At 41.6% G+C, this 129,957-nt stretch overlaps 3 protein-coding genes, 1 long non-coding RNA gene and 1 pseudogene across 8 annotated transcripts; 1 reads left to right on the top strand and 4 right to left on the bottom strand.

Moving 5' to 3' along the window:
- Positions 1–6,097: 6,097 nt before the first annotated feature.
- Positions 6,098–107,457, bottom strand: LOC117462531 (zinc finger protein ZFP2-like). Of its 5 annotated transcripts, XM_071206437.1 has the most exons (4): positions 31,223–31,311; positions 30,809–31,137; positions 29,079–30,553; positions 28,003–28,748 (listed from the first exon to the last, which is right to left on the bottom strand). In XM_071206437.1, the coding sequence occupies exons 3-4, from the start codon at positions 30,140–30,142 to the stop codon at positions 28,340–28,342; spliced, it is 1,473 nt and encodes a 490-aa protein (XP_071062538.1). In that variant the 5' UTR covers positions 30,143–30,553; positions 30,809–31,137; positions 31,223–31,311; the 3' UTR covers positions 28,003–28,339. The 5 variants fall into 5 exon arrangements, with proteins under 5 accessions (XP_071062540.1, XP_071062538.1, XP_071062539.1 ...); XM_071206438.1 differs by lacking the exons at positions 30,809–31,137; positions 31,223–31,311 and adding an exon at positions 106,928–107,457 and having other exon boundaries at positions 29,079–30,209; XM_034104799.2 differs by having other exon boundaries at positions 29,079–30,209; positions 30,809–31,303.
- Positions 23,525–24,264, bottom strand: LOC139435598 (uncharacterized; annotated as a pseudogene).
- LOC117462900 (E3 SUMO-protein ligase ZBED1-like) lies at positions 76,595–77,924 on the bottom strand. Its single transcript, XM_034105268.1, has 2 exons — positions 77,520–77,924; positions 76,595–77,352 (listed from the first exon to the last, which is right to left on the bottom strand). Exons 1-2 carry the CDS (start codon positions 77,861–77,863, stop codon positions 76,674–76,676), a joined length of 1,023 nt encoding a protein of 340 aa, XP_033961159.1. The 5' UTR covers positions 77,864–77,924; the 3' UTR covers positions 76,595–76,673.
- A 1,061-nt stretch (positions 107,458–108,518) lies between the features above and the next one.
- On the bottom strand, positions 108,519–109,433 carry LOC139435682 (uncharacterized). The gene is made up of 3 exons (XR_011644889.1): positions 109,195–109,433; positions 108,763–108,823; positions 108,519–108,650 (listed from the first exon to the last, which is right to left on the bottom strand). It is a non-coding gene; the product is annotated as an uncharacterized lncRNA (long non-coding RNA).
- Positions 109,434–111,963: 2,530 nt separating this feature from the next.
- LOC139435603 (THAP domain-containing protein 5-like) lies at positions 111,964–113,634 on the top strand. Its single transcript, XM_071206341.1, has 4 exons — positions 111,964–112,010; positions 112,365–112,456; positions 112,838–113,024; positions 113,193–113,634. The coding sequence occupies exons 2-4, from the start codon at positions 112,377–112,379 to the stop codon at positions 113,448–113,450; spliced, it is 525 nt and encodes a 174-aa protein (XP_071062442.1). The 5' UTR covers positions 111,964–112,010; positions 112,365–112,376; the 3' UTR covers positions 113,451–113,634.
- Positions 113,635–129,957: the final 16,323 nt, after the last annotated feature.

Consider the following 129,957-nt stretch of genomic DNA (forward strand, 5'->3'; position numbering starts at 1 on the left):
TCTTTTCAGCACTGTAGCCAGGCTGACAGAGAGCCACAGCTCCATTGAGCCTTCTATTCCCATAGCACTCAGTAGTAATGATTTTATGTGCTTTTTTAACGATAACATTGTTACTCTTAGAAACAAAATTAATGACCTCTTGCCTTTGACCAGTATAGTGTTATCAACAGCTCCCGGAAACGTAAGTTCTAATATTACACTAGATAGTAAACTAGAATGCTTTTCAGCCATAAACCTTGAACAATTCAATTAAATGATTCTCTCTTCTAAACCATCAACGTGTATCTTAGACCCAATTCCAATTAAGCTGTTGAAGGAAGTTTTTCCATTAATTAGCAATTCTTTATTAAACATCATGAATATGTCTTTATTATCAGGCTATGTTCCACAATCATTCAAAGTAGCAGTGATCATCAAACCGCTTCTTAAAAAGCACAATCTCGATCCAGAGGTTTTAGCCAACTATAGACCTATTTCTAATCTTCCGTTCCTCTCAAAGATTCTTGAGAAAGCGGTCGCAAAACAGTTGTGTGATTACTTAAAAAAGAATGATTTGTTTGAAGATTTTCAGTCTGGCTTTAGAACACATCATAGCACAGAGACAGCTCTAGTTAAATTCACAAATGATATTCTAATAGCCTCAGACAAGGGACTTGTCTCTATTCTTGTTTTGCTCGATCTCAGTGCTGCATTTGATACTATTGACCATGATATCTTATTGCAAAGACTAGAGCACTTAGTTGGCATACAAGGCAAGGCAAGGCAAGTTTATTTATATAGCACTTTTCAACACAAGGCAATTCAAAGTGCATGGCATTTAAAATCAGTCATTAAAAAGAAAAGCTAATAAAGTAAACATACATGGATAAAAGTCACAGTGCAGTCTAAGATATGAATAGTTCAATTAAACATTAAAAGAAAAAGTACATGGATAAAAGTTACAGTGCAGTCTAAGATATGAATAGTGGTCAGAGTTGCAGTGGACCTGCAGGTTTCTGGGAGTTTGTTCCAGATGTTTGGAGCATAATAACTGAACGCTGCTTCTCCGTGTTTAGTTCTGACTCTGGGGACAGAAAGCTGACCAGTCCCTGAAGACCTGAGAGATCTGGATGGTTCATAATTTAGCAGGAGGTCAGAAATGTATTTTGGGCCTAAACCATTCAGTGCTTTATAAACCAGCAGCAGTATTTTTGAAATCTATTCTTTGACACACAGGAAGCCAGTGTAAAGACTTCAGAACAAGAGTGATGTGATCCACTTTCTTAGTGTTAGTGAGGACTCGAGCAGCGGCGTTCTGAATCAGCTGCAGCTTCCTAATAGATTTTTTAGTGAGACCTGTGAAGACACCATTGCAGTAGTCGAGTCTACTGAAGATAAAAGCATGGACAAGTTTTTCCAAATCCTGATGTGACATTAGTCTTTTAATCCTAGAGATATTCTTTAGGTGATAGTAGGCTGATTTAGTAACTGTTTTAATGTGACTGTTGAAACTCAGGTCAGAGTCCATGACTACACTTAGATTTGTGGCTTTATCTGTTGTTTTGAACATTGCAGACTGAAGCTCAGCGCTAACTTTTATACGTTCTGACTTGGCTCCAAAAACCATTACCTCAGTTTTATCTTTGTTTAATTGGAGAAAGTTCTGACACATCCAGTTATTGATTTGTTCAATGCACTTATTCAGTGTTTGAATTGGAGCATAGTCTCCTGGTGAAATTGTTACGTAAATGTGTGTGTCATCCGCATAGCTTTGGTAACTTATTTTGTTGTTCTTCATTATCTGAGCCAGTGGTAGCATGTAGATGTTAAAGAGAAGAGGCCCCAAGATGGAGCCTTGAGGAACCCCACATGTCATATTTGTCAACTCAGATGTGTATTTACCTATAGAAACAAAGTTGTTTATGTCCTTTAGGTAGGATTCAAACCAATTTAGAACTGTTTCCGAAAGTCCCACCCAGTTTTCCAGTCGGTCTAGTAATATGCTGTGGTCAACAGTGTCAAACGCAGCACTGAGATCTAATAATACTAACACTGAAGTTCTGCCACTGTCTGTGTTTAAGTGGATGTCATTAAAGACCTTTACAAGAGCAGTCTCAGTGCTGTGGTTTGGACGAAAGCTGTTGGAATAATATCAAGGCAGCAGGAGGAGGATTTCAGAAGTTGTATATAATTGTCGTGCGTTTTTCAATTCCAAATTATAAAGGCCAAGTCTCTCTTTATAGATTTCAAAGTGAACCTGAAGATTTGTTTTTAGCTGTTAAAAGCTGAACGCCACCTGCGTTCAGCTTTTCGACATTCTCTTTTTTCTGTTTTCATGGTCATGGCCTTTCTCCATGGAGATATTTTCTTGCCAGACACTTCCTTTACCTTAGTTGGAGCAATGGCATCTATAACATTTTGAATTTTTGGATTAAAATGATCTACTAGCTCATTTACTGAGATGCAGGGAACTGCTTTAGGCTCCTAGGTCCTATCTATCTGAACTCTCACAGTTTGTATGTGTCAACGATGAATCTTCCACGCAAATCAAAGTTAGCCATGGAGTGCCATAAGGCTCAGTGCTCGGACCTATTTTGTTCTGTTAGGCAATATGTGACCCGCTATATCAAAATCAGTCGGAAGTCGCAACGGCTCATTTCAAAATAAACGTGGATTTACGTAAAAAACTATTTTTTCTGGGTTCGGGTGTTTTGTTTGATTTTAAACAAACAAAGTCTTGGCTTTCAGAATATGAAACTTTTATTTCCAAAATCACACGATAAATACATTTTTGAAGCTTCTAAAGGGACGAAGACAGGCACCTCTCACTCGCAATCTGCTCTTCCGCAGCGCCGCCCCCCCTCCTTCCGGCTGAAATTATTAATGTAAGAGTATAGTAGTCATAGATTACACCGTTACAGTTTGTTTTCATCTGATATCAAATAAACAAAGTCTTGGCTTTCGGAATATTAAACTTGTTTCGGCAAATTCAGATGATAAATACTACTTTGAAGATTGTAACGGCATAATTACAAGCGGAGAACGGAGTAACTTAACGTCACAGCAGGCATAACAACAGCTGGTGTTTCTCGTGAGTGTTTTCCCCGGGAAACAAACACAATACACACAAACGCAAAATTACACAAACACACACACACACACACACACACACACACACACACACACACACACACACACACACGTATACACACACATACACACACACTAGTATTTTGATCATTTGCTCCACTAATAATCAATCAGATCGATGGATTCCAGAGAAGAGGAAACTTTGAAGGCCTTTTTCTCAAAATGATGACTCGGTGACAGTCATTATATAATGTGACATATTTCGCTTAATATTTGGAGTACAACAACAATCCAGATATCATTAGAAAGCTAGGAATCTCCTCTTTCAAGCAGTGTATACAACTCAAAATGTGTCTTTGGGTCAATTCGACTGATTTCGATAGAGCAGGTCACATATTATAAAGAATCATTCTGTACATTTTCATTGTTATGCGGATGATACTCAACTATATTTATCAATCAAGCCTGATGAAATTAATCATCTAAATAAAATTCAAGACTGCCTCAAGGACTTAAAAATGTGGATGACCTTAAACTTTTTGATGTTAAACACGACCAACACTGAAGTTATTGTGCTTGGCCCGAAGAATCTACGAAACAAATTATCTAAAGATATACTAACTATGGATGGCATTAATTTGGCCTCCAGTGAGACTGTAAGGAATCTTGGTGTTATATCTGATCAGGATTTATCCTTTAACGCCCACATAAAATCAATTTCAAGGACTGCCTACTTCCATCTACGTAACATTGCAAAAATCAGGCATATCTTGCCTCAAAACGATGCAGAGAAACTAGTCCATGCATTTGTTACTTCAAGGCTGGATTATTGTAACTCCTTATTATCAGGGTGTACCAAGAAGTCAGTCAAGTTGCTTCAGCTGATTCAAAATGCTGCAGCTCGTGTACTAACCAGAGTTAGGAAAAGGGACCACATTACTCCTGTTCTGGCTGCCTTACACTGGCTCCCTATAGAACACAGGATAGAATTTAAAATTCTTCTTCTCGCCTACAAAGCCCTTAATAGGCAGGCGTCATCTTACCTTAAATAACTCATTATACCCTACTGTCCTACTAGGGCATTGTGTTCCAATAATGCAGGGTTGTTGGTTGTTCCTAGAGTCTCTAAAAGTACAATGGGAGCCAGAGCCTTTTCTTATCAAGCTCCACATTTGTGGAATCAGCTTCCAGTTTGTGTTCGGGCGGCAGACACCCTATCCGTTTTTAAGAGTGCGCTTAAGACCTTCCTTTTTGATAAAACTTATAGTTAGGGCTGATTAGATTCAGCCCCTAGTTTTACTGATATAGGCTTAGTTTGTTGGGGGACATCTTAATTCTTCCTTCTCTCTGTCTACCTGTGTACTCTCATGTTCCGATTAACCCAGCTTCCCCAAAAAATTTTCTTATTGGTGTCTATATACGCCGGGATCCGGAGTCATGGATGATCGTGTTGCTGCGGTCCTGTCTCCTGGATCGCGAGCGCTGGATCTTGAGTCGTGGCTGTGGTCCTGGATCATCGGTCCTGGATGGATATCCTCGTGGATTCATCTTCCTATTATACACACATGCATTTCCAAACATTTGGACTACCTATGTTGCAAATGTATTATCTTTTCAATTTACACACGGCATCTATTGCACGTCTGTCCATCCTGGGAGAGGGATCCCTCCTCTGTTGCTCTCCCTGAGGTTTCTCCCATTTCTCCCTTTAAACTGTGGGTTTTTTCAGGAAGTTTTTCCTTGTACGATGTGAGGGTCTAAGGACAGAGGATGTCGTATTGTCATACTGATATTCTGTACAAACTGTGAAGTCCACTGAGACAAATGTAACATTTGTGATATTGGGATATATAAATAAACATTGATTGATTGATTGATTGATTGATTGATTGATTGATTATGTCTTAGATGATTGCTTTCCCTTTGATTTAACAGGCACTGCTTTTTCTGCTTGAATATTTCCAGCTTTGAAAGACTTGAGCTGTGTTTAAATCTGCAGTGTAACTTCCAGTCGTCTCATTAATAAATGTCAGACTTGCAGTGTGGTATAAAAGGCAAAATTAATCAATAAAATGCAAAGCGTAAAATGTGTGCAGAGGACACCATCTGGTCACAACTTTAAATATTTGACCATGTTTATGTGCAAATGAAGATCTCTCACTGGTTCAGAACCTTTTTCCTTAAGTGAGTCCCTTTTCTTTTCTGACATTTTTTTATGGGTATTTCACTATATATTAAAATACATAACAATAAGAGTGCAGAACATCTAATACACTTCACTATGAATCTAGAACAATACAACTGCAGCAGTATGGACAAAGCAAGATGTTTGCATGCATTTTGAGCCGATTTGGGCAGAATCCAGCAGAGTGGATCGTGCTGTTCATCCTATGTAATCTATATGTAAAGAAAAAAAGTCTAAATATTTAAAATAAAGCTGTGAAACAATCTCAATAATTGGCAGCAAAAATGTAAGTCTTTTTTAAATTGGAATAAAAGGATACATGTTGAGATAGGAAGTTCTAATATCTTAAGAGAAGAGCTTGAATATTATATATTAAAAAATACAAACTCTTTTGGCTCCTTCCTGTCTTTCTACTGGGTCTTTCTTGGCTTTGTACTGGCTATCTTCTAGCTCTATTCAGGTTTTTGGAGTTTTTTTCTAGCTCTATCCCTGATCATTTTCGGAACCTAAAGGCTCTATACGGACTATCTTCTGGTTCTCCTCTGGATCCATCCACTATCTCTTGTCCCTGTCCAGTAAATTACACTTTTGTTTCTGGAGCAGGTAAAGCATACGACAGATACTTTCAGCATTATCGGAGCACGAAGTGGAAGCTTGGATGAAACACAGCGGACTTCTAAACAATGAACACCCGCAACTTGGAAGAAATAAAGTTGGGTTTTATGCGGTCTAATATTGCAATACAAACCCATGATGTAATGACAGTATTTAAGAATAATTTAGTCATTGAATGCTCATTTCAGTAGATTTAATCAAACAAAACATAAACATATTGGACATGGCCTCAAGACTGTAACCTCTAAATAGTCAATTACTAGCCATATCTTAAACATTGCTGTTTTTAATCATTAATACATGATGAAAGTTGAACTGGATGATATAACATGTATGCCATCTGCTGGAAAGCAGTGATACAAACACAGGTATGGTGAAAAAAGAGAGAACTATTCGAAACAGATAAAAAACAGCGTAATATACCATCTGAAAAAGGCCTGTGCTAATGCTTCAATTAACTGGCTATTCTTTATAATATACTCAGATCAATAGGAGACAGAGATGTTAAGTTATAAATCAAGGGTTTTTATTATTATTTACATTAGGGGTGGGGAACCTTTTTCCTTTACATTTTTACAACATCCTCCGAGGGCCGTACGAATGATTGAACTCAACCTCTGCTTAAAAAAACTAAAATCACAGCCCATTCATTTGGCCTTTCTTTCATGTTGAAGAAAAGCTATTTAAATTCGTTAGCATAGCTAGCTAACCAGATGCTAATAACAAGAGATCGCCACTGTGCTTACAACTAAAGACACAGCCACGCAAACGCTGCGGCATTTGTACGGCTCCTTATGGGTACTGCAATATTTGAAGAGCTGGAGCGGCGTTCCGGTCCTCTCTGTCAGCACTCCTTTCAGACGAGACATATACCACGGGATGACACGTTACGCTCGTGTTGTGTTCAAGGAACCTGTCCTTGGCCAGGAAAAACAGGCACTCGCTTGTTTACTTATTTTGCGATCTAGATTTCTTCTTTTTTGAAGTGAGAAGTTGTCCGTCAGTCGGAAGGACAGACGGACGGACTCCCCCCCCAAAACGAAAACTCTTCGGTTCTCCACGAATTACACAAGTCACCCAAATCAGCGTTAAAAAGCGGGAGTGGCCGAAAAGGGACTAATTTGCATCACTGGGAAAGAAGACATATCGCTCTGTTGGAGTGAAGCTCTGATTTCATAAACAATCTTTGAGTACAGACACCATCCTGCAGAGAGCACACAACCCAACAGCACGTTTTTGGTCTAGCATCACTTTACAAAACATTTGCATTAAGACGCTACTTGCAAGTGGGTGAAATCAGGCTTAGGGAGTAACGTATTACATGTAACGGCATTAGGTCATCAGGATGCAAAATAGACAAATGTATTCCCTTAAGGTTATAGAAGCAGCTGACGACCAACACACTTGTGTCTTTTGAAACGATTATGCCATTCAAATCTTTTGTCACAAACATTGAAGCTCTATTTTTCCTTTCCTGTGTGGACTCTCATGTGTGCCTTTAAATTATCACTCCGTGAAAATGTTTTTTTACAGACTGAGCAGCTGTGTGGTTTTTCTACTGTGTGGACGCTCATGTGTCGTTTTACATCTCTTTTCATTGCAAAATATTTCTTACAGACTGAGCAGCTGAATGGTTTCTCTCCTGTGTGGACCCTCATGTGTGTCTTTAAACGATCACTCCGTGAAAACGTTTTTGTACAGACTGCGCAGATGTGTGGTGTCTCTCCCGTGTGGACTCTCATGTGTTCTTTTAAACTTCTACTCTGTGAAAAAGCTTTCTTACAGACTGTACAGGTGAATGGTTTCTCTCCTGTGTGGACTCTCATGTGTGCCTTTACACTTCCACTCTGTGTAAAAGCTTTCTTACAGACTGAGCAGGTGAATGGTTTCTCTCCTGTGTGCACTCTCATGTGTTTTTTTAAATTTCCACTCTGTGCAAAATATTTGGTACAAACTGAGCAGCTGAATAGTTTATTTTCAGCACTACGTCGTAGATCACTGACAGATTCATGTCTATTTTTTAGTGAGTTTGAGGCTGAGGCAGGTTCTCTGGTCTCTTTACAATCAGCACTGTCTTCAGTGTCAGGTTCAGAAGAGTCTCCAGTGTCAGGTTCAGAAGACTCTTCAGTGTCATCCTCAGTCTTTGTTTGTAAACTGCTCTCTGGATCTGAGTTCCTGGCTAGTTCTGGTCCTCGACAGTCATCTCCATCAGCTTCTGTTTCCATGTGTTCAGTTTGTCTTTGATGAGGCTGTGAGGACTGAGGTTTCTCTTTATCATCTTCACTCTTCACAGGGTCAGGAGTGAAAGTGGACTTGGTGATATCAGCCTCCTCCAGCTCCTGAAGCTGCTCTCCCTCCTGACTGATCCTGAGTTCCTCCTGTTCCTGCTTAATGTGTGGGGGGGGCTCTGGGTCCTCCTGGTCCAGACTGGTGCTCCACTCCTGCTGGTCAGGGAGAAGCTCTTCTTTAACCACCACCAGCAGCTGGACATCTGCAGGAAACAGGAATCACGGTCAGAACAAACTGTTAAGTGTTAGCATTTAAAAATCTAATCACCATTCAAATGGGAGACATTTTGCAGCCCTAATTAATGCCTTTGTTTTTATATTTTCACATTATCTTTCTTAGTCCTGCCTATTGTGTATTTGTGTTGTCTCAATTCACCTTATGTAGCCCAGCCCCTTTCCACTTCCAGCCGCATTTTAAGTTTATTTTGTTTTTGATTTATTTGGAACCTTTATTAATGCATTTTTCTGTTTCAGTGAGAGGTGTGCTTTGCTCAGGTGAAGGGGGCGGGGCTAAGGCTTTAAGTTGGAGGTGCGGCGTGTGACGGGAGAGCAGCAGGCAGCAGCAATACCGTCATTGACACGCAGACACAACCTTATACTTAGTCAAATACAGATTATTAGGATCTGCTGTTTAAGTTTATGTTAAATATTGTTTTCGTATTTTGTTTTGCTGGAAATAAACATTGAAAAGCAACCGAAACATCCAGTGGATTGTGTACTGCGAATCTGACACTGCTTCCGAGGCCCAAGCTCTACATGTGGCCAAGAACAATAACTTTTGAGGTGAAGGTTACAAGACAAACTTGTTGGGATTTTGGCCACTACAATACTGAAGACATCAAAACTATGAAGGAACACATATGGAATTATCTAGTTAACAAAAAAGTGTTAAAAAAAAAAATCAAGAATACGGTTTTTATTTTAGATTCTTCAAAGTAGCCCCCTTTTGCCTTGATGACAGCTTTGCAAACTCTTGGCTTCTCTCAGTCAGCTTCATGAGGTAGACACCTGGAATGGTTTTCAATTAACACCTGAGCCTTGTCAAGAGTCAATGTGTGGAATTACTTGCCTTCTTAATGTGTTTGAGACCATCAGTTATGTTGTGCAGAGGTAGAGTTAGTGCACAGTGGAAAGCCCTATTTGACTGCTGTTGTAATCCATATTATAGCAAGAACGACTCAACCCAGTAAAGAGAAACGACCGACCATCATCACTTTAAGAAATGAAGGACAGTCGATCTGGAAAATGTCAAGAACTTTGAATGTATCCTCAAGTGCAGTCGCAAAAACCATTGAATGCTATGATGTATAGTATGTGTATTCACTCTCTGTCCTACACGCCTTGTTGGAGCTCCTGCTCCCCCCCTCCCCTCCCTATGAGCCCACTGTGCTCTGATTGGTTAGCTCGCCCACTCTGTTTTGATGAGTCCACTACCGTTACAGCAGAACATCAGTGTTTATGTTTTACAATGGCGTTTGTTAGCAACCAGAAAATGACACCAGTAATGACAAACAGATGATAATGCTGCGTTGGGTCAGGGTGCCGTGTTGGCGGGATGTTGCGGGGCTCGCTGCTTCGCCCTTTGAGGCTCGAGGAGCAGACAGTGTGAGCTGGATTACTGGTGTCGTTTCCTGGTTGCTTCGTGGGGTCTGCGAGAAAGACAGCGTGGAGCTCAGCCTGAGTACACACACTCACAGCCTGGGTTTGAGTGTGTTTGTGTAAGGAGCTCCGCGCAGCACCGCGGCTGAGAAAAGATAAGGTTGAGTGAGTGAGTGAGTGTGTGTGTGAGGAGCTCCGCGGATTGGTCCATTTGGACTTCGTTACGACAGTATGCCCCGGAAGGAAAAAATGGAAAAAGAAAAATCTCCAACGAGGCTTTCTGGGGCAGCATAGATGTTACGTGGTCCCCTCCTTGTTGTCTTTTCTGTCTCCCTGCTGCACGCTTTATTTTGTTTCCCATAGGGTATTTATTTGATTTCTGGTTAGGGGAGGGAAACTCTGGGTCCTACGGCCCGTGGTGTAGCTGGCTCGGGTTCCCTGCTTCTGTTTGTTTCTTTTGGCCAGTCCTCCAGACCTCTTTTCGTTTGCCAGATTGCTTGTGTGAGTAAACGGCTGTACTTCAATAAATAATCGTTATCAAGTACTGGTTTTTGCATGCATTATTTTATGTTGCGGGTCCCCACGAGCCACTACCACGGAGTAGAGGGCGGGTCGTAACAATAGAAACGTCTTTTCTGTGTTTGAGTTTTACTCGCTACAGGGTGTACTTTGAGGGTTTGTGACTCTGCAGACCGTTTGCAGAAAAAGCTACATAACACACAATAAATCAATCAATCAATCAATGTTTATTTATACAGCCCAATATCACAAATGTTATATTTGTGTCAGTAGACTTCACAGTTTGTACAGAATATCAGTATGACAATACGACACCCTCTGTCCTTAGACCCTCACATCATACAAGGAAAAACTTCTGGAGAAAACCCACAGTTTAAAGGGGAAAATGGGAGAAACCTCGGGGAGAGCAACAGAGGAGGGATCCCTCTCCCAGGACAGACAGACGTGCAATAGATGCCGTGTGTAAATTGAAAAGATAATGCATTTACAACATAGGTAGTCCAAATGTTTGGAAATACATGTGTCTATAATAAGAAGATGAATCCATGAGGCTATCAGCTGATATTTAAATGCATTTATCTTAACTATCCCCCTTAATTAAAGCAGTATTTTGTACCCTACTCACCAAATCATCAAGTTAGACATTCTGTTCAGATTTATTTCTCTGTCCACTCTGCAAAAAAAATTATTGGCAGAAGAGCGTTCATTTTCAAAGCCCCAACAGACTGGAATACTTTAACTAACTACTACTGCTATTAGATCTCTTGCATCATTGGATATATTTAAACATGCATTGTTATCTCACTTTCAACTGGTCTGTACTTGTTATTAACTGATATTGATGAAACTGATTTGCTCGACTGTCTCAAATTGTAATGATTGTGTGCATTGCTTGAATTTTACTTAACAGACTGTATGTGGTTTGTCTTGTGTGTCATGTTTTGCATTTTGTCTTTTTGTTTATGTATGTCTGTAAATTGTTGCTATTGTCGGGACCCCCTTGAAAACGAGATGGTGCATCTCAAGGGGTTTATCCCAATTAATACACATTTCTATATATCCACCCAGGACTTATGATCCAGGACCACAGCAACAGGCACAGCCACGACTCAAGATCCAGGGCTTGCGATCCAGGACTCAGGACCACAGAAACAGGATCAGCCACGACTCAGGATCCCGCTGTAGATAGACACCAAAAAGAAAATTTGGGGAAGCTGGGTTATTCGGAACATGAGAGTACACAGGTATCTGTACCTGTGTACTCTCATGTTCCGAATAATAGAGAGAAGGAAGAAGTAAGGTGTCCCTCGACAAACTAAGCCTATAGCAGCAAAACTAGGGGCTGAATCTAATCAGCCCTAACTATAAGCTTTATCAAAAAGGAAGGTCTTAAGCGCACTCTTAAAAACGGATAGGGTGTCTGCCGCCCGAACACAAACTGGAAGCTGATTCCACAAATGTGGAGCTTGATAAGAAAAGGCTCTGGCTCCCATTGTACTTTTAGAGACTCTAGGAACAACCAACCACCCTGCATTCTTGGAACGCAATGCCCTAGTTGGACAGTAGGGTATAATGAGTTCTTTAAGGTAAGATGGCGCCTGCCCATTAAGGGCTTTGTAGGCGACAAGAAGAATTTAAAATTCTATCCTATGTTCTATAGGGAGCCAGTGTAAGGCAGCCAGAACAGCAGTAATGTGGTCACGACACTGTGTCTCAGGCAGAGGTCGCGTTAACCGAATATTTTCCGTCAATGACGCATCTGAAAGCAGTCCGTTATTTTGACAGATTAGAACACAACTCGGAACAGCGCCAAAATGTCCACCAGCGGCCCACATTATATTACATCCTTAGTGGCCAGGTAGACTGAGGGCGATCTACTGTACTCTACTGTAGTCTGTAACTATTATCACACCCCTGTAACTATGTCATTCACACCCCTGTCCAGTTGGTGGCGAGTGTGTGCATATTAAGTAGCTATTGTCTAGTCTTGTTTTTGATCTCGTTGATTACCTCGTTGGTTAACCGGCTTTAGCAATCGCAAAATGTCACAGCAGCTGATCGTCCGAAGCTTTTTTAATAAGCCGAGTAATTGTGATGGTGTGGATAAACGAGGTGAAAAAAGAGGGATTGATGCGGTGGACGATGAAAGACAAGCCAGTAAGACTAAAACTGACAACGTTCAGCCAGCGGCAGAGGGGCAAGCAAGTGGCAAGGAGTTCAAGCGAGAGTACCGGGTTCAGTGGGAGCAAGAGTTTAAGTGGCGGAGGAGGGAAGATGGCAAAAATGTTCTGCGACACCTGTAGAAAAGCTAAGATGAGTAACGGATTTGTCCGAGGGTGCAAGACGATGCAGAAATCAGCGTTCAGGCTAGGCTACAGCAGATCAATTGAGTTGTTCTTGTAAATGTTTTGTTTATATTTTGATTGTAATTGTCTCATTTAAAACGATGGCATTGTTCATATTTGCCTGTTTAGGCACAATGGTCGCGGTGTTTTTAGCGGCCTCAGCCCCCCTCTGCTGTGCTGTCTGTCAGTGCAGGAAAAAATAAATCATTCATGTTCGTGTTGACATGAAAAGTGACCACACGGTCGGTGTCTCTGTTCATCTTTTTTTTTCTCCATGCCCTTAAAAGCTCTGCATGAATCATTAAAAAAAAAGAATGAATGAGCATTTGCTGCTCAGTATCCAAACATAAATATGAAATATGTCTCATCTCATTATTAAAACATGACAAATAAAATGACGGGTAATAATGGATTATGACGGATATGTTACGATCCTGTCCGTCAAAATGACGGACAACGAAAAAGTCTAACGCAACCACTGGTCTCAGGAGATCTTAATATTTAAGAACCTATTCATGTGTTATACCAGATTAACGGGAATAATCTCAGCTAACTGACGATACAAACCATTTTTACCAAAACAAAACACAAGTCTCATAAGAAGCATCTAAATGCTAACCTATTACTGCACCGATAATCACTCCTAGCTCCCTTATTACTTATCCTAGGTGCACATCCAACACATCGTTTATGATCATAAGGAGACACAGAATCTAACGGTGCCAACCTGAACACTGAAAGATACAAACTCGCGACGTTATCAACAAAAACCTACATCAAAACAAGTGGCGCTAGGTAGCCCACGGCGCTAACATGGCTTACCTTCGTCTTTGTCTGGTCTAAACTGGTCTTCAATGGCACGATGAAAAAAACGTTAAAAACGATGGTGTAGTTAATCCATAGGTTAATCCAATGTGACTGCGTCCCCTTTGAAATGTTCTGATAATCCATAAGCAATATAACAGCTTTTCCGTAGCTTGATATCAGAGCAGCGATATTTCTCCCCTCTGCTGCAAGCTAGCATGCACAGAGACGCAACCTTTTTTTTAACATGAGTGTGTAGATGAGTGATTTCCCTTGTATTCTATTGGCTTTAACGGTCAAAAAGAGATGTCACATGTCAACATCGAACAAGGGGTGCCAGAGATATGGAAAATCCACCTAAATGGCCACAGAAGAGGGTTTTTTTGCTAAATCTGTCTAAAAAGGTCAAATATCCCTTGTTTTGCATCAATCTTGATACAGGGTACTTATTATATGTTGTACTTTAATAATAATAATTCCTTGCATTTATTATAGCGCTTTTTCCAGTGCTCAAAGCGCTTTACAGATACACATTACACACATGTTTTATACATGCAATGGTCACTGTGGACAATACCCACAGGAGCAAGTTCAGGTGAAGTGTCGCAGCAGACGCAGACGCAGCAGCGGCGGGTTTCACCCCTTGATCTGATGATCATTGCACAGCGCACTGCGTCACACCGTCCATCTTCACGCCTCGAGGTCATCGAGGCGCTTTCACAAGTACACATTAGTATTATAAATGTACTGTGGACAATACCCACAGGAGCAAATCCGGGTGAAGTGTCTTGCCCAAGGACACAACGGCCTGACGCAGTGACGGCGGGAGCGGGTCGGGAACTGGAGTTCCCCAGCACTCCCCCTTGATCTGATGATCGGATGCACAGACCACTGCGCCACCCGTACCCGTACTTTGGATTCATAAAGCTTTTAGTCTACTAAACCATCATCCAAGGTTAGTTTTCACTACAAGTACAAAATATTTTTTGGACTGACACTATAATTTACAGTTTTTTACCATGTTCAATCTGAATTTTCTTTAAAATAAAAAACATCTATATTGATTCTGACTTTTCTACATCCAACTCACAGGTTTATCATTACTTTGAGAAAAAAGATTATTAATTTAACCCTTTTAGAAGGGAAGATATGGTCATTTGTTCTGGGAATGTAATTATTTTTGAGTGTTGCACGGTGTACCGATACTTGAAAGGTACCGCGATACCCTGCCGTTAAAAACGTTACGATTCCTCCGTTTCATTAGTATCAGTACTTTAAGAATGATGGGGAAAAGTAGTCCGGTGAGAAAGCGCCGTTACGTGTGTGTGTGTTCAGCGCTCTGCTTCCACTCCCTGCACTGCAGCCGTGCCTGCAGTCCATCCCCTCTCAAGCACGCTCTAAGTACCTCCTCTCTCTCGTGCACGCGCTAGCTGCCAGAGCATGTGAGAAAACGAGAAGCATGGCTGGAGGTGGGAGTGCAATTGCCGCTGCGCCTCAGCTTGTTGACAAAAAAGATGCTAGAAGCGACATTTTGAAGTATTTTAGCTATATCTCTGACAGTGAGGTTATGTTCTATTTTTTGTCGGAGACCTCATTGTGTTGAATGTCATTTCTGTTGTTTAATATACAAATCTATTTTGACAAAAAAGTAGTTTGAGATGATGCTTATTTTTTATTTAATACGAATTAGTCATTTATTTTATTTATTGTTCTCATTGTTTAAACCTTTGTGTTATGGTTATGGTTCTGGTGTGAAATAAAACACAATAATTACATTTAAGACTGTTTCCCTTTTTTTAAGAAAAGTATCGAAAAAGAATCGGAATCGCAATTTTTGACTTGGTATCGGTATCGAAACCAAAATATTGGTATCGAGACAACAATACCTTGAGGCAGTCTTGAATTGTATTTAGATGATTCATTTCATCAGGCTTGATTGATAAATATAGTTGACTATCATCCGCATAACAATGAACATTTACAGAATGATTCCTTATAATATTGCGTAAGGGAAGCATATATAATGTGAACAAAATAGGTCCAAGCACTGAGCCCTGTGGCACTGGCTAACTTTGGTTTGCATGGAAGATTAATCGTTGACACATACAAACTGTGAGAGTTCAGATAGATAGGACCTAAACCAGCCTAAAGCAGTTCCCTGTATGCCAACTAAGTGCTCTAGTCTTTGCAATAGGATATCATGGTCGATAGTATCAAATGCAGCAATGAGATCGAGCAAGACAAGAATAGAGACAAGTCCTTTGTCAGAGGCTATTAGAAGGTCATTTGTGGCTTTAACCAGAGCTGTCTCTGTGCTATGATGTGTTCTAAAGCCAGACTGAACATCTTCAAATAAATCATTGTTTTTTAAGTAATCACACAACTGTTTTGCGACCGCTTTCTTGAGAATCTTTGAGAGGAACGAAAGATTAGAAATAGGACTATAGTTGGCTAGAACCTCTGGATCGAGGTTGTGCTTTTTAAGAAGAGGTTTTATCACTGCTACTTTGAATGATCGTGGAAAATAGCCTGATAATAAAGACATATTCATAATATTTAATAAAGAAGTGCTAATTAATGGAAAAACTTCCTTTAACAGCTGTTACCACGTTGATGGTTTAGAAGAGAGAATCATTGAATTTAATTGTTCAAGGTTTATGGCTGAAAAGCATTCTAATTTACTATCTAGTGTAATATTAGAACTTACGTTTCCGGGAGCTGTTGATAACACTATACTGGTCTAAGGCAAGAGGTCATTAATTTTGTTTCTAAAAGTAACAATTTTATCGTTAAAAAAGCACATAAAATCATTACTACTGAGTGCTATGGGAATAGAAGGCTCAATCGAGCTGTGGCTCTCTGCCAGCCTGGCTGCAGTGCTGTAAAGAAATATTGCATTATTCTTATTCTCATCTATTAACCTGTTTAGCCCTGAGCCTGTTTTTCAGGTCTCAGGCGCGAAAATGACATTCCCAGAACAAATGACCATATCTTCCCTTCTAAAAAGGGTTAAATTAATAATCTTTTTTCTCAAAGTAATGATAAACCTGTGAGTTGGATGTAGAAAAGTCAGAATCAATATAGATGTTTTTATTTTAAAGAAAATTCAGATTGAACATAGTAAAAAAACTGTAAATTATAGTGTCCGTACAAAAATTATTTTTTACTTATAGTGAAAACTACCCTTGGATGATGGTAAGGTAGACTAAAAGTTTTAGGAATCCAAAGTACAACACACAATAAGCACCCTGTATCAAGATTGATGCAAAACAAGTGACATTTGACCTTTTTAGAGAGGTTTAGCAAAAAATACTCCACCTCTGAGGTGATTTATGTGGAAATGGGGGTCTCTTTCTCTCTCTCTCTGATAGGCCAACATCCCCCACTTTCATCACTTACAGCAAAAATCGGCCCTGCCAGTACTATAAAATACACCTTTATTGAACATACAGTAACACAAATCCACATAACAAACAATCAAAAACGAAAAAGGGTCGCCACTTATTATTATTTGTAAAAAAATGAAAAATATTTGGGTACCTGGCTGGCAGCAGCGCGTATATTTCAGCAGCGGCGCTGCCCCGCCGCTATTTGTATATAGGGGAAACACTGGAATTTCGGTGCAGTCATCTGTTAGCATTTTTTCGCTCGTTGCTAATTCAGAGGCTCAGCGTTACCATTGTGTTTTTTTTTTTTTAAATGTAAATGATCAGTTAGATGAGTTTCTTCCCGTTACATGGATATAAAACATTCATAGTTTATTAAATGAACATGCCCTCAGACACTGTTTCCTGCAAGAAGTTGTGGGACGGCCCCGGTACCGGGGTCTGTCGGGCTTAACAGGTTAATGAAGTGAAGGAGGTTTTGCTTTACGCAGTGCTTTCTTATATTCATTGAGAGTAATATGCCAAATTAAATGAGATTCTTCAAGTTTGGTGGAACGCCATATCCTTTCAAGTTGTCTCGACTTTTGCTTTATTTTGCGGGTTTCGGCATTTTGCCATGGAGCTAATCTATGTTGTTTTATTTTCTTCTTTTTCAAAAGGAGCAACAGAGTCTAATTTTATTCGCAGTGCATCTGTAGCACTATCAACAACATTATCCATTTGGGGTGGTGTACATTTTGTATACGTTTCCTCCCCTACATGCAGACATGCTATCGAGTTAAGTATTGGTGGAATCTCTTCCTTACATTTGGCTATAGCACTGACAGATAGGTTTCTGCTGCAGGAACTTTTGACTAATGCTTTGTAGTCTAGTAACAGTACTTCAAAAGTTACTAAGAAATGGTCGGATAAAGCAGGATTATGCGGTTCGACTAAAAGTTGCTCAATTTCTTTTTTTTTTTTATTCTTTATTTATTTGGGGTCGCATTATAGTACAAGCACAGTTTTTTAAATCATATATTTTTAGAGACCCGAAAGTGACAAATGAAATAGCAAACAAATGTAGTCAAAGTAAAATAAAATAAAAATAAAAAAGTACACATGGGTTGTTTGAAATAGCAAATGTCTACACATGTACATATGCATACATATCAACATACAGTGGGGCAAAAAAGTATTTAGTCAGCCACCAATTGTGCAAGTTCTCCCACTTAAAAAGATGAGAGGCCTGTAATTGTCATCATAGGTACACTTCAACTATGAGAGACAGAATGGGGGGAAATAATCCAGGAAATCACGTTGTAGGATTTTTAATGAATTAATTGGTCAATTCCTCGGTAAAATAAGTATTTGGTCACCTACAAACAAACAAGATTTCTGGCTCTCACAGACCTGTAACTTCTTCTTTAAGAGCCTCCTCTGTCCTCCACTTGTTAACTGTATTAATGGCACGTGTTTGAACTCGTTATCAGTATAAAAGACAACTAGTGTCCACAACCTCAAACAGTCACACTCCAAACTCCACTATGGCCAAGACCAAAGAGCTGTCAAAAGACACCAGAAACAAAATTGTAGACCTGCACCAGGCTGGGAAGACTGAATCTGCATTAGGTAAGCAGCTTGGTGTGAAGAAATCAACTGTGGGAGCAATTATTAGAAAATGGAAGACATACAAGACCACTGATAATCTCCCTCGATCTGGGGCTCCACGCAAGATCTCACCCCGTGGGGTCAAAATGATCACAAGAACCGTGAGCAAACATCTCAGAACCACACGGGGGGACCGAGTCAATGACCTGCAGAGAGCTGGGACCAAAGTAACAAAGGCTACCATCAGTAACACACTACGCCACCAGGGACTCAAATCCTGCAGTGCCAGACGTGTCCCCCTACTTAAGCCAGTACATGTCCAGGCCCGTCTGAAGTTTGCTAGAGAGCATTTAGATCACATGTGTCAAACTCAAGGCCCGGGGGCCAAATCAGGCCCTTGGTGGATTTAATTTCGGCCCGCAGAATAATTTCTAATTACTATTAGATCTGGCCCACCGGTAGGGGTGGGCGATATTGAAAAATATGTTATCATGATATTTTCAGGCAGTATCACGATAGACGATATATATCACGATATTTTTTCATGTCGGTTATTATGGTTATTTTTCAAGTTACTTAACAGTACAAGCACCTACAAGGTAACAGAAACTAAAACAAAAAGGAGTAACAGACCAAAATAGCATTTCAATGATGTTCACTGCTCACTTGTTCATTCAGGGTTTCATTTCTGAAATAAAACCCTGAATAAACAAGTGAGCAGTGAACATCAATAAACATGAAAAGGAGGGTAAAACATAACTAAGTAAAACATAAAACATCAATGAGGAAAAGTCAGTGCCAAACAATTAAAATGTAAACTTTAGAGTAGACTTGAAGTGTAATAAAAGACTTTAGCATAACTGAAGGGAAAAACATAAAACGCCACAGCCAGTTATGTCTTTCCACCGTTTGCTAGTCTTTTCATAAGGAGCCCCATTATGAAATGCCTGCCCTATGGTTGCTCGCTGCAAAGAAAGGGGGCGGGGACTTTGGGAGCGTGTCAAACAACTCTGACTGAACGAAAGCAGAGGTGCGCTGACATTGTGAAATCGATCGGGCTTGATATATGGTGAAATTAAAATCAGTAGGTGAGGCTGGGGGAGCGGGAGGGCAAGAGGCTCTCCGTCCGCTGTCATAGCACCCTGCGCCACGCACGGAGAGCCTCTTCCCCTCCCGCTATTTTTTTTTTATTTTATTTTTTTTCAATTTTTCTTTTTTTTATCACGATAGGACGATATCTCTGAAAAAGCATATCGTGGAGACCTAATATCGTCACGACGATATATATCGTCATATCGCCCACCCCTACCCACCGGTATATTGCACGCACACCTTCACTCCATCCTGAGGGTCTCCTCAGCTCAGAGCCTGAGCCCAAACATTGATGAACCTGCACCCAAGATGAGATGCCAAGTATTTGGCTTGAACTAGCGTCACAGAGCAGCACACAGAGTTTAAATGGATGTTTCCTTCTGGACTTTTTCTCTCACGACAACAGGGCACGTTTGGTTTTTTTAAGCTGTTGTTGGCCTGTGGGAAAATGTAAATGACTCTGGAAAAGCTGCAGATAGAGCCAAATTAATGCAACTGATTATTTAATGTTTAATGTTGTTTTTATAGGCAATCATTTAAGCTTTGTTAATTCCAAGTTTAATATGTGCAATAAGTTAATTTCAATACGTTTTGCAATAAACATTGAACCAGTTTGACTAGTACCGATTTTTTTATTTTGGCCCACTGTGTATTTGAGTTTGACACCCTGATTTAGATGATCCAGAAGAGGATTGGGAAAATGTCATATGGTCAGATGAAACCAAAATAGAACCTTTTGGTAAAAACTCAACTAGACGTGTTTGGAGGAGAAAGAATGCTGAGTTGCATCCAAAGAGCACCATACCTACTGTGAAACATGGGGGTGGAAACATCATGCTTTGGGGCTGTTTTTCTGCAAAGGTACCAGGACGACTGATCCGTGTAAAGGAAAGAATGAATGGGGCCATGTATCGTGAGATTTGGAGTGACAACCTCCTTCCATCAGCAAGGGCATTGAAGATGAAACGTGGCTGGGTCTTTCAGCATGACAATGATCCCAAAAACACCGCCCGGGCAACGAAGGAGTGGCTTCGTAAGAAGCATTTTAAGGTCCTGGAGTGGCCTAGCCAGTCTCCAGATCTCAACCCCATAGAAAATCTTTGGAGGGAGTTGAAAGTCTGTGTTGCCCAGCGACAGCCCCAAAACATCACTGCTCTAGAGGAGATCTGCATGGAGGAATGGGCCAAACTACCAGCAACAGTGTGTGAAAACCTTGTGAAGACTTACAGAAAACGTTTGACCTCTGTCATTGCCAACAAAGGGTATATAACAAAGTATTGAGATGAACTTTTGTTATTGACCAAATATTTCTTTTCCACCATAATTTGCAAATAAATTCTTTAAAAATCAGACAATGTGATTTTCTGGATTTTTTCTTCTCATTTTGTCTCTCATAGTTGAGGTATACCTAGGATGATAATTACAGGCCTCTCATCTTTTTAAGTGGGAGAACTTGCACAATTGGTGGCTGACTAAATACTTTTTTGCCCCACTATACATATATACATTCAATACACATACACACATACATGTGACCATACATACACATCTATACATATACATTCAATCGGTGTATAGAAACAGTCAAACAAGGGATGGTCGTCTTTGGGATATGTACATTCTCCACTTTTTCCATATTTCTTCAAATGTGTTTTCCTGAAGCCTCATTGAGAAGGTGATTCTTTCCATAACATAGATTTCATGGATTTTGTCATACCAGTTGTCAAGAGAAGGGATATCCGCTTTCAGCCATTTTCAAGTTATTGCTTTTTTTGCTGCAACAGTAAGAATTCCAAATAATTGTTTTGTTTTGGAGTTTGTGGGGATTGAATGTACGAGCCCAAATAGAAATTTGTTCCAGTTTAAAAGGGATGTTTTCCTGTAGTACTATTTCAATTTGAATATGGATCTTTTGCCAAAAAGTTACAATTAAAGGGCAAGCCCAAAACAAATGGTAGTGATGTGCTAACTGAGAACCACATTTCCTCCAGCAGCTGGGGGGCCCTAGATGATGTGATGACTGAGCAGGGCTGAAAAAATACCTGCTCAGCATCTTCCAACTAAACATTCTGTAGGTTCCTGAGCTCGAGATCTTCCATTGAAAAGTACAATAATTTGTCCAGACTTCGTCAGGGATGTTTTTTTTGGTTTCGTTTATCCATTTGTGTTTTATATAGAAAGTATTTTCCATTTTAATATCTTGGTTGCTCAATTTCAATACCACAAGTCAGAACAAGGTCGAGAGTGTGATTATAGCAGTGGGTTGGTTTATTTACACTCTGACAGAAACCAACAGAATCTAATACAGAGTTAAATGCAACAGTAAAGATATTTTTATCATCGTCAACATGAATATTAAAGTCACCTACGATAATTACTTTATCTGTTTTAAGAACCAAAGTTGATAAAAACTCAGAGAATTCTGATAAGAATTCTGAATAAGGACCTGGTGCATTGTACACTGTAACAAATAAGATTGGCTGCAAAGTTTTCCAGGTCGGATGCGTAAGACTAAAAACAAGACTTTCAAAAGGAGGTATAATTTCATTTTGGTTTAGTATTGATAAGTAAACTTGAGTCAAAGATTGCTGCAACTCCACCTCCTCGGCCTCAAGGAATATGAGTATTGATATGGCTGGGTGGAGTGGCCTCATTTATGCTGACATATTCTTCATGTCTCAACCAAGTTTCAGTGAGACAGCAATATTATAATCTGATATTAAATCATTTACCAATATTCCTTAAGATGCTAGAGATCTTATGTTTAAGAGACCACATTTAATCTTCCTGTTTTGTTGCACTGTAGTAGTTGTTACATTTACTTGCATTAGGTTATTATTAGGGCTATCAAACGATTACAATTTTTAATCAGATTAATCACAACTTAAAAATTAATTAATCATGATTAATCACCATTCGAACTATGTCCAAAATATGCCATTTCTTTATGTATATTGTTGTGGGAATGGAAAGATAAATGAAAGAAGGCGGATATATCCATTTAACATACAGTATGTATGTTTATTATAACATTTTTCTGCATGTCAAAATGAAAGACAACCCACACACCTATCAATCATCAAACCGTGGGGTCTTAATTCATTACGTGTTGATTTCTATCAACGGGGGAGTACTTCAGGAAAGTCGACAGAGGGGGGGGGGGGCTAGTGGAGTACTTCGTGACCACAGAGTGTGAACGTTGTGATCAGCTGTTTTAGCGCAGTTGTCCAGTGAAGGGGGGAGTCTCCCTCCTCAACCGGTTGGCGTAGTTTTGGCACAAGTCCGTTGTACAGACCGACGTTAACAGCAGCCCTGTCTGTGCACACGGAGACCGACTCTGTCGTCCGGTGATCTAACCGCCTTCTGGAAAAGCTTCACAAGTACGTCGGTACGCAAATGCGCTTTGTGACACAAGTGACGGTACGCATTTCAGAGTACATAACCTGCGTACCAGTTATGTGCACCCCTGTGCTGTACTACAGCACAAGTATTCTTCGTCGGGACTTCCTGCAACAACACCACGCCGTTATCAAAGATGTTCTATTGAGAAGACGATCACTACGTGACAAAAGTTTTCAAAACCGTGGCTGCAATCAATCTTACTAACTGCTGTCTGTGCAATTTACTCCGCGAGTTGGCAGACTTTATTTTGCTTACTTTAACATCATTGTTCATGGTGGGGCTAAGCCATTTCTTGGTATGGCTGTAGCCTACCCCAGCCATACCCTGGCGCTGCCACTGGTGGCACGTATGGGGCGGGCCATTCTGCACATGCGTTAAATGCGTTAAATATTTTAACGCAATTAATTCATAAAATTAATTACCGCCGTTAACGCGATAATTTTGACAGCACTAGTTATTATGTATGACACCTCCATTAGGTTTTACCTTAAATTGTCCTTGGGCAGACACACACACCGTTAATATTGGGTATTTTATTGGGTTCGGGATTCCTATGGATGACTGCCCAGGAGAGAGCGCAGAGAAGCGTGTAAGTCTGCGACTCTGCCTCCTGGTCTCAACTCCAGTTTGTCATGGATTAAGTCCACAAAGCCCTGAAATGTTTGCCAAAATGAGATTTGCACCTTCCAAAGTAGGATGAACGCCGTCTCTCTTAATCAGATCAGGTTTTCCCCAGAAGGCTTTCCAATTATTTACGAAGCCCACATCGTTTGCTGGGCACCACCAAGACAACCAGCGCTGAAATGATGACATGTCATTGATCAGATTGGGGAGGGGACCAGAGAAAATTACGGTGTCCGACATTGCTTTAGCATATCTACACACCGACGCCACATTAACTTTGGTTTATTCTGATTGGCGTAAACGAACATCATTACCACCGACGTGAATAACAATCCTACTGTATTTACGTTTATTTTTAGCCAGCAGTTTAAGATGCGCCTCAACGTCGCCCGCTCTGGCCCCCGGAATACATGTGACTGTGGAGGCTTCGGTCTCTAAATTCACGTATCTCATAATAGAGCTACCAATAACCAGAGTTGACTTCTCGGCGGGTGTCTCGCTGAGTGGAGAATATCTGTTAGATATGTGAACAGGTTGGTGGGGACCTGCGGGTTTCGCGTTATGCCCCTTCTGAACAGTCACCCAGTCTCCCTGCTGCTCGGGAGTTGTCGGCTAATAGGAGCTACCTTTTGCCGGTCCGCACCGACTAAGATGGGCTTTACTGTAGCTTAGTTACTTTCTAAAATGCGGAGCCAGGCTTCTATGGCTATGATTCCCGCCTCCAACCTAACAACTATACTACATTTAACACATTATCGGTTAGGGATGAGAACGATTAATCGAATATTCAAAATTATTCAGGCATTCGAATAATTATTCTGGTATTCGAATATGAGTTATTAATTTTTTTATTAATTAATTTTTTTGGGAGGAATGCCTAAGTTGATTACATATTATCAAATTGAATAATTCAATGTATACGACAGTGCCATAGCTAAATGTGTTAGGTGACGTCTAAAGGTGTGTTTTACCCGCTCACCGGTCCCTCACAGCGGGCAGAGCTGCAGGTGCTGATCTCTCTCTCTCTCGCGTCTGGTTATACGTCACTCGCGTTTATGTCCAAATCCATCAGATCTAGCTAGTTCTAGCTAATGATATGGCTGCTGCCCCTCCCTACACGTGATCACACAGATTCAAACCTCATCTTATGCCCAAATGCGGCGCAAATGCGCTCTGCAGCCGTTGCGAGGTTCCGGCGCTAACAGTTCATGAGCGTTCTCCCCCACCCCCTGTCAACACTCGCGACACATGAGTGGCCAGCCTAAACAACAATAAGCGCTGCTTGGCAACCGTGTGTGGCGGCAAAGTACATAGACATTTTGACAGGAGAGACAACAGACGGCGTCAAAAAGGAGTAATGTGTGGATATATTTCCACCAGGTTAGTGAGTGCGGTGTAGAATGCAAACTATGCCAAATTAAACTTATATACATACTATACCCGCAACCTCCGTTCCAGCTGAGAGGGTCTTCTCTACAGCTGGCCTGATTGTGAATCGCCTCAGCACATGAAATCTGTAGGCCTATAGCTGTCAAACTGTGATCACCAGTTCAATACATTTGACAAATTCGACTTGCTTTCTATACTTATTTGAACATGTATTTATTTATTTCCAAAAGTTATTGAAAAAAATGTTTTGGAAAAAGGAATAAAAAAGATATAAATTGTATAGGATATTGTGGTGAAACCATGTGGGACCATAATTCACCTTGCTTATTGTGTTGCCACACGGACCCTTTAGTGGGTAACACCTGTAGCTTTAGCTGCCGTTCCTGCTAGCTCATCAGGCAGAGCAGTGCATGTGTTAACCTCTCTGATATTAATGGATAATAAAGATTGGAACTCCATTCTTAATACACCGCCTCCGACTCTCTTTTCACGGCACTACACTGGTGACCCTGACGTTTCCGAGAAAGTTTCCGGAAAATTAACCAACATGGCTGAGCGCGATGTTTTCATAAAGCTGCCGGAATTCTGGGAGCACGCCGCGGAGGCATGGTTCGCACACGTGGAGGCACATTTCGTCTGCCGACAGGTCCGTGACGGGGACCTGAAATACTACCATGTGGTAGCAGCGCTGGGGAGCTCCACGTCGTCCAGGTTGGTGGGATTTATCGTGGACCCCCCGCACCATGGCAAATATGAGGCGATTAAGGCCCTTCTCCTTAAGACATTTAGCTTATCTGCTAAGGAGAGGGCCCGCCAGTTACTTGACATTCAACGCCTAGGAGACAGCAAGCCTTCCCAGCTGCTGGGGGGGGGGAAGATCCCCGGATTTTATTCACGGAGATTTTCCTGCGTCACTTGCCGCCCCGGGTCCAGACGGCGCTGGCCAACACGCCTGTCACGGAGCCCCGTGCCTTGGCTGAGGAAGCGGATTGTTTTTTCCTGGCTACACAACAGCCCGGTGCAGAGACGTTAGCCGCGACGCGCAGCGGCCCATCTGCAGTCAAGAAAGCGTGGCGGAGGCAAGACAAGGCTGTATCGAGCCGGCGTGGAGACCCCGGAGAGTGCTTTTACCACGCACGTTTCGGGACTATGGCAAAGAAATGCATCGCCCCGTGCAGCTACAAACCCCTGGGAAACGGAGGGGCCGGCACTCAGTAGTGGCCCCGAGCGTCGGCGGCACGTGCAGGCTCCTCTTCGTCAGCGACAGCGTTTCGGGGAGCCTGTTTCTGTGTGACACGTTCGCTCAACGGAGCGTAGTTCCAGCGTCGAGTGAAGACGTCACCCGGGGTGGGCACGGACCGCGATTGACGACGGCTAACGGCGGTCCCATTCGCACGTACGGCGTGAGGCCTATGTGTTTGTGCATCGGAGGACAGCGTTTCAGCTGGGATTTTGTGACAGCGGACATTTCTTTTCCCCTCCTCGGACCGGATTTGTTTGTGTGCTCATGGACTCTTAGTGGACGTTAAGAATAGGCGTTTGGTTGATGCCTTAACGTTTTGTTCCCTCGTGTGCACACTTGGCAGCGCAGCATATGACGGGGCTGTTGGGCTCGCTGTCGGGGGCAGATACGTTTCTCAGACTGTTGGCCGAGTTCTCAGACCTGTCGCAGCCCACCTTCTCTGTGCTTACCACTAAGCATGGCGTGGAGCACCACGTCACTACGGAGGGGCCTCCTGTCTACGCCAGGGCCTGGCGGTTGAACCCTTCTAAGCTGGCTGTAGCAAGGGCGGAGTTCGCAACCATGGAGCGCCTGGGCATTCTCCGCCGCTCCGACAGTCCTTGGGCTTCGCCCCTGCACGTCGCCCCCAAACCGAACGGCGGGTTCCGCCCGTGCTGGGATTACCGCCGACTCAACGACGCCACTACGCCTGACCGCTATCCGGTGCCGCACATTCAGGACTTTTCGGCACATCTGGCCGGTACAGGGGTGTTTTCCAAGATGGACCTGGTGCGTGGATACCACCAGGTGCCCATGCACCCTCTGGACATTCCCAAGACAGCAGTGATAATAGGCGGTAATGTGTTGTGTTGTGTAAGGTGTTGTGAGGAAATCTTTCCACCAATAATTCCAATAAGTAATCCAAAATGTATTGACTTCAGGTTTACGAAAGTAACTGTAATCAGATTACGCGAGCTGAATACAGTTACTTGATTTTTGTATTCTGATTACGTAATGCTGTTACATGTATTCCGTTACAACCCAGCCCTGGGGACAGGTAATAACAGGAAAAGCATGACATGGGACCTTTAACATGCACTGTTAGAGGACAAAGTGTGAATTAGGCCTTCATGGTCCAATTGCTGCAAAGATCCACTACTGAGGATGAACATCAAGAAGAAGAGAATTGTTTGGGCCAAGAAACACAAGGATTGGACAATAGACCAGTGAAATCTGTACTTTGGTCTGATCGGTCCAAATTAGAGATTTTTTTTTTAATTACTTAACGACCTTTGTACTAGTTCCCCTATTCTTTATCAAGTAACATTTTAGATGTGTTTAATTTATTATTGAACATATTTATTCATTGATTTCTTTATGAATTATTCTCCCGCAATTTGAATTAATCCAAAGTGTTTGTTTTTCTTTTCTTTTACACATTTAAAAATAAAAGGTGAATAAAGAAGCACATTAAAACTAAAGTATCAAGTATGTCACATTTAACCAACTAGTGCCTACATGCATGGGTAATATTTAAATCAGTAAATTAAATGGCATATTATTCAATGTATGTATTTTTATAAATATATTTATTTCGGTACGTTTTCTCTACCGTAATACATTTGAATTATTATAATAAAGTACATGTATCTAATAAATAGGGCTGTCAATAGATTAAAAAAAATTAACTAATTAATCGCACACATTTCTGAAATTAATCGCGATTAATCTATCAATAAATTAATTGCATTTTTCTACTTAAGACTGAAGCTTATAATGAATATTTAGTTATGTAAAATCATCAAATTAATGTAGAATAAACACAGAGAAAGTATATTTAAATTCAAAGACCATTTTAATGGCTTAAGGTGCACATATGCTCAGTGCAAATACAAAAAGTAATTCAGAACATTGAACATTTTTCACTCCATAGACATAATTTACTTAGTCCTTCTTTACATTCAGCCAGTTACTGAGGCATACCAGTTTGTTTACGTTATGAGGGGACACAGAAGCTTGCTTCTTTTGTACGATGTGGCCTGAGAGTGAGAACAACCTCTCACAAGGCACTGTGGTTGCAGGGGTTGACAGGTACTTGCGTGCAATGGGTGCCAGCCTGGCATGTGCTCCCTCTCTCTTTGACCACCATTGTGGTGGACACCCCTCTATGTCCATTTTTGGCTCTGCTTTGTAGCGATCCAGACAATGCTCTATGGACTCCTCCTCGTCATCTGTATCTGAAGAAGAACACAGCAAGATGGACATCCTCCTCCTCTTCTTTGGCGACGGCTCCTCTGTTGTCTCAGCAGGTGGTTGTAGTGCACGTGTCTCTCTCTCATCATCAGGTCGCGTACTGAAGCCCACACCTCACTCCGTTCATCTTTTGTAAGGCACTTAAGGTCTTCAAACCTAGGGTCAAGGGCAGTAGTGATCTTCAGCCATTTGAGGTTGGTGCTATCCTTCCGTTGAGCTAGGTCTGTGGTAAAGGCCTTCTTGAACCTCAGAACATAAACTGGATCATCATCTGAGGGCTCCATAACTCTGAACAAGTGGCGTAAGGCTGGCAAGACCACTGAACAGGAGACATACTGCTCTCCCCCCGGCAGTTCAGTCACATATCTGCAATGGAAAGCACAAGGTGTTAAACATTTCAGTAAATCTTTATTAACAACACAGAGAACCAGTGCACGCACAGGTGTGTGTGAGTGAGTGAGTGAGTGAGTGAGTGAGTGAGTGAGTGAGTGAGTGAGTGAGTGAGTGAGTGAGTGAGTGAGTGAGTGAGTGAGTGAGAGAGAAGCATACACACAGGTGAAAGAGAGAGGGAGAGAGAGAAAACACCATACACACACGAGATGGAGAGAGAGGGAGGGAGAGAAAACGGTACACATATACTGTACACAGGAGATAGGGAGAAAGAGAGGGAGGAGAAACAAGAAATAAATAACTTACCTGCAAGGTTCAAGTAGTTCCTGCAGCTTTTGCAGTTTGGCAAGCTCCGGGTCAGTCACCATGGCAACCTTGCTCTTTTGCTGCGCCAGGGTAGTGGTCAGTGGAGATTTGTTTCTCTGCATCCTCTTTACCATCTCCAGCGTAGAATTCCATCTTGTTGCAACGTTCTGAGCAAGTGATTCTTGCTTAAGTCCGTGTGCAACTTGCTCTTCGTTTAATTCCTGAGCGTTAGATGGACTATGTTTAAAGTGCCCGACAATCTTGCGACATTTGGCCAGAACACTTTCAAATCCACTGTCTTTAAGTGAGACTGTGACCGTTCTTTGCAGACTGAGGGCCATGCAAGGCAGGTGTTCAAATGGAAGTAGCCTCGCCGCAGCTACCATGTTACGAGCGCCGTCAGTGCCGAGTGTGGTCAACTTTTCCTTGATTTCCCATTCATTTGCAACATCCAGAAAATGGTTAGCACATGCCTCGGCATAATGTCGCTCCTCGGTTTTACTCACAGTAAGTGCAAACGACTGCAGAGTCCAGTCTTGATCAATGAAATGCGCTGTGACGCCCAAATAATTATCATTGTTGACAGACGTCCAGTGGTCACCTGTGACAGCGATGTGCTTTGCTTGCTCAAGCATGTTCGTCCGCTGTGCCCTCTCATCCTCATACAACTTGTGTATTCTTGACATAATGGTTCCTCTCGAGGGTAAATTATAAGAGGTATCTCCCGATGCAACACAAATTACTTCTCTCAGTCCATCATCCTCTACTGTGCTAACTGGGCGGCAGTTTTTAACTATCCAAGTAACCAAGGAATTGGTTAACTTTTCACTTACAGGTTTCGTTATTCGCCCACGAGTGCCACACTCCTGTAGTGTAGACTGGCGAGGTCCTGTGGAGGTAATTTCAGCAGGGTGTTTTGCTAAAGACGTGCTACTTCTGTGGTAATTAAATTCGGCTTTGCAAACTGTGCAAATTGCCTTGGTTTTGTCCAACGAGCCGTCGGGCAGCTTTTTAAAATTAAACTTTCGCCCTAAAAGTCCGTCCCTTATCCATCTTTCCGCCATAGACTCTCCTTTAGTTAGGATAGATGTTTGCCCGGTTTGCCCTCGCAAGTCACCAAAGGTTATGGTACTGCAGCCACCAGAAGTAAACAAAACCACGTTAATTGCGTAAAAAATGTTTAATGCATTAAATGTTTAAAATTAAATCACCAAAATTAACGCGTTAACTTTGACAGCACTACTAATAATACTTACATAATTTTACTTAAATAAGATATGAATGCATGCAGTACTTTAACTTGTAATGGAGTATTTTGCAAATGTATTATCTTTTCAATTTACACTCGGCAGCTATTGCACGTCTGTCCGTCCTGGGAGAGGGATCCCTCCTCTGTTGCTCTCCCTGAGGTTTCTCCCATTTCCCTTTAAACTGTGGGTTTTCTCTGGAAGTGTTTCCTTGTATGATGTGAGGGTCTAAGGACAGAGGGTGTCGTATTGTCATACTGATATTCTATACACACTGTGAAGACCACTGAGACAAATGTAACATTTGTGATATTGGGCTATATAAATAAACATTGATTAATTTTCACAGTGTGTTGTTTGTACTTTTACTTCAGGATCTACTACCTGCAGCAAGTGCTGATAAAGGGTCTAAAGTGTAATTAATGTGATAATAAAGTGCTACTGGAGAGTGTAAAGTGTTAATTAAGGGTAAAGGGAACAGACCTGATCTGTGTATCCGAAGCTGAGGCTGTAAAACAGCGTCCAGTAGTTTCTGGAGTCTCTTGATCTCCTCTTTGGAAAGAGACCGCTCCTCCTCGTACTCTGCTATCGTTTTTTCAAACAGAGCAAATATATCTTCGGCAGCAGCAGTGAGTCGCTGCTTCTTCAACGACAGCAGCATTTGGACTTTACTCATGTTTACTAGATCACCTTTTCCTGCGAACTCCGTTAAACACACCGTTTCTCTCTCCATCAAACTCTCAATCTGACTAGTGTTGATAACGTGTTTCCAGCTAGCATGCTAAGCTAGCTCCTGTAGTCCGAGGTAAACGCTGCAGAAAAAAGAGCACACAGTCCATTCAGAGGTTTGTCCAAACACACATATGATGGATCAGTAGTGCTGGAGCTCACACACACTTTCTCAGGAACACATAGAGAGGGAACCGTAGCAACGAGATGCCACCTCGATTCGGTTAGTGCTAGATCGTTTACCTCCTGGCTTTTAGGCGGAAGTGACGTAATCTGCCACCGACAAGAGACGACGCCCTTTACTTACTGGCTGCTGCCGTCTTCACACAAATAAACCCCTTAAAACCTGTATGATTTAGTTTTCACATGTTCATTGAAATTAATTCGTCCATCTCTTTATATTATAATATTACATGTATTATTTTTCGGTTGTGTATTTGTGTTTTGAACTTTTCTATTGGATGTTGCGATTTAATTTCTCCAAGAGAGACAACAATTACTAAAATATCTGGTGTATATCTGACCAGTATTTCATCATGGAAGTTAAATCAGAATCATTTCATTATCCTGTGGAGGAAATGTTGTTTTGTGACAGTTGCTCAATTTTAGAACAAACAAAATAACATACTTAATACATAGCTAAATGTATTATATACACAAGAAGTAAAAGTGTGAATTTCAAGATAATAAAAATATAATAAAAAGATGAATGTAACTATAGGAAGTAAAATCAAAAATTGGCAATGCAAAATAAAATAACCATATGTATATAAAACAAACAAGAAATGAAAGCAGAAATGTTCAGTATGATTTTAAATAACAATATTTATGTTGAAATAAGAAGTGAAAGTAAAAGAGGGCAATACAACAAAGATATAATAAAATACAATTAAAAGATATACATTAACATAGGAAGTAAGAATAACAATGTGCAATACAAGATAAATAAAAAGACTAAAAGGATAATGTAACCTTACAGAGTTAAAGTAAAAATGTTGCAATACAAGTTGCAATTAAATAGAATACAAATATGTATGGATAAATAAGAAGTTAAAGTTAAAATGTGCAATAAAATAACAATATTTACATACAAATTCAAATTGCACATTGTACAATATATAACAACAATATGTGATTTAATAATAATAAAGATATGAATGCCGAACTGTACAGTTAAATATTTTACAAAGTTCATTTCAAATTCATGCTGACCCGGAAGTTCAACCTCATAGCTTCTGCAAAGCAGCCTACCCTTTTTGTGAATGGGTGCTTTTGTGGCATGGTTTTCACAGGTAGGTTGGTCATCTCCTTCTTCCTTTTCTTAGGTGTGAACGTCAGAGGAAGGCTCTGATCATGTGGAGTGTGTGGCTTCACATCTTCCAAGATCTCGGTCAGTTGGTCAGTTAACGTTTTAAGGTAATCTTCATCTTGCAGATGGTATGTTAAGTCAGTAATCTCACACAAGAGACTGGCACATTCCCTTCTTTTTTTAACCTTTCTTGGTCTTTTCCTTTCGGGCAAAGCGTTACATGGTGACTGCATTTCCACTGATACCGGTGTATATGTATGATCTGTGATGTCTGATCTGCCGCTGCCATCCCTCTCACAGGAAGTCTGTCCCAGAGATGCATTATCCAGGGAGAAGAGGGGGTTATCCCCGTAATTAGATGCCAGTTTCTCCCAACCCCATTCATGCACATGATTAAAAACAGCACAGAAGTGCTTGCAGGGCAACTTGTGCTTTGCCCAGTCTTTGCAGGTGCATGATGGCATGATGATACTTTCACCAAAGTTGATGTTGTGCTGTGTGCAAGGATGACTTTGGCTTTTGACATGGAACATGCCATTGCCCTTTGCAACAACGTCATTCGCCTCATAAAACTGGGCTTCTGTAAGCCTTGACATCACATGGTCTGCTACACTTCTTGGTCTGTCTTTTAAGAACTTTGGCATGTTCTCATTGTACCTTCTGTAGACTGAGGAGTACTTGACCTTCAGTTCAATGTACCTTCAATAAGAGAAGAGAACAATGTCTTAGAAGTCTCTCTGTGACAGTTTGCTTTCTCTGACATATAGATATGGTTTTTGATAATACAATTGTCTCAGAAACATATGCAACAATGAACAACATCAAACAAATATGTTGGAAACAAAGCTATCGAACATTACATTTATATATATATATATATATATATATAAAAATGTGTGTGTGTGTTGGTGTGTGTATGTATGTATGTATGTATATATAAATACATATATACGTATAATCATAGTAATAATTGTTTAGCTCACTTCAGATATGTCCTTGGTAGGAAGTCAGTTACCAACACCGTGAGCATTTCACTGAGGCTGCAGTTCTTATAACCTTCAAGATGAGAATACTTTAGGGTTTCATTTTGTCTTTCCACCCCATTGTTGGTGTAGATGGCCACCTTGAGATCTTCACCCCGAAACACGTGCACCCATCTCTACACAAGACAAAAAAAGACAAAAAAATTTAAAAGGAAGACTCTTCAAATTCAACAAATTATATAATAAATATAATATAAAAGTAAATATAATATTTCAATTTGATACACACCTTAGCCTCTGGGAGCCACTTATTTGAAAACCACGCCCTCACTTTGTCATTGTCTTTCCAGACTTTGGCCTCCTGCAGGTTGCAAAGGCGTGTGCCGAACTCCTCTGGAGTTGAAGCCGCTGCAATGCTTCTCAGAAGCGGTAGGAGACTGTCTTGTGCGTTGCTCACTCCATGATCTTTCTTCCTGCACCATTCAACCCAAGCTTTCTCCCTATGGAAGTCGCAGAGAAGCACCTTCGAATCTGGATCAAATATAAGAGATATATTACCTGCACCATGTTGTCATTTTATTTTGTCGCGTTGCTATTACATAGTATACGCGACAAAATATACATCTCTGTCAGTGGAGGTGATGACTTCATTATATTTTGAAGTAGATTGTTGCATACATTTGCATGTAAATGATTATATTTTTGAAGTTGGTGGAATACTATGTAAAATGTATCCTTTTTTTTAATTATCGTTTCATATTCTGTGAATTAACAGATTTCTACGGTTACTGCAATTTCACCTTGAAACTCTTCCTCCAGGGCACCGATCCCTACCTCTGAGAAATCAACCATGAAGTGGCTAGGGCTCCAGTCAGGGTTCCACTCCTTAAACACCTGGAGGGCTTCTTTGACATCTGCTGTTGTCTCACTCTGGGTCACAAAGAGGCCAACCACTGCATAGCACACATTTGTACGTACACAATACATAGGAAGAAGAGGAGAACAGAGTAACGACACGTCCGGTAAGTATTATCAAGCAGGCACATCTGTTGTCCATACAGGTGGAGAAGCCTTCGCTGCCAGGCTGTCTGGTAACAAAACAGCAGCTTTGTGACAGTTCCGTCCTCCTGTAGCTGGCTTGGCATGTACTTGATTTTGCAGTCATCAACTAACCATCTGGGGGTCAGAAGCTGTGAATGGAGGGTGACGGGTGGCGCAGTGGTCTGTGCATCCGATCATCAAGGGGGAGTGCTGGGGAACTCCAGTTCGAAACCCGCTCCTGCCGCCACTGCGTCAGACCGTTGTGTCCTTGGGCAAGACACTTCACCCGGATTTGCTCCTGTGGGTATTGTCCACAGTACATGTATAATACTAATGTATACTTGTAACGCGCCTCGATGACCTCGAGGCGTGAAGATGGACGGTGTGGCGCAGTGCGCTGTGCAATGATCATCAGATCAAGGGGTGAAACCCGCCGCTGCTGCGTCTGTGAAGCCGGTGGGTCCTTGGGCAAGACCCTTCACCTGAACTTGCTCCTGTGGGTATTGTCCACAGTTTCTGACCATTGCATGTATGATGTGCAATGTGTGTATATGTAAAGCGCTTTGAGTCATTGATAATGCGCTATAAAAGTAAGGAATTATTATTAATGAAAGTGTAACTGGACATTATCATCATGTAGCCTCATAACCCAAACATTAGGAACATTTGTTTTCATATCAGGGCAAAAACAGTTTTGAAGTTTTAGTTGCATTTTGAAAAATGGTCATACCCTGCATATGAACCAAATACTGCTACTTTGCTTTGCTTACTTACACCTGCAATCAGAGGACAATGTATCATGTAAAAAACTGACCATGCTTGGTGAAGTCACAAACTCTGTAAGTTGTGCATTAACCACCCACAAAGATGTGCATGGCTAGAATAATATTAATACTATTCTACTCTCAGTGTATTACCTGCAGATTGACCTGGTCATTTTTGGATTCACGTATTCCCTCCTTCGTTCTTGATAAGATATTCTTGATATCCTTGTATGTGGGGTAAAACCGTCGACGTGTTCGTGGAGGTGGCTGCTCCCCCCGGAACAGCTCGTCATTTACAAAATTGAACAGGTGACGTCTAATCTCACTGAGCTTTCTGGCACCAGCCAAGGTGAGCTTCACTATTTGTTGTTCAACTCTGGAATCCATCAGTTCACGCAGTTCAGCTACCTGTACATGATGTTGAACAGGGTAATTATAGATGTTTAAAGCTGTCTAAAAAAAGTCCTCTTTGTACAGCACAAATTGTACCTTGCATCTTGTTTCTTACAGCAGCTAAAGGAATAGATGTTGCATGGTTACCTCTCCAACAGTTGGATGGTTTTGATGGTCACTTTCTGGGGTCAAGCATGTGTGGTATTCCATGACTACTTCAACTGTTGAAGGATCAGCTGCAACTACAGCCTTTAGTGCTGCGGAGAGCTCCCTCCTCTTTGCTTTACTGTTCTCTGCAATTTGGGGAACATAAAAATGACATGGCAATTGGGATCATGACACGAGAGCAATTATAGCATTGAACGCACTTGTGCTGTGCTTGTGCTGTACCTTGAAACCAGGACATTTCATGACCTGACTGACAGTTATCTGGGCAGGGCAATCCATCTTCTTCGTATTTTGTACAAGATGGCGTCTTGCATTGAAGACATGGGCTGCAGTCGAATAGTCCAAAGATCAGCTCCTAAATTCTAACCCTATCGTCTATTCCTTGACCTCTGAGTGAAACGTCACGGGGTTAAGGGATAGTGGATAGGAGAATTCAAAAGGACTTAGGAGAAGAGACTGCGGTACTTTAGAGAATCCGAATGCACTTTCACTATCCGACGTGTTTATGAAGCGCCAGCGGACGTCATTGTGTGCGTCTGCTGCTGTGGGGGAACTATGGAAACTACAGTTTTCTATACAGCGGACTACAACATGGATGTTCAATAAGAACGAGGGACTGCTGTGAACTCATCTAGAGACTCTGCTCCGTGCTCTGATGCTGCTGCTTTGCTTTATGAACGTGGACAACAGAGAAACATATTCTTCATGACCAAAGTTGGAATTGAAATAAAAAAGGAAAGTGAAACTTATGCTCACCACCCTCTCCCTCCAGTCCACATTAATACCAATGATCCCTATACGTATGATTGTATGAACTAAAGATCTAAAAATCAATACAAATGTATTTATTATAAACGTTAGTCCTTAACATCTATCACTGTGTATATCACCATTCAAACATCTTTTAAAAGTTGAACAAACTCCACACAGCTCAGTGAAGACTGAAATGTTGACTTTATTTGATAATTTCAGTAAAAACTAACATTCATATTTCTCTTTTTGATTATAATACTGATGAACGTTCAAAACAAAGCACTTTGGCAACTTACCACCTATGTTTTAAAAAGCTTAATAAGCACCGTAACTTTCATGATATCATTTCTCGGTCATAATCGGTTGTTTCCGTGAACGGCCGACTGTTGAGTGACGGCAAATGCTGCAACTGCAAGGCATCGCTTCTCCTGTCGGTTAGGGAGGTCCAGTGATTCCTAAGCTAAAGGAGGTTATAAAGGAAGTTTGAAACCTCCTTTCCTATCATTCTCATCATTCTAGAGAATTCGAACGGCACTTATCATGGCTGCCACTGAGGGACTTCCGGGTCATTTCACTCCTTTAGGAAGGTTCCTAAGCTAAATGGACTATTCGACTTCAGCCCCGGTCTTCAAGCTAAGAGAAAAAAGGTGTAAATAAATACAATATTAATTCATGGTCTCCTCTCCATAACGTGGAGAACATCATTTTTTCTATGGTTCTTTCTTTTGTCTTCTTTAAAATATGTGTAGGTCCTGCTCATATAACTGTAGTATAGTGGGACATTATGTCATTACCCCTGCATCTAAACTGTTTGTGTCTATTTATTTTTGCAGATATATCATCCCCTGTTAAAATAAGTAAACAGGAAGAATTTGGTGCCAGGTCATGACCGTGGGCTGGTTGGGTTCTGTAGGTGAACAAAGGAAGGATATCCCCCTTTATTTTGTCTCAGAAGAGGCCATTGAATTTTGTTTCCTATTTCTCTAAAGTTTAAACGACTTATGTATTTACATAATGCTGATTCCTATGTTGTTATGTGTCACAGTGTTATGTGTCATAGAATGCCATAATGCATGTCATATTACGAATAGTTGTTTAATTTTCCTTTACCAATTATTTAAAGTTGTTAATGCATGTCAATTCATAAATATACCGCTTGTTTCTCTTTTTGTGCATGGTACTTCTCCTTTTGCCGAGTACACCTATCCTTTCCCTGGTGGCATCCATATATCTTGGTGCCCACAAGTTGGAATGGCACCCCACCATATGGTACACATTTCAACTGCCTGTATATCTTTTTCTCTGGTGAAGGTTGCAGGTCTGTATTGAAACATTTGTGACAAAAATACATATTTTATCCATAAAATATACATTAACACTGGTCAGTTTAGATTTGGAAAGACACTCGGAATTTGAAATGTCTTAAGTAACTTTACACCTGATAATTCAACCTGTTGCTGAATGTACAGTAAAGTTTCACGTATTTTTCGCTTTTATCAATCTATGGGTTATGTAGAAAGCTGAAACTACCAACCTATAATTCAGTTGTTGTAGGCATTAAAACACAGAACACAAAAATAAACATTGTATTAGTGTGAACGCTCGTGAACTGTCAACAGGAGGGCGGGGGAGCCTCGCTGCGGGGATACTATGGTCGTCAGCCGTTTACTGCGGTCAAGCCAGCCTCCACTTGGGAAAACACAGTCAAGCCAGCCCGCACGTGATATTGGGGTGCGCGAATATTAGAAGCATTACGGTAAAATCCCAGCGCTTACTCGGTCAATAACAAAAGCACCTATAAAAACAAACCAAACATATTAAATTAAGAAATATGTACTATATAATGTGATCAATAATTATTTAAAACAAACTACGTATAACTACCACGAGTAAATGTAAAATGTAAGGAGTTTCAAAATAAAAGTCCTTTGAAATCTCATATTGAAATCTCATATATGAGCTATCAGCCCTGTGTTTAGATAAGAATAAAACGAAATCTCTCCCTGATGCAAGACTCATCTCACTGCAGGGTGATAGAAGGACACCCCATCTACTCACCCAGAAAAAATCAGGACATTCTGATGTGGAGTTTCAAAATAAAAGACCTTTGAAATCCCATATATGAGCTATCAGCCCTGTGTTTAGATAAGAATAAAACGAAATCTCTCCCTGATGCAAGACTCATCTCACTGCAGGGTGATAGAAGGACAGCCCATCTACTCTCCCAGAAAAAATCAGGACATTCTGATGTGGAGTTTCAAAATAAAAGACCTTTGAAATCCCATATATGAGCTATCAGCCCTGTGTTTAGATAAGAATAAAACAAAATCTCTCCCTGATGCAAGACTCATCTCACTGCAGGGTGATAGAAGGACACCCCATCTACTCACCCAGAAAAAATCAGGACATTCTGATGTGGAGTTTCAAAATAAAATACCTTTGAAATCCCATATATGAGCTATCAGCCCTGTGTTTAGATAAGAATAAAACGAAATCTCTCCCTGATGCAAGACTCATCTCACTGCAGGGTGATAGAAGGACAGCCCATCTACTCACCCAGAAAAAATCAGGACATTCTGATGTGGAGTTTCAAAATAAAAGACCTTTGAAATCCCATATATGAGCTATCAGCCCTGTGTTTAGATAAGAATAAAACGAAATCTCTCCCTGATCCAAGACTCATCTCACTGCAGGGTGATAGAAGGACACCACATCTACTCACCCAGAAAAAATCAGGACATTCTGATATATAGTTTCAAAATAAAATGGTAAGGTAGGACCCAAACACAGTGTTAAAACAAGGGAGGCAGATATTGAGGACAAAAAAACAAAAAACAAAAAGGAGCAGGCGAGGTAAAAGTGAAATCAAATTTTAGACAGAAATGCACTATTATAGTCCTTATAGTTTACTTGTGGTATTTGCTAAAGTGTATATTCTGATTTATTAGTTTTGAATATTATTATTTTGTAATGGATGGTTTTCAAGGTGTACAATTTATGTTACATTTTTCTCGATTGCTAACACACATCTTTTTTTAAATTGCTCACTTTCTCAGAACACTAAACACAATTCACAAAACCACACACCTAAAGTGCAAAACACCTAATTTCTCCTGTGAAGAACTGCACTCAAAACTACTTAAACACTTACCAAATGCAAACTTTAGCACCACATATTCATTCACACTTCATTCACACTTCATTCATAATACTAGATTGTTTGACCACATATTTTATGGGCTATGCTCTGTACATAGAGGAATGTCCTGATTTTTTCTGGGTGAGTAGTGTAGTGGACATTTTTATTATTATCATCCTTATTATTATCCTAATTATGTCTTTCAAATGTTTAAACCAAATGCTTCTTATTTCCTGATATATTCTTACCATTATTATATATCTCTTCTTCCTCTCCTTCAAGGCCAAAGAGATGCTTTGGCTACTAAGAGACTCACACAGACACATCACGAACTTCCCTGCTCTGAGAACCGTTATGCTATCTACTCAAGGCCACTGGGTGTCTCATCAACAATCTGACTGTGTGAACTCAGATTGTTCTCTTTCCCACTCCTTTTCTTATATAACCTCTGTTTATTCATTGTTCTGCGCACTCTCGGGCAGACTTTCCATACTCTGTCCGACCGGTGACAATATATTATTATGTCGTGTATTTGAAGCTTCAAATAAATAACCAAAAGACAGCTTTGCTTGATTCACCATTTATTTGTTTTGATCATTTGACTTGTACTCTCCAGCTGTGTTTGGGCCCTAGATTTCCATAACAAATGGCGTTGTCGGCAGGATCTCTGTATGTTTGATCGGGGAAACCTCTGGACGCTGGTGGCTGCTAGCTCCGGGATCTTGGATCCTCCTCTACCCCGACATAAAACGTACGGGACGAGGGGACCAGCGTGAGGGGTGGAACCGATTGACTTCACGAGATCCAACGAACTCAAAGGGCTTTCAATACTCGGTGAGATGTGCAAAGTCTAAATTGTTTAAAGTTAAACGTAATTAAAACTCCATGACATCAGGAGAGGGACTGCTCGAAAACAGAGATATTTGGCATATCTAGCATCGACGGATGAAAAATAGTGTTTTGGTGACACAGAGTGTTTTGGTGACACTTTAAGGAGTGTTTTGGTGACACGGAGTGTTTTGGTGACACTTTAAAAGACTTTGCTATGGGGGCAAAGCAGGCGAGGGGGTGTGTACAGCCTCCTGAGGGTCCGACTGTAGATGTCATGCGAGCAAAATATGGTGAAGAAAGTCTGTCTAAATTAAATATATGGACGGAAATGTTCGGATTTCCTAAGGGAGGTTCTTTGAGTAAATTAAAAATCAAAAACCTAAGGGATAAATTACAAGAGTGTGAAGATGGAATTAAAAAGGGGAGTAAAAAAAGGCAGTTGGCCTTGGGGATTAAATAAAATATTAAGGTTGAAAATGAATGTGAAGAAAAGAAATACATTATTTCCAAAAGACATGTAAACCCCAGACATCTCTGTGTCCTTCCATTGCAGGCCTGAATGACCTCTCCTCGACTGGGTATCCCTTCCCTCCTCCGGCGTACAACCCTGGCAATCTGGTTGGAACACCTCAACCACCTCCACTACAAGCCCCAGCCATGCAGTCAGCGTCAACTCCAAGCTCGACAACAGCGGGATAAACAAACCCGATGCCCTAGGAGACCAAGCAGGTGTTTGGGAAACAAACCTCAGTAATGCCTTTCTCAACGGACTCACAGACACAGCGCAAGCTAAACAAAATGCTGGCCGCTCACAATACCGAGGGAGAGGCAGAGGAGGTTTTCAGAGGCAGAGGACAAGAAGCAAGACGTTCATTTGAAGAAAGATGTTTCCAAGTGTGGTAGTGTTGAACATTGGATTATGGGACTGCTCACAGAACACTGGAGTGGAGGCAGAGGGGGACAGCAAGGAAGGGGCCCAATCGAGCGAGATGGAAATTCAGCCAGCAGCATCAAACCAGGGAAGTGACACACACACACACACACACACACACACACACACACACACACACACACACACACACACACACACACACACACACACACACACACACACACACACACACACACACACACACACACACACGCATCATACATGCTATTGAGAAATTAGAAGAATTAGAGGACATGTCTGTGATTAAAAAGGGTACATATTTGAAATATGACAGTGAATGTTTGCATTAAGAAATGTCCCACACATTTTTGGTTGATTCTGGGGCTACACATTCTGTGGTAAAATAAAAAAGGGCAGATTTGCCTGAATGCAAATTTAGTGATAGATTTATTCATGTGCTGGGTTTATGAAAAGGAGAAGTTTCTGTACCACTTCAGAGTGGAGATAACGGTGTTGACAGTAATCCATTTCCCACATCAGTAAAAAACAGTTATTTTATCATCTGTCTGCCCAATACATTTACTGGGCAGAGATCTGGTTCTCTGGTTCGGCTTGGACCTCATTTTTCCACAAATGAGGGTCTTAAAGTCCGACAGCCATCTCCTACGATGGTTCAAAAAAGTGTCATTTGATGATAAAGAACTGGTGAATGTGTATCAATGGGCTGCTGACATATCCTGATTCTCAGGAGTTGTTGCGTTTGACTGATCAACGTGGTTTTCCACCTGCTGTGCGGAGGCTTCTCATTTTGCATTGTACTGCTAACGTGGTTGAAAGATCCGTGTAAATGCTATGATGAGAGTTTTACTGTTAGAATGTGTGAATGATGAGCTCATGTTTAAAAATGTATTGGAATTCGCTGGGTAGCACTATCTCTGTTAAGACTCACACACACAAGACACAACCAGCTGTGTCAAATCCCAGGGGCGGTCCACACATTTCACTAGCCAGGGGGCCCCACTGATAGATGGAGGGATTTGGGTCCAATCGTTAAAGATTGGGAGTCAGTCACTGATTAGGCACCTACACACACAGAATATGTCATGTACTCTATGTCACGTGACGTGTATCAAAGGAAAATGTGCACGAACGTAGCCGTTCTGTGCACATTGCTGTTGGTTGAGGATAAGGTAATTCTCATATCTCTGAGCTTCCTGCCGCGCTTTCAGATGTGCCATACTCACTCTGGGCAGCTCACAGATATGACGTAGGGTTAATGTCCACGTTCACGTACCGTACCCATTGAAACGTGAAGCTGTTGATGGCCAGTGTTTACCTCTCTGCTTAAACAAGGGGTCATTATTCCGTGTAACGATTCCAGTGTTTCCTGTCAAAAAGATCAGAGACAAACCTCCTGACGAGTGGAGATTTGTCCAGGATTTACGATGTAAATGCAGCTGTGCATGCACGCTCGTCCGGAATTCTTATCTGATTATTTCAAAAGTTCCAGCCTCTGCAACATATTTACTGCCATAGATGTCTCAAATGTTTTTTTTTCAGTGTTCCGGTACACAAAGACAGTCCATTTTTGTTCACATTTGAATATAATGGTAAACCTTACACATTCACACGTTTGTGTTAAGACTAAATGTTAAAAAAGTCACTAAGCGACAGATGATGTCATTCTTGCGTATGTGTTCATAACACACGGCTGTTGTTATGCTTGCTGTGACGTTACATTAGTCCGTTCTCTGCTTGTAATTATGCCGTTACAAGCTTCAAAGTTGTATTTATCATCTGAATTTGCCGAAACAAGTTTAATATTCTGAAAGCCAATACTTTGAAGATGTATAAGTGAGGTGTCTTGAGTAGTCAAAATTACCTACAAATCATTGTACACACGTGTACATATTATTCTATTTTTATGCAGCTCTGTGTGATTTTGTAGCTACAATTCAGACTAATATACTACCAGAAGTGGAATAAGTACTCAGATATTGTAGTGAAATTAGAAGTACTCAGATATTGTACTTGAGTAAAGGAATAAGTACTCAGATATTGTACTTGAGTAAAAGTAGAAATACCAGAGTGTTACAGTAACAGTCCTGCATTCAAAATGTTCCTCAAGTAAAAGTAGAAAAGTATTATAAAAATATAGTGAAAGTAAAGACAGTAAAAGTAGTCGTTGTGCAGATTGGTCCATTTCAGAATAATATATATGATACGTTTTATAATGATTGATCATGAAAGTGTTCTCAAGGCTGGTGAAGGTGCAGCTAGTTTGAATGGCTTTGTATTCTGCAGGGTAGCTGGTGGATTCACTCCAGGTGGAACTAAAGTCTGATTTAACACTTGATTATATTTCACATCATTCATCCACATCTGTGAAGTAACTAAAGGTATTACATACATGTAGTGAAGGAAAAGTACACCATGTACCTATGACTTATGTTCACTTCCAACCTAAAAGTACCTCAAAAATAGTAATCAATAATGTATTGAAAAGTTATTTGCTGATTGGTTCTTATATCGGCTCAGACAGGTTATATGGGAGGCCCAGTCTACGTACACTCTAACAACAAATGCCTTGGCTTAACAAAGAAAATCAAGGCAATAGGTTGCATCGATGGTTATTGAGTTAAGACAACTTCTATTGAAATGTTGTTAAAGCAACAAAGTTATTTGGGTTAGGGGAGAAGGCTTTTCCTCTGCAATCAGAGGTGTTTTCAATTACCACTCACTTAATAATTGGTAGCATAAACACAAGTTTAAGTTGATTACTCCAAAAGTTCCAACTTGTTTTACCGTATTATTTAAATATAATCTTAAATTGTATGTACTTAATTACCACATGTTGAACATGAACACATGTTTTTAAGTTGACAACTATTTATAAATTAAGTTGCTCCAAATAATATTGTATTCAATAGGGTTTTTCTCTTAGCTTTTTCATGTTTTTGCCTTTAAAGAAAGAAATTAATTGATTCCACAACAAAAATATTAGGCAATTCATATTTTATTTTTGAACTGCAGGTGTTTATTTCAACACATGATGTTTCAAAAGGAGAGACTTCATTTAGTTTGAATATTGCCTGAAGACGGTTGACGTACTTTCCATGGTGTGCACACCTAGACCGGACTTAAAGACAGACAGGTTTTTATTGTTTGGACTTAAAAGACGTTCCTCTGACCAACGCTGACCTCATTTTGTATGTTGATGGGTCTGCCTCTCGCGACCAAGGGGGCACTAATTTATTTGTTTGTTTTTTTTTGTTGTGTTTTTTTTGTTTTTGTTTTTTTCTGTTGTTTCAGATTCTGCTGTACTCCGTTCTGGACCGCTTCCATGTCACCTCTCAGCACAGGCAGCAGAGCTCATCGCACTAACTGAAGCCTGCACGTTTGCAGAAGGCAAAACCGTGACTATTTACACTGACTCACGATATGCTTTCGGGGTAGTACACAATTTTGGGGCTATTTGGAAGTGTAGACAATTTCTTAAATCTGATGGCAAACCAGTACTTAACCATGTGCTGGTTGCAGGCTTACTAGACGCCATTTTGCTCCCATCTGAGGTTGCAGTCTGTAAATGTGCCGCACACGCAAGCAGTACAGACCCAGTTTCCCTAGGAAATGCGTCTGCTGACTCAGCCGCAAAGGCAGCTGCCCTGATTCCTCTCGCACCTCACGCACACTCATTTGTTAAAATCCCTGTCTCCTCCTTCACTGACAAAATGTCATCACTGACTTCCATGCAGCAGTTAGCTACGCCAGTTGAGAAGGCTCAATGGAAGGCTGCTGGGGCTGTTTTTGACCTAAAATCCAGCATCTGGGTTGGCCCAAATTCTAATCCATGTCTTCCCAGACATTTTTTCCCTCATTTCGCTAAGTTGACACATGGGTGGGATCATGTGTCAAAAGGGGGGATGTTAGAGTCTATAAATCAGGAGTGGTTCACAAGGGGATTCACAGTAACAGCTCAAAAGCACTGTGAAGCATGCTAATCTGCATTATGCAAAATTACAAACTAACAAAATGCTGTGCAGACACAGGTCTGTCATGGACACAAGCTCTGCCCATTGTGCTGATGTACATGAGGATGCGGAAAAGAACACAGAGTCAACTCAGCCCATTTGAAATCCTTTTTGGGGCTCCTCCACAGATTGGACTCAAGGCTCCAGGATGTCCTCTTCCCTCCACAACTTTGTGTGAGGATGCTATGTTGTCATATTGTGTTAACCTATCGTCCACTTTAGCGACTGCCACTGGTCCGCTTCACCGCCTTCAACCGGGCGACTTCGTGCTGGTCAAGGATTTCCGGAGAAAGAGCTGGAAATCCAATCGTTGGCAAGGTCCCTACCAGGTGCTTCTCGTCACCCAGACAGCGGTCAAGGTCGCAGAGAGAGCTACATGGGTCCACGCCAGCCACTGGAAGGTCGTGGTCACAGGAAAGGAGAAACGATAGAAACAGATGACAACAAGTGACATGTCCAAGTCACCAACAGATGACAACAAGTGACATGTCCAAGTCACCAACAGATGACAACAAGTGACGTGTCCAAGTCACCAACAGATGACAACAAGTGACATGTCCAAGTCACCAACAGATGACAACAAGTGACGTGTCCGAGTCACCAACAGAGATGACAGCAAGTGACGTGTCCTAGTCACCACCAGCACCACACTTGCACTACATACACCAAAACACACTACACACAAGGTGTCACGAGCGAGTGCCAGCTGAGCGGTTCCATATGCTCTCTGGTTCCTCGTTTGTGTTATCAGTGTGCGAAGTCTGACGGTCCGTGTCACGAAATCGACCGAGAGAATACACTCACACACTCCATGGAACATTTCCCCCTCGTGATGAGGGCTCGCCTGGAGAGACGACAACGCAACCGTGAGCAATGTGAATGCTACTGGAGAGCCTGGACAATCATAGAATGGTTCCTCTGCATACTTGCCATGATAGTTGTGTTAGGACTAGTCCTATATTTTATGTATCCATTTCAGCACACAGCATGTCAGCCAAAATCGAGGTATCTAAGAGGTACATGGGGAAAGCAGGGCGAACCACATTTATTTTATTTTGTTGTCTGTATGTATGTATCCGGCGCCGACCCGTGTGGCACATTTTACATAGACATCGCGCCCAAAACTCAGACCCGGAAAAACGTAAGCAACCTTTGACGCCACTGTTGACATCCATAGGTACATCTACATTTAATCTATACATAGGCGATAACGACCATAGCAACATTGATGTGGTTCAGACCAGTAATGGGATCACCGGTAACGTCTGGTGGCACACTCTGAGATCATTCTTGCAGGCCGCAGGACAAAATGGGTCATGTTATGCATGCACCCTTTTCCCCCAGGACTCATCAATGTCCGTGCCAGTTCGTCCGCGCTCTCTGACCCAGGTTGAACACCTCTGCGCGTTTATGGCTCTGACAAAGCCCATCAAGGGTGAAGACAGCGTAACCGAGTGGCGTTATGCTAGGCAGCTTCCCCCACCATGCAGCAATCGGTCTGACTCCTCTTTGCGTGAATCCACACTTGACACCACATACGCAAAGTACCAACCCGTCAGCCATGTGCACCCCAGTCATTTGAGAGGGATGAAACACAACCTCTGCATCCAGAGAGTTTACCACAAAACGTCTCTTACACCACATTATTTTTTCCTAGGCACTACTACTGGTTGTACTCGCATCCTACGGAACACATGCGGTGACGGTGCTTACAAAATCTCGTATTGTCACATATCTGGTGCCCCTGAGAGAATCCTTTCTAACGTAGCATTCCCAGATGTTAAACATATTTCCCTGCAACTGGCGTGGCCCAGTGATGCTGGGTTTAGCGCGCCAGAAGATTACGTTTGGTTGTGCGGCAACAAGCTCTATCAAGTTCTGGCTCCCCTTTGGATAGGGACATGCACTCTAGTGGATTTGAATCCAGCAGTCTCTGTACTCACGTCCTTAATTCACACGACACATCATTACCCAGAGTTCCAACACCCCGACCACCACAAGGTAAAAAGAGATCTGACGTCCACTGGAGCTAAATTCATGGGTGGCCTGTTCCCATGGTGGGGTACAGTAAACAATGCCCATAAAATAGATACCTTACACGTCCGGCTAGAGAACCTCACTTAGGAGACGACGCAAGGCTTCCAGGCATTGACCTCATTCATAATAGCCTCTAGGAACATGCTCATGCAGCACCAATTCGCTCTTGACCTTTTGTTCGCCTCAAAGGGTGGCCTGTGTCATGTGATCGGTGACTCCTGTTGCACTTACATTCCCGACGCCACCAAGAACATCACTGACACCGTGCTGCATCTTAACAACCTGTTTGATTATCCCAATACTGAAGAAATGCGTTTCCAGCATGGTGTCCTCAGCTTTCGTTCAGTATACTACTATTCCATTACAAGACAATCCTTTGCGCCACAGTGAGATAGATCAGCTAGAATCAGAAGAGTCTGATTCCGATTTATCAATATAATCATGTGTGTATCTCCTCTCTTATGCTTACATTATATTGGAGTCTGTCCTCCACAAAAACAGCCAGTTTTCTATGATATATTTGTGATGTGTTTACTTAAACCAGCGATGGAGTGTATTCATTGATGTGTTATATCAGTCTATCCTATCATTTGTTTTTTTCTATTGATCAAGTATGATCAAAAGGGGAGAATGTAGTGGAAATTTTTATTATTATCATCCTTATTATTATCCTAATTATGTCTTTCAAATGTTTAAACCAAATGCTTCTTATTTCCTGATATATTCTTACCATTATTATATATCTCTTCTTCCTCTCCTTCAAGGCCAAAGAGATGCTTTGGCTACTAAGAGACTCACACAGACACATCACGAACTTCCCTGCTCTGAGAACCGTTATGCTATCTACTCAAGGCCACTGGGTGTCTCATCAACAATCTGACTGTGTGAACCCAGATTGTTCTCTTTCCCACTCCTTTTCTTATATAACCTCTGTTTATTCATTGTTCTGCGCACTCTCGGGCAGACTTTCCATACTCTGTCCGACCGGTGACAATATATTATTATGTCGTGTATTTGAAGCTTCAAATAAATAACCAAAAGACAGCTTTGCTTGATTCACCATTTATTTGTTTTGATCATTTGACTTGTACTCTCCAGCTGTGTTTGGGCCCTAGATTTCCATAACAGTAGATGGGCTGTCCTTCTATCACCCTGCAGTGAGATGAGTCTTGCATCAGGGAGAGATTTCGTTTTATTCTTATCTAAACACAGGGCTGATAGCTCATATATGGGATTTCAAAGGTCTTTTATTTTGAAACTCCACATCAGAATGTCCTGATTTTTTCTGGGTGAGTAGATGGGCTGTCCTTCTATCACCCTGCAGTGAGATGAGTCTTGCATCAGGGAGAGATTTCGTTTTATTCTTATCTAAACACAGGGCTGATAGCTCATATATGGGATTTCAAAGGTCTTTTATTTTGAAACTCCACATCAGAATGTCCTGATTTTTATTGGGTGAGTAGATGGGCTGTCCTTCTATCACCCTGCAGTGAGATGAGTCTTGCATCAGGGAGAGATTTCGTTTTATTCTTATCTAAACACAGGGCTGATAGCTCATATATGGGATTTCAAAGGTATTTTATTTTGAAACTCCACATCAGAATGTCATGTTTTTTTCTGGGTGAGTAGATGGGCTGTCCTTCTATCACCCTGCAGTGAGATGAGTCTTGCATCGGGGAGAGATTTCGTTTTATGCGTCCAGAGGTTTCCCCGATCAAACATACAGAGATCCTGCCGACAACGCCATTTGTTATGGAAATCTAGGGCCCAAACACAGCTGGAGAGTACAAGTCAAATGATCAAAACAAATAAATGGTGAATCAAGCAAAGCTGTCTTTTGGTTATTTATTTGAAGCTTCAAATACACGACATAATAATATATTGTCACCGGTCGGACAGAGTATGGAAAGTCTGCCCGAGAGTGCGCAGAACAATGAATAAACAGAGGTTATATAAGAAAAGGAGTGGGAAAGAGAACAATCTGGGTTCACACAGTCAGATTGTTGATGAGACACCCAGTGGCCTTGAGTAGATAGCATAACGGTTCTCAGAGCAGGGAAGTTCGTGATGTGTCTGTGTGAGTCTCTTAGTAGCCAAAGCATCTCTTTGGCCTTGAAGGAGAGGAAGAAGAGATATATAATAATGGTAAGAATATATCAGGAAATAAGAAGCATTTGGTTTAAACATTTGAAAGACATAATTAGGATAATAATAAGGATGATAATAATACAAATGTCCACTACACTACTCACCCAGAAAAAATCAGGACATTCCTCTATGTACAGAGCATAGCCCATAAAATATGTGGTCAAACAATCTAGTATTATGAATGAAGTGTGAATGAAGTGTGAATGAATATGTGGTGCTAAAGTTTGCATTTGGTAAGTGTTTAAGTAGTTTTGAGTGCAGTTCTTCACAGGAGAAATTAGGTGTTTTGCACTTTAGGTGTGTGGTTTTGTGAATTGTGTTTAGTGTTCTGAGAAAGTGAGCAATTTAAAAAAAGATGTGTGTTAGCAATCGAGAAAAATGTAACATAAATTGTACACCTTGAAAACCATCCATTACAAAATAATAATATTCAAAACTAATAAATCAGAATATACACTTTAGCAAATACCACAAGTAAACTATAAGGACTATAATAGTGCATTTCTGTCTAAAATTTGATTTCACTTTTACGATCCGGAATAAAAAAATTAAAAAAACACAATGCTAACAGTGAGCCTCTGAATTAGCCCCGAGCGAAAATGCTAACCTATTACTGCACCGATAGCTCCCTTATTACTTATCCTACCCGCACATCCAACACATCGTTTATGATCGCAAGGAGACACCGAATCTAACGGTGCCCACCTCAACACTGGAAGATACAAACTCGCGAGGTTATCCACAAAAACGTACATCAAAACAAGTGGCGCTAGGTACTAACATATGCCAGGCTAACGGCTTACCTTCCTCATTGTCTGGTCTTCAATGGCATTACAACGATAAAAACGATGATGTAGTTAATCCATAGGTTAATATCCAATGGGGCTGTGTCCCCTTTGAAATGTTCTGATAATCTATAAGCAATACAACTGCAATTCCGTTATCTGCTGTCCGCTCTGTGCTCCGTGCGCTCTGGGTCCTGCAATACCATCCATCAATAGCAATACTAGCCTTTTTAGGGCTGTTTTCGACAGATGAGCGTGTGTATGCCAGTTTAATTAGTTGAGCTATAGAACACCCCCAATTCTCTATTGTGCGTCATAATAATAGCTACCATTTAGTTTGGACGCGATTGCGTTAATTAATAAGGTCACACTGTGTCAGTAAATACATGTGTGAGCTAGTAATCTGGTAGTGCTGCAATATTTACCTCTCTCTCGGCAGCTGAAGCAACTCGTTTGGTGGCTCGAACTTCACGTTTGTTGACACGACTGCATACGTTGAGAAATCGAATATTGTGGGAACAGATCCTGGCTTCAAATCCAATATTTTGTATTGAACCAGGCATCCAGACTGGACTTTGAGCAGCTTCTCATCCTTTAGTGGCAGCCTATGGAAATGTACTTCTTCCTTCTTTGTATAAAATCCATTTGTGCAGCCTGGGGCAATACAATAAACTCCTGACGACGACCGTTTTCTTGTAATGTAAACTACTGGTGCATTGCACGCCATGTTGTTTGTTATTGAGCTTTGGCCCAGGAAGCCGTACCCAATCAGTGACGTCACTGGAAAAGTCCCGGAGCAATGGAAGCGCCCATGGTCATTAGGCACGTATTTCAAAAAGTAAATTCGCGTATCTCGATCGTTTACATTGGAAATAGACTAGATAAATACATTTCCTAATGGTAATATTGTTGCATGGAAAGCAGTTTGAAAAGTGTTTCCATTTCCCTTTAATAAGAACGAGGGGCTCATCCAGAGACTCTGCTCCGTGCTCTGGTGCTGCTGCTTTGCTTTATGAACGTGGACAACAGAGAAACAGATTCTTCAGGACCAAAGCTGGAATTGAAATAAAACAGGAAAGTGAAACTTCTGCTCGTCACCCTCTCCCTCCGGTCCACGTTAATACCAATGATCCCAATACGTATGATTGTATGAACTAAAGATCTTAAAATCAATACAGATGTATTTATTATAAACGTTAGTCCTTAACATCTATCTCTGTGTATATCACCATTCAAACATCTTTTAGAAGTTGAACAAACCCCACACAGCTCAGTGAAGACTGTGAGATGTTGACTTTATTTGATCATTTCAGTAAAAACTAACGTTCATATTTCTCTCTTTATTATAATACTGATGAACGTTCAAAACAAAGCACTTTGGCAACTTACCACCTATGTTTTAAAATGCTTAATAAGCACCGTAACTTTCATGATATAATTTCTCGGTCATAATCGGTTGTTTCCGTGAACGGCCGAGACTCGAGTGACGGCAAATGCTGCGGCTGCAAGGCATTGTGGGGCAGCATTTTCGCTTCTCCTGCCGGTTAGGGAGGTCCAGTGGTTCCTAAGCTCAAGGAGGTTATAAAGGAAGTTTGAAACCTCCTTTCCTATCATTCTCATCATTCTAGAGAATTCGAACGGCACTTATCATGGCTGCCACTGAGGGACTTCCGGGTCATTTCACTCCTTTAGGAAGGTTCCTAAGCTAAATGGACTATTCGACTTCAGCCTACCACTAACCACCTCGATTCAGGTTAGGAAGAGCTGGGAACTTCACTTCCGGTGCGGTTTGATGACGTCAAAATAAAAGCGGGACGGATTTCTTCTTTTTGGTTTTAAGAACGATTGGCATCCAGATGTTGCCTTAACACCTACTACTGGATCAATCATAAAACCACTCTTTCCAAAAAAAACGTATAACTTATACAACAAACAGAAAATAATCATAAAGGAAAAAGGGAAAATAAATAAACACCATTAAGCTAAACAGGTCGCAGTAGACAAATCAAATATCTGTATATAGCAATTAGGCTACAAATGTTTGGCTTATCTGAAGCTAATTTTCTTGCAGCATTCGTGCTGTTCGGAGTTTGCATCCTCGTGGTTGATTGACTTATTGTAAGCTGCAGAGGTGGAATAAGTACTCAGATCTTGTACTTGAGTAAAAGTAGAAGTACTCAGACCTTGTAGGCTGCTTGAGTGAAAGTGGAAGTACTCAGATCTTGTACTTGAGTTTGTAGAAGTACTCAGGTCTTGTACTTGAGTAAAAGTAGAAGTATTCAGATCTTGTACTTGAGTAAAAGTAGAAGTATTCAGATCTTGTACTTGATTAAAAGTAGAATTGCTCAGACCTTGTACTTAAGTAAAAGTAGAAGGACTCAGATCTGTAGGAATAGTCTGTTACAGTAAAAGTCCTGCATTAAAGATGTTACTGAAGTAAAAGTAAACAAGTATTGGCATCAAAATATAATTAAAGTTCCAAAAGTAAAAGTACTCAATATTCAGATCGACCCATTTCAGAATAATATATATGATATGTTTTGATTATAATCATTGATGCATTAATGTGTTTATCAGATTTAAATGCTGGACGTATTTGTATTGTGTGGATCATTTCTACGCACCGTGGTATTACTATTTTTATTTAAGTTGAAGTGCTGACTACTTTGCCCTTAAGTCGTCAAATGCTACTTATTTGTAAAAGTAAAAGTACCTGAAAAACGTAACATTCAGAAAAATGTATGATATATTTTTAAATCATAAATCACAATCCATTAATGCTCAAATGTTGCCTCTGATAAATAGGAAGCAAGTTTACCTTTGTATACTGCAGGGTAGCTTGTACATTTATCATAGGGGCCAATAACGCTCTATAATTATACATGAACATTTATTTGATTATAAGTATAAAGTAGCAGGAAAACTAAATACTCAAGTAAATTACCTAAAAATTGTTCCGTAACTGAGTAAATGTAGGCTACTTACTTACCACCACTGCTTTAGGATATAAACAGCTGTTGTGAAATTGTTCAGTAGGTGTCATGTAGGAAGGACAGTAGGAAGTGGACGTGATATCTATTTATAAATGGGGAAGAAGACTAACCCCCTAATCCCACCAGGAGTGTCTGCGCTTCGCTGCGGCTGCGGCGTTTTTAGCGATCACGGCCACTCTAGTCAATGGGTGCTATTCCACCAGACCCGCTGCGCCGCCCTGCGCCGCGGCTCGAAGCGTCCCAGAAGCTCCTCGCTGCAAGGAATTTCTAAAAATAAGAAGAAACATTTCTATTAAAGAAAGAATTATACATATCTGTCTTTGTATGCCTTTAATACTAACTTGAATTGTTATTCAAATTAATTAATCAATTTGTTTATTATTGTAATGTAGAGACAAGGCTTTTAGTGACAATCATGTATTGCTTTACAATTATATGTAAAATTAAAAATAAAAGTCTAAATATGATATTTGGCCTCAAATCATCTGAGGCCTGGCGCCCCCCCTGCGATCTTTGGCGCCCTCCCAGGTTGGGAACCACTGGTCTAGAGCAACAGTCTGACTCACGTCAACAGGGACTACAGTCTGACCCACGTCAACATGGACTACAGTCTGACCCACGTCAACATGGACTACAGTCTGACGCACGCCGTCTAGAGCAGTGTTTTTCAAAGTGGGGGCCCCGACCCCCCGGGGGGGCGCCAGGGGGGTCACTCAAAGTTTGAGGGAAACGGGATTCTTTTTTTTTCTTTTTTTAGATGTTATTAATAACTGCATATCTATCAATATATGTGTCCTTTGATGCCAATCTTTTTTCATATTTTTGGTTTTTGAATCACATGACCGCCCTTCAAGCCAATCAGAATCGAGCTGCCGCTACTGAGAGTGAAAATCTGCTCAGCTTTTGGAGCAAGTGAGAGCTAGTGAATATTTCGCTCTACAGCTGCATGAGAGCACGGATGTAGCAAATGTCGCAGAATTGCTTGCAATCAGATTTATTTCAGAAGACAACTTTGTTGAGGAAATATTATTTTGCAAAGCACTGGAAGGTAGAACATGAAGAGACATTTTCCAAGTTTTAGATGAGTACTGAGTACTCAAACGGACTTGACTGGTCTCGTTGTGTGGGTGTGTGTTCAGATGGGGCAGTGGAGCTAAGACAGGCAAACACAGCGGAGTGACAGCTTCGATCAGGCAGAAGGCCCCAAATGTAGTGGCAATGCCCTGCATGCTCCATCGCGAGGCACTTGTACACATCATTTAAAAAAAAATGCAACAGGGGGGTACCCGCCAGAGGATAATGCTATATGGGGGCCCTTGGCATGGCAAAGTTTGGGAACCCCTGGTCTAGAGCAACAGTCTGACTCACGTCAACAGGGACTACAGTCTGACTCACGTCGTCTAGAGCAGCTGTTTGACTCACGTCATATGGGGCTACAGTCTGACACACGTTCTCTAGAGCATAAGTTCAGCCCGTATTAGATTCATCATGAACATCCTGACGCAGGGGCGGACTGGCCATCTGTAGAATCTGGAGAAGCACAGAACGGCCGGTCGTCAAGGGCGGTTGACAGCCGGCCCTTTAAAAAAAACGTGTTTAACGTCATCATTTAAGTTGCGCTGACGGCCGACAGAGGGCGACAGCGGCCGCTAATGCAGTTGTGTGGTTCTTATCTGTCAAATAATCACACACGAAGAAGAAAAAAGACCGGCCACACGAAGAGAAGGGATTAGACGCCGCGGCAGACAGGGAGAATGAAAAGAAAACAAAAAGAAAAAGGTGGGGCCGAGAAGGCAAGAGAAAAAAAGGTGAAGTCACTCGCAGGTGAAGCATATAAATGGCGCAAATTGACAGACCTTTTTGGCAGCAGCGCTGCTACAAGCACTATCAGGAGCAGCTTAGAACAAGTGCAAGATGATGAAGAGAATGATGAGGGCACGAGTTCAGACATACAACCAGCCTCCTGCGTTCATGATGAGGGACAGAGTTGAGCTGCTGGAAGAACCAGCTCAACTGGCACATACAAGTGCAGGGCAAGAGGTGGGTGAGAATTATCCCTTGAACTCAGTGGCGTTTTCTCCTGGAGGCCAAGAGAAGCCAGGCTTCCCCTGTTTTTTTGGATTGTAGTTATAATTCGTATAGTTTCGGCAATTATTCTGCCGGCCCATCTCTCCCCCATTCTCATTAAGTATTTTACAAAGAGTGAAACAGCGCCCCTCTAGATGTTATGGTGAAACAGTAGATTGCACTCTCTGTTGCGAGAGGAGGCTAGCCGAAATTGGCTTCCCTTGGTCAAAAGAATTGAGGGATTGACCAATCAGATGAGGCTTACGTCATGACACACAATCCAATCAAATCGCATCAACTTCAGTTCTTACTGTAACTGTCATCATCACCACCCTTAGAAAGCAGCAAGCAACTGAAGCAAGTGCAATTATGGAGGGTGGAGATTTGGAGTATTTCATCAAAAATAATTTTACTAAACTTCCGCTACAACAGCAACTAAAAATGAAATCTGAAGACAGGCCAATGCCCAAACTGGAGCTGTGTACAGGGAGGAAAAAAGGAGCGAATCGGACGTAAAACTTTAAATAATAAACAGCGGACTTCTAACATTTGACATTTCATGTGGCCGGACTGGGTCCGTTTCCAGGGCTGCATTTTAGTCCCAGTCCGCCCCTGTCCTGACACAAACCCTTTCAGCAGAGAGCATCTTGGCTTACAGCAAAGCAACCAACAGCATTCTAAATTACACCACCAGGACCAACATCAGGGCAGTTTGTATGGAGACCAGCATCAGACCAGGCCCGGCTCCAGGATGACTGAGGGGGCTGTTAAAAAATCAGAGGGGGCAAAAAAAATTTCACAACAACGAAAAATACTGGCAATGTAATGAATTGACACACCAAGCTTTTTTCCTTCTCACTGCTCTACAATCTCTTTGCTTCTTCATTTTTATTCTGGATTTACCCTTCTCATTCTGTTCTTTTCCTCTGATCTTTAATAATAGATAGTACATTATCAGATGGCTGCACTTTGGTTAACAGACTAACATTGATTTGAATGTATACATTGATTGCCTGGCACATCAACTTTCTCACACACACACACACACACACACACACACACACACACACACACACACACACACACACACACAGACACACAAACACACACACACACACACACACACACACACACACACACACACACACACACACAAAGACACCTAAAACCGTTATTGCCCTCTCTAGATCTGATTCAGTTTTTGTTTTAAATGATATGTGAGTGCTAAGGATGTTTCTTTTAAAGTTTTTTGTGAAACTGTTAACTACAAGGAAGTATCTGCTTCCAAAGAGGGTATTCATATTAATTTAAAAGATCTTGTTTAGTTTTTATTAGTGATAACTAAGGATGTTCTCTTTAGTTGTAGGATTGTGAACTAATGTATAATTACTTGTATTACTAACTATAAGAAAAGACTCTCTGAAGAGGGGAAATAATAATAAAACAATTTTAAAAACATAATCTTTGTCTTTTTATAATTACTTTACACCACTATAAGGAAACCCAATATGAAGCTGTGTGAGGCTGTATGGTGTAATATTAGATTTTGTTGTACCCATAAAGAATGTGTGTTTCTGCCCCAATCACTCCATGCGGCTCCAGGCTGATCAGAACAAAAGTGTCCAAAGCAGACGCAGAGTCTCCCACTATGGGGGGGGGGGGGGGCGAGAAAAGACACATAGCTAACTACCTTGATAAGGAATCATTGATAGGTGGGGGTTTTTTTGGAGGCACGACCTGGCATTGTATTTGAAGGTTTATAAGACAAGCTGATGTTTGCAGTTAGTGAAAAACAGATGATGAGTTATCCTGGCGTTCCTGCTATACGCTTTATTGATCTGGACCTCATCACAAACCAATGTGGAGAGTACTTTTTTATAATATCATGTATATTATGTGGATGGTATATTATTAGATACTTTAAATGTTATGTTTTTTCTATTTGCAGTAGAGATCCTATGTGCTGAAAACCCTAATGTGTGGGGTCATAGGATTATTGAAATACTAGGTGAGTTTCTGTTTTTATTTTTATTTTACTTCTTTAACATGTTTTACTAAAAAAAAGTATAAAATAATGTGGTGTAGATTCTAATCAAATCTTTTGTGTGTGTCTCAGCTCAGGCCACTCTGAGTCAAATAGGGCCTCTAGTATTAGAAAGTGTTACGAATGGGTGAAGCAGGTAGGACTCAAATGCAGAATAACGAAAAGCGAGCTTTATTAAATAATAAAGCTGTGGCAAAAACAAGGCAGAATCCAAAATATCCAAAGCAGCACAAGGAACACAGACCGTGGAATAACATGGAGGGGAAACAATGAACCGACATGGAACACAGGGGAAGACTAGACTAAATACACAGAAGGGTAATCACAGAACAAGACACAGCTGGGCAGGGGAGGAGAAACACAAGGACAACAGGTGAACACAATCGGGTAATCAGGGAGGGAAACAGACAGAAAGCAGACAGGCAGGAAACGGGGGTGAACACTTTACACAATAAAACCCAAGGACAAGAAAAACACCAACACAGACAAAACTACAAACGTGACATAACATGAGAATCGTGACAGAAAGGATCTGCTGTGTACTTGGAGCCTACCTTGATTCATCCCCTGCAGAGAGTGAGTATATTTAAACTAGTTGTTTTTTATTTTTATGAAATCAAATATGTTTTATGTGTAAAGTACCCTCGAATAACGTTTTTTATCTTTTGGTTGAAAAGGTGGTGAAATCGCCAGCACAGATATTCAACCAGGATCTCAAGGCCTCTCCTATGAATCCGCTAGCAATCTACTTTTTGAGATAACTTAGGGGTGGTGGTGGCGAAGTCTATAGGGACTTGGCTTGGCAACTGGAAGGTCACCTGTTCAAGTCCCGGCAAGACCAAGTGCTACCGAGGTGTCCCTGAGCAAGGCACCGTTCCCCACACTGCTCCCCGGGCGCTGTTCAAAATGGCTGCCCACTGCTCCTAACACTAGGATGGGTCAAATGCAGAGAAACAATTTCCCCATGGGGATTAATAAAGTATATCAATCAATCAATCAAAAATCAATAACTGCAGACCCCCTGAGGACACCTGTCAGACATACCCTCCCCCGTGACTCAGATAACCAGGCAGACTGGAATAATTTCAATGCTATCCATCAGAACCAGCAACACAAGCAGCAGCGGCAGCAGCATATATCTGAAACCGTCCTACTACAGATCCCACCAGAACTGCAGGCCGACTTTGACGTGTACAGTGTATTTCTGGACAATTACGAGTTGCAGTCCGTCCCAGACACACTCCTAACGAGTCAGACAGACTCACCCCTAATCAAGCAGTGGATGAACTATCCGCCCAAACGTATCGTGATATACAGAGCGATATCCTGCTCCTGACAGATCCCTTACTGACGAGATATCATACAGGTAAATAAGTTGTATGGTTATTTTACAAGATGTTTTGATAAATGAATAGTTGTTAAATGTATAATCCTGTGTTTTTAAAATACTTATCCTTCTTTTTTCTCTGTCTTTTTTATATACAGATCAGACAAGCTACTATCAAGAGGAACCCCACTGCTGCTACTGCGAACTTTTCTGGACACACCACTGAATAAATTGGAACGGGTCTCATGTAAATTGATGCAGATGTAACCGTACGGTATGTTTCTTCAACTGTGCCAATTGTACTTGTGATTTTGTTTTTCATAAACGGTCAAACATGGATGATTTAGCAGATAGAGAAATCTCTTTTCTTCAGTCTATAAACGACATAAATGAACTAAACAGTGATGAGGAATTCGTGTACGGAGATATGCCATTTCCTCAGTGTTCGGGCAATATCAGTGAGTTAAACGACGAAGAACCTTTCATCTCATCACAAACAAACTCAATCCATCCTACAACATTAGACAGCACTTTGGACTGGGTGTTAGATTTCTATCAAAACTCTGACACCTATCCGGGTCTTGGGCTTTTAAATCAGCTCGCAGATGGAGTGCGCCAACTGCATGGAGTAAGTAGCATAGCTTCAGCCATAGTCGAGTCATCAGTTTCCGCAGTCCAGAATGGTGAATGTGTTAATGCCAGCACGGGTTACTCTGAATCACCAGTTTGCTCCAGGCAAAGTGGTGGTGGACATTGTAGTGGACATTTTTATTATATCCTTATATGCTTAAACCAAATGCTTCTCATAAATGTCATGTGCTGTTTTCTTTTTCTTCTTTCCTACTTTGGGTTTATTCCCAAGCGCTTCAAGGCCACAGAGCTGCTTTGGCTACTGGGAGACTCACACACAGTCACACAAGAACTTCCCTACTCTGGTAACCGTTATACTATCTACAGCTCAAGGCCAGGTGTCTAATACCGTGTGAAGACAGATTTATGAGCTTCCCTCCCTTTGCTGTATATAAGCTTTGTGACTATATTTTACTGCGCACACTCACACAGACTATTCTATGCTCTGTGAGACCTGTGTCTATTTTTATTGTATCTTATGTTATTTGAAGCTTCAAATAAATAACTAGAAAGACAAGCTCTGTCTGATTCACCATTTATTTGTTTTGATCACTTTGACTTGTACTCTCCAGCCGTGTTGGGTCCTAGATTTCCATAACAAGTGGCGTTGTCAGCAGGATCTCTGCAAGTTCGATTGGGGACACCTCCGGACGCTGGTGGGTGCGTGCTCCAGGATCCTCGGATCCTCCTCTACCTCGACAGAAACCGTACGGGACGAGAGGACCAGCGCAGGGGGGTGGAACCGATTTACTTCACGAGATCTAACGAACTCAAAGGGCTTTCAATACTCGGTGAGATGTACAGAGTCTAAATTGTTTAAAGTTAAACGTAATTAAACTCGACATGACATGTATGAGAGGGACTGCTCGAAAGTAGGATATTTGGGATATCCGTCGTGATTTGGGATTATGACCAGTTTTTTGTGTGATTTGTACTGAGAAACAAATATCACATCATCGACGGATGAAAAAATAGTGTTTTGGTAACACGGGTGTTTTGGTAACACTTAAAGACTTTGTTATGGGAGCAAAGCAAGTGTTTTGGTAACACTTAAATACTTTGTTATGGGAGCAAAGCAAGTGTTTTGGTAACACTTTAAAGACTTTGTTATGGGAGCAAAGCAGAGTAGGGGGTTTGTACACCCTCCTGAGGGTCCGATTGTGGATGCCATGCGAGCAAAATATGGTGAGGACAGTCTGTCTAAATTAAATATATGGACGGAAATGTTCGGAGTTCCTGAGGGAGGTTCTTTGAGTAAATTAAAAATCAAGAACCTAAAGAATAAATTACAAGACATGAAGATGGAATGAAGGGTAAAAATAAAGTTAAAGTAAAAGACTTATAGAAAAACTGGACCTCACAGAAAGTGTCTACACTACAAGCCCCAGCCCATGCAGTCAGCGTCAACCCAAGCTCGTCCACCCCCATCAGGCCCAAGTAGATGGGGACAACAGCAGGATAAACAAACCCGAATGCCCTAGGAGAACCAAGCAGGTTGTTTGGGAGACACACCTCAGAATGCCTTTCTCAACGGGACTCCACAGACACGCCGGAAGCTAAGCAAATGCTGGCCGCCTCACAATACCGAGGGAGAGGCAGAGGAGGTTTTCCGAGGCAGAGGACGAGAAGCAAGACCTTCATTTGACGAAAGATGTTTCAAGTGTGGCAGTGTTGAACATTGGATTATGGGACTGCTCACAGAACACTGGCAGTGGAGGCAGAGGGGGACAGCAAGGACGGGGCCACCCTTCACAAAGACTGACCTACACCAGATGGGGAGGAAGGGGCCCAATCGAGCGAGACGGAAATTCAGCCAGCAGCATCTAACCAGGGAAGTGACACACACACACATCATGCTATTGAGTAATTGGAAAGTGTAGAATGTCTGTAATTAAAGAGGGTATATATTTGAAATATGACAGTGAATGTTTGCATTAAGAAAGGTCCCACACTGACTTTGGCAGTCATGGGTGTTGATGTTACATTTTTGGTTGATTCTGGGGCTACACATTCTGTGGTAAAAAGGGCAGATTTGCCTGAATGCAAATTTAGTGGTAGATGTATTCAATGTGCTGGGTAACTGTAAAGGAGAAGTTTCTGTACCACTTCAGAGTAAAGATAACGGTGATGACAGTCATCCATTTCCCACATCAGTAAAAAACTGTTATTTTATCATCTGTCTGCCAATAAATTTACTGGGACGAGATCTGATTCTCCGGTTCGGCTTGGACCTCATTTTTCCACAAATGAGGGTCTTAAAGTCCGACAGCCATCTCCTACAATGGTTCAAAAAACTGTCATTTGATGATAAAAGAACTGGTGAATGTGTATCAATGGGCTGCTGACATATCCTGATTCTCAGGCGTTGTTGCGTTTGACTGATCAACGTGTTTTTCCACCTGCTGTGTGGAGGCTTCTCATTTGCATTGTACTGCTAACGTGGTTGAAGGATCCGTGTAAATGCTATGATGAGAGTTTTTCTGTTAGAATGTGTGAATGATGAGCTCATGTTTAAAACTATGTATTGGAGTTTGCTGGTTCTGTTACACTCACACTCACACCCACACAACACAAACTGTGTCAAATCCCAGGGGCGGTCCACACATTTCACTAGCCAGGGGGCCCCACTGATAGATGGAGGGATTTGGGTCCAATCGTTAAAGATTGGGAGTCAGTCACTGATTAGACACCTACACACACAAAATATGTCATGTACTCTATGTCACGTGACGTGTATCAAATGAAAATGTGCACGAACGTAGCCGTTCTGCGCACATTGCTGTTGGTTGAGGATGATGAGGTAATTCTCATATCTCTGCCGTGCTTTCAGATGTGCCATACTCACTCTGGGCAGCTCACAGATATGACGTAGGGTTAATGTCCACATTCCGTCCCGTACCCATTGAAACGTGAAGCTGTTGATGGCATTCGGCCAGTGTTTACCTCTCCGCTTAAACAAGGGGTCATTATTCCGTGTAACGATTCCAGTGTTTCCTGTCAAAAAGACAGAGACAAAACCTCCTGACGAGTGGAGATTTGTCCAGGATTTACGATGTAAATGCAGCTGTGCATGCACGCTCGTCCCGAATCCTTATCTGATTATTTCCCAAGTTCCAGCCTCTGCAACATTTTTTACTGTCATAGATGTCTCAAATGCATTTTTCAGTGTTCCGGTACACAAAGACAGTCAATTTTTGTTCACATTTGAATATAATGGTAAACCTTACACATTCACACGTTTGTGTTAAGGGCTATTTCTATTAAAGAAAGAATTATACATATCTGTCTTTGTATGCCTTTAATACTAACTTGAATTGTTATTCAAATTAATTAATCAATTTGTTTATTATTGTAATGTAGAGACAAGGCTTTTAGTGACAATCATGTATTGCTTTACAATTATATGTAAAATTAAAAATAAAAGTCTAAATATGATATTTGGCCTCAAATCATCTGAGGCCTGGCGCCCCCCCTGCGATCTTTGGCGCCCTCCCAGGTTGGGAACCACTGGTCTAGAGCAACAGTCTGACTCACGTCAACAGGGACTACAGTCTGACCCACGTCAACATGGACTACAGTCTGACCCACGTCAACATGGACTACAGTCTGACGCACGCCGTCTAGAGCAGTGTTTTTCAAAGTGGGGGCCCCGACCCCCCGGGGGGGCGCCAGGGGGGTCACGCAAAGTTTGAGGGAAACGGGATTCTTTTTTTTTTTTTTTTAGATGTTATTAATAACTGCATATCTATCAATATATGTGTCCTTTGATGCCAATCTTTTTTCATATTTTTGGTTTTTGAATCACATGACCGCCCTTCAAGCCAATCAGAATCGAGCTGCCGCTACTGAGAGTGAAAATCTGCTCAGCTTTTGGAGCAAGTGAGAGCTAGTGAATATTTCGCTCTACAGCTGCATGAGAGCACGGATGTAGCAAATGTCGCAGAATTGCTTGCAATCAGATTTATTTCAGAAGACAACTTTGTTGAGGAAATATTATTTTGCAAAGCACTGGAAGGTAGAACATGAAGAGACATTTTCCAAGTTTTAGATGAGTACTGAGTACTCAAACGGACTTGACTGGTCTCGTTGTGTGGGTGTGTGTTCAGATGGGGCAGTGGAGCTAAGACAGGCAAACACAGCGGAGTGACAGCTTCGATCAGGCAGAAGGCCCCAAATGTAGTGGCAATGCCCTGCATGCTCCATCGCGAGGCACTTGTACACATCATTTAAAAAAAAATGCAACAGGGGGGTACCCGCCAGAGGATAATGCTATATGGGGGCCCTTGGCATGGCAAAGTTTGGGAACCCCTGGTCTAGAGCAACAGTCTGACTCACGTCAACAGGGACTACAGTCTGACTCACGTCGTCTAGAGCAGCTGTTTGACTCACGTCATATGGGGCTACAGTCTGACACACGTTCTCTAGAGCATAAGTTCAGCCCGTATTAGATTCATCATGAACATCCTGACGCAGGGGCGGACTGGCCATCTGTAGAATCTGGAGAAGCACAGAACGGCCGGGTCGTCGGGCGGTTGACAGCCGGCCCTTTAAAAAAAACGTGTTTAACGTCATCATTTAAGTTGCGCTGACGGCCGACAGAGGGCGACAGCGGCCGCTAATGCAGTTGTGTGGTTCTTATCTGTCAAATAATCACACACGAAGAAGAAAAAAGACCGGCCACACGAAGAGAAGGGATTAGACGCCGCGGCAGACAGGGAGAATGAAAAGAAAACAAAAAGAAAAAGGTGGGGCCGAGAAGGCAAGAGAAAAAAAGGTGAAGTCACTCGCAGGTGAAGCATATAAATGGCGCAAATTGACAGACCTTTTTGGCAGCAGCGCTGCTACAAGCACTATCAGGAGCAGCTTAGAACAAGTGCAAGATGATGAAGAGAATGATGAGGGCACGAGTTCAGACATACAACCAGCCTCCTGCGTTCATGATGAGGGACAGAGTTGAGCTGCTGGAAGAACCAGCTCAACTGGCACATACAAGTGCAGGGCAAGAGGTGGGTGAGAATTATCCCTTGAACTCAGTGGCGTTTTCTCCTGGAGGCCAAGAGAAGCCAGGCTTCCCCTGTTTTTTTTGGATTGTAGTTATAATTCGTATAGTTTCGGCAATTATTCTGCGGCCCATCTCTCCCCCATTCTCATTAAGTATTTTACAAAGAGTGAAACAGCGCCCCTCTAGATGTTATGGTGAAACAGTAGATTGCACTCTCTGTTGCGAGAGGAGGCTAGCCGAAATTGGCTTCCCTTGGTCAAAAGAATTGAGGGATTGACCAATCAGATGAGGCTTACGTCATGACACACAATCCAATCAAATCGCATCAACTTCAGTTCTTACTGTAACTGTCATCATCACCACCCTTAGAAAGCAGCAAGCAACTGAAGCAAGTGCAATTATGGAGGGTGGAGATTTGGAGTATTTCATCAAAATAATTTTACTAAACTTCCGCTACAACAGCAACTAAAAATGAAATCTGAAGACAGGCCAATGCCCAAACTGGAGCTGTGTACAGGGAGGAAAAAAGGAGCGAATCGGACGTAAAACTTTAAATAATAAACAGCGGACTTCTAACATTTGACATTTCATGTGGCCGGACTGGGTCCGTTTCCAGGGCTGCATTTTAGTCCCAGTCCGCCCCTGTCCTGACACAAACCCTTTCAGCAGAGAGCATCTTGGCTTACAGCAAAGCAACCAACAGCATTCTAAATTACACCACCAGGACCAACATCAGGGCAGTTTGTATGGAGACCAGCATCAGACCAGGCCCGGCTCCAGGATGACTGAGGGGGCTGTTAAAAAATCAGAGGGGGCAAAAAAAATTTCACAACAACGAAAAATACTGGCAATGTAATGAATTGACACACCAAGCTTTTTTCCTTCTCACTGCTCTACAATCTCTTTGCTTCTTCATTTTTATTCTGGATTTACCCTTCTCATTCTGTTCTTTTCCTCTGATCTTTAATAATAGATAGTACATTATCAGATGGCTGCACTTTGGTTAACAGACTAACATTGATTTGAATGTATACATTGATTGCCTGGCACATCAACTTTCTCACACACACACACACACACACACACACACACAACACACACACACACACACACACACAGACACACAAACACACACACCACACACACACACACACACACACACACACACACACACACAAAGACACCTAAAACCGTTATTGCCCTCTCTAGATCTGATTCAGTTTTTGTTTTAAATGATATGTGAGTGCTAAGGATGTTTCTTTTAAAGTTTTTTGTGAAACTGTTAACTACAAGGAAGTATCTGCTTCCAAAGAGGGTATTCATATTAATTTAAAAGATCTTGTTTAGTTTTTATTAGTGATAACTAAGGATGTTCTCTTTAGTTGTAGGATTGTGAACTAATGTATAATTACTTGTATTACTAACTATAAGAAAAGACTCTCTGAAGAGGGGAAATAATAATAAAACAATTTTAAAAACATAATCTTTGTCTTTTTATAATTACTTTACACCACTATAAGGAAACCCAATATGAAGCTGTGTGAGGCTGTATGGTGTAATATTAGATTTTGTTGTACCCATAAAGAATGTGTGTTTCTGCCCCAATCACTCCATGCGGCTCCAGGCTGATCAGAACAAAAGTGTCCAAAGCAGACGCAGAGTCTCCCACTAGGGGGGGGGGGGGGCGAGAAAAGACACATAGCTAACTACCTTGATAAGGAATCATTGATAGGTGGGGGTTTTTTTGGAGGCACGACCTGGCATTGTATTTGAAGGTTTTATAAGACAAGCTGAATGTTTGCAGTTAGTGAAAAAACAGATGATGAGTTATCCTGGCGTTCCTGCTATACGCTTTATGATCTGGACCTCATCACAAACCAATGTGGAGAGTACTTTTTTATAATATCATGTATATTATGTGGATGGTATATTATTAGATACTTTAAATGTTATGTTTTTTCTATTTGCAGTAGAGATCCTATGTGCTGAAAACCCTAATGTGTGGGGTCATAGGATTATTGAAATACTAGGTGAGTTTCTGTTTTTATTTTTATTTTACTTCTTTAACATGTTTTACTAAAAAAAAAGTATAAAATAATGTGGTGTAGATTCTAATCAAATCTTTTGTGTGTGTCTCAGCTCAGGCCACTCTGAGTCAAATAGGGCCTCTAGTATTAGAAAGTGTTACGAATGGGTGAAGCAGGTAGGACTCAAATGCAGAATAACGAAAAGCGAGCTTATTAAATAATAAAGCTGTGGCAAAAACAGGCAGAATCCAAAATATCCAAAGCAGCACAAGGAACACAGACCGTGGAATAACATGGAGGGGAAACAATGAACCGACATGGAAACACAGGGGAAGACTAGACTAAATACACAGAAGGGTAATCACAGAACAAGACACAGCTGGGCAGGGGAGGAGAAACACAAGGACAACAGGTGAACACAATCGGGTAATCAGGGAGGGAAACAGACAGAAAGCAGACAGGCAGGAAACGGGGGTGAACACTTTACACAATAAAACCCAAGGACAAGAAAAACACCAACACAGACAAAACTACAAACGTGACATAACATGAGAATCGTGACAGAAAGGATCTGCTGTGTACTTGGAGCCTACCTTGATTCATCCCCTGCAGAGAGTGAGTATATTTAAACTAGTTGTTTTTTATTTTTATGAAATCAAATATGTTTTATGTGTAAAGTACCCTCGAATAACGTTTTTTATCTTTTGGTTGAAAAGGTGGTGAAATCGCCAGCACAGATATTCAACCAGGATCTCAAGGCCTCTCCTATGAATCCGCTAGCAATCTACTTTTTGAGATAACTTAGGGGTGGTGGTGGCGAAGTCTATAGGGACTTGGCTTGGCAACTGGAAGGTCACCTGTTCAAGTCCCGGCAAGACCAAGTGCTACCGAGGTGTCCCTGAGCAAGGCACCGTTCCCCACACTGCTCCCCGGGCGCTGTTCAAAATGGCTGCCCACTGCTCCTAACACTAGGATGGGTCAAATGCAGAGAAACAATTTCCCCATGGGGATTAATAAAGTATATCAATCAATCAATCAAAAATCAATAACTGCAGACCCCCTGAGGACACCTGTCAGACATACCCTCCCCCGTGACTCAGATAACCAGGCAGACTGGAATAATTTCAATGCTATCCATCAGAACCAGCAACACAAGCAGCAGCGGCAGCAGCATATATCTGAAACCGTCCTACTACAGATCCCACCAGAACTGCAGGCCGACTTTGACGTGTACAGTGTATTTCTGGACAATTACGAGTTGCAGTCCGTCCCAGACACACTCCTAACGAGTCAGACAGACTCACCCCTAATCAAGCAGTGGATGAACTATCCGCCCAAACGTATCGTGATATACAGAGCGATATCCTGCTCCTGACAGATCCCTTACTGACGAGATATCATACAGGTAAATAAGTTGTATGGTTATTTTACAAGATGTTTTGATAAATGAATAGTTGTTAAATGTATAATCCTGTGTTTTTAAAATACTTATCCTTCTTTTTTCTCTGTCTTTTTTATATACAGATCAGACAAGCTACTATCAAGAGGAACCCCACTGCTGCTACTGCGAACTTTTCTGGACACACCACTGAATAAATTGGAACGGGTCTCATGTAAATTGATGCAGATGTAACCGTACGGTATGTTTCTTCAACTGTGCCAATTGTACTTGTGATTTTGTTTTTCATAAACGGTCAAACATGGATGATTTAGCAGATAGAGAAATCTCTTTTCTTCAGTCTATAAACGACATAAATGAACTAAACAGTGATGAGGAATTCGTGTACGGAGATATGCCATTTCCTCAGTGTTCGGGCAATATCAGTGAGTTAAACGACGAAGAACCTTTCATCTCATCACAAACAAACTCAATCCATCCTACAACATTAGACAGCACTTTGGACTGGGTGTTAGATTTCTATCAAAACTCTGACACCTATCCGGGTCTTGGGCTTTTAAATCAGCTCGCAGATGGAGTGCGCCAACTGCATGGAGTAAGTAGCATAGCTTCAGCCATAGTCGAGTCATCAGTTTCCGCAGTCCAGAATGGTGAATGTGTTAATGCCAGCACGGGTTACTCTGAATCACCAGTTTGCTCCAGGCAAAGTGGTGGTGGACATTGTAGTGGACATTTTTATTATATCCTTATATGCTTAAACCAAATGCTTCTCATAAATGTCATGTGCTGTTTTCTTTTTCTTCTTTCCTACTTTGGGTTTATTCCCAAGCGCTTCAAGGCCACAGAGCTGCTTTGGCTACTGGGAGACTCACACACAGTCACACAAGAACTTCCCTACTCTGGTAACCGTTATACTATCTACAGCTCAAGGCCAGGTGTCTAATACCGTGTGAAGACAGATTTATGAGCTTCCCTCCCTTTGCTGTATATAAGCTTTGTGACTATATTTTACTGCGCACACTCACACAGACTATTCTATGCTCTGTGAGACCTGTGTCTATTTTTATTGTATCTTATGTTATTTGAAGCTTCAAATAAATAACTAGAAAGACAAGCTCTGTCTGATTCACCATTTATTTGTTTTGATCACTTTGACTTGTACTCTCCAGCCGTGTTGGGTCCTAGATTTCCATAACAAGTGGCGTTGTCAGCAGGATCTCTGCAAGTTCGATTGGGGACACCTCCGGACGCTGGTGGGTGCGTGCTCCAGGATCCTCGGATCCTCCTCTACCTCGACAGAAACCGTACGGGACGAGAGGACCAGCGCAGGGGGGTGGAACCGATTTACTTCACGAGATCTAACGAACTCAAAGGGCTTTCAATACTCGGTGAGATGTACAGAGTCTAAATTGTTTAAAGTTAAACGTAATTAAACTCGACATGACATGTATGAGAGGGACTGCTCGAAAGTAGGATATTTGGGATATCCGTCGTGATTTGGGATTATGACCAGTTTTTGTGTGATTTGTACTGAGAAACAAATATCACATCATCGACGGATGAAAAAATAGTGTTTTGGTAACACGGGTGTTTTGGTAACACTTAAAGACTTTGTTATGGGAGCAAAGCAAGTGTTTTGGTAACACTTAAATACTTTGTTATGGGAGCAAAGCAAGTGTTTTGGTAACACTTAAAGACTTTGTTATGGGAGCAAAGCAGAGTAGGGGGTTTGTACACCCTCCTGAGGGTCCGATTGTGGATGTCATGCGAGCAAAATATGGTGAGGACAGTCTGTCTAAATTAAATATATGGACGGAAATGTTCGGATTTCCTAAGGGAGGTTTTTTGAGTAAATTAAAAATCAAGAACCTAAAGAATAAATTACAAGAACATGAAGATGGAATGAAGGGTAAAAATAAAGTTAAAGTAAAAGACTTATAGAAAACTGGACACTCACAGAAAGTGTCTACACTACAAGCCCCAGCCATGCAGTCAGCGTCAACTCCAAGCTCGTCCACCCCCATCAGGCCCAAGTAGATGGGGACAACAGCAGGATAAACAAACCCGATGCCCTAGGAGACCAAGCAGGTGTTTGGGAGACACACCTCAGTAATGCCTTTCTCAACGGACTCACAGACACAGCGCAAGCTAAGCAAAATGCTGGCCGCTCACAATACCGAGGGAGAGGCAATACCGAGGGAGAGGCAGAGGAGGTTTTCCGAGGCAGAGGACGAGAAGCAAGACCTTCATTTGACGAAAGATGTTTCAAGTGTGACAGTGTTGAACATTGGATTATGGGACTGCTCACAGAACACTGGCAGTGGAGGCAGAGGGGGACAGCAAGGACGGGGCCACCATTCACAAAGACTGACCTATGATGGGGAGGAAGGGGCCCAATCGAGCGAGACGGAAATTCAGCCAGCAGCATCTAACCAGGGAAGTGACACACACACACACACATCATGTGATTGAGTAATTGGAAAGTGTAGAATGTCTGTGGTTAAAGAGGGTACATATTTGAAATATGCATTAAGAAATGTCCCACACTGACTTTGGCAGTCATGGGTGTTGATGTTACATTTTTGGTTGATTCTGGGGCTACACATTCTGTGGTAAAAAAAAAGGGCAGATTTGCCTGAATGCAAATGTAGTGGTAGATTTATTCATGTGCTGGGTAACTGTAAAGGAGAAGTTTCTGTACCACTTCAGAGTAAAGATAACGGTGATGACAGTCATCCATTTCTCACATCAGTAAAAAACAGTTATTTTATCATCTGTTTGCCTAATAAATTTACTGGGCAGAGATCTGATTCTCCGGTTCGTCTTGGACCTCATTTTTCCACAAATGAGGGTCTTAAAGTCCGACAGCCATCTCCTACGATGGTTCAAAAAACTGTCATTTGATGATAAATAACTGGTGTATGTGTATCAATGGGCTGCTGACATATCCTGATTCTCAGGCGTTGTTGCGTTTGACTGATCAACGTGTTTTTCCACCTGCTGTGTGGAGGCTTCTCATTTGCATTGTACTGCTAACGTGGTTGAAGGATCCGTGTAAAGGCTATGATGAGAGTCTTTCTGTTAGAATGTGTGAATGATGAGCTCATGTTTAAAACTATGTATTGGAGTTTGCTGTTTCTGTTACACTATCACCCACACAACACAAACTGTGTCAAATCCCAGGGGCGGTCCACACATTTCACTAGCCAGGGGGCCCACTGATAGATGGAGGGATTTGGGTCCAATCGTTAAAGATTGGGAGTCAGTCACTGATTGGGCACCTACACACACAGAATATGTCATGTACTCTATGTCACGTGACGTGTATCAAATGAAAATGTGCATGAACGTAGCCGTTCTGCGCACATTGCTGTTGGTTGAGGATGATGAGGTCATTCTCATATCTCTGAGCTTCCTGCCGCGCTTTCAGATGTGCCATACTCACTCTGGGCAGCTCACAGATATGACGTAGGTTTAATGTCCACGTTCCGTCCCGTACCCATTGAAACGTGAAGCTGTTGATGGCATTCGGCCAGTGTTTACCTCTCCGCTTAAACAAGGGGTAATTATTCCGTGTAACGATTCCAGTGTTTCCTGTCAAAAAGACAGACAAAACCTCCTGACGAGTGGAGATTTGTCCAGGATGTACGATGTAAATGCAGCTGTGCATGCACGCTCGTCCCGAATCCTTATCTGATTATTTCCCAAGTTCCAGCCTCTGCAACATTTTTACTGCCATAGATGTCTCAAATGCATTTTTCAGTGTTCCGGTACACAAAGACAGTCAATTTTTGTTCACATTTGAATATAATGGTAAACCTTACACATTCACACGTTTGTGTTAAGGCTAAATGGTAAATGGTAAAAAAAACTCCAATATGTACAAAGAACAGTTACATTTTTGGGTCATGTCATTTCAGGTGAGGGGAAAACGCTTTCAGATAAGCGTATTGCATCATTGGCTGCTCTGCCAAAGCGACTAAGCGACAGATGATGTCATTCTTGCGTATGTGTTCATAACACACAGCTGTTGTTATGCTTGCTGTGATGTTACATTAGTCCGTTCTCTGCTTGTAATTATGCCGTTACAAGCTTCAAAGTTGTATTTATCATCTGAATTTGCCGAAATAAGTTTAATATTCTGAAAGCCAATACTTTGAAGATGTATAAGTCAGGTGTCTTGAGTAGTCAAAATTACCTACAAATCATTGTACACATTAGTACATATTATTTTCCACTTGTTACCATTGTGAGTCTATTTTTATGCAGCTCTGTGTGATTTTGTAGCTACAATTCAGACTAATACACTCCCAGAAGTGGAATAAGTACTCAGATATTGTACTTGAGTAAAGGAATAAGTACCAGAGTGTTACAGTAACAGTCCTGCATTCAAAATGTTCCTCAAGTAAAAGTAGAAAAGTATTATCAGAATATAGTGAAAGTAAAGACAGTAAAAGTAGTCGTTGTGCAGATTGGTCCATTTCAGAATAATATGATATATTTTATAATGATTGATCATGAAAGTGTTCTCAAAGCTGGTGAAGGTGCAGCTACTTTGAATGGCTTTGTATTCTGCAGAGTAGCTTGTGGATTTACTCCAGGTGGAACTAAAGTCTGATTTAACACTTGATTATATTTCACATCATTCATCCACATCTGTGAAGTAACTAAAGGTATTGTAGGCATGTATTGAAGGAAAAGTACACCATTTACCTCTGACTTATGTTCACTTCCAACCTAAAAGTACCTCAAAAATAGTAATCAATAATGTATTGAAAAATTATTTGCTGATTGGTTTTTATATCGGCTCAGCCAAGTTATATGGGAGGCCCAGTCTACGTACACTCTAAAAACAAATGCCTTGGCTTAACAAAGAAAATCAAGGCAATAGGTTGCATCGATGTTTATTGAGTTAAGACAACTTCTAATGAAATTGTGTTAAAGCAACAAAGTTATTTGGGTTAGGGGAGAAGGCTTTTCCTATCAGAGGCGTTTTCAATTACCACTTACTTAATAATTGGTAGCATAAACACAAGTTTTTAAGTTGATTAATCCAAAAGTTCCAACTGCAGGTGTTTATTTCAACAGATGATGTTTCAAAAGGAGAGATTTCATTTAGTTTGAACATTGCCTGAAGACGGTGACGAACTTCTCATGGTGTGCACACCTAGACCGGACTTAAAAGACGTTCCTCTGACCAACGCTGACCTCATTTTGTATGTTGATGGGTCTGCCTCTCGCGACCAAGGGGGCACTAATCGGGTGGGTTTTTCTGTTGTTTCAGATTCTGCTGTACTCCGTTCTGGACCGCTTCCATGTCACCTCTCAGCACAGGCAGCAGAGCTCATCGCACTAACTGAAGCCTGCACGTTTGCAGAAGGCAAAACCGTGACTATTTACACTGACTCACGCTATGCTTTCGGGGTAGTACAAGATTTTGGGGCTATTTGGAAGTGTAGACAATTTCTGAAATCTGATGGCAAACCAGTACTTAACCATGTACTGGTTGCAGGCTTACTAGACGCCATTCTGCTCCCATCTGAGGTTGCAGTCTGTAAATGTGCCGCACACGCAAGCAGTACAGACCCAGTTTCCCTAGGAAATGCGTCTGCTGACTCAGCCGCAAAGGCAGCTGCTCTGATTCCTCTCGCACACTCATTTGTTAAAATCCCTGTCTCCTCCTTCACTGACACAATTTCATCACTGACTTCCATGCAGCAGCTAGCTACGCCAGTTGATAAGGCTCAATGGAAGGCTGCTGGGGCTGTTTTTGACCCAACCTCCAGCACCTGGGTTGGTCCAAATTCCAATCCATGTCTTCCAAGACATTTTTTCCCTCATTTCGCTAAGTTGACACATGGGCTGGATCATGTGTCAAAAGGAGGGATGTTAGAGTCTATCAATCAGGAGTGGTTCACAAGGGGGTTCACAGTAACAGCTCAAAAGCACTGTGAAGCATGCCTAATTTGCATTATGCAAAATTCTGGTAGACCAGTAAAGGTTACAGGACCCGGAGCACATCCACCTCCCACCAGGCCATTTGAGCACCTAATGCTGGATTTCATTTGAGCTTAGCCCATCAGAGGGTAAAGAGCACTGTCTAGTGGTGGTCGACATGTGGTCCAAATGGGTTGAAGCTTTCCCAGTAAAAGCACAGACAGCAAATGCTGTGGCAAAGGCACTACTGAGGGAAATAATCCCTAGATGGGGACTACCAGACAACATTTCTAGTGACAACGGTTCACATTTTGCTAATGAGGCCATTATGCAGATAGGAGAATACATGGGCATGGACATCAGAAAGCATTGTGTTTATCATCCACAGAGTGGGGGTGGGGTGGAAAGAGAGAACGGCACAATAAAAAACAAACTAGCAAAATGCTGTGCAGACACAGGTCTGTCATGGACACAAGCTCTGCCCATTGTGCTGATGTACATGAGGATGCGGAAAAGAACACGGAGTCAACTCAGCCCATTTGAAATCCTTTTTGGGGCTCCTCCACAGATTGGACTCAAGGCTCCAGGATGTCCTCTTCCCTCCACAACTTTGTGTGAGGATGCTATGTTGTCATATTGTGTTAACCTATCATCCACTTTAGCAGACATCCGACGTCAGGTAGCCGCAGCCTTGCCTACCCCTGCCACTGGTCCGCTTCACCGCCTTCAACCCGGCGATTTCGTGCTGATCAAGGATTTCCGGAGAAAGAGCTGGAAATCCAATCGTTGGCAAGGTCCCTACCAGGTGCTTCTCGTCACTCAGACAGCGGTCAAGGTCGCCGAGAGAGCTACGTGGGTCCACGCCAGCCACTGCAAGGTCGTAGTCACAGGAAAGGAGAAACGGTAGAAGCAGACGACAACAAGTGACGTGTCCAAGTCACCGACAGAAGACGACAACAAGTGACGTGTCCAAGTCACCAACGGGAGATGACAACAAGTGACGTGTCCAAGTCACCAACAGAAGACGACAACAAGTGACGTGTCCAAGTCACCAACAGAAGACGACAACAGAAGACGACAACAAGTGACGTGTCCAAGTCACCAACAGAAGACGACAACAAGTGACGTGTCCAAGTCACCAACGGGAGATGACAACAAGTGACGTGTCCAAGTCACCAACGGGAGATGACAACAAGTGACGTGTCCTAGTCACCACCAGCACCACACTTGCACTACATACACCAAAACACACTACACACAAGGTGTCACGAGCGAGTGCCAGCTGAGCGGTTCCATATCAATCAATCAATCAATCAATCAATGTTTATTTATATAGCCCAATATCACAAATGTTACATTTGTCTCAGTGGTCTTCACAGTGTGTACAGAATATCAGTATGACAATACGACACCCTCTGTCCTTAGACCCTCACATCGTACAAGGAAAAACTTCCAAAGAAAACCCAGTTTAAAGGGAAAAATGGGAGAAACCTCAGGGAGAGCAGCAGAGGAGGGATCCCTCTCCCAGGACGGACAGACGTGCAATAGATGCCGTGAGTAAATTGAAAAGATAATACATATGCTCTCTGGTTCCTCGTTTGTGTTATCGGTGTGCGAAGTCTGACTGTCCGTGTCACGAAATCGACCGAGAGAATACACTCACACACACCATGGAACATTTCCCCCTCGTGATGAGGGCTCGGCTGGAGAGACGACAACGCAACCGTGAGCAATGTGAATACTACTGGAGAGCCTGGACAATCATAGAATGGTTCCTCTGCATACTTGCCATGATAGTTGTGTTAGGACTAGTCCTATATTTTATGTATCCATGGTCAGCACACAGCATGTCAGCCAAAATCGAGATATCTAAGAGGTACATGGGGAAAGGAGGGCGAACCATATGGGTCGAGGGGCTGGGGAAAGCAGGGCGAACCACATGGGTCGAGGGGCTGGTCAAGACAGGGATTGGTAACATTACTCTAAGGGATGGGGAAGATAGCACAGTGCAGTTAGACCCGTGCGACTACATGCATTGCCCCGACCCTAAGAAACTGGGGGGGGCAGATGCCTACATTTGCAAACATCAAAGGGAGATTGTCTATCTCCAAGGTCAATTCATCGAGCCCCGTTATCCTGTTGCAACTACAGGCTGCCCAGATATCAGACAAGGGTTATTTTGTTGTCTGTATGTATTAGTGATGGGAATTCCGGCTCTTTTGAGTGAGCCGGCTCATTTGGCTCGGCTCACCAAGAAGAGCCGGCTCTTTCGGCTCCCAAATGGCTCTTCAGTTTACCACATATTATACCTTTTATAATTAAATCGAATGTAGCCCTGTTTTGACTAATTATTTATATGTGTATATATGTGTATACATATATCACTTACATGATTCAATACATCCTTTGTACTGAAGTATTCAAAAGTAAAAATTATTAAATTTTTGATATAAATGATTTGCTGTGGCCAATTGTTTTAATTGCATTTACAGACCCTTAACTCTCTGATACCACCCAATGAATGCACTGACTTGCTTGTTGAACCACGCAACACAAAGCAGATATTAACACCAATAAAAACTGAAGCAAAGACATTTAAAAAAGGACAGCCACCCTATTTTTGTATATTTTACATTTTTATTTAAACAAAAAGCCCTAACAAAACAGCAGGGTTCTATGTCAGTATAAACTACAAAATACAGCAACAGCTGACGTAAAATCTTAAAACATTTAAATAATCTTAAATAAATAAAATAAATATTGCAATGCTCAAAACAGCAGCAAATAACAGTCTCTATCATACAAAAAACATAATAAAAATAAATGTATTGTAATGTGCAAAATAATAGTAGCCTATCAAACAGTCTCTAATGAACCTACCACCGTCAACTATCAAACTGTAACCTTTTCTTTTTATTTTCAGGGCAGATTAGCATTGAGGAAGACCAAGTGCCTCAGCTTAGAGGGGTTGATCCGGTTTCTTCTCTCTGTTATTATCTGCCCTGTTTTAGAAAAGATCCTTTCTGAGGGGACTGATGTTGCTACAATGCACAGTCGCCGTGCCATGACCTTCACAAGTCGTGGGTACACTGAAGCCTTGGACTCCCACCAGCTCAGCGGGTCTGCGGTTCTTGGGATAAGAGGCTCCTCCAGATAGGACCTTACTTCCAGCATAGCATCTGCTGAGGGATTCCGTCTTGCAATGTCTTCTGTTGCTCTTGCATCAAAGAGCCTCCAAACAGCAGACATTTGTGGCTCCACTTCTGGTGCCCTTGCTCCCTCTTCTCCCTCTTGGCCTCCTGGTGGTTGAGCTGGCTGGCTGCTGAGGTCGCAACGAGCTGCTGCTGCTGTTACTCTCTGAAGAGCCTCATCGACAGCGCAGTTATCATTAAAGGCCAGCCTTTTGAACCTTGGATCGAGTATAGTAGATTCTGAGAGGACAGTGTTGTATTCCATTCTGTGGAACTTTCTGTCCATCGACGTTGAGAGAGCAGTCACCAACTCTGTCACTTTCCTCTTGGTCACTTGTGTCTGGTTGTAGGCTATGATTTTCTGCAGACCCCTGCAGAGGAGTAGAATTTTGGAGGATGTCACATAGCTGAAAAAAGAGAAAACAGTGACTATTATTATGCTTTGTTTTATTATGTAGTATATGGACTTTGCTCAGTTTATTCTTGTTTAATATTACTGACATTCACATCTAAAATGTTCCTTAATATGTTATTATATAATAATAAATAATATAATAACAACTGTCAACTGTACCTCTCTGAGCTGATTTCCACGGTGACCTGCTCAAAGGGTTCCAAAACAGTGCAGGTCTCCTGTAGTGCCTCCCATTCTTCTTGATCCAGAGCATCCATATGTGCATTGATAAGGGCCAGGGTAGAGATGATTGCATCCTTTGACTCCAGAACCCGTTTCAGCATGTACAATGTAGAATTCCACCTTGTGACACAGTCTTGCTTGAGCCTCAGCTCAGGCATATCCATTTGGCGCTGAGTAGACTTCAACTTCTCGGTTGCTCTTGTGCTCTTATGGAAGAATTCTACCATCCCCTTCACTTTGTCAAGAGTGGGCTTCATGACCTTCAGGGCATCTCTTACCATCAGGTTGATGGTATGCGCGAGACATGGGTGGTGGGTCCATTTCAAGAGTTTAATGGCTTTGGTTATGTTAGCTGCATTGTCACTAACACAGCAAGCCACTTTATTTTCAATGTCCCACTCTTTTGCCACTCTTAGCAGTTCCTCTGCCAAGTTTTCTGAAGTGTGTCTGTCGCTAAACTCAAAACAGTCCAGAAGACAGGCCACCGTGTTATAATTTTCTATAAAGTGACATGTAACAGACACAAAAGAGGTGGTGGTTCTTGATGTCCAGCAATCAGTGGTAAGGCAAACTGCAGTAGCTTCTTTAACCCTGGCCTGCAGTGAAGCATGTTCTCTATCATACAGTCTCGGAATGATTTTTTGAGTGAGTGTTTTCCTGCTTGGAGGAACATACATTGGATTGAGAGCCTGTATGAAGCTTCGGAATCCCTTGTCCTCCACAATGGAAAATGGTTGGAAATCACTTGCGATCATTTTGGCCAATTCTTCATCCACTATGTTCTGTCTAACTGGGGTCATTGCCTTTGATATAAATTGGCTTATTGAGCTCTGTGTAGCTGTTGGTTTTTGAGTACCTGATGCATGGGGGGTAGATCCTGTAGCTGCAGCAATAACAGGTGGAGTAGACGCACTGGCAGAAGCAGGCAGTCTGGCCTGCCTTTTTTCTTCCAACTGAACTATTGGATGCACAGTTCTCAAGTGCCTGTGGAGGTTGTTTGTGGACCCTGCTCTATATGAGAGCTTAATGTTGCAAATTCTGCATTCTGCCTTTGTGTTTGCACAACTGTTAAAATGCAGCCACATGCTGCTTCTTTTCCTACGTTCACTCATCTTATTAGCGCGACGCAAACTGACACGTGTTCTCCTCTCCCTCTGTTCAGCAAAGCATTGAGCAGCAGCACGCCACGCTGCCCCTCCCTCCTTGTCTATCCTCACGTGATGCACAGCATGCACGTGACATTCAGTCACTGTATATAAGCGGAGCACCCGTAAAAAAAAAGTAAAAAAAAATAATGGCTCGTTCGCGGGCGAGAGCCGGCTCCCGTCGTTCACTTAAAAGAGCCGGCTCTTAGAGCCATCACTAGTATGTATGTATCCGGTGCCGACCCGTGTGGCACATTTTACATAGACATCGCGCCCAAAACTCGGACCCCCGAAAAGGGTAAGCAACCTTTGACGCAACTGTTGACATCCATAGGTACATCTACATTTAATCTATACATAGGCAATAACGACCATAGCAACATTGATGTGGGTCAGACCAGTAGTGGGATCACCGGTAACGTCTGGTGGCACACTGAGATCATTCTTGCAGGCCGTAGGACAAAATGGGTCATGTTATGCATGCACCCTTTTCCCCCAGGACTCATCAATGTCCGTGCCAGTTCGTCCGCGCTCTCTGACCCAGGTTGAACACCTCTGCGCGTTTATGGCTCTGACAAGGCCCATCAAGGGTGAAGACCGCGTAACCGAGTGGCGTTATGCTAGGCAGCTTCCCCCACCATGCAGTAATCGGTCTAACTCCCCTTTGCGTGAATCCACGTTTGATACCACATACGCAAAGTACCAACCCGTCAGCCATGTGCACCACAAAACGTCTTTTACACCACCTTATTTTTTCCTAGGCACTACTACTGGTTGTACTCGTATCCTACGGAACACGTGCAGTTACGGTGCTTACAAAATCTCGTATTGTCGCATATCCGGTGCCCCTGAAAGAATCCTTTCTAACGTATCATTCCCTGATGTTAAACATATTTCCCTCCAACTGGCCTGGCCCAGTGATGCTGGGTTTAGCGCGCCACAAGATTACGTTTGGTTGTGCGGCGACAAGCTCTATCAAGTTCTGGCTCCCCTCTGGATAGGTACATGCACTCTAGTGGATTTGAATCCAGCAGTCACTGTACTCACGTCCTTAATGTACACGACACATCATTACCCAGAGTTCCAACACCCCGACCACCACAAGGTAAAAAGAGATCTGACGTCCGCTGGAGCTAAATTCATGGGTGGCCTGTTCCCATGGTGGGGTACAGTAAACGATGCCCATAAAATAGATACCTTACACGTCCGGCTAGAGAACCTCACTTACGAGACGACGCAAGGCTTCCAGGCATTGCCCCCATTCATAATAGCCTCTAGGAACATGATCATGCAGCACCAATTTGCTCTTGACCTTTTGTTCGCCTCAAAGGGTGGCCTGTGTCATGTGATCGGTGACTCCTGTTGCACTTACATTCCCGACGCCACCAAGAACATCACTGACACCGTGCTGCATCTTAACAACCTGTTAGCCGACATGAAAGCGGATGACATATCCAACGCAGGTGGCTGGGACTGGTGGGCCTGGCTTACATCAGGCGGGTGGGAAGCATGGCTTGCTAGGATAGTTACACCCCTGGCGATCATTTTTGGCCTATTAATCAGTTGTACCTGTTTGATTATCCCAATACTGAAGAAATGCGTTTCCAGCATGGTATCCTCAGCTTTCGTTCAGTATACTGCTATTCCATTACACGACAATCCTTTGCGCCACAGTGAGATAGACCAGCTAGAATCAGAAGAGTCTGATTCCGACACTACAATATAATCATGTGTACCCTCCTCTCTTATGCTTACATTATATTGGAGTCTGTCCTCCACAAAAACAGCCAGTTTTCTATGATATATTTGTGATGTGTTTACTTAAACCAGTGATGGAGTGTATTCATTTGTGTTATATCAGTCTATCCTGCCATTTGGTTTTTTTATTGATCAAGTATGATCAAAAGGAGAGAATGTAGTGGACATTTTTATTATATCCTTATATGCTTAAACCAAATGCTTCTCATTTCCTGAGATGTACTGTTTTCTTCCATCTACTCTACTTGGGGTTTATTCCCAGGCGCCTGGGTTTATTCCCAGGCGCTTCAAGGCTACTGGGAGACTCATACACAGTCACACAAGAACTTCCCTACTCTGAGAACCGTTATGCTATCTACAACTCAAGGACAGAAGATGTCTAATAACAATGTGACCGTGTGAAGACAGATTTCTAACTTTCCCACTCCTTTCCTATATAAGCTTTGCTACCACATTGTATGGCGCACACTCACGCAGACTATTCTATGCTCTGTGAGACCTGTGTCTATTTTTTCATTGTATCTTATGTTATTTGAAGCTTCAAATAAATAACTAGAAAGACGGTTCTGTCTGATTCACCATTTATTTGTTTTGATCACTTTGACTTGTACTCTCCACAGTGTTGGGTCCTAGATTTCCATAACCTTGTGCACCAGGCGAACCTGTGTACCCACACTTAAGCACTCCCCCACGGACTAAACCAAGAGGGAACACCGGTCAGAAGTTCGTGCCCCTGGTAACACTGAATAACAAAAAAAATGGGGGAATGCCATTATTTTACCCTCAGACACATGCATAGAGCACCCCCAAGTCTTACATGTGTGTAGGCACAGTTGGTAAGATTTGGCAGGGTATTTCCATCGGAAGTTGACATCACATTTCCATTGTGCGGACAAGTGTACATTTGAAGGACAAGTCCCACGTTAACTCTGTCCATAAGGCAGACATTTTCCTTACAGTTATAGAAGCAGCTGACAACCAACACACTTGTGTCTTTCAAATCTTTTGTCACAAACATTGAAGCTCTATTTTTCCTCTCCTGTGTGGACTCTCATGTGTGTCTTTAAATTATCACTCCGTGAAAATGTTTTTTTACAGACTGAGCAGCTGTGTGGTTTCTCTACTGTGTGGACGCTCATGTGTCGTTTTACATCTCTTTTCATTGCAAAATATTTCTTACAGACTGAGCAGCTGAATGGTTTCTCTCCTGTGTGGACCCTCATGTGTGTCTTTAAACGATCACTCTGTGAAAAAGCTTTCTTACAGACTGTACAGGTGAATGGTTTCTCTCCTGTGTGGATTCTCATGTGTGCCTTTACACCTCCCCTCTGTGAAAAAGCTTTCTTACAGACTGAGCAGGTGAATGGTTTCTCTCCTGTGTGGACTCTCATGTGTTTTTTAAAATGTCCACTCCGTGCAAAATATTTGGCACAAACTGAGCAGCTGAAAGGTTTATTTTCAGCACTACTTCGTAGATCACTGACAGATTCATGTCTATTTTTCAGTGAGTTTGAGCCTGATGCAGGTTCTCTGGTCTCTTTCCAATCAGCACTGTCTTCAGTGTCAGGTTCAGAAGAGTCTCCAGTGTCAGGTTCAGAAGACTCTTCAGTGTCGTCCTCAGTCTTTGTTTGTAAACTGCTCCCTGGATCTGAGTTCCTGGCTGGTTCTGGTCCTCGACAGTCATCTCCATCAGCTTCTGTTTCCATGTGTTCAGTTTGTCTTTGATGAGGCTGTGAGGACTGAGGTTTCTCTTTATCATCTTCACTCTTCACAGGGTCAGGAGTGAAAGTGGACTTGGTGATATCAGCCTCCTCCAGCTCCTGAAGCTGCTCTCCCTCCTGACTGATCCTGAGTTCCTCCTGTTCCTGCTTAATGTGTGGGGGGGGCTCTGGGTCCTCCTGGTCCAGACTGGTGCTCCACTCCTGCTGGTCAGGGAGAAGCTCTTCTTTAACCACCACCAGCAGCTGGACATCTGCTGGAAACAGGAATCACACAGTCAGAACAAACTGTTAAGTGTTAGCATTTAAAAATCTAATCACCATTAAAATGGGAAAGATTTTGCAGCCCTAATTAATGCCTTTTTTTTATATTTCCACATTATTTTTCTTAGTCCCGCCTATTGTGTATTTCTGTTGTCTCAATTCACCTTATGTAGCCCAGCCCCTTTCCACTTCCAGTTAAAAATGAAAAAGGGTTTTTTCTTCTGAAGTAGCACTAGCTGCAATGTAAACAAGGAATTGTATTTGGGATCGTTCAGAGATACACTACGCCTACAGTATAACATTTAAATACTCTTGTTACAAATTAAAATCCTGCATTCAAACCTTATTTAAGTAAAAGTATGCAAGTATTAACAGAACATTTTACGGTACCTTCTTATGTAAAGTAATGATGGTGCAGTAAAATGTTCCCTGTCAGTGTTTAATTTATGATGTTTCTTGATTATTTCGTATGTTGCATTTTACTGCTGTGCATGTTCAAAGTTGCGCTTGTATAAATGATTATAGATGAGGGAACCTGCTAAATATTAAAATGTGTGTGTTTTATATACAGTACCAGTCAAAAGTTTGGACACCTTCTCATTCAATGTTTTTGTTGTGTTTCTACTTTGTAGATTAATACTAGGGATCGACCGATATGGCTTTTTCAAGGCCGATACCGATTATTAGTAATCAAGGAGACCGATAACCGATATTTGGAACCGATATACATTTGCAGTAAAATCAGAAAATCTATAGTGTCAAAATGTAGAATAACACAAACTCCAACACAACTCAACACAACTTCTTTGAAATGCATTTAAGCATAGCCTATATTATGTTTAATGAACTTTTAAACATCTTACAACTGGTTTCCTCTCTGTGCCCTTTTCTTTAGTGCAGCCATCTGCAATGAGTTAGAGAGAGACAAGAAGTGGGGCTGCAGGCTGACATGCTTAACTAACAATAATGCGTCTATCTAGCATAAAATCCCAATAAGCTGCTAGCAACTGCAAAACACTAGTGCTAGCTAATGTTTTGAAAACTATTAAAAGTGAGGCTATTACAGTAGACCTAACGTTAGACTAGTAGCCTCACTTCTAATATTTTGCTAAACATTTGCTAAATACATGTTGATTAGCTAATGAGCTTCACAGATCAACCTGAAAAACTGCGAGGCTCCACTCGCAGCCCCCCCTCCGCACCACAGTTACGGAGCGTCCACACTACAGCTCCAAAAATAGCTTCGAGCTGGGCGTGTCTGGAGCTTGGGGATTTTATTCAAGCAACACGGCCAACAACCAATCACATGAATCTCCCGCCCCCGACATACAAAGCAAAACCCCCCGGGGATTGTATGCGAGCAATATATATATAAACTCCCCAAACAGGCGAAAACCTACCAGTTTCCCCCACTGTCTCTGTCACCTCCCTCCATGCCTGGTTCCTCCGGTTTGTATCCCGGTAGGTGGAGAGGGTCTGGTCATACAAAACCGGGTGATTTTCTACGGCGATAGTTAGTTTCTCCTCCATCTTTTTTTGAAATATAGAAATGAACGGCGGGATATCTCTCCCAGCTTAGACGCGGTTTGATTGGCTAGCGCTTCAGCTGTCAGATTTTGGGAAACGGGATTTGATTGGCTGGCGCTGGCTACTCCGGCGTCCAGGCGACCAGAAGTTGAACAATGTTCAACTTCTGGTCGCCTGGGACGCCTGAGACGCCTCGCTCTGCTACCCACAATTCAGTTCGGCGAAAAAGCGCGGCTACGTGACGTCACCCCATTGAAAGTGAATGGGCAGCTTGGAGCAGCTTGGAGCTTTCGACGCTGTAGTGTAGACGGGCCGTTACTGTGCTGGGAGACGCTTCACGCACCCCCAACTCTGACTGACTTCCCGCGTCCCTGTGTAACTGGGAAGCTGATATAATTGGATCAATAGATCGTGCTGTTTTTGCAACTTCAGCATAGGGGATTGGGATGTTTATTGAACTTCGGCTTTCAACTGATTTACCTTCGAAACACATGTATGGCTCTGCCGCTCAGCGCTGCTGCTTGCCTCTGTCTGTGTCTGCGTTCTTCGCACCTGCCTGTAATCTGAGAAGGTCCCGCCTCTATGGCTGGCTTCCGCCCGGAAAATCTTCAGTGTTGATTGACACTTCAGTAATAGCCTATCAGATAGCGCTGTGGGCGGGACATTGCTCGTGTACAGAGAGTGGTGACTGCAGACAGAGAAACGGCTGCATCAGAGCCAAAGTGTTATCGGCAATTTTATAAAAAAAAAGGCCGATACCGATAATCGGTCAAATGAGGAATATCGGCCCCGATAATCGGTCGACCACTAATTAATACTGAAGATGTCAAAACCATGAAAGAACACATATGGAATTATCTAGTTTACAAAAAAATGTTTAAAAAAAATCAAGAATATGATTTTTATTTTAGATTCTTTAAAGTAGCCCCCTTTTGCCTTGATGACAGCTTTGCACACTCTTGGCTTCTCTCAGTCAGCTTCATGAGGTAGACACCTGGAATGATTTCTACGACCCGTGGTGTAGCTGGCTCGGGTTCCCTCCTTCTGTTTGTTTCTTTTGGCCAGTCCTCCAGACCTCTTTTCGCTTGCCAGATTGCTTGTGTGAGTAAACGGCTGTTCTTCAATAAATGATCGTTATCAAGTACTGGTTTTTGCGTGCATTATTTTATGTTGCGGGTCTCCCCACGAGCCACTACCACGGAGTAGAGGGCGGGTCGTAACAATAGACACGTATTTTCTGTGTTTGAGTTTTACTCGCTACAGGGTGTACTTTGAGGGTTTGTGACTTTGCAGACCGTTTGCAGAAAAAGCTACATAACACACAATAAATCAATGTTTATTTATACAGCCCAATATCACAAATGTTACATTTGTCTCAGTGAACTTCACAGTTTGTACAGAATCAGTATGACAATACGACACCCTCTGTCCTTACACACATCGTACAAGGAAAAACTTCCGGAGAAAACCCACAGTTTAAAGGGAAAATGGGAGAAACCTCAGGGAGAGCAACAGAGGAGGGATCCCTCTCCCAGGACGGACAGACGTGCAATAGATGCCGTGTGTAAATTGAAAAGATAATACATTTACAACATAGGTAGTCCAAATGTTTGGAAATACATGTGTCTATAATAAGAAGATGAGTCCACTTCGATATCAGCTGATATTTAAATGCATTTATCTTAACTATCCCCCTTATTTAAAGCAGTATTTTGTACCCTACTCACCAAATCATCAAGTTAGACATTCTGTTCAGATTTATTTCTCTGTCCCCTCTGCAAAAGAATTGATTGGCAGAAGAGCGTTCATTTTCGAAGCCCCAACAGACTGGAATACTTTACCTACTGCTATTAGTTCTGTGCATCTTCACTGGTCTCACGATTTGATTACGATTATCCTGTTAACGATTCGATTAAATTCGATATCCCGATGCATCATGATTCATACCAATGCGTTGAATCCTCAATTTTCTATATTACTGCACATGGCTTATTTTTCATCAATGCATACATGCAGTAAATACATATGAACTCTCTTTTTATTATTTAGAAAGTGCTTCAGAAATCGATAACAAATGTCTTGACATTAATTTATAAACCAAAATAAATGAATTGTATAGGTCTAGCCTCCCTATATCTGTGTGTGAAATTGTTCCATCCTCAAAAACAAAAAAATAATGCTTCTGCAGTCTAGCTGCAGCTTCTAGCAACAGTCTTCTGTAAAAAAAAAAGGACACTGAAGGTCCTGAATGTGGCATCACACACAGGACTTGAGTCTGAACCGTAGACTGTATATGGGTCTGAACACAGCAGACAACAGGAGTATTTACAACAGCATATAACAACTAAAATACTGCATGTGGGTGCACACTTACATTCTCTGTCTTACTGTTACATAAATCCCATGAATGTATGAGATTAAGTTAGCTTCATTATATCTCAGTGATTAAGTGAATAACAAAGTTTCTATCGGGTCACTATCAGCCTGTCACTCATTATTTTCAGGGAGGGGGCGGGGTTTGGAGGAACAGAGGAGACGGTGATCGCGGAAGCTTTTTTCCTCCTGCCTTCACAAACGTATATATCGTCTGAAAATTGCTAGAGGACATTCATACTCTGCAATCCAAGACTTAATTAAATCCACCAAAAACCTGACATGATTGTAACGCGATTATTTTTGAAAAACATAAATCCCTGTGTCTCTGAGCCGCAGCGACACGGAGTGATTCAGAGCGGGTCCTTCTGCTGTTGGTTCTGGACTGGTGTTCTTGTGTTGGTGGATAAAGCACACCGTGTTTGGTGTTGCTGTGCCGCTGTCACGTCTGTTCCCTGATCTCTGCGTCACCGACCGATTTGATATTAAAGTGACGGAAAAGAAAACTTTATAGTAAAGCCGCGGCCGTAAAATCAGGAAGCAACGTTACTACGCTATAATCGATTAGCTTCCGTCACTGCATCGATACCGAATCGTCCACATCGCAATGCATCATCGAAACGATTATTTTCAACACCCCTAACTGCTATTAGATCTCTTGCATCATTGGGTATATTTAAACATGCATTATTATCTCACTTTCAACTGGTCTGTACTTGTTATTAACTGATATTGATGAAACTGATTTGCTCGACTGTCTCAAATTGTAATGATTGTGTGCATTGCTTGAATTGTACCACTGTATGTGGTTTGTCTTGTGCGTCATGTTTTGCATTTTGTCTTTTTGTTTATGTATGTCTGTAAATTGTTGCTATTGTCGGGACCCCCTTGAAAATGAGATGGTGCATCTCAAGGGGTTTATTCCAATGAATACAAATGTCTATATATCCACCCAGGACTTATGATCCAGGACCACAGCAACAGGCACAGCCACGACTCAAGATCCAGGGCTTGCGATCCAGGACTCAGGACCACAGAAACAGGATCAGCCACGACTCAGGATCCCGCCGTAGATAGACACCAAAAAGAAAATGTGGGGAAGCTGGGTTATTCGGAACATGAGAGTACACAGGTACAGACAGAGAGAAGGAAGAAGTAAGGTGTCCCTCGACAAACTAAGCCTATAGCAGCAAAACTAGGGGCTGAATCTAATCAGCCCTAACTATAAGCTTTATCAAAAAGGAAGGTCTTTAGCACACTCTTAAAAACGGATAGGGTGTCTCCCGCCCGAACACAAACTAGAAGCTGATTCCACAAATGTGGAGCTTGATAAGAAAAGGCTCTGGCTCCCATTGTACTTTTAGAGACTCTAGGAACAACCAGTCACCCTGCATTATTGGAACGCAATGTTACGTAGATGGAAGTAGGCGGTCCTTGAAATGTATTTTATGCGGGAGTTAACCTGTTAAGCCCGAAGGTCCCCGCCGGCGGGTACTTTAGTTATTTTTTTCACGACACTGTGTCTCGGGAGATCTTAATATTTTAGAACCTATTAATGTGTTATACCAGATTAACGGGAATAATCTCAGCTAACTGACGATACAAACCATTTTTACCAAAACATAACACAAGTCTCATAAGAAGCATCTAAATGACCCGAGCGAAAAATGCTAACCTATTACTGCACCGATAATCACTCCTAGCTCCCTTATTACTTATCCTAGGTGCACATCCAACACATCGTTTATGATCGCAAGGAGACACATAATCTAACGGTGCCCACCTCAACATTGAAAGATGCAAACTCGCGACGTTATCAACAAAAACGTACATCAAAACAAGTGGTGCTAGGTAGCCCACAGCGCTAACATGGCTTACCTTCGTCTTTGTCTGGTCTAAACTGGTCTTCAATGGCATTAAAACGATAAAAACGATGGTGTAGTTAATCCATAGGTTAATCCAATGTGACTGCGTCCCCTTTGAAATGTTCTGATAATCCATAAGCAATAAAACAGCTTTCCGTTGCTTGATATCAGAGCAGTGATATTTCTCCCCTCTGCTGCAAGCTAGCATGCACAGAGACGCAGCCTTTTTTTTAACATGAGTGTGTGTGGGACGATTTCCCTTGGATTCTATTGGCTCCAACGGTCAGAAAGAGATTTCACATGTCAAAATCGAACAAGGGGGGCCAGAGATATGGAGAATCCACCCAAATGGCCCCAGAAGAGGGTTTTTTTGCTAAATCTGTCTAAAAAAGTCAAATATCACTTGTTTTGCATCAATCTTGATACAGGGTACTTATTATATGTTGTACTTTGGATTCCTAAAGCTTTTAGTCTACTAACCATAGACTGTATATATAAATGGACGTAGGGTCCGTGACGTCACCCATAGGATTCTGCAGAGTTGCCGTGAAGCCCTTAGTAGGCGGAGTCGGCCACTAACGGCTAAACAGTGACGTCAGAGTTCAACTACCGCCTTCTCCAGCCTGCTCCAAATAAGGGCAAAGAGCCGGAGCCGAGGCGGGACCTGCTGCCACCGAGCTGGAAGTTCCAGAGCTAGCTGAAGCTACCAAGCTAAGCTAACATGCTCCCCATCTGCACGCTGCCGTCGCATTTTACGTTTCTAAGGTAAGCGGCCTTGAAACTATTCAGCAAAACTAAATAATAATCTAAGTTATTGAGTTTTTAGCATAATACTTCAGAATCTTAAAACCCCTTAACGTTTGTATGCAATTGTGCTAAATTCAACACTGGAATCAAGCAAATATTAATGTTTGCATGACATTAGTTATTTATATTTTGATATCACTTAACTATACGTTTAATACATTTAAGTAAGGTACATGTGATGGTAGCTAGTTAGTGCTCTTACCTGTGAGGCCTCCTCCAAACAGCATAATAACCAGACTGTATCATTAAAACTAAGTACCAGTTCTAGATCCTTGACTTTAGACAAACAATTCAAAAGACAAAATGTATTTAAAGACCAATCTTTATTTGAATATGCCTCTTAACCTGAGATATTAGTTATACAGTAATAGTATTGACAATCTAAAAAGCAACTCAACAGTCAACTTTATGTTTCTTATTGTCTAAACCATTTATTATTTTCATTTCCCCCCTCTCATATTCAGTGTGGACGGATTGAGACAGCGTGGTGTCCAGAGAGCTGCAGAGACTTCAGGGAGAAACCTCCGTGTGATGGACGTCCTGTCTGTTGGTTTGGAGAGGACTGAGGGTCTTTCCTCTGCGAGGAGGACCAGGGCTGATGAAGTAGCCCATGCTGGGCAAAGCTGATACCAACTGCACAGGCCTAGTCTGTCACTTTATTTGACTAAATGTGTTTACTTATACATTTAATATGTTTACACCTTCTGTCCATATGTGCTTTTTATTTAAAACATTTGATTAACTTTTGGTTCACATTTTTTTTTTTTTTTTTTTTTTTTAATTCTTTATTTATTTGGAGTCACATTATAATACAAGTACAGTTTTTCAAATCATCTATTTTTAGAGACCCGACAGTGACAAATGAAATAGCAAACAAAATTAGTCAAAATAAAATAAAAACGAAAAAGTACACAGGGGTTGTTTGAAATAGCAAATGTCTACACATGTACATATGCATTCATATCAACATACATATATGCATACAATACACCCACACATACATGTGTCCATACATACACATCTATATACATTCAATCGGTGTATAGGAACAGTCAAACAAGGGATGGTCGTCTTTGGGATATGTAAATTCTCCACTTTTTCCATATTTCCTCAAATGTGTTTTCCTGTAGCCTCATTGAGAATGTGATTCTTTCCATGATATGGATTTCATGGATTTTGTCGTACCAGTTGTCAAGAGAGGGGATGTCTGCTTTGAGCCATTTTCTAGTTATTGCTTTTTTTGCTGCAACAGTAAGAATTCCAAATAATTGTTTTGTTTTTAAATTTGAGGGGATTGAGTGTACGAGCCCAAATAGAAATTCGTCCCAGTTTAAAGGGATTTTTTCCTGTAGTATTATTTCAATTTCTACATGGATCTTTTGCCAAAAAGTTACTATTAAAGGGCAAGTCCAAAACAAATGGTAGTGATGTGCTAACTGAGAACCACATTTCCTCCAGCAGCTGGGGGGCCCTAGCTGATGTGATGACTGAGCAGGGCTGAAAAAATACCTGCTCAGCATCTTCCAACTAAACATTCTGTAGGTGCCTGAGCTCGAGATCTTCCATTGAAAAGTACAGTAGCTTGTCCAAACTTCGTCAGGGATGGGTTTTTTTGTTTCGTTTTCCCATTTGTGTTTTATATAGAGTATTTTCCTTTTTAATATCTTGAAGAGCTTGGTAAAGATTGGAGATTACTTTCATCCCTGTGTCTGATGTGTATGCACTGGTGAAAACTATTAATAAAGGGTTTTCAAGGGCCTTCTGGCTGTCTGACAGGGAACTATATAAGTAATGGCGTACCTGTAGAAATCTAAAAAAATCACCGTTATTCAACCCATATCGATTTTTTAATGTTTGAAAATCATACATGGTTCCTTTGCTGAAAAATATGCAATATGAAGGTATAAAAGTCTAGGTAGGATGTTCATTTTCACTGATTCTATTCGAGATTCAAAGTCTTCTTTTATTTTCTGATTTAGAGGGTTAACATTTAGTGTATACAAGTCCTCTGAATCTTTAGAGATGTTTACTCCCAGATATTTTAAGTGGTCCAGATCCCAATTAAGAACAATGGTCAAGTTTATATGTTGGCTTGGCTTGTAATTAAAGCTCAGTATTTGGGTTTTTGTTATATTGAGTTTGTACCCTGAGACAGAACTATAAGTATCCAAAAAGGTCAGTAAACTCAAGAAAGATTCATCTGGGTTTGACAGGTATATTAATATATCATCAGCAAATAATGATAAATTATGTTCCTGGCCATATACTTTTATGCCGGTAATATTGTTATTTTGAGTAACCCCCAAACTCAGAGCTTCGATATAAATTGCGAATAACAGAGGGCTAATTGGACATCCCTGTCGTGTCCCTCTCTCAAGGTTGAAAGAATTTGATATGGCTCCATTTATTTTTATTCTTGCATAAGGGTTGTCGTACAATGCTTGAACAGTATTAATAAAAGTCTTGTGAAAGCCAAACTTTTCAAGAACTTGGTATAGGAAATTCCAATTAACTCGATCGAAGGCTTTTTCTGCATCAAGGCTCAAAAGTACTGCCTGGAGTTTGTTTTTGGATATATGTTCAACTATGTGTAGAGTTCTGCGGATATTATCTTGAGTTTGCCGTTGTTTGATAAATCCTGTCTGATCTAGATTTATTATCCGAGGGAGGATTTCTTCGAGTCTTTTTGCCAAAATGTGGGTAAAGATCTTATAGTCTTGATTTAGCACACTTATTGGACGATAGCTTCCACAGTCACATTTGTCTTTCCCTTCCTTTGGTATCAGGGAGATTACTGCTTCGCCCCATGAGGGGGGAGCTATACCTGTCTGAAGCACGTGGTTAAAGGCATCCCTCATTGTTGGGATCAGTAGATCCATCATTTCCCTGTACCATTCAGAAGGGAAACCATCTGGGCCTGGGGCTTTATTGGGTTTTAAATCAGCGATTGCCTTTTCTATTTCTTTTCCCGTAATTTCTCTAATTAAATTGTGATTTTGCTCATCCCTCACTTTAGGGAAAGTGATCAAGTCAAGGAAACTCCTGATGTTGGTTTTATCTATTTTAGGCTGTGTGTATAGGTTTTTATAAAAACAGACAAACGTTTGTTGTATGTCTTTTAGATTACTATGTATAATACTTGTTTCAGGGTCTTTTATTTTGTAAATTGTGTTTTCTATCTGTTGTTTTTTTAGTTTGTAAGCCAATAGTTTTGCTGATTTACCTCCTACCTCATAGTAACTTTGTTTTAGAAAGATCATTTTATTTTTTATGTCGTTAGAGAGGATTTCATGAAGTTCGTTCTTTTTTTTATCTATTTCCATTTTAGTTTTTGTGTTTAGGGTTTTCTTATGTATATTTTCTAGATGTTTTAGTTCTGTTTGAAGCTGATTTGTTTTCTCTTTTCTTTGCTTATTTATGTTTGAGGAATAGCCAATTATTTTTCCTCTTAGGACAGCTTTGCATGCATCCCACAAGATTATTGGGGACACTTCTCCATTGTCATTGTCGTTCAGATAATCTTTTATATGGGTCCTGATTTGAGGCCTAATTTGGTTAAGAATTCCTGTGTTCAATCTCCAGATTGTGCTTTTCCTTTCTAGTCCTAGATTTAGTGCCATGGAGACCGGGGCATGGTCTGATAAGTCCATGGTCCCTATACTGCAATTTTGGACCCTGTAAAAATCTTTCTGATACATAAACAGATAATCGAGCCTTGAGTATACTGAGTGTGGGTGTGAGTAAAAGGTAAAATCTTTCGTAGACGGATTTAGGTCTCACCATATATCTGAGAGCCCTAGGTCTCCCAAGATCAATGTAATGTTCTTGGTGATTTTTTTCCCTCCTGAGGGAAGGGGTTTTGAAGTATCTAAAGTTGGGTTAAGTCTAACATTGAAATCTCCCCCACAAATTAGAATTCCTTGGGCCTCCAATGTTATTATTTCAAAAATGTGTTTGTAAAATGACCATTCAGATCCCGGGGGAGCATATACATTCAGGAGGGTAACTAAAGTGCCCTCCAAATTTCCCCGAATCAGTACATATCTCCCATCTTTGTCCTTTTTTTCATATGTGCATTCAAAGTTTAATTTACTGGAGATTAAGACTGTTACGCCCCTCCTGGATCCCTTTCTGTATGAGGATGAATATGAACTGAAGTTCCAATTTTTAAGTTTTTGGTGTTCCTGTTCTGTTAGATGAGTCTCCTGAAGGAGGGCTATTTCAACTCCATCTCTTTTTAATTTTGACATGACTTTATTCCTTTTAATTGGGTTTCCCAGACCGTTCACATTGTATGTAATTACTTTAATTGACCCTTTACTCTGCATGCTGGTTATTTGCCTTTATTTTAAATCCATGAGTTCCTACATTTAAATCATTTCCAACATCCCCTGTTGTATATATAACATTAATAAAATACAAAACTATAACCAAAAAAAATGTAACAAAATAATATCCACAAACATAAATGACATTGACTTCCAGATTGAAGGCCACATATTGTGCCTTGGAGTGTTGGAATGTGGAGGGAAAGTCTCTTCCTCTTATTGATGGAAGGGGGCCCTCTTCAGCCCTTAAGCTGATACATAGGTCCATAAAATACAGAGGGTAGCAAACCGACCCGAAATGTGCCCACATGTGTCCGTGGTATAAGCGTTCTATTCAGTTTGCTCTCAACCTTTGGGTAGAGAGGAAAATAATGATAGTAAAGGCAAGGAGGAAGGAAGAAAAAAGAAAATAGTCTCAGTGCTACTTATCAGGTATCCCGATGTCGAAAGCTTCGAAGCCGTTCCTTGAAGTGTAACTTGGAGCTCGGGTGCAGTTGATCTCCTCGCTTTCTGCTGGGTTCCCAGGTCAGCCGGTTAATCTGGCCTATTAACGAGCTTGGGTTCTGCAGGACAGGCACTGGTATCCCTCTCTTCACCATGTCTGCTGTTGCCTCCTCAGCCGAGTTGTAGACCACTGGATTGTCCTCATAGAACACTTTTAATCTGGCCGGGAATGGGCTCTGGAATCTTATGTTTCTTTCCTTAAGTGCCGATTTGGCTTCCGCATACTGCCTTCTCCTTCTCTGCAATTCAGGTGCGTAATCGTGGTCCACGTTGACCTTTTTTTCTTTGAAATAAAAACCCTTTTTCTGCCAGGCTTTTTTGATTACGTCTTCTTTCATTTTAAAACTTGAGAATTTCACCACCAGTGATCTTGGTGAGGCCTCTGCCGGAGGTTTGGGGCCGAGCGCACGGTGCGCCCTCTCGATCTGTAGCGTAGACGGGGTCAGTTCCAGGCCTTTAACTAGTAGCTCTTCCACAAAAGCGATCACAGATGTCGACATGGCTTCTGCACCTTCCTCTACTCCGTAGATCCTTATGTTCTCGCGCCGTGTTCGTCCCTCCAGGTCCGTCAGTTTAGCCTCGGTCTGTACCTGTAGCTTCACTAGGCCTGTCACCACCTCTTCCCATGACTGGATCCTGGTCTCCGCTACGTCAATTCGTTCCTCTGCTTCCTCCATTCTTTTGTTAATTTTATTGATGTCATCCTTTATTCCATTGAGTTTTTGGCAGGAGTCTTTTCTAAAGTCTCGCAGCTCTTTTAGAATTAAACTCATATTAGCCTCCCCGCTGTGATCTGCGTCATCTGGCTGCTTGTCATCATCCATGCTGTTGCTTGCTTGAGACAGCTGATCGATTTCTTCCTCGTCGTGCTTTTCACTTTGGGTATTGATTTTCTTTCCCTTTCTGGACATTTTTCGTTAGTCCGATATTTCCCCGTTGATTTAAATGCTCTCAGAGAGTTGGATTGCGTTGTTCGGACAGTGTTTTTAGATATTTTCGGTCGGGAGCGTGTTGCTCTATGCTTCCATCTCTGTGTCGGACCGGAAGTCTTCACATTTCAATAAATTGTATTTGTATCCTTTTGTCCATTATTCTTACTGAAAATGTTAGATTACACATTCACATCTGACTGAAGATTGGCCCCATTTATTTGTGACGTTGCAAACTCTGCGGTACAAGGCACAAGTGATGTGAAGCTCATAAAGTGAGGCAAATTTATGTGTTATTTATGAAAGCGGTGTGTTTGTGTGTTTAGGGGATGTAGATATAATTATTTTGTAATTGTAATGTTTTTATTTTATTTTAACAGTGAGCAATCAGATTATGAATGAACAGTATGAAGTTCATCAACATTGAAATATATGTTATTATCAAAATAATATTTAACTGTTACAAAACGTAGTGCAACTGTAGAAGCTTGCTCTGTTGTCTGACTGAAAGAATAACTTTTACCACGTTTTTACAGACAATATTGAGAGATAAATAGTAGCAGTTCTCACTATGTGTTAAATATCTTTGCCTTCAATACATTAAATTAGAAAGCTGACAAAGTCATATTGTTAAATATCTAAATGTAACTTTTTGCATGGAATAAACCCTCAACGTAACTGATGTGTAGGTGATCTAGTATTTAGTATTGTTTATTGGAATGTATATCAGTGTATTCAAGTCAATACTTCATTCATTGAAACCAATATCTTTCTTGATTCTTTGTACAGTATGAAAAAAGAGTCTTTGTACCTGAACTGAAGTTCACTGCTGTGAGGAGTCCTTAAACAAACAGAGATATATATATATATATATATATATATATATATATATATATATATATATATATATATGTAAAGTACCATGTGTACAAACAATATAACTGATTCTCTTCTGTTGGACATGTTGGATTGTGTATTGTCCGAGTCAGGGTCCTTTTTATTTTACTGTAACTTTGGAAATTGTGTTACCAATGCTTACTGTTTATTTGATACCCGTTTGGTAATGCAATTAATAAAAACAACAAGGTTTGGGTTCGTTCTTCAGATGACTGTGACGTTAACGTGTAAGCTCGATAATGAACTCCAGCTCAATCAACCATATTGTAATATCTAAGTAATCATCTTGAAATATGACATTAATAATTGTAATATACACACATCTTATTGTGAGGTTGATTTCACATACACTACTTCGACATTAGCTTGTCTACATACTTGAGCATAGCCAATTTAAATTAACCTTAGAGATATTTTATTATGTAGGTAGAACTGTATGCATCTAAGTTACAAGGATGTAACCTTATTTTATCAACCTCAAACAGAAGCCGTTTGTTCAACAGTATTATCCCACTTAACACTTGTCTATTTCGTTTTAACCTTTATATATACAGTCTATGATTTTAACTTGGAGGCTACGATTAGCATCGTTAGCACCGATGTAGCTACCACTAGCTTACATGCTAACCCAAGCCTTACTATTCATTACGTAGCTGATTAAAATCATTAACACATAAATATAGCACTCGAATTTTACTTACCGCATTCATGCACCGTCTGTTTTAACCGCAGAGCGAGTCACAATAGTCCGATATATAAGCATGAAGAACAAACAACCACGGCCGGCTACAAGTTGTGTTTCCTGGATGAGCTGAGCAGGCAGAGTCCCTGTAGCTAGCTTCACGGAGCAGCTAGCAGAGAGACAAGAAGCTAACAGCGGCAGGCACTTGACAGAACCGTCACTCAATGTGACCACGCTCTAATGTATGCACAAACTTTAAGACCTAATATAAATAAAAGAGTCGCGTTAGAAAACAATTCACTCACAGATCCATAATCTAGAAGGTGGAATCTAACTATATCGATAATAAAATGTATGGAGCAAGGGGTAGAAACATGTTTTTTTCTGCTGTAAAGTTGGGCATTTTAACATGGGGGTCTATGGAAATTGCTCCTTTCTGCAGCCATTGCCTATCGGCCAATATATGAACTGCAGTGTGTGGCACTTCCGTATTGGCTTCCCGGCTCTTCCCCAGAGTTTGCCGCTTGCTACTAACCCATCATCCAAGGTTAGTTTTCACTACAAGTACAAAATATTTTTTGGACGGACACTATAATTTACAGTTTTTTTACCATGTTCAATCGGAATTTTCTTTAAAATAAAACACATCTATATAGATTCTGACTTTTCTACATCCAACTCACAGGTTTATCATTACTTTGAGAAACAAGATTATTAATTTAACCCTTTTAGAAGGGAAGATATGGTCATTTGTTCTGGGAATGTCATTTTCGAGCCTGCAACCTGAAAAACAGGCTTGGGGCCTAACAGGTTAAAGGATAAATCCTGATCAAATATAACCCCAAGATTCCTTACGGTATGTCCACACAGCAGCTTTAGACGAATCTTCCACTGCTTTTCTGCCCATTGACTTTGAATGGGGATGACGTCACTTTGCCTCGCTTTTCGCCTAACTGCATTGTGGGGGAGCGAAGCGAAGATTTCCAGGATTTAAAAGTTGAGCAATGTTCAACTTTTGAAGCTGAGCTGGAAGCGTCAGCCAATCAAACACGTTTATGCAAATCTGACAGTAGAAGCGCTAGCCAATCAAACCGCGTGTAAGCAGGGAGAACCAGACCGCAGTTCATTTCCTCATATTCCAAACGAGAAATTGCTGTAGTAAATCACCCGGTTCTTTACGACCAGAACTATTAACGAGATACAAACCGGAGGAACCAGGCATGGAGGGAGGTGGCAGAGACAGTGGGTGAAACTGGTAGGTTTTCGCCTGTTTGGGGAGTTTATATATTAGGGCTGTCAAACGATTAAACATTTTAATCAGATTAATCACAGCTTAAAAATTAATCATGATTAATCACCATTCGAACTATGTCCAAAATATGCCATTTATTTATGTATATTGTTGTGGGAATGGAAAGATAAATGAAAGAAGGCGGATATATCCATTTAACATACAGTATCTATGTTTATTATAAAAAATTTCTGCATGTCAAAATGAAAGACAACCCACACACCTATCAATCATCAAACCGTAGGGTCTTAATTCATTACGTGTTGATTTCTATCAACGGGGGAGTACTTCAGGAAAGTCGACAGAGGGGGGGGGCGCTAGTGGAGTACTTCGGGACCACAGAGTGTGAACGTTGTGATCAGCTGTTTTAGCGCAGTTCTCCAGTGAAGGGGGGAGTCTCCCTCCGCAGCCGGTTGGCGTAGTTTTGGCACAGTTCCGTTGTACAGACCGACGTTAACAGCAGCCCTGTCTGTGCACACGGAGACCGACTCTGTCGTCCGGTGATCGAACCGCCTTCTGGAAAAGCTACACAAGTACGTCGGTACGCAAATGTTCTTTGTGACACAAGTGACGGTACACATTTCAGATTACGCACATACCCTGCGTACCAGTTATGTGCACCCATGTACCAGAGCCATATTATTACTATTATATGGCTCTGCCCTGTACTACAGCAAAAGTATTTTCCGTCGGGACTTCCTGCAACAACACCACGCCGTTATCAAAGATGTTCTATTGAGAAGACGATCACTACGTGACAAAAGTTTTCAAAACCGTGGCTACTGAAATCAATCTTACTAACTGCTGTCTGTGCACTTTACTCCGCACGAGTTGGCAGACTTTATTTTGCTTACTTTAACATCATTTTTCATGGTGGGGCTAAGCCATTTCTTGGTATGGGTGTAGCCTACCCCAGCCATACCCTGGCGCTGCCACTGGTGGGATGTATGGGGCGGGCCATTCTGCACATGCGTTAAATGCGTTAAATATTTTAACGCAATTAATTCAAAAAATTAATTACCGCCGTTAACGCGATAATTTTGACAGCACTAATATATATATATATATATTGCTCGCACAAAATCCCCGGGGTTTTTTGCTTTGTATGTCGGGGGTGGGAGATTCATGTGATTGGTTGTTGGTCGCGTTGCTCTCAAAAAATCCCCAAGCTTTCAGACACGCCCAGCTCCAAGATTTTCAAGATTTTTGAAAAGCTGCTGTGTGGATGTACCGTTAGAGTCTCACTGGAGGCCAAATAAATGCCATCCATAGTTAGTATATCTTTAGATAATTTGTTTCGTAGATTCTTTGGGCCGAGTACAATAACTTTTTACGTTTTGGCCGTATTTAACATCAAAAAGTTTAAAGTCATCCACGTTTTTAAGTCCTTGAAGTAGTGTTGCACAGTGTACCGATACTTGAAAGGTACCGCGATACCCTGCCGTTAAAAACGTTACGATTCCTCCGTTTCATTAGTATCAGTACTTTAAGAATGACGGGGAAAAGTACTCCGGTGAGAAAGCGCCGTTACGTGTGTGTGTTCGGCGCTCTGCTTCCACTCCCTGCACTGCAGCCCCTCCCCTCTCAAGCACGCTCTAAGTGACTCCCCTCTCTTGTGCACGCGCTAGCTGCCAGAGCATGTGAGAAAACGAGAAGCATGGCTGCAAGTGGGAGTGCAACTGCTGCTGCGCCTCAGCTTGTTGACAAAAAAGACGCCAGAAGTGAAATTTGGAAGTATTTTAGCTATATCTCTGACAGTGAGGTTATGTTCTATTTTTTGTCGGAGACCTCATTGTGTTGAATGTCATTTCTGATGTTTAATATACAAATCTATTTTGACAAAAAAGTAGTTTGAGATGATGCTTATTTTTATTTAATACAAATTATTGTCATTTATTTTATTTATTGTTCTCATTGTTTAAACGTTTGTGTTATGGTTATGGTGTGAAATAAAACACAATAATTACTAGGGATGCACGATAATTATCGGCCTGATAATTATCGGTCCGATATTAGGAATTATGACGTCATCCCGATAAACCCGATACCAGTATTAATAGCCCCGATAATATACAATATATTTTTTGGGTAAAAATAATAAAATAAATAAATGGGTGGATTGGGATGAGGGGCGCTTGTTTTTCACTCGGCTCCTCCCGTTTTGCCAGTACTGTGGTATTAGTGGTTTAGGAAGAGGGGAGTTCTTCACAAATCCAGCGCTCCCTAATACTTCGAACCTGATCAGTCACCTGAAACATCGCCATCGCTACGATGGTGTGTTAAAAGCGTACGAAGACAATAATACAATACAAAGTGTGTGTGTGTGTGTGTGTGCGTGCGTGCGTGCGTGCGTGAGTGCGTGCGTTGGAGCCATGTCCAACTCAAGGCATATGCTCGAACCGGAGCTGCCTGGAAGCTGCAATCATGTTCATGTATCCGTGCTGAGTGTGCTGACTTTTCGTACAATGTCCCGCTGTCTGGCTTCCTGCATCAAGTCAAGTGCTCGGCGCAGTTGTGGCGAAATGTTGCTCCTCTGTTTTCATTTAAACAGCTCCTTATATCCGTTAGTGCAGCTAGCTAGCACCAGATGCTAACAACAACAATGCACGTAAGGTCTCTCTCTCGCTCGCTCGGGCCACACATACACACACCCTCCCGGTCCTCCAGATGGCCATTCGGTGCCTGCCGGTGAGCGTGGAAGTGTGGTCTGCCACAAGCGGGCGGCAGGCTGTCAGCATCAGTTTGTAGATGGCATTTTAAACTCGATGCGCTCTGAAACTACGGGGCGGCCAAGGAAAAAAAATACACATGCGTTAAAATAATTTTATTTTTTTTATCGGTTATCGGGGATCGGTCTTGAGACGCAGGAAGTTATCGGTATCGGTATCGGTTTCAAAAAAACAATATCGTGCATCCCTAATAATTACATTTAAGACTGTTTCCCTTTTTTAAGAAAAGTATCGAAAAAGAATCGGAATCGCAATTCTTGACTTGGTATCGGTATCGAAACCAAAATATTGGTATCGTGACAATACCTTAAGGCAGTCTTACATTTTATTTAGATGATTCATTTCATCAGGCTTGATTGATAAATATAGTTGACTATCATCCGCATAACAATGAACATTTACAGAATGATTCCTTATAATATTGCCTAAGGGAAGCATATATAATGTGAACAAAATAGGTCCAAGCACTGAGCCCTGTGACACTCCATGGCTAACTTTGGTTTGCATGGAAGATTAATCGTTGACACATACAAACTGAGAGCGTTCAGATAGATAGGACCTAAACCAGCCTAAAGCAGTTCCCTGTATGCCAACTAAGTGCTCTAGTCTTTGCAATAGGATATCATGGTCGATAGTATCAAATGCAGCACTAAGATCGAGCAAAACAAGAATAGAGACAAGTCCCTTGTCTGAGGCTATTAGAAGGTCATTTGTGACTTTAACCAGAGCTGTCTCTGTGCTATGATGTGTTCTAAAGCCAGACTGAAAATCTTCAAATAAATCATTGTTTTTTAAGTAATCACACAACTGTTTTGCGACCGCTTTCTTGAGAATATTTTCCTGACATGTTGGATGCGTTGTCATGAGCCTGGCCACGGCAGTTTGAGAGATCCAGCCCCATATCAATGACCATCTTCATCACGCAGTCAGCCAGACTTGACCCAGTGTGACTGTGAATGGGTTCAAATCCAATAAATGACTTTTCCTTTCTCACTCACAAATCGGAAAACGAAAGTTAATTGGTCGACGTGAGACATGTCAGGTGTAGAATCTACGATGACCATGGGCGGCGCCAGGATTTTTTTGCTGCAGTAGCTTAGCAGTTGCTATATGACAGCACGGCGTTGCTAGTTAATTTTCAAAATAAACAAACAATACCAGTGGGCCAAGCACGAGCCTGTTCATATTGTAGCGTTCACCGCTATTCAAGATCACTCAAGCCTTCAATGTCGAAAACGTTCTCTTTATTTACAGAACCAATCAATAGTGTAACACTCATGACTTTCACGTAACACACACCGGAAAACGCACACACGTACACACCTGGAAGGGGCGGTCTCTCCCTAACTCCCACCAACAACATTGCTGCTGCTGCTGCCTCCTCCTCCTCCTCCTCCTCCTCCTCCTCCTCCTCCTCCTCCCTGTTGGTGATTTATTCAGAATTCAAGGCACCCTTAACCAGCATGGCGACCACAGCCTTCTGCAGTAGCCAGCAAAATATAAATCATATTCTGGATTTTTAACACTTTTTTGTTTACTAGATCATTCTAGTCGATGTGTTCTTTTATTGTTTTGATGTCTTCAGTATAAATCTAAAAAGTAGAACCAATTTAAATAAATAAAAATCTTTGAATGAGAAGATGTGTCCAAACGTTTGACTGCGTCTAATACTAGTGTATATCTCTCTCAAAATATATATTCTGTGAATATATATATATATATTAGGGCTGTCAAGTTAACGCGTTAATAACGCGTTGACGCAAAAAAAAAATTAACGCCACTAATTATTTTAACGCGATTAACGCATGTGTATTTTTTTTCCTCGGCCACCCGTAGTTTCAGAGCACATCGAGTTTAAAATACCATCTGCTGACAGCCCCGCTCCTGCTGCCCGCTTGTGGCAGACCACACTTCCACGCTCACCGGCAGGCACCGACTGGCCATCGGGAGGACCGGGAGGGTGTGTGTATGTGTGGCCCGAGCGAGCGAGAGAGAGACCTTACGTGCATTGTTGTTGTTGTTAGCATCTGGTGCTAGCTAGCTGCGCTAACGGATATAAGGAGCTGTTTAAATGAAAACAGAGGAGCGACATTTCGCCACAACTGCACCGAGCACTTGACTTTATGCAGGAAGCCAGACAGCGGGTCATTGGAGGAGAAGTCAGCACACTCATGATTGCAGCGTCCAGGCAGCTCCCGTTCGAGCATATGCCTTGAGTTGCACATAGCTCCATCACACACACACACACACACACACACACACACACACACACACACACACACACACACACACACACACACACACACACACACACACACACACACACACACACACACACACACACACACACACACACACACACACACACACACACACACACACACACACACACACACACACACACACACACACACACACACACACACACACACACACACACACACACACACACACACACACACACACACACACAGACACACACACACACACACACACACACACACACACACACACACACACACACACACACACACACACACACACACACACACACACACACACACACACACAGTATTGTATGAGAGAGGTTCCAGGTTGAATTGAGGCGAATATTTGTAATGTTCAAATGATAATAAACATTAGCATAAAGCATATTTGTCCACTCATATGTTGATAAGAGTATTAAAAACTTGAAAAATAGTCCTCTAAGGTACATTTAGAACAGATAAAAAATCTATCGATTAATGCAACGATTAATCGACTATTCGGATTATTACTGTATGCCTTGCACAATTTCTCAAACGCTCTTATTTAGCCATCAACTTTTAGATGTAGCTTGAGGTTGTTTTAGGCATGTGGAAACTAACAATGAAGACAATAAAGATGAATACTTGATTCCAAAATACATATATTATTGAAATAACTTAAATTGTGAACAAAACTAACATTGCTTTTTATTCAAATTAAATAAATAATATTTCACATAAAAAGAAACAACAGTGTTTTAACAAATCGTATTAAATAATCTGATGACAGAACTGTAAACAGAATAGCTGAAACTTTAACAAACTAAATAATAATAATATATAATATTTTTATAGCGCCTTTCAGGAAACCCAAGGTCGCTTTACAAGTCGGGTAGGGGGGGGGAATAGGGGGGAAAAGGCAGACAGGTTAAGGGGGTGGGGGGGGGGAAGTAGCGGAAAAATAAACCTTGGGGCGCTGCGGATTTCGGGGAGGAGAGAGTTCCAGAGGGTGGGGGATGCCACACTGAAGGCTCTGTCACCAAAAGTCCGCAAATAACTCTGTTACCTCTAATCATTATGTTTGTATAATGTAGTTAACTCTGTGTGTTGCTGCTAGCATACATAACACCTGACGTGGAAACGTTACTCGTGGACAGGGCTACAGAGCTACTAGAAAGACAGTGGAACCCGGTGCATTCCTCTGTCTGGATGTGGAGCACTTTTGCTAAATGTTTAGACAAATAGCTCGTGTTACCGCCCTTACATGCTAAACTCTTATTCCACTTTTGGCAACGAGCATTCTCCACATCGAGACGGTTTAACCACCTCGGAGCGCGTTCTCTCCGCCATCTCCCACGTGTGTGTGTTGCTGCATGTAGCAGCTGCCCGTGTGTGAACTGCCCCGCCCCCTCGCAAGCAGGCGGGGGAGAGAAAGATCGAAAATACTTCATAGACGCATTTGTTTGTCTTTTTGCATATTTGAAACGAGTTGGCGACACTAAGACTGCGATATAATGTCTTTGTAGCAATAATACATGACATATATTTTTTAAATGTCTCCAGTACCGATAAAAAGACCAATAAAGTTAGAGCTTAACTGTTACGATTATTGTGTTATGTCACGTTTTCTATGTCTTGGTTTGGGTGTTTTGCTGTTCTCCCCGTCATGTTTTCCTCTTGGTATATTGTCTGGTCCTTTTCCCTGTGTTTTTCCTCCTGTCGTTAGTTTCCCTGGTGTGTCTAATTTCCTGATTGTTCCCACCTGTGTCTAGTTACCCTGTGTTTAAATTCCCCTGTCTCCCAGTGTTGAGTGTTGGTTCGTCTTGTGTCATGACTAGTTCGTCGGTGAGTGTTCTGTTTTGTCTTTGTTTATATCCCTAGCCTTGAAATAAATGAGTTTTTTTCACTTTAATCTGCATTTGGGTCCTACCTGCTTCCTTCGCTCTACCGTAACATTAACGGGGCGTAAAACACACGTGATGACGTCACCAACGAATCGACGACTGAATTAGTTGGCAACTAATTTGGTAATCGATTTTAATCGATTAAGTCGATTAGTTGTTGCACCCCTAATATATATATATATATATATACATACATATGCATACATACATATCCAGAATATATTATAAATACATGTTGGCAATAATTGATTGATGAGATTTTACATTAATGTTTTAATTACTTAATGACCTAGTTCCCCTATTCTTTATCAAGTAACATTGTAGATGTGTTTAATTTATTATTGAACATATTTATTAATTGATTTATTTATGAATTATTCTCCCGCAATTTGAATTAATCCAAAGTGTTTGTTTTTCTTTTCTTTTACACATTTAAAAATAAAAGGTGAATAAAGAAGCACATTAAAAAACTAAAGTATCAAGTATGTCACATTTAACCAACTAGTGCCTACATGCATGGGTCATATTTAAATCAGTAAATTAAATGGCATATTATTCAATGTATGTATTTTTATAAATATATTTATTTCGGTAGGTTTGCTCTTCCGTAATACATTTTAATTATTATAATAAAGTACATGTGTAATAATACTTACATAATTTTACTTAAATAAGATATGAATGCATGCAGTACTACTTTAACTTGTATCTTTTCAATGTACACTCGGCATCTATTGCACGTCTGTCCGTCCTGGGAGAGGGATCCCTCCTCTGTTGCTCTCCCTGAGGTTTCTCCCATTTTTCCCTTTAAACTCGATAGAGTCTGGCTGCAGACCGCAGCAAGGAGGCGTTTCCTATAGGGGCGTTTCCTATAGTGAACGACGGGAGCCGGCTCTCGCCCGCGAACGAGCCGTTTTTTGTTTTGTTTTTGCGGAGGGATCTAGATCGGCATGAAGGCACATTATGCATTGTGCAATGTGGACATTATCCCGCTTATTACACATGGCCACATTCTCAACAAAGTAACGACATGACTCCCAATAATAATTGAAATGCTTTTATGGATTTAGAAAAAGATTTTATTGATTTAAAAATAGTTTTATGTATTGATTTAAATTGACATGCATCCGCTAAGAAAAGTAGTCCGTTGTTACTGTTTGAACTAACGTAACAACGGCAGGAACTGCTTCGATAGTGTTTTTGAGGAGCTTTTTGATTACAGATTTGAAAACATTGTTGCTTGCTTTAAAAGTAGCACAATTCATTATGTCAAACCTTGAAAGATATCCCTGCCCTAATGCCAAAAGTAACTGGCAACTGAATATATGTCGCCGTAGCTATGATGTCTATGTCTGGACCGCTGCGTAAAAAGGAGGGTTTCTGACCCATTACTTCTCTTCTTACTTCTATAAGAATAAAACACGGAGGACGGAGATCTCTTTTTGTCCCCCTCTTCTCCCCGCTGCAGCCTAGCAGTTGATCTCAAAGCACGCTCCCCTCTCCTGCAGGGAGAAAAACTATATTTATATACTTTATATAGGTTGATACAGTAGCCCCTTTTTTAAATAGTTTTTATAGGTGTTGCCATTTGTTTTGTGTAGCGTGGTTCTACAAGCAAGTCAATGCATTAATTGGGTGGTATCAGAGAGTTACACGGGTCTGTAAATGCAATGAAAACAATTGGCTACAGAAAATAATTTATATTAAACATGTAATTTTTACTTTTGAATACTTTAGTACAAAGGATGTCTTGAATAATTTAAGTGATATATGTGTAGGCATACACATATACATCATTAGTCAAAACAGGGCTACATTTGATTTAATTAAAAGGTATAATATGTGGTAAACTGAAGAGCCCTTTGGGAGCCGAAAGAGCCGGCTCTTCTTAGTGAGCCAAATGATCAGCTCAGCAAGAAGAGCCGGAATTCCCATCACTAGAACAATGACTTCTTCTGCAAGGATTTATAAAAGCAGCTGGAATCCCTTAAGTTGCTATTGGATAAAAAAAGTTAGGAAACGCCCCTATAGGAAACGCCTCCTTGCTGCGGTCTGCAGCCAGACCCATCTCTTTAAACTGGGTTTTCTCCAGAAGTTTTTCCTTGTACGATGTGAGGGTCTAAGGACAGAGGGTGTCGTATTGTCATACTGATATTCTGAACAAACTGTGAAGTCCACTGAGATAAATGTAACATTTGTGATATTGGGCTATATAAATAAACATTGATTGATTGATTTTCACAGTGTGGTGTTTGTACTTTTACTTCAGGATGTACTACCTGCAGCAAGTGCTGATAAAGGGTCTAAAGAGTTATTAATGTGATAATAAAGTGCTACTGAAGAGTGTAAAGTGTTAATTAAGAGTAAAGGGAACAGACCTGATCTGTGTATCCGAAGCTGAGGCTGTAAAAAAGCGTCCAGTAGTTTCTGGAGTCTCTTGATCTCCTCTTTGGAAAGAGACCGCGCCTCCTCGTACTCTGCTATCGTTTGTTCAAACAGAGCAAATATATCTTCAGCAGCAGCAGTGAGTCGCTGCTTCTTCAACAACAGCAGCATTTGGACTTTACTCATGTTTACTAGATCACCTTTTCCTGCAAACTCCGTTAAACACACCGTTTTTCTCTCCATCAAACTCTCAATCTGACTAGTGTTGATAACGTGTTTCCAGCTAGCATGCTAAGCTAGCTCCTATAGTTAGTGATGGCAGTTTGACACTGAAGCTTCGAACGGAGCTTCAACCCTGGACTTCCTATTCCATAGAAGCAGTAGGCTTGTTTGAGACTAGCAAGGCCTGCGCAGACCTGCGCAGTTGCGATCAACGTCTTGCTAGTGCGTTGGATGATGGTTAGTCATTTTGTCCGACTTGCTCTGGAGGCTCGCCCACATGAGACTTTGAAATCTCGCGGGACAAAGACTCCTTGAGAGCGAGGCGAGTTGGCGCAGTTCAGAGCTATTTAATAGAAGAGTTACGACACCGGAAGTCCAAAAACGGTTATCGTCACGTGGTTCATGTAGACGAGGGATCGTTCCCCGGAAGTTCATGGCGGGCAATGTGAATGCATTGATAACAGGAGATAGAACTACGATTTTTGGTCATTATTAGTGAATAAAGGTTTTGATTTGCAATATTTATACAACAAATCGATATGTGTATGTATTTACATCAATATGTTTTCAAAAATAAAATCGAATTTGCTAATATTAAGTGATATTAGGATTAGTGTGAACAACTAGTTTACATGTTACTAACAGTGCCTTGGTTAAAGAGCCTGTTGCTGTTTATTTATAGCTTTGAATTCTTTCAAACCAATATTATCTTCTTAAACTTGTATGGTAGTCAGGAGAATCACTTTATAATGTTTATTGATACATTTAGAGGGAGGGGATCTAAAGTAATGCTTTAAAATTCAGATTGGATTCATTTCTACCATTTTCTTAAATTCATGGTAGTTTCAGTAATCCCCTGGTAATTGAGGACACAAGTTATCTAAATGACTAATGTCATCTTTATGGCTTTCAGAAAGGACAGGAGACCGACAGGATATGATGATGATGGTGATGATGTTAAATGTGTTGCTTTAGGAACATCCATTGCAAATACATGGAATTCAATAAACATTGAATAGCATATCATGCAGTTTGTCGGTGCCTTTTCCTCCGTGTTGTCCTGGTTTGCTGTGCTGCCTCCAAGTCTCCACCATGGTTTGCTGTGCTGCCTCCTAGTCTCCACCATGGTTTGCTGTGCTGCCTCCTAGTCGCCACCATGGTTTGATGTGCTGCCTTGGGATGCTCAAATCGCTCAGAGAAAGGAGTACGAATGTACGGCTTCCCCACTGACACAGAGCGGAGGAAAAAATGGCTGGCTCAAGTCAGCAGGAGCAATTTCACGACCAACAGCAACAAAATATGTGATTTATATACAAACACTGCATTTGCACTTTTTCACAAAACGAAAACCACACCATTGGGAAAGCTTAATGTTTTGTTTAATACAAAAAAACAGGGAAAGGCTTGAAAAACACAGAGTTGAGACTCAGGGTGCAGGGTGAGGGTCTCGGTGCAGGTATTCAGGCTCCATTGAATCCCCCCCTGGTTCTTGTGCTGAGAGAGGGAGCAACAGACAGGAGAAAGGGTTATACACACCTATATAGCACACCTATTGCCTTGGGGAGATAAGGTGTTTACTTATATAAAACAGTAGTATTAAACGTACCTTGTGTTTTCACTCTCACTTAAGTCCCTCTCCCTTTGCCATCAATCCAGAATCAGCTGGGCTGCAACATTATACATAATCACAAGGACACAATATGGCTCTGCTAAAAACACTCACTCTTACACTCACCAAAGTTATATTTATCTAATATTTAACTCCCTCCACCCCCGCATACAATCCCGTTTAGAAGCCCCTCTTCTCTAATTCAACATGTTGGACGAAATGACATAGAGAGAACGGAATTTACAATTAAAAGGCTGTTCAACGTGTGTTGCTAACTTGCTTCGGTATGCTAGCTTAATCTGTTATCTGTAAACGTTCCCTAAATCTACTAATTTAGGGATAATCCACTGACATCCTTTAATACACATGTTCATTTGAATCAGATGTACTGATAATATCCGCAATATACATCTTTAAACTTCTTCTTACCTTTAAAAGTCCGTCACGAACGGTGTATTATGCTGCAACTCCACAGCTCTGCCAGCCTTGGCGCTAACTTCCGGGGAACGATTGAGAGGCTCCACGATCCGCCATTGCTGTAAAAAAGTGGTCCATTAGAGTGAACGGAGATGTCGTAACTCTTCTATTAAATGGCTCTGGCGCAGTTGCTCTCCACGAGCTGCGGAAGCGAAATGCTTGATGGGAAACGGCTCGCTGGTATCTCGAGCTGAGCGCTCATTGGTGGGTTTTACCAGGTGCTGCTGATGAAACTCTCCCATTGGCTGGCAAAAGGGTGTTGTTGTTTTGTGTCAGTTTTACGTCGCCACATCCATTCCCATTTTTCATCATTGTTCCACAATGTTTATCATCATGAAATTAATATCTATATATTTTATACTATACTGCTTACCGTTTTCATACTTTATATATCTTAGCATATTCATACACACTGTTCATACTGCTCTCAGGCTTATATCTAGTGTATTCATACACACTGTTCATACTGCTCTCAGGCTGATATCTAGTGTATTAATACACACTGTTCATACTGCTCACAGGCTGATATCTAGTGTATTCATACACACTGTTCATACTGCTCACATGCTGATATCTAGTGTATTCATACACACTGTTCATACTGCTCACAGGCTGATATCTAGTGTATTAATACACACTGTTCATACTGCTCTCAGGCTGATATCTAGTGTATTCATACCCCACTGTTTATTCATCATTCAATTCATTCTATATGTTATTCTGTAGATGGTGTACATTACTTTCCACTTCATTGCTTGTTGCACCTGGTTAGAAGCTAAACTGCATTTCGTTGTCTCAGTACCTGTAATATGTGCAATAACAATAAAGTTTCTCTTTAAGTTAAACCAAATCATTCAAATAAAATCTATTGTAATGTAATGATTTGGTTTAACCTTATTTATTGAATACATCATTTAAAATGGCAAGATTAAATCAAATTACATCCATGTTGTACACATGATAAAGCTTAAAGTGGCAGCTAAAGAATTAACACAGCAGCAGGTCTGTTCAATGCATGCTCATGAAGCTTCATGTGTGCGGATCTGAAGGGACTGATCATTTGTAGCCTGTCCACCTATCAGTTTTGCAAACATTAAGAGGGAGGAGCATTTCTATTGCATCGACTTCATCTGCAACGAAAAACGTCAACGCAATTTCCGCCATTGCAAACCCAGCCAGTCAAGCCGACTCCGAGTCCGAGCTGTCCGACTTAAGACGAGCTTTTTGACACCTCCCCCGGCTGCGATCAGCTACTCTCGTCTACTTTCGAGGCGAGCCGCAATGTGTCTCAAACAAGCCTAGTGCTTCGAAGCTTGCTTCAAATCACGTGACATGTGACGTCCGAAGCAGCAACTGCTTCAAGTCACGTGACATGTGACGTCCGAACCAGCAACTGCTTAATTTCCTGAATGAATCAACTCACTGGTTCACGGTCCATTCACGCGATTCAATGCACTGCCTCGTCTCGATTCTGACAGGTGACAGGTTGAAACAGTTTCTAATTTGAGCGCTTCAACACTTTATAACCGCTCTAAACAATGTGCAATGTGTGGGTTGTTGTTACTGTTGAGTTGTTGTTGGCATTGCATTTGAATTGGATCATTATAGAGCAAGCCAGGAAGAAAGATAGGTCCTTATGGCTCGTGAAACACTTCGAAATGTGGAGAAGCCGTGAACAAAAAGAAAATGAGTAATATAAAATTAAAAACACTTCAATGCTCTAAGGAATAGATAGCCCAGTGGATAGAGCCGGCGGCCAGGGTGTGGCGATGTCCTCCGCGCAGCTGGTTCAAAGCCCGGAATAGTTAAACTTGTAATCATTGCTTTTCAACTTTAATAATTTAATAACCGATAAAAGGCCCTCTCCGCCCAAAAAAAGGTCCAGCACTCTCTAGTCTCTTCTCAATAACCCAATACACACAATTATCAATCTTTAATTGCAAATAGAACATGATATTCAATCTTAGTGTGTGTGTGCATCGAATATTTTTCAAGGCAAAGATACATTAAACCCACTGCAGCCTTGCACTTCGCCAGGAGAGGTCGCTGTAACTGAAGCTTCGAGAAATGAACCTATTTCCGACACAATTGTCCAAGTGGTTCGAAGCTTCATTCAAAGCTTCATTTTGCCATCACTACCTATAGTCCGAGGTAAACGCTCCAGAAAAAAGAGCACACAGTCCATTCAGAGGTTTATCCAAACACACAGATGATGGATCAGTAGTGTTGGAGCTCACACACACTTTCTCAGGAACACAGAGAGAGAGAACCGTAGCGACGAGACGCCACCTCGATCCAGGTTCTTCTTCTTCTTCTTCTTCTTCTTCTTCTTCTTCTTCTTCTTCTTCTTCTTCTTCTTCTTCTTCTTCTTCTTCTTCTTCTTCTTCTTCTTCTTCTTCTCTCGGTTTTTTGCGGATTGCAAACAACTTTAAGGTGCATACCGCCATCTATTGTACACAGTGGCGTTTTTATATGTACAAAAGTGGTGGGGCATAAACAACTTAGATGTCTATAAGCTTCTGCAGTGAGGTTCATGGCTGGTGTGTAACCTCTTCAGGTTTACAAATATTATATTTTGAATGGGAGCCTGCCTGCAGACCTCCACTCTCAGGACAGTTCCGGTGCAGACCTCCACTCTCAGGACACCTCCACCATAGATATATATAAACACTAGATGGCTCATGGGAGATTTTCCAGCGTAGCTGACCGGCCGCCATCTTGCTACAGTCAACAGTTACTCTGATTCGCGTTATGGTAGCTGTTGTAAGGTGAGTGATCTGCACAAAAATACTCTTAACTCTCTGAAATCTTGACTGATTTGCAAACAGTTTGGTTTATTATAAACATGATTAGCATGGCTATGATACAGGATGCTTGGACATGTTGAAATTGCAGCTTTTCTTTGTGTATGTGGTTGTATTTATTAGCTGGTTAATAACAAGAGGCTGTCAGTGAGACCTAGTATTACAAAGTTGACCCAGCAACGTTACACCAGTGGGAGAGGCAGAACTGCTCTTTCTTTTCAACACAACTTAAGTTACACATGATTTCTTCCAAGTGGTTTGGCTTGTTAAAAACATCTTGCATTATGATACAGGAATTTGCTGGCTTTGTGTTTACAGAAGTACCTGACTATGCCGGACTTTTGTGCAGCCTACGGATGCTCTAATCACCGCAGTCTGGAAACAAGAACCCGTGGGATCACCTTTCACGTGTAAGATATGACAATATTATGACTAAAATTAGGATAATCGTTAATTACTTAGTGGATGTATGTACATTACAAGTCCTGCTACACAGGATCAGTGGGGCTATGTGAGATAATAGTATTGCAAGATTGTTGTTGACCCAGCCTCTTTAGAATATGTTGTTACCATTTCTTTACACAATTATTTAATGTTTCTATTGGACACCTTTTTTATTACTCTTAGTGTGGTTGTCTTATTCTTAAAGTAGGCTATACATACATGCATACATACCAAAAATATGATAATTTCGGTGTGTATTTTTGTCCTACCCTTAATGTTAAAGGAAAGAAGGGAGGAACATGTTGACAATAATTTATATATCTGGCTACCTTTCTCATGTTTTTAAGGTTTCCCAAAACCAAAGAGAGGAGGAGGCAGTGGGAACTAAGAAGGGACGGTTTTGTTTCCTGTGACAGGACACTGCTCTGCAGTGAGCACTTCAGGAGTGAGGAATTTGACCGGACAGGGCAGACTGTCCGGCTTAAAGATGGTGTTGTGCCAACAATATTCAACTTCCCAGCTCATCTTCAAAGGGTATGTGTATCATTGGCCAACAACAATTCAAGGTGTATAAGATTGATATATAAATATGTGAATAAATGTCACACTTTAGTTTTTCTTTCTGCAAGTTTAGGAATAAATAATGTGTTGTGTATTACAGCACATTTTAAACACTCAACATGTCTTTAATGTTTATTTTAGCCGGAAGCAACAAGAAGCACAACCACTTCAAGAAGAGCGGAAGATGAACCTCAGCCTAATGTTGTGAGTATTCTGAATGTGGCCAAGACCAGAGAGATGGTCATTGATTTCAGGAGGGTGAGGACGTCTCCTCTACCCCTGTGCATTCTGGGAGAGGATGTGGCTGTTGTGGAGGACTACAAATACCTGGGAGTGCACTTAGACAATGGGCTGAACTGGAGGATCAACACTGACGCTGTGCACAAGAAGGGATATTAGAAGAAGGATATTAATTTCCATATTACTATTATTTATATATTCGTATATTTTGATATTTATATATTAATGGCGAATCGCTACCACTAGGAGCATATATCGCCACCTACTATGTATTTATTAAATCTTCATGTTCCATGAGACGCAGCACTATGTTCCCCACATATGTTTATGTTTGCTCAGTCTAATAAACCCATAACATGGTTTTGAAAGAATACCAAAGCTGAGGCTGGACGATGATTGATTGTTGGTGTGCCATGTGTCACCGTGTGTCTTATTGGTTTTGTGTTATACTGTATTTTATTGTGTGCAGCTGGTCCTTATCTCCAAGACACATTTAAAACAAATAACCTTGAAGTCCCATCTCTCCCCACCTGCTCCTGCTTCCTACATCCCCTCCCACACCAAGTTGTTCTTCTTAATAATAATAATACATTTATTTTGGGGGGCCGCCTTTCATAACACCCAAGTACACATAGGATAGTTTATGTTTAAATTGTTCCCTATATTGCATAGGGGCAATATAGGGAACAATTTAAACAGTGGATTTTGTGATATATCAGCCGGGGTGAGACAAGACAAACCACAAATGGACTACAGAAGGACACAAAAGGACACATGGTACAGTTTATATTATTCTTGGTCTTTTTTCAATAACATATTTCAAAGGTTCTGGATTTGTTTACAAATCTAGAAACTAAATACAAAACTAGGATGATATGAAGATCGGCTTCATTTGCCTAATCCACCGCCAGGGACTTTTTCTGGTGTGAACGTGATCTGTACTTAGTTCATGCGAACTAAAGAGTTCGCATGAACTAAGTTCGCATGAACCTTTGTGGGAAAAGTACCGCAGTGTGAACGCGGCTATTGGCCAGCAGCGCGGGTGAGTCATCTAGTGTTTATATATATCTATGACTTCCACTGTCAGTACAGGAAGTGACGATTCTGACGCGTTTTTTTCCCGCCCACCGAAGGACTCGTTTGATGGAAGTTTTCAAATCACAATGGAGACTCATCACGGAGGTGATGAGTCCGACCACCGTGCACTTTGGGTCGGCCTTGGTCAAGCCCTTTTGACCCCCCCAGTCTGGTTCTCGTAAAAGTTTTTCGCTCAAATGACACCATGGAGATATGTAACGGGAGTTGACAGGGGACTCTGCCCGCCTCACGATTGCCTATTTTCGGACACTTTTTTTCACTTTTCCCCGGTTTTATTATTTTGTAGGTTATTTCACCCGGTTTCTACCGGGGACATTGCCCGGTCTCTGGTGTCCCCCCACGGCCTGTGTCCAGCCCCCCCTCCCCACACTCATCCATATATTAACGGATTTTGACAATTGTTGTTGCATTTTTCTCCTCTCCTCTCACTGATCGAATGGCAAACGCGACCCACTGTCGGAGGGCCTCCGCGCCGGCCGATATGAAGCGTGACCAAGACGCACCGTTCCACGGGTCCCGCAGCGGGGTGGAGGTTCCCAGCTGGAACCTCTCCACCTCCGCCGCGGTGCACCCGGACCTTCCACTGTTGTCTAGCGGGTGTAACTAAAATACAAGATGTCGTATTTATATATATAAATATATATATAGATAATAAGTGTCAGTGCTATTTTATGTTGTATTAGCGTGCATTTCCTGTTCGGAAAGTGGTGCTGTACTGAGAGTAAACAATACAAGGTGTCCCTATTTTTATATCTATATATACTTTATGTATATAATAAGTGTCAGTACGATTTTATTTTGTATTTGCGTGCATTTCCTGTTCTGAAAGTGGCGCTGCGGCTGTACTGATAGTAACTACAATACAATATATATATATATATATATAGATATATACGTATATATTAAGAGTCACGATCGGTCACGATCCGATTTTATTTTGTATTTGCGTGCATTTCCTGTTTGGAAAGTGGCACTGTACTGATAGTGGTGATTTTATTTTGGAATTCTTAGCGTGCACTTCCTGTACTGACAGTGGAGGTCTGCACCGGAACTGTCCTGAGAGTGGAGGTCTGCAGGCAGACCCCTCTCATATTTTGACCTAAATCAAAATATAATATTATTTTCAAAAGCTTTTTTTGTCTGATGCTTCAATTAATTTTAAACAGACAGTTCAACCGAAGGATACCCAAAACATGTAATTTTATCATTTAAATATTGAATTGTTCTCTCTTAGTAAGATCCCATTTTCAATAAAATTGCAGTCTTACCTTGACTTGAAGATTAAGTCCATTTGCCTATCCTTCTGGACAAAAATCTCTATTACTTTTTTGTAAAAGTCCTCCTTATGTTCTTGTAGTTTCAAAAGTCTATCATAAATGTAATCTAATCAATAGATTTATGATTCGAAAATTATAAAAGTAGGGTAGACATGTGGATATTATCCGGCTGAACAAAACGTGCATGTATCTAACAGGTTTGTTTCCCACAGATCTTATTTGGAGAAATATCATTGCTTTTTTATTGAGGGAAGCCATGCGCAGCTTACTTCCGGGTTTTAGGACGCGTCACTGCAGCTCTCTCGTCTCCTCTTCACACACCACACTTTTCGCGGCACACGTACTTACAGCCAATCAGCTCTGAATTATGTTAGATGACGTATCCCTATGGTCATTATTTTTTTGCCACACATTAAATAGGAAAATATTCTGAACATGCGCAGTGTAGTTTTTACAGTCACCATTGACTGAGACAGTAAGAGGGAGGGGCAGGATCAGGGTTTGTCCCACATGGCTCTAAACAGCTCAATAGGCACACACTGTAGACACTAATTAGAAGAACACAGACTAAAACAGCAATGTACAGACGAATCAGATGATTAAACATGATCTTAAAATATATTTAATATTCTTTTTTGCATTTTATTGTAATCATTATTTGTAATACTTTCTGCTGACACTAGGTGGTGCTGAGTGTGTATCACCCTTCCTTAGAGTGGCGAAGTCACGCCCATCTACTTCTGCCCCATGGGACCTTATTTCTGAAAAATTATGCATTGAAGTCAATGGAGAGAGAAAGATTATCTTTTCGATCCCGTTTGAATTGTGCCACATATGATGTTTGTCAATCTTAAAAAATAATTTCCATGTCACAGTTTGTCGTAAAACTGTTGAAATATAAGACTATGAAAAATATGCAACTAGAAAGACTACCCATCCCAGAATCCCGGTCCCGCATGCTGGCTCTTACGGAACCGACTAACTCCCCTTGTGTGTGTGTACAGCTCTCAACATGGCCAGACTTGTAGTGATTTTCACCTCTTTTAATACTTTTCACCTCATTCTGAAAGAAAGAAGTGAAATGTGCCACCGTGACGGCCGTCTTGGTGTGTGGTGCGAGACGGGAGATGTAGGTCATTGAGCGGTTCACACACAAAAAAGTGTTACTTTTACGACACATTTTTATTTTTTTGACTTGTAAAATTATCTTTTAAATTGACAAACATCATGTGTAATTCGTGGCACAATTCAAACGGGATCGAAAGATAATCTTTCTCTCTCCATTGACTTCAATGCAAAACTTTTCAGAAATAAGGTCCCATGGAGGTCCACCGGAGTCCCACCGGAAGGGGAGGGACTTCGCTTCACAAAAATTTGTATCAGAACTGCATTAATAGGGGATCACTTTATCGCTCCAATACACAGCCGCAATGCTTTATATTGTATTCTATCAATAAAAGCGATGTTTTTGCTGCTGCTCCATACACTATACAACCATAGTCTATTGTCGACCTCATAATTAATCTGTAAATGTCTATTAATGCTTGTTTGTCTGCGCCCCAGTTGCATCCAGCTCGCAATAAATAATACTTTTTTGCATTTTTTTTCCACTTGTTTAATATGCATTTTCCATGTATATTTGCTATCAAACCACAGTCCTATGTATTTGAACTCATTCACCTTTGTCATTGGACGATCATATATATAGATAGACAAGATTATAAGATATAGAAGATTTTCATCGGCATAACTATACTGTAGCTATGTTCGCATGACTAAATAAAGAACCTTGAACCTACTGAACACTTATTATTCCCCATTATTTTCTAATAATGAGCATTTCTTCAAAGAAAGTTCTACTCCAAAAGTAACTGGTTTAAAGTATAAGCTGATGATAGCTGCATTCTTTAACTCCCAGTGGTCTGAAAATATAACATCTTAGGGGTTTTCCTTATAAATGAAGAGCAAGAAAAGACAAGAGTGAAGTCTTTGTTATATCTTACCAGTGTTGTAGTCAAGTCACCAATTCACGAGTCCAAGTCACCCTCGAGTCACCACTCTTCGAGTCCGAGTCCAAGTCCGAGTCACCCAAGGAGTGTCCAAGTCGAGTCCGAGTCCGAGTCATCATTACCTATGTTCGAGTCCGAGTCCAATTCCGAGTCACTTAAGAAGAGTCCAAGTCAAGTCCGAGTCACAAGTCTTCATGTATTAATCTTCGTGGATATATGTTTTGAAATGTAGCTGCTCCTCTACATTGCTGTTATCCTGTCTATTGAACTGCTGTGAAGCGAGTTTGGCTACAATTCTTGTAATAGGTGCTATACAAATATAAAGCTTATTTCTAATATTCATATTATTATTATATATAAATAAACTATATTTAAAAATGAGTTAGAGAAGTGATTATATTTGTATGCCAATATTTTCCTATGGTAAAGTTTTCGTTTTGCACTTTTATTTTGATAGTAATAAGATCGGGACTCTTATTTTGAAGGAACTTTTACGGGTTAAATCAGTTTACTGATAAAGATTAAGCCCCAGAAAGCACATGGCTACTTAGCATGCAGAATGACATCATTCTGCATGCTAAGTAGCCATGTGCTTTCGTTATCGGCTGAATCTTTATTTATTGATTAGATCACGTTACTCTGATGATAGTGTTCAAGACAGCCTATATGTCTGAACTCGATCCTTAGAGTAATGTGTTACGGAGCCTTCTCTTCTATATTGTTTCCACATAACGAGCATTTTGCTCTTTTCCAATGTGGAAGCAGAATGTGTGAAAGCATACAGCATGATGCGGGGTGTGTCACGAGTCCCGAAAATCGGCACTCAAGTCCGACTCGAGTCCGAGTCCAGGAATCGAGTACTCCATCTCTGTATCTTACACAGGCTCCGCCCTCTACTGGAGTCTATGGGTACTACCTCTCAACCATACTATGCGAGCATTCACCTATTGAGATATCTATAAACATAGCCCATAAGGCGGCCACGCCTCCTGACTGTCATCTTTTTCTCTTCAGCAAGCAGGGATAAACAACTGAGACGTAAACGAAAAAAGAAAAGAGAAAGATAAATTGAATCATGGGATAATTGGATAATCCAAAAATTAGCTCCTAACGTCTAACCCTATCGTCTATCCCCTGACCTCTGAGTGAAACGACACGGGGTTAAGGGATAGTCGATAGGAGAATTCAAAAGGACTTAGGAGAAGAGACTGCAGTACTTTAGAGAATCGACTGCACTTTCACTATCCGACGTGTTTATGATGCGCCAGCGGACGTCATAAATGTGCGTCTGCTGCTGCTGTGGGGGAACTATGGAAACTACAGTTTTCTATACAGCGGACTACAACATGGATGTACAATAAGAAGGAGGGACTACTGTAAACTCATCTAGAGACTCTGCACCATGCTCTGATGCTGTTGCTTTATGCTTTATGAACGTGGACAACAGAGAAACATATTCTTCAGGACCAAAGTTGGAATTGAAATAAAAAAGGAAAGTGAAACTTATGCCCGTCACCCTCTCCCTCCGGTCCACATTAATACCAATGATCCCAATACGTATGATTGTATGAAAATATCTTAAAATCAATACAAATGTATTTATTATAAACGTTAGTCCTTAACATCTATCACTGTTTATAAAACGGACAAGTCAAATCAAGCAATCTGATTGGTTCTTAGCCGTGATATACTGAGCGTATACCACGGGTAGAATTGTAAGTTACTTTTCACAACAAGTCAGTATCCCTCCGCGTCTGAGAAAAACAGTATACCGTTGGGCTGAAAAGTACGGAGCCCCTAAAGGGACATGAAAAAAAAAGAAAAAAAACAGAGGGAGAAAAAAAAAAGTCAGGATAACGGGTTAGTATCTCGTGCGCACGAGAAACGAATCCGTTATCCTGACTTTATTTTTTTTTAGAAAGTTACCGATGCACCAACGAGGAAGTGGAACACGAGACAACCATGTCATTGCAGACTGTTATGTTTACGTGGGGAAATGACAGTGCATACATTATTTGAGATATATATCGTACTTAGACTTCACTTTAAGGACATTTCGGCCAGGGGTGTGTGGTCACTCCAGGAGGCAGCGGGACGTGTAACTCAGAGAAGAGCAGCACCAGCGCTCAAAGAGCTTTTACGCACCGCCTACACTGTGTTTACCTTCATTGAACAGCTATACATGATGGGCGGACTGGGACTACAATTAAGCCCGGGACTCGCACCCAGCCCAGCCCACGTAAACTGTCAACGGGCGGGCCACTTCGGTACCGGCCCAATGGGAATCGTCCCGAACGTCCCGATGGCCAGTCCGCCACTGGCTGTGTGTGTGTGTGTGTGTGTGTGTGTGTGTGTGTGTGTGTGTGTGTGTGTGTGTGTGTGTGTGTGTGTGTGTGTGTGTGTGTGTGTGTGTGTGTGTGTGTGTGTGTGTGTGATAGCTGCGGGGCAGCAGGTACTCTGAGAGTCACGGACACACACACACACACACACAGCCAGTGGCGGACTGGCCATCGGGACGTTCGGGACGATTCCCATTGGGCCGGTACCGAAGTGGGCCGCCCGTTGACAGTTTACGTGGGCTGGGCTGGGTGCGAGTCCCGGGCTGATTTTTAGTCCCAGTCCGCCCATCATGTATAGCTGTTCAATGAAGGTTAACACAGTGTAGGCGGTGCGTAAAAGCTCTTTGAGCGCTGGTGCTGCTCTTCTCTGAGTTACACGTCCCGCTGCCTCCTGGAGTGACCACACACCCCTGGCCGAAATGTCCTTAAAGTGAAGTCTAAGTACGATATATATCTCAAATAATGTATGCACTGTCATTTCCCCACGTAAACATAACAGTCTGCAATGACATGGTTGTCTCGTGTTCCACTTCCTCCTTGGTGCATCGGTAACTTTCTCAACAAAAAAAAAGTCAGGATAACGGATTCGTTTCTCGTGCGCACGAAATACTAACCCGTTATCCTGACTTTTTTTTTTCTCCCTGTTTTTTTTTTTTTTTTTTTTCATGTCCCTTTAGGGGCTCCGTAGAAAAGCAAACTGCCTGCAGTTTTCTTTTCATACTGGAACAAGAAAGCAGCGGAGAAGTAACGGGGCAGAAACCCTCCTTTTTACGCAGCGGTCCAGACATAGACATCAAAACATATTCAGTGTGCAGTTCCTTTGGCATCAGGGCAGGGATATCTAGATACTTTCCAAGGTTTGACATCATGAAGTGTGCTACTTTTAAAGAAAGCAACGATGTTTTCAAATCTGTAATCAAAGAGGTCCGCAAAAACACTATCGGCCAATCAGATTGCTTGATTTGACTTGTCAGTTTTATAAATATATTTACATTTCTTCCGTTACGGAACAAACTTACAAAGCATAAGATGGAAACATTTAAGATTAACTTCGACCTCCGGGGGGTCTTACTATGGAGGAGTGGATTGAGCAGTGTCTATCTCCAGAAAGAAACAAGCACCTAAACGACGACATGCAGAGCTACGTGAAGAGCAGGTAGACCAACTGGAAAAGTACCACCATTCAAAAGCTTTCTGATGGGGTCTTGAAACAAAGCAGAGAAATTATGACCGTTAGTGGCCACAGGTGCGAAAGCTCTCTCTAGCCTAGAGCTACTGTAAACCGAATCTCGGGGACCGGAGAAAGTGGAGCAATATTCTCGCCACGTCAAGCAACAGCCTCGAACAACCTCAACAAGTAACCCCGTAAGCCATGCTGCTGATGCTGGACAGGGTTTCAGTCGGTGCACAATAAACGGCAACATACAAATGAATGTAAATAAATAGCCAAATAATGGATCAACGCTCTCTGTCTAATATGTTCGCTAGCTGTTAGTGTTGTTGCATAGCAACCACCTCGCACTATGTTTCGCGCAGAAGGCAACGGAGGGACTATTTTATTTTGAACATCATTATTTACTCATAAAAACTATTTAAATTAGTGTGTATTTTTTTTCATATTGCCACACTTGGTAACCGTTTTATAAAAGCAATAGCTCACTTCAGGCCGTGGTATATGCTCATTATATCACAGCTAAGGGGCGTGGTTCGGCCCGACGCGAAGCGGAGGGTCGACAACCCCTCGACAGCCCCTCGACAGCCTGTCGTGAGCTATTCCTTAAGTATATCACCATTCAAACATCTTTTAAAAGTTGAACAAACCCAGCTCAGTAAACACTGTGAAATGTTGACTTTATTTGATCATTTCAGTAAAAACCTTTTTTTTTTATAATCTTTTTGATTATAATACTGATGAACGTTCAAAACAAAGCACTTTGGCAAGTTACCACATACGTTTTAAAATACTTATTAAGCACCGTGACTTTCATGATTTCTCGGTCATAATCGGTTGTTTCCGTGAAGGACTGACTGTTGTGTGACGGCAAATGCTGCGGCTGCAAGGCATTGTGGGGCAGCATTTTCTCCTCTCCTTTCGGTGAGGGAGGTCCAGTGGTTCCTAAGCTAAAGGAGGTTATAAAGGAAGTTTGAAACCTCCTTTCCTATCATCTAGAGAATTTGAACAGCACTTATCATGGCTGCCACTGAGAGACTTCCGGGTCATTTCACTCCTAAGCTAAATGGACTATTCAACTTCAGCCATGGACTCACCACTCCTTGAGCCCCGGCCCTGTCCTACATGCCCTGGCCAGTGGCGGCTGGTGGAAAATATTTTTGGTGGGGCTATGGAAATAGGGACCAAACCATACTAAGGCGGTCCGGGGGGATCCACCCCCGGAAGACATTTTTGAGAAATTACCCCTTAAATTATCTGGTGATGTTAGAGGGTGGGTGGGTGGGGGGGGAGGACAAATTGAGGCTTAAAAATATGAGATAATCCATAATCTTCAGTGTGGTTAGCTATGAATCTTCCAAAACTGTGCAACAGTACAGTAAGCCCACACAAACTGCAGAACACTGGTGCTTTGGGAACATTCAAATGATTTAATTCCCATTTAAAATCAGGAGACTAAATATGAACATTGTGCGTGTGCGTGCGTGTGTATGTGTATGTGTATGTGTGTGTGTGTGTGTGTGTGTGTGTGTGTGTGTGTGTGTGTGTGTGTGTGTGTGTGTGTGTGTGTGTGTGTGTGTGTGTGTGTGTGTGTGTGTGTGTGTGTGTGTGTGTGTCATACTTGCCAACCCTCCCGATTTTCGCGGGAGACTGCCGATTTCATTGCCCTCTCCCCGGTTTCCTCCCGGGGTCATATTTCTCCCGATTTCTGACTAAATCAGATTTACTCACGACTGTTTCCACTCGGACTTTAATACAGCTACACCATTGTTTGGTTTCCATGGTAGCGCGTCTCTTTAGCAGCACGCGCAACTCAAAGTTTGAGAGGGTGAGGAAGATGAAAACTGAACAAGAATCGACAACTCCACCCTCTGCTCACTCCTTTCCTGTAAAATACAGGTCCAGCCCACACAGGCTCCATGGTGCTACAGGCATTGCCCTTACAAGGGCGTATGGCACTCTCAACTCTTTCCAGGACATGCCGGGGCCCTGGGCGGACTGGGACTAAAATTCAGCCCTGGAAACTGACCCAGTCCGGCCACATGAAATGTAAAATGTTAGAAGTCCGCTGTTTATTATTTAAAGTTTTACGTCTGATTCGTTCCTTTTTTCCTCTCTGTACACAGCTCCAGTTTAGGCATTGGCCTGTCATCAGATTTCATTTTTAGTTGCTGCTGTAGCGGAATTTAGTACAATTATTTTTGATGAAATACTCCAAATCTCTACCCTCCATAATTGCACTTGCTTCAGTTGCTTGCTGCTTTTTAAGGGCGGTGATGACAGTTACAGTACGAACTGAAGTTTTATTGCGATTTGATTGGATTGTGTGCCATGACGTGAGCCTCATCTGATTGGTCAATCCCTCAATTTTTTTTTAACCAAGGGAAGCCAATTTCGGCTGGCCTCCTCGCAACAGAGTGCAATCTACTGTTTCACCATAACACCTAGAGGGGCGCTGTTTCACTCTTTGTAAAATACTCAGAGAGAATGGGTGAGAGACGGGCCGGCAGAATTATTACCGAAACTAAACTAAGTGTTTTTATTTATTTATTAATATTATAACTACAATCCAAAATTCAGGGGAAGCCTGGCTTCTCTTGGCCTCCAGGAGAAAACGCCACTGAGTTCAAGGGATAATTCTCACCCACCTCTTGCCCTGCACTTGTATGTGCCAGTTGAGCTGGTTCTTCCAGCAGCTCAACTCGCGCCCTCATCATTCTCTTCATCATCTTGCACTTGTTCTAAGCTGCTGCTGATAGTGCTTACGTAGCAGCGCTGCTGCCAAAAAGGTCTGTCAATTTGCGACATTGATATGCTTCACCTGCGAGTGACTTCACCTTTTTGCCTTCTCGGCCCCACCTTTTTCTTTTTGTTTTCTTTGATTTGTATCCATGTTTTTTCATTCTGCCTGTCTGCCGCGGCGTCTAATCCCTTCTCTTCGTGTAGCCGGTCTTTCTTCTTCTTCGTGTGTTATTATTTGACAGATAAGAACCACACAACTGCATAAAAACCCTTGCGGGTGAAATTTGGGTCGCGGAGGGCACCGACTGTGCACTGCAGTTTCTGGCACACTTTAGGCGTCCAAAGTTCAAAAATGCAACCTTCATCGCTCACAATGCCAAGGGTTTTGACAGCTATCTCATTATCAATGCCATGATTGAGCAAGGATTAAAACCCTATTTGATAATGCAGGGAAGTAAAGTGATCTCTTTTACCAACAAGGATTTCGGACAAAAGTACATAGACTCACTGTCTTATCTCTCTATGAGCTTAGCAGCAATGCCTAAAGCTTTGGGATTTGAAGATAAAATCAAGGGGTACTTCCCCCACGGTTTCAGCTCTAAGACCAATCTGAGTTATAGGCCCTTATCCCCAAGCACACTGTTATGGGATTGAACGAATGACAACTGATGAAAAAAGTGACTTTTTCACCTGGTATGAGACGGTATGCACTGGCACTTTTCGAAAGCAGGCATTGCTTTACTGTAAAAACGATGTGGACATTCTTGCCCAGGGGGTCACTTTATTTCGAAAAGGGTTCCTAACAGAGACTGGAGTAGATCCTTTTAGCCGTGCGACCATAGCTTCTGCATGTATGAAAGTTTTTACCACCAACTTTCTACCGCCCAAAACCCTGGCAATACCCCCACCCAACGACTACCGCCGTGAAAACAAGACGTACTCAGACGCCGGCGTTCAATGGCTCGAGTGGATAGCCCAGACAGAAGGTGTATTTATTCAACATGCGTTGAACGAAGGAGAAAAACGAGTGGGGCGTTTTGTCGTGGATGGTTTTGCTGAAGTAGCCGGGACCAAGATTGTTTGGGAATTTCTTGGTTGCTTCTATCACGGGTGTCCATCTTGTTACAAGGGGCATGAGAAAAACCCCTTGACAGGTGATACATTTGAGCAGCTCAATGCTGCTAGTGAGGAAAAGCTGCATGAGCTACAGTCTGTTCACGGGGCCATAGTGGTCGTTATGCGTGAGCATACATGGGGTGAGATGAAAAAATCCAAACAAGATTTACAGGCTTTCCTCAGGGAATACAAAGCGCCAGAACCATTGACCACCCGCGATGCTCTTTACGGAGGAAGGACCTGTGCTGTAAAACTGAGGCACACGGCAGCGGCAGATGAATTGGTTCATTATTGTGATTTCACATCCTTATATCCATTTGTTAACTGTACAGGCCTATATCCACTTGGACACCCCCAGATCATATTCCGAGATTTCAAAGACCCTCGCAGTTATTTTGGGTTAATCAGAGCCACAGTAGATCCCCCCCGGGGTCTTTACTTTCCTGTCCTGCCCTACCGAACTGCAGGGGGTAAGCTAGTGTTCACCCTATGCCGTACATGCGCTGAGCTTAACAACCAACAGGGGCCCTGCACGCATAGCAAAGAGGAAAGAGCATTACCAGGCGTTTGGGTGACCCCTGAATTCACCAAAGCCCTGGACATGGGGTACAAGATGACTCAGATCACAGAGGTGTGGCATTTTGAGAAGAAAAGTGACAGCATTTTTGTAGACTATATACACACATTTTTGAAGGGTAAACAAGAAGCTTCAGGCTACCCCTCAGAGGCCTCAGATGATGAGAGTAGACAAAAGTATGTGGCAGACTATCACGCTTAGCAGGCTATCTTGCTGGATGCAGATAAAATCAAATCAAATCCATCCAAAAGACAAGTGGCAAAACTATGTCTCAACAGTTTCTGGGGTAAATTTGCCCAGAGAAACAACCTGACTCAGACTAAGATTGTGACCAAAACAGAAGAATTTCTTCACCTCTTGTTTTCAGCTAAACATAAGGTTAAGTATTTCTCATTCCTCAACGACAGAATGGCTCTTGTTCAGTGGTGCTACAGTGAAAAATGCTACTCTCCTCCCAACAAGGTAGATAACATATTCATTGCAGCATTTACCACTGCGTATGCCAGGCTGAAACTGTACAGTGAATTGGAGAAATTACAACACAGAGTCTTCTACTACGACACAGATAGTATCATCTATGTGACTAGGCGGGGTGAGACTCCACTGCCCATGGGGGTTTATCTAGGTGATCTGACAGATGAGCTGGGGGGCGACACGATTGAAGAGTTTGTTTCAGCAGGCCCTAAAAGTTATGCTTATCAAACCAAAAATCAAAAAAAGGTTTGTAGTTTGTGTGATGCCTTTCACACGCATCACACAAACGCACGAATGTTGTGAACGAGTGAACTTTGACAGTCTGGCAGATCTGGTGGAGGGTTACGTCCAAAACTCTGAGAGGGGGAGGGTAATTGAGGCCCCGCAACACAACATTGTACGTAATAAGAAGGATTTCGTTTTGAGAAATGTGTCATTCACCAAAAAGTTCCGAGTTGTGTTTGATAAGAGACGTGTGCTAGACGGAGGAAATACTTTGCCTTTTGGGTATTGAGAAATAATAAGAAGAGACCAAATGTTTTCACCCCGTCAAATTGATTTTGAGCCCAGACTACGAGTTCCTTTTTCCTGTTTAGTAGTGGGCCCCAGTGGGTGTGGAAACACTTTTTGTGTCAAGAATGTATTGCAAAATTGTATTCATGTAATGGATGTACAGCCTCAAAATATTGTGTGGATTTATACTTCTTTCCAGCCCATGTATGCCGAACTGCAGGAAAATAATAAAAATATAAAGTTCATCAAAGATCTGCCTGAATCATTTAAAGACGAATCTCTATTTCCTCCTGACCAAAGTCATTTGATTATATTGGACGATGTTATATTTCAGGCCTCGGAGCATCCTGAAGTAGTCAGACTTTTCACCCAATACCGTCATCATAGAAATATGAGCGTTATGCTTACTCAAAATGTTTTTCATCAAGGGAAAAACAGTCGTACCATTAGTTTGAATACTAATTACATGGTCTTGTTTAAAAACCCCAGAGACAGATTACAGATGAACATACTTGCTCAGCAAATACACCCGGGTAATAAATCATTTTTCCTACAAAGTTTTGAGGACGTTACCAACGAACCTCACGGCTATTTAATCGTAGACATGACCCCCAGCTGTCCAGACATCTACAGACTTAGATCGGGAGCACTTCCTAATCAGCGGCCAGTTGTTTATGTACCAAAAACGAAAACTGAAAAAACAGTATGTCGGCCCGTTTAAAAAGAAACATGCCTCTGCTGAAGGCCTTGTGTCAAGCCCCGCCTTCAAAGCGCAAGGATATTCTCGAGAACTGCTCCCCGGATTTTCTTCAATCACTCTGTGAGCTGTCTTTAAATATTTTAAATGGTAACATTCCCCTGTCTGGTGTTCAGTATTAGAAGCTCAAGAAGCAAAAGAAAATTTTCAAACTCTTGGCCAATAAAAAGACCAACTTAAAAACTAAATTCAAAACCTTAAGAAAGCAATCTGGAGGTTTTCTTTTGCCGCTGCTCGGTGCTGTGATCCCCATTCTAGGACAGCTTTTAGGAGGACTCGCTCGATCATGAGTCAAAAGATGTTTTTGTTATCACCTCATCAGTTTAATCAGCTCAATCAGACTGGTGTAACTAACCCCCATCGTAAGGAATCAATGAGACGCACTGCCGAAGATGTTCTGGATGAAAAAATGAGAGCAGTGCTAAACGAAACAGGATTACCCCCTTATGAAAAAATAAAAAAATACAACACCCTGCTACAGAGATATCTCACCTCAAACAAGACGGGGAGGAGGAACGACATATTACTTTAACTCTACCTGAAGACACGGGGGTGGTAAAAGGAGAAGAAAAGGATGGCACGTCCGATGATAAAATAAAGAACGAGGTACTTCATAATCTCCCTACGCGCAGCCGTAAGAATGCCGAGTACATTATGAGTAAATTAATCACGAGTACAGATGGATGGACACCAGCGGGGGAATTTGTAGAAATGGGGATAGTTGTAAAAGGTTCACACATGTTAGATTTATTTAAACATTTATCCTGTTCGTATAAAACAAATGCCCGGGAGCCTAAAGGCTGGCGGGGTTTTTTTAAATAGTCTGAATGAGCTCAACATTCCTTTAACAGCTTTTCAAAACCTGCACGCTCGATGGTTGCTGCTCACAAAATGTCCTTGAGGGGTTCTCATTTTTAAATGATCTGGTGAGGAAAGGCGGGACTTGTTATGTTGAGTGGTAGGCGGAGCCCTCTGTAAAAAGTGAGTCTTTTGCATTCAAACTGGGGGGGAAATCTGCCACTTCCTCACAGAGCCCCTCCTCCAGCACACATGAACGCGCACATGACCAAAAGAGGGCACGAGATAAGTTTGTGCCCAGGCTGACAGGCAGGTAGGCGTCTGAACCCCTCGCAGATGCTGCATTCGTTTCTTGACTGGCGCTTCGGACGGGTGGCTGTAAGTTGTCACACAGGCTGATTAAACCCAATTCGAGAAGTCTCTCGGACATTTTTCTTTTTTGAAAAAAGGTGACTTGGTAAACTGAATTGCCTGTCTTTTTTTTATTTAGTTTGAGCATATCTCTATACACTACTCTGTTGGCTCATAGCCTCAGGAGGGGTGGGGAGAAGGGGGAGGCTGGGCATTCTCACACATAGCTTCAAAAGATACACAGAGATTAACATCAAAGGCTTTCACCAGTGTGAAATCACACCTGCCTGTTATAACACATCACATCAAAGGGCAACATCAAAGGCTAATTAGATTAGACAACAAAGGGCTCTGAGGGGCAGGGATCAGAGAGACTGACTTAATCAATACATCAAAGAACTAGACAACAAAAGGGGCTGCCTGGGGCTTTTCACTCATATCTGATTACAAGGCTAATTATTCAACTCTCAGGGGTGGGGGTCAAATACCTTAACTTTAAAGAGAGCACTTATACAGTACATCAAAGAACTACGCCGGGGGGCCTTTCACTCCAATCGGACGTAGCTCATTTGCATAATTGGGGGCGTGTCCACCTGTCACTTTCTATGCATACTAATTTGACGAAAGCGGTATGGTTATAACTACTCACGTTCGCCATGTCTAAAGTGGCGTAGCCTTGGTCGGCACGTCAGCAGCGGCAGCTTTCCTACATCTCGGAGTTCACCACAGACATTAAAGGGATAGAGGAAATCCGCGAATTTTGGGTTTAACTTATGTATTTTTATTACAAATAAGCATAATAAACCATTTTTTTTTATTTCATGCGCCTAGTTTCATTTTATTTTCAATTGTACTGCTCCCGACCACGCCCTCTCAATTAAACGAAATACTTCGGGAATCTTCGGGTGATGACGAAAACAAAGGAAGACGGGCACAAACATTGGACGAGGCACGAGTATTTTATTATGTTTTCTGGCTGATTTAATGCATCATTAGCCTGTACCATTGTGTACAACGCCATTTATTGCCTGTCGATTAGGCGCCCGGAGGCCTCGTCATCCGATAATCCGGTACACAGTGTCGAATGTGTACACTACAGTCATCATATAGACATGATAGACGAACATTACTGTGAGTACAGCCTACACTTGACAGACAGCCTGGCTAACCTAGGATTAGGACCATACTACATCAAAAGACCGATTGGCTCTAGCTGTATATCATGCTAGTATACAATTCATTTAAATGTATTCATGTAATTAATGCCGATAAGGCTGTTTCATATACAATAATAAATGTGACAAGATAATTTATGTGAACCTGACCCTGGTATGTTATGAAATGTACCCTACATGCAGTCATCCTCGGGCATAGCCATAGGCCTACAGTGCATGCATGCCAACTTTTGCAATATATAATATAGCGCCTAGCGTGAGCTATGCTT

The sequence above is a fragment of the Pseudochaenichthys georgianus genome, chromosome 17 (assembly GCF_902827115.2).
Source record: "Pseudochaenichthys georgianus chromosome 17, fPseGeo1.2, whole genome shotgun sequence".
Lineage (NCBI taxonomy): Eukaryota > Metazoa > Chordata > Actinopteri > Perciformes > Channichthyidae > Pseudochaenichthys > Pseudochaenichthys georgianus.

Bases quoted from the DNA above. Each gene is read 5' to 3' on its own strand.
- LOC117462531 (XM_071206438.1), bottom strand. From the start codon at position 30,142: ATGGCGGAAAGATGGATAAGGGACGGACTTTTAGGGCGAAAGTTTAAT. The intron at 28,749-29,078 runs GTAAGTTATTTA...TTTCCATTGCAG, and splicing joins GAACTACTTGAACCTTGCAG to ATATGTGACTGAACTGCCGG.
- LOC139435603 (XM_071206341.1), top strand. From the start codon at position 112,377: ATGCCGGACTTTTGTGCAGCCTACGGATGCTCTAATCACCGCAGTCTG. The intron at 112,457-112,837 runs GTAAGATATGAC...CATGTTTTTAAG, and splicing joins CGTGGGATCACCTTTCACGT to GTTTCCCAAAACCAAAGAGA. The intron at 113,025-113,192 runs GTATGTGTATCA...TGTTTATTTTAG, and splicing joins TCCCAGCTCATCTTCAAAGG to CCGGAAGCAACAAGAAGCAC.
- LOC117462900 (XM_034105268.1), bottom strand. From the start codon at position 77,863: ATGGTAAGAGATGCCCTGAAGGTCATGAAGCCCACTCTTGACAAAGTG. The intron at 77,353-77,519 runs GTACAGTTGACA...CTCTTTTTTCAG, and splicing joins GTGGAAATCAGCTCAGAGAG to CTATGTGACATCCTCCAAAA.